Source organism: Clytia hemisphaerica, unplaced genomic scaffold (assembly GCF_902728285.1).
Source record: "Clytia hemisphaerica strain Z4C2 unplaced genomic scaffold, Clytia hemisphaerica genome assembly, whole genome shotgun sequence".
In the NCBI taxonomy this organism is placed as follows: domain Eukaryota; kingdom Metazoa; phylum Cnidaria; class Hydrozoa; order Leptothecata; family Clytiidae; genus Clytia; species Clytia hemisphaerica.
In genome coordinates, this window is record NW_027104229.1 from 82,419 (window position 1) to 206,119 (window position 123,701).

The window sequence follows — 123,701 nt, forward strand, 5'->3', positions numbered from 1 at the left end:
TGAATTAACATTGATATGTTTTGATTTTTAGGATGGCTGACTGCAGTTATGCTGTATACTTACAAATGGGGCTTCATGGTCAAATTTGATGTTTTTCAGGTATTTAATTCAATTTTACTATACCTTGAAAGGTTTTTCTGCTTTCTTCTTTTTCTGCTTAGAGATGTGCCATTACAATACAGACGACTTTTAAAATTTAGACGGGTCTAACCCTGGGGTTTTATTTAGGCCCGACTAACGGCAAATTTTGCCCGTTAAAAGCACGAAAATTTACAATTTTCCAGTCTCAAAATTCAATTTTCCTCTTCAAGTACATCTACACGGGGCTTGCTAAGAATTCATCTGTGTAGAAACTGGAATTCGGTGGGGGTGATTTTTTATTCGCTAGCCTATCAAAAACGAAGCAAAAGCCCTGGCCTAGCCAATATCTTTCCGATAGTATATGCGTTTCACATCTGCCTGAGGCACAATGTTTTTGTGTTTCCATAAAACAATGGTGTAAAAACCATAAGTCATCATAATAACATCAGAACGAAAATGCGGGGGCTAGGGTTCTTCTGAGTCATTGTGAGCGATAGGGTAGGGTTGGTTGTATTGTTTATAAAGGTTTACGGTAATTAGAAACGGGGTTTTGTAACCCACATTGTTTTAAAGACCTCGTAAAATGAGGTCACAGGAAATCGCAACAAGTTTCACAAATAGAATCGTAATCAACGCAAATTTATTTTATGTCATTTTTTTATAGCTTTTGTTATTTTTGAAACTAATTCGGTTTCATCATTTATTAACATTGAAACCCTTTAATGATTTAATTGGCCTCATTAAAACATTTGAATTTGATTACCAGCTTGGTAACAGCCCGTATCAACGTTTGCGGTTTTGGTTTTATACATATGGCTGAGAATATAGTTTGGTATAAGCACAAGATAAACGATAGAAAAAAATTAATATGGGTGTCTAAAAAAATTAATATATGTGTCTATCTCTCAAAATGAAAAGTAATATATATTTTTGACGCTATATCAGGCTATATCTATTTTTAAAAAGATTTAAACCAAATTTTTAAAATTGGTGGTGAAAGAGAATGATAGGTTAGATAGGTTCTTGGGAAGTGCGGCGATTCGTGTAAAAGTTAACTTCCAATAATTCAAACAATTTTTTTGACGTCTCCGGCGAGAATAGTAAGTTACCGTCACACTCAAACTCTCCATTACTGAAGCTTTGACGTTCCAGCGAGAGCTTGTGATAGTAAGTCATAACTTTAACTACCTTAAAAACTTATTCTGATACCTAAAAACAACAACTTTTGTTTCACTTTCAAGGTGGAAATTTTCAATGTATTGAAAAATTTGATAATTGCAGTTTTTCAGCGATATTTCGACCGTTCGATTTTTCTCTTATTGTTTATTGTCAAAGCTTGATAGCATAATAACCTTACATTATAACCTTAGGTTATAAATGTAGATAACAGAGCCACTACATTTAGTGTAGATAACAGAGCCACTACATTTAGGCCCCCCATGTGTGAATGGGATTTTTCACTTGCGTGGATGCGTGAAAAAAAACTTTGCGTGAACAAAAATTGCGTGATTCGCGAAAAAACATTGTGTGAATGCGTGAATTTGGGAAAAGAATTTGCGTGATTGCGTGAATTAAAGGCCCGCTGGGAGCTTACGAAGTTACGTATATGTGCACGAAAATACCCGTATCAGGTCATTAAAATCTTACCGGAGATGAGAGTCAACTTGGAAGGTGCTTTATTTGATAGAGAATGCTGACAGTTTATCCCTCCCACAATCACTATAAGAATATGCTGTACCGTTAATTCACTTCTCTAATATTCTTATAATTTAAGCTAATCAACCAATCAATCAAATAAATGATGATGTTATCATCAAAACATAGTATCATTCATTAAAAGCTTTTGTCTTTCTCCATACTGTTAGCGAGCAGTTCTTCCTGATTACGCGACCAGAAAACAATACTTATTGCATAACGACTCAATTCCTTGATATAAATATCATGAAAATCATTTTTCTTCATTATTATTTTTGTTTGTTTGTTTTGGTTGAGTCAAATTATTGTACAATGCAGTAACGCTTCTGCGTGGTTATGGTGGTAAGAATTGACACAGGAAAAATACTTTAGACATTCTCATGTGAAATCGCATTACTGCACTAATTTGTAGATTGAAATTTAGCATACTTGCCGGTGCAAAACGTGTAAGGTTAATTTCACGTCCATATGTAACGTTAGTTGAACGTTGATAAACGTGCCAGCTGGCGCTTCATTTTCGAAGAAACATTTTTGAGCCCATCCATTTTAAAACTTACGTTGGCAAATCTTTTGGAGTTTTATTATTGTCGCATTTTCGTATTATTTTTCTGAAAATTTTTAAGTTTTCCTAGCTGGCAATCAGCGTTTTTCATCGTCCATTCAGCGGTCATATAACCTCTATATACCGTTCGTTAGACAGTAACACTCTGGTATGTGATGTAAAGCACGGACGTGAAATTTTTTCACTCAAATTTCCCAAAGAAAGAACGCCTCAAAGAAGAAACATCTTTTTCATTCAATAGATAATAACAAAAAAAGAATACCGCTGGCGGTTTATTGATCTTCATTTTGTGTCAGAACACTTACTACAAGGATTTCTACGACAAGAAACATACTGTAAATAACATAAAATCCATTTGTTGATATCACATTAACATTATGAAGCTGGTACTTTTGAACCAAATCTGTTTCTTGGCTGCAATATCGGCCGTTTTTGGGGCGCGAAGTTTGTACAAGAACTTAGAAGGGAATTATGGTGATATCATTCTGGACAGTGACACAATGAAAGATAAAAACATTGAAAATGGAAATTCATATTTTCATCGTGCCAAGGCATGGATGCCTGATTTCAAATTTTTTGGAAAATCTGATGCTCTAATAAATGTAAGCAAGCTGTTAAATTATTTCCGTTTAAATTATCTCGATCTCGCAATTGTAAGCGGGAGAAAGACCATACTTTTTCTAGCAAACCAGATACAAAGATGAAAATATGCTCTTTTTGGCATACAAAATTATATTTAGCCTTTGTGTTATACTATATATAGACCCAGTTCTCAAATAAAATTTTATAACCTCAATGAAATGATGACCACAAGCTTTTTACCATTGTATTTCCACTATATCTCTAGGTCCATTATAATGGGTTTGTGACATTCAGTTTAACAACAGTCCGTGCTATCAACACACTCCGTTGTCAACAGCGACCAAGTAACACCGAAGATTTACTCCCTGTTTACTGGGCCAGCTATGATTTCGGAACAGTCTTTCAATTCAAACACAGTAAAGGGAGACCGAACCTCTCATCAAAACAAATCAGATCACTTGCAAGAGACCTGGATCAGACTTTTGGAGATAGAACAAACGGTTTACCTATTACACATCGAGATCACATCACAGCTGATCAGATTCAAGAGGTCTTGGTGTTCACGTGGTATGATATGTACGCCAGGATCAATACCCGAACGTTACAGGTACGGTATATTACCAGGTTTTTATACCATTGGTTCACTGATTTGTTCGTTTCTCCTTTGGTTGTCATGACTCATAATTATTGATTCAGGTATTCTTTTAAATGAGCTTTGAAAGAAGAACTTGAATCTACTCCTCGCGTAGTTTTCTCAAATATGCTAGCATTGCGATAATCCGAGAAATCCGATCCGATTAATTTAATTTTATTATTGAATTTTTTATTTTTGTTTACTTCCATTCACAGAGGAAACGCCACCGCTTTCAGTTGCTGATCGTCAAAGTGCAAAACGAGCGAGGAACATATTTTTACGTCCAAGTGTACTACGCGCAGTTAGATTCAAACGGAAATTGGGATCCCGCCGTCACTTTCAAAGATCAACAGTGTAAACAAGCTCAGGTAAGTCCCTAACCTTTAATGTACGTTAAAACAACGTTGTATGAACTTTGAAACAACAAAGTGGGTCAGGTGAGTGGCATTAGTGCCATCGGAAAGTTGGGTTCTAATTTTACATGGTTGAATAATGTCAAAAATGGTCTTATCAACTAAGATTATTATAACGTTGAAATATTAGTCTCTGGTTTTAGAACCTTAGACATCTTGCCCAACCCCGGACCCCACTTTGCCCCTTGAAAGATCGAAATTTGGTCAAATCATTTAACACAATTTTCCTTTTTTCCTCCTTTTTGGTCCCGTGAGGGTCCGTCTGTCCGTCAGCTCGCAACCCCAGTGCCCGCCTCGGTACGAGGTTAAAGCTCAAAATCATTACGATATAATTATTTGTTTGTTGTTTATGTGGTTTCATTATTGGTTCGTGACTTCTCGAAAATCGAGACAAATAAAGTTCGTAAACGGTAGCTATGGGATAGCCAAACTGTGTCATAAAAATGTCGTCAATAATCGAAACTACGTTTCAATTTAATTAACACAATTCTATTATGTCATGATTTTCGCATTGTTACATGCTCAGATAAACAGGGATTATTGATTGAAAGTTTCGAATTTGATTCCAATTGGTTTCTCATTAGCTCGTTGATGCATTTTTGGCATGAAATCCTCTTGTTATACCGGGTGCGCCACAAAAAGTTTCTCTCTTTAAAACTAATTTTCCCGAAATCTAAAAATTTTAAAAGAACCATTCCTATTCAATTGGAAAGAAGATATATAAACTTAACTTTTGATGGGTCATTTATTAAATTCGGTTCATTAGATCGAAAGTTATATGCTCTATTGAATAAAAAAGTTACTTTCTGAAAGTGCTCAAAAACGATTAAAATCGACCTATCGTTGTTTGATGACACAGACTACGTGGAAGTTAGCATTCACTTGATATTATCAGTTTCCAGGAACTGTTTGGTCCCTCTTGTCCCCATAAGGCTTTAACTTTTTGCTGTAATGATTGAGCCAGACAACCCAGCGGGTGTACAACGTTAATCAAACGTCCATAAAACGTTAGTAGTTAGATGAAACAACGATGTGTGCCAGTTGATATACACTATCGCTAGCGTTTAAACTAAATAAGGCATTATTCAACAAAAACTACAAGCAGATGTCTTCTAAAAAGAGAAGAATCGCGTTTACGTTTACCTTTTCAAACAATATTCTAATTTTCTTGTTTCCTAACCGACCTACCTGTACGTAGATAGATTGGATCCTGTTGAACATTAGACTTACATTTCTTTCGGACTGTTTTGTTTGAGCGGGGATTACCGGTTGGAAACGAGCTGATATCTCTATTTTTTGAAAAGGAAAAATTAGTGGCAATGAAATATACCTAGAATGTATTTAAATCGTTTGGAGAAATGTACTCACACTCACGAACTTTAATATTCGAGAAAAAATCGTTTGCTTGAAGCTTGAATTTTCTCAACAAAAAAAAAGGAATTGGAAATCGAAGTTTCCAAAATGTAATACGCTGTCATTGGGTTAAGAAAAGCCACCATACCACGACCACATCAGGGTTTTGAGTCTTTCTCTTATGTGACCGATACTATCCCAGCTGGCACACAACGTTATTTCAACGTCCATACAACGTTCACAACGCCCATATAACGTTAGAAGAACGTTAAAACAACGTTGTGTGCCAGCTGGGATTGTAATGGCTGCATTTTCGGACGTGTCATTATTGATTTATGATATTATATCGCAAGATACACATTTAAAACGCGTGCCGGGTCATCAACGCGACCAACCGGAGATACATCAAACTTTCATTAGGCTATCCGTTTCCAGATTTTCAGATTTAGATCTTTTTTAGCATAACATGCCAAATTTTATTGCTTGCCAATCACAAAAGTTGCTGAGGAAAATACGTTTGACTGAATAAAGAAATGAGAGGATAGCGTCGTTCGTTTTCTGATCTATTCGAAGTCGGGAAACTAGTTTTGTAAATAACGCCCCTTTATGTTGATTAAGGGAATTTTTCTGACCAGCTAAAAATATATCTATGTTTTTGATAGAATTGAAATTAGCTAAAGGTCAAATAGAGATTATATTTGAGTGGAGGTCAAACATTCGCTGAATTCATACTATATCATATTTAAAACCTTGGGTCTACCATCCAATGCAAGAGTGTTATGATGTAATGATGTAATTTTTAATGTTAGGGTGAAGACACTCGACTTTAAGGGTCTTTTTGTGGGGTAGGGGGTGTTATTAGAGAAAGATCCAATATTTTGACAGAATGTATGCTTAAAATTTGCGGTAGTAAAGGTTAGAAATTTGAAAATCAATTTTTTGTGGAAAAAATACGTATGTTTCAAGAAAAAGTGCCCGTAAATTTGTATGGACACATCTTCTCCCACTAAATTAGCTTATAAATTCAAGTGCGATATTCAGTATGCTCTCAACAATTTTTCATTTTTATCGATAGTTTGGAGTTGGCGTTGAAACGTTTGCCAGATTCAATTTCAATGGAGTGTACAACCCTGGCTTTCCATTACCAGCCATCGCAGAATGTGTTACTAATGAATATCCTTACACTGATCTTGGTAGTTGGGTCTTTGATGTTTCTGACAAGAAAGTCAGTAAGTAACGTTTATATATTTCAGATTCCCAGGAGAAAGTTTAATTTCACTGGTTAATTATTAGATCTGTCTTTGAATAAATGTTTTGTGGTTTTTCTGAGGAAATACATGATCTGACTTTGAATTGGGTCGTGGAACGTAGCTTTTCCAACGACTTTCTATTCTGCATTTTTTGTCTTAGCCTTTTAGAATAACAAGTCTGTATAACCACATTCTAAGATCCCCAACGTTTTAGGTTATTCTGTTTCTTTAAAAACTTATGTCACTATTTTTCTCTTTCCAGCAAACCAACCTGTTCCACCGAGCGGTCGATGTGATTCCAAATTCGGTAGTTTAGATCCTAAATGTTACTTGAAAGGATTCGCCGAGAAAAAACGAGAAGGAATGAAAGGAGTCGTCGGCCCAACCGATCCACCTAAACCAACAACAATGACAACGACAACGACAATTCCACCGACGAAGCCAACAAAAACAACATCGACGACAACCACAACCGTACCGACAAAACCTACCGAAACTTCTACAACAACAAAAACAACAACAACCATTGCACCGACGACAACTACTGCATCGACAACAACGACTGCATCGACAACGACAACAACGACAACGACAACGGCGACGACTTCTACAACTTCGGGACCGACAACAAAAACCACTCCAATGGTCATTACTACGGATCCGATTGTTGACGAAAAGGTCCGACGACTAGCAAACAAATTCTGTAAAAACAGAGACGCAGGATTATATCAACTGCCAGTCATATGTGATGTTTTCGTCTCCTGTTCACTTGGAAGTGAGGCTGAACCCATGGTGTGCCCTGAAGGAACTAATTTCAACCCTGAATTCAAGACTTGTGACCACTCTGATAATTTTGAATGCTTCTACGATAATGTGACTTGTAAGTTGTTTTTCCGAACTTTTTTCTGTCTTTCGCGATTGTTTGATTTCGCCCAAATAGTATCTAATTCTGAGTTTTTTGTTTTCTGAAAAGGGGTTAAATAGGAATGGGTATCAGGGTAATCATCAGGACCAATTGAAAACTCGTTGGAAAGGTATTTTTGAGTATGTTATGTCAAACTCCTTGTATTTCCTCGCACTTTCAGATCACATATTTCAAAATTCGTCTTTGAAAATAATTAAAAGTAGTTAAACTAAAATATTTAGTAGTTCAAATTTTGAAATAATTGAAATTGTCTAAAACATTGGATTTCGTCCAAGCAAACACACAAGGAAGAAGACATAAAGCTATGAGCTAATGAGTCAATTAATGATTTCTCATTGAATCTAAGGGGAATTTTAATGAGAATTCTATTACTTCCTAAATTGTCTTTCCTATTTGAGTTCGTAATCATTTCTTTTCGTCGATAATTAGTCCGTCCGGGTCGATGCTTTACAATATATTGTGGAAGATTGCCACAACGAAAGCGCAGCAATACACCCCCCCCGCATTAAATGTTAAAAAATTGATTTTTGTGGCAAAATATGGGTGTTTCTATACAAAAGATATTCAAAAATAACACAAATAAGGTTGAATTAGGAAAAATTGAATTCTAAGTTCTATGTTGGACTCCTCTTTTTATAGACTATGTTATAAGACGAATCACTATCTAAGAAAAAGCCCAAAGCCGAAGAAAATTCGCAAATAGGTTTTTTTGCCGAAAAGAGTTTACAGTCGGAGAGTTGCCGTTTCTTCGAAACTCTCCCGCCGATTTTTTCCCGTATACCACCCATAACGCTATACCGCCATATTTTCCCGCCTTTACTATTACTGTAACGGACGATAACATCGTCTACTCTTTTTAATGATGTAGAATGCTGACAAACTAGATCACGCAAAAAAATTCCTCGAAAATCTTCCTCACGCGTTGCCGAAAGGGGAAAAATGTTATCTTTCTTTTGTTTACAAATGCTGTGTAAGCAAATGGTAGGAGATAAATGATGTCCTTTAAGGAAAAGATTCTTCCATATTAAATAAAGTATTAGCTGATCAGAGAGTAAACTATATATCCTGTCTTTTTTCTTTTGCAGTGACCGAACTAACCAACGTAACAGCGCCACCACCTAAACATGACAACCTGTGTCATTTCCTTGGTTTCGGAGAATACGCAGACCCGAATTCATGTGATAAATACTACGCTTGTACTAACTCACGTTCCATATTAATGCCTTGTCCAGCTGGTCTGCATTATAAACCTTTAAACGAAACGTCTGGTATATGTGATTGGAAACGTAATGTTCAATGTACGGGAGAAGGGCGTAGACCACCCACTTCAGCGCCCACAACTACGTATCATCCACGGAATCTAGGTCATCGATAAATTTGAATAATTTACTGACCAAAAATACGAGATAATTACTGTGTATAACACGTATGAAAAACCACTCGCTCGCTTCAAAAGCTCATTGGTTTGAAAATTCAACGAAACTAGAAAATCTTCTAATATAAATAAGATATATATTTATGATTCTTCGAATATTTTATCTTAATGATAGTTTAGCACAATGAAAAATCAAGGGGAAATGACACTCCTATGACACCGCTAAAATTCGTTATCAAACAAGTTATCAAACTTTAATATTTTTGAATTAGCAAACTTTACAGGGAAATTTAACGACTTTGGGCAAAGCAAATTGTCCATGTTTGGGTTTTCTGGTAAAATTTTCTCAAAAGCTGACAAATAAAAAATTAGCTTAGACAGCATTGGAAAGGTTCCATTAAAATTATAATTATTTAGGGCTGGTGCAGCTAATTAAGAATTTCAAAATATTCTATGGATATTTGTTTTATATTTTTTATGTTATTTATGTTATTTTAAAGAAAAAAAAAGAAAACTTTTCATTATACTTCTAATTTCGACACCCAATTGTCTTCAGTTGGCGTGTTACATGAAGAGTTATTCTTCAGTCCTCGTGATGCGGCCTAGCCTGTACTACCCCGCCCACGGGCGTTTTTCATATTTTGAAAAAACTAACCGAAATTATGTTTATGTTTCTTTTCTTTAAAGTTGATGCAAAGTAGTACAATGTGTACTTAGCTCGAAGCTAATCAATATCAACTATTAATTACAAATCTATCTAGAAGGTTGATACAAAATCAACTGGATTCACAAACTTGCTAAGCGGGGTGACAATGTCGTTCTTCGTTTCCGGTCGCCGTATCATTACGAGTCGAAGGACTGTCCTGGGACTTCCCTTCATTCGCCAGATGAAATCTTTGTTTTCTTCGCTCATCTCTTCGCATTTTGTTTCTTTGCGATTTCATACTTTTCTTAGTCTACACAATAGACAGCTCCATGCGTTTCGGCCTTACTCTTAGTAGGAGTTTTACGCTCGAAACGAAGGAAGATATGACGTAGCCTATACTTTTCTCTGATCTTCATTCGTTCCGTCCTTGTAAGATGCATTGATCTTTATCCTGTGTAGATGACTCATAACTCGTTCCCTATGTTTTTGATCAAAGAAAGTGACTTTCAATGGTCGGTTCTTGTCACTGCTTTTCTTTCCAATACGTTCATGCGCTGTTTTGAAATTTTGAAGATATGTTTTTCATCGGCTCCAAAGATGTTCGTAAACTGTTTGATAACTTCTTTGGTATCGCACGCACTCATTTCGTCGTCAGTTTCGTCCTCGCCTTCAAAGAGTGGAGTAAATGTGGATGTGGATGTAAAATGATATTGTTTCCCCTGGATCAAATGTGCATTTCTTCACGCTGTTTTTCTTGTTGTTGTTCTTTGACAATAGATTTTATATCTATTTGTTTTATCTTCGCGATATTCGCGTTAGTTTGTTTAGCTTCTTCTGATTTTGTTGTAAACTCTTCTTTGATAATTTCTCGCGTTCTGGTTTCCATATATTCCATCTTCTTAGTTAAAAATGACTCTAAGTCGTTCTTAATGATGTCTCTTGCATTTGTTTTAATACTAAGGTCTTGCCGAAGTTTTTGGACGGTTGTTTCTTTTTCTTTCAATTCCTTATATTTGTACAGGCTAGATGCGGCCGTGTAGGATATTTTTTTTTCAACATTAAAGGGACATAAAAGTACTGATGAAATTTGTAAAAAATCGTATGCAGCGGGATACAAAATCAAAACAAATATCACATGTCAAATATGGCTGATTTTGATTGTTTCAATTGTTTTACAAGTTTGTTTTTGACACGTGATTTTAATTGTTCTCTTTAATGACACATGGTTTGCGGAAGAGTCTGTTAAATGACGCGCCTTACGCGCCCACGCGCCCACGCGCCTTACGCGCCCACGCGCCTTACGCGCCCACGCGCCTTACGCGCCCACGCGCCTTACGCGCCCACGCGCCCACGCGCCTTACGCGCCCACGCGCCTTACGCGCCCACGCGCCTTACGCGCCCACGCGCCTTACGCACCCACGCGCCTTACGCGTCCACGCGCCTTACGCGCCCACGCGCCCTACGCGTCCTACGCGCCTGACTTTCGACGCGCCTTTAAGTTTTGACGCACCTTCTTAGAGGATTTTTCATATGCATATGTGAGTTACGAGTTGCAAGTTACAAGTTGCGAGTTACGAGTTACGAGTTGCATTTAGAACCACGAGTTACGAGTTACTTTTCACGAGTTACGAGTTGCATTTTAACAAAATAAAATCGCGAGTTGCGAGTTACAAGATGCATTTTAACACAAAAAATTCGCGAGTTACAAATTAAAAGTGCGAGTTGCAAATTAAAAGTGTGAGTTGCAAATCTAAAAGTGCGAGTTGCAAATTAAAAGTGCGAGTTGCAAATTAAGAAAAGTCTTACCAAATGAGATGCCTTTGATATAAATAGATAAATAATTTCAAAAAGCAAACACTGGGAAAGGCAGTTTTAGAGATACAGTTCTAATTAAATATTCCATTGTCCTTATTTTGATAAAATCACTTATTTTAATGAAATAATGATCTGATGGTCATATATAAAGCTTCTTTAAACAACTCCAGCAAAGGTTTTGTCACTTATAAATTTGATGCTGATAAAACAAAAGGATAGAAATTGACACCCTATTCAAGCTTCAATAGCTTTCAAATGGGCTGTTCTACAATCATGGTCAAAATTTATTGAGAATTTAGCTTGTTTTTTCGTTTTTCGAATTTGGAGTTCGGGCGAGAAAGTCGATTTTAGGCCATTTCAATTTTGGATCTTCAGATCCTAGGTCGTAAAACCCTACCCTTTCAACCAAATTTAGAGCACTTCTTAGTCGTTTGTGGTTTTGAAAATTTGCGGGAATTTCTCTTTTTTCTAAAATATTACGACAATGATTGTACACGTTTTGCACGTGATCTTATAATTACTGTTGGTGAAACAACCCCTCAGAGCCACCATTCTCAGCCTGTTACCTTGTTACCCCCTGTTACCCTGTGTTACTTTTTTTAGTAACAACGCCTCTTACCCCCGCACGGGAGCACTTTTCTCTACAGTACTTTTGCAATGTAAATACATGCAATGTAAATACGTACTTTTTGTACATTTTTTTCTTTCTCCACCAAACGAATGTTTGCTCTTTTTTATGTATAATAGTGAGCAGCAATAATCAATTTCTTTTATCAATAGAAATGTTTTTCACCCTTACTGACTTTTCGATTTGCAACTCGCACTTTTAATTTGCAACTCGCACTTTCAATTTGCAACTTGCGAATTTTGTGTGTTAAAATGCAACTCGTAACTCGCAACTCGCGATTTTATTTTGTTAAAATGCAACTCGTAACTCGTAACTCGTAAAAAGTAACTCGTAACTCGTGGTTCTAAATGCAACTCGTAACTCGCAACTCGCAACTCGCAGATGAAAAAATCCTCTAAGAAGGTGCGTCAAAACTTAAAGGCGCGTCAAAATTTCAGGCGCGTAGGCGCGTGGGTGCGTAAGGCGCGTGGGCGCGTAAGGCGCGTGGGCGCGTAAGGCGCGTGGGCGCGTAAGGCGCGTGGGCGCGTAAGGCGCGTGGGCGCGTGGGCGCGTCAATAAATTGAAGGCGCGTGGGCGCGTAAGGCGCGTCATTTAACAGACTCTTTGCGGAATGGGTTTACATTCTACTACTTTTATGTCCCTTTAATCAAGTTCAATGTTTAGTGGTGTAATGTAGAGAATTCTCAACAATCTGTTCGCCATGTTGTCCACAATTTTGAAGCCTTCGGATTTTCTAAACTTTTTCAAGTATTAAGCCTGAAATGCTCTTAACATGTTCTTATGTTCACTATTTTTGTTAGCATTTTTGTCTATTTTCCTAAGAAATCGGGTGTTTCGTGTCCGCTTAACTTGTTCTTAATAATTTGGTTATCGAAGCCTTGTGTTCTTTATAAAGTTTATTCACATAACAAAAGTGTATTCTTATTAATAGTGTTCCCAATTACGACCCCCTTCGTTACGCTTCCAAAAACGAGTAAGATTACTTGCTTTTTATCTCCGAGAATGTGTGGATTTATCAGCATAACAAATCTAATTTTGTAATTGGATAGATAACCTGTCAACATGCTTTCATGCAAGAACAAATTACATAAGATCACAACGCTTCATTCTGATAACATTTTAAAGCTTTTTGTACTCTTTTTTGAACACGCCTTTTCTTATGGAATCACACCAAAATGATGGCAATAAGAATATTTTCAAGTTTGAAAAAATAAAAAGTAAGAACATCTGAAGGCTTCAAAAATTTCCGATGTTCTTGTCTTTCGACGTGTTCATTAAGTTATGGGTAGAGATGTCACAATATGTATCCTTTAATGTATAGTTAAAAACTAGCTTTGGATCCAATAACCTCTCTTTTTACAAGAGCAATCTTTATAAGAACACTGATACTCGATGAATAAGAACAATTTAAGAACAAAGCTGAACCTTGGGTACACTCTTTTTAAGAGCAATCTTATACTGCGACTCAGAAAATAAGAACAATGGAATGGAAATAAATATATTTTAAGCAAATAGAAGGTTTAAATAATAACAAGAAGCCCAGAGCACAGATATCTAAGCCCGAAGGGCTAGATTTGCAACTTTAAGCTTTCTCCAGCAAAAAAAAGTGAAGCAAAAATTTGAGTTTTTAAATTTCGTGCCGATGGATAGGATCTAGCATTTTAATTGTTTTCGGAGCGCGAGATCAAAAAACGTAGGCGGCAAACGCTATTTCACATCTCTCAAACCGGTGAAATTGCATATTTTAGTCACGTGACTTTGGTAGGAAATCCTTCCAAACCTAGGCTTCACTTTTCGATAAAAGCCTCAAATCTAGCCCTTCGGGCTTTACAGATATCTGTGACCCAGAGAGCATGAAGGCCCAGCGAATAAAAATATGAACTGAACAAGACTTGAGTAGCAGAGGGGATTGGAACCGGGAGCCGCTAACACAAGCCATAGACGCCTTAGACCATTCGGCTATCTCTTATTTACAACAATGAGAAATAATTCATAATATTTAATCTTATATACAGAGATGTTAGTTTTTTTCCTAACACGTGAACAACTGAACTGTTCACATGATAGAGAAATGTAAAAACAACTTTTTTTTAAAAGAACATCTTCCTAAAGGGAAGAAGGTTTGTTACGGTTATTTCTGTGTAAATCACATTGTTTTTCTTAAAACGTACTACATCTGTTATATTCTTATAGTTTTAATAGTTAATTGTATTTTCTCCTTTTATGTTTTTAACCAATAAAGACGATTTCAATTGTTTTTTACTCTGTCAATCATGTTCTAACAGCCAATCAAATCGTTCACAATATGTACTAATCTGTGCTGTGTTTGAAAACGCGTATCGCCTAGTAAATTGTTACACACTGACACCGGGCAGAATGCTAATGAAAGGCCCAGTATGCTAAAGCTAGCTGGGCCAAAAATGGACTTTAAGTCTAAAATACCTCTATTTTTATATCATAAAAGGTATATTTTACAGACCAGATAGTAATACACGGGTTTCGAATTAAATCTGGCGCGAGAGAAAAAATCAAATGAATAAAAGGAGCGATAAGGGGAAATGCCTTATAAAAGGTTGATAGATTTCCTTTCTTCTCTTTTGAAAGCCAGGTGTTCATTCAAAAGATGTTTTTCTATTTTAAATTCAATAAAAGAAATATGATTAAACGATTGACTTTTTATTTTAATGTTTTTTGTTTTCATAATGACCCATAAAGTCTGTCAAAATGGAAAAATGAGCTAAAATTGCTTGATACACGGCCAATTTTCGTTCTGTTTACTTGATATTTTTCGTGCAAATTTACATGGGATCAAAGCTAAAGCTAAGCAAAAATTTAATTCGAAACCCGTGTATTGTTGCCTGGATGACCAAATGGAAAGATACCTTCTTGAGAATGAGAACTATTAAGAAAGCCATCCTATTTCTTTAAGAAGTTTACCTTCGACCACAGAAACTGTTTGATTGGCGATTATTTGATAATGAGACAAATTTTGAAACAGGATTTTATAAGAACATCAAACACTTTTGATACCTTCAGGTGTTCTTATTTTGGGTTATTTTTGGGTTTCTTGAGCTTAAAAATGTTCTTAAAATCAAGTAAAATGTTTTTATCTCCAGTATTTTGTGAGTAAGTTCAACTTTCTAAGAAATTGATGATGAGGTTCGTCTGAAATTGGATTTAAATCTTTTTTATAATCGAAATGCTTTATTGCCACTAGAAATTTCACACATACAAAATCTGTTCCTATGTCTTTCACTCAACGTCCATGGTAACTTGAATTTCTTAAATAGCCTGAAAAACAAATTCACCAAGTTTAGTTTACTTATTCTTTTCTTTTGTTCTTTCTCTCGTTTTTATTCTTCCTCAAAAAATAAGCGACGAACTAAAAAAATTTGCGACGTTTTCATTTTTCATCGCAAAATTTTTAGAATTAATTTTGATTCTAGGACGAAAATTTTTTTGCGATGAACTTAGGCTGCTGGCATCCACTAACGGATTCGTGCTACTGGGGTTTTGTAGAGGTCTGTGATTCAGACTACGATGAACTGTGTTCACTGGAATTTTTTTGACGACAGACAAATTTTTTCGCGATGATCATTTGCGACAGCCACATTTTTCTTCAGTGGACACCTAAAGCTTAAGCCTCTTAAATGATCAGATATACGTCAATGTAAAGTTGATTATAATGAATTTAGCAGGCTGTGTCCATCGTAGACCCAGATAAGACAAAGCTTTTCGTTGTTTGTATATTACAAACAGAGATGTTAGCAGTTGGAAAATTGTACTCTTGAAGAGCTATGAAAGTTGTCAAAAAATTGCCTTTTTACCTTTTAGATCTCTTAAGTTTTGTTTTTAATTCTAAAAGACAAAACAACGTGGACAGGAAAAAATGGAAAATGTTGCATTTAACGTACAATCAAAGTCATAATCTTGTCTCCCGAATAGACGGGGGGGGGGGGGTAGGAAAATTATCTAAATTCTAATAAGCGGGGGGGGGGATGGAATAAGAGGGGGGTGGTAGTTTGAGGACAGATTTTTTTCTAACTGGTATCAATTTCAACAACAAATAAAAAAGAAACTTTAACAAATAAACACGTAAAATAAGAACCAATACTAACAAAAAGGAAAATTTTAACAAGTTTAAGGTAATACTGTAATAAAATATTGAATTATTCGAATTTAATTAGCGGGGGGGTCCTAATAAGAGCGGGGGTTGGATTTTTTTGTCTCTTAACAATTAGCGGGGGGGACGTCTATTCGGGAGACTTACTTACTTACTTACTGCACGGTTTAACGTCCGTTGTTCCCAGCAGCTGGGGTTGGACGCCTTCCTCTCTTGATGGCCGTACGCCATGCAATGCGATCGTTTGTCAGGTCGATGTTGACATTGAGGGACTTCATGTCCGCATTGATATTGTCCGACCATCTCTTTTTTGGTCTGCCAACATATTTCCCTTGCACTACATGAGTGAGCATCTTTTTTTGCCAACAGTCGTCGTGCATACGCTGCACATGACCGAACCAACGAAGTCTACCTTGGGAAACTAAGTCTTCAATACATGGAATACCAAGTCTTTCTCTAAGCTGGGTCATCGAAATCCTATCAGCCAGACGAGTTGAACAGATCCAACGAACCATCGCGTTGTCATTTCGAACAAGCCTGCTACAGTCATCAACCGTGACTGCCCAGGTCGGGCTTCCATGAAGCAAAACACCCCTTACAGCCGAAGTAAAGACACGACCACGACATTGCAATGGGATGCTCTTATTAGTCAAAATTGGCAACAACTGTCTAAATTTATTCCACGCAGACTTCACCCTTGAGGTAATTGCATCAAAACAGCCTCCATTGTCCCCAATCATATCACCTAGGTAACAGAATGTGGGTACTACCTCAAGATCTGAACCGTCTATAGAAAACACAGGGGAGGGAGGTACAACAAAAGGTACAACAAGAGTAATATTTGAGGAAAAAGGGAAATTCCCACGAAATCTTACAGCCACAAACGATTTGGAAGCGCTCTAAATTAGGTTGGAAGGGTAGAGTTTAAACTCTGAGTTTTAGGATCTGAGGATCCAAAAGTCCAAGATAAGCCTCGCGTTCTTATCAGTGTTAAAAGTTCTTCCGTCTCAGACGGATTTCCGTCTCAGAGAAGTTTTAAAAAGCAAATTTCGACTCAAAACTCTGCATAATTCACCAAAATCTCAAGATAATGTGCTAATTTGCTGTGTAAAATCCATTTTCCGTCTCAGACGAAAGACTTTGCTTTGACCACTGTCTTATGTACTTTGTTCTTATAGGAATAAAAAGGCGTGTGTCATATTTTTGATCTAATGAAAAGCTGATTATAATACTTAAGTCTCGAATTTTGCAAGCTGTTTGCATCAACTTATTTGTTATTAAACTTTGTTTTAAAGAGCAGGATAAGAGAAATCTCTTCGCTTATTTGCAAACGATGAAGCAGGGATGGTAACAGTGCGGAACTTGAACTTCTTGTACTCTTGAAGAGCTATGAAAGTTTTCAAAAATTGCCGTTTTAGATCTCTTAATTTTTGTTTTTAGTTCTAAAACAACGTGGACAGGACAAAATTTTACATTTAACATATCCAAAGACTGATTAATAAACTTTGGTTCTTTCTCTCAAGGAAGGAATTATAAATCATATGAAATAGGGAATTTTCAATATTAGAGAAGAATGGATTCGAGTGGATTATCGTCATCAGAGAAAACGTGTCTTGAAAACTGGTACCGAAAACGAAAGTATAATTTCATTATATTGGTCATTTTAGAAGGATTGTTTTCATTCGAATATTCAGCTATCAGTATTTCAGCTTTATATTATTTTCAAGACATATTAAAAGTTTCCAATCCTAAATTATATTATTCATTATCAATGGCTGCTTTACAATTTGCATCAATGATTTCATCCACTTTGATTGGAAAGCTTGTTGATCGGTACCGTAACTTACGAATCGTTGTCTTGTACATCTCAAATTTTAACGTGATTGGTAATTTGCTGTATATTTTCCCATATTTGAACTGGTTCCCGATACTAGGACGACTTCTTTGTGGAATTGCTGACGGGACAAGACCTGCCTATCAAGGTTGGTAATATTTCTATCGTATATTCTCAAAATTACCCTTTCGAGACCAGAAAAAATACTATAGATGTTATACTTGAATTAAAAGAAGGAGTGTGATGTTCCTACGAATGTGGGTTACCCTGGAAAACAGGAGTATTATCAAATATAGGTTTGAAAATTGTTTGGGAAATTTCCAGGCTTCTGCTCATTTTCTAGCGAAAGATTTCTTAAATGAAGTATATCTATAGAGGCCTGAAATCAAGACTAGGAATTTGCTTTAAGTCTGTTCGTTCTTGATATACTCTTTTAAAATAATGTTTTCGATTTTGTAACAAAATATTTTGCTAGCAGATGAATTAGGAGCTTAGAAGATGTTCTTCTAAAGCATCGAAAAAGCGAGGAAAAATACTCGAGACGCACGATGGAAAAGGCTTCCTCTCCAGGATTCCTGGAAATTCCTTACTTAACAATTAACCAATCAGAATCATTTTTATTTACTTATCCAGGAGAAATCACCAGGACATACCCAATCGAAGAACTAACCAACTTAAACACAAAAATCTACACGTTCGCTATTGTCTGTCACGCTATCGCACCTGTATCCCCCATAGTGTTTCGATGGATCAATTTTAATTTGTTTGGATTCGAATTTAACCAATACAATTTTTGTAGTGTTGTTTTAATTGTTTTGACCATCATGTATCAATTAATTGCTTATTTTCTTTTAACTGATATGACCAGAGATCGAGGATATCAGATTTTCCTCAGGATTTATAATAAAACAGATGACAGTGCGATCGTTCTACAGCTTGCAGAAACTGAAACTGAGCAAAGTAACCAGAATAATCTCCAAAGTTCTCATGATCATGAAACTCATGAAAAGTTGAACAGAAACCAAAAATCATTACATCTGAATGATGATAGCGAATTTGTGCTCAATGCTCTGGAAAGTGACCAGTCATCAGAATCTACAACAAAAGATCCAGTAAGGCAAGAACCTCGAGGACTCAGACGCTCAAAAGAGGAAGCCAACAAGAATCCAGGAAGTCTATTGACATTCGGTCAGGTCTTGTCAAATCTAGATATTGATTTAGTTTTATTTTCCATCATGCTCATATCATTCGTCTACACTCAAGCTGAGATTGTAATCAATATTATTGCTGTCAATTTACTTGGTTGGACCATCGAACATTTAAGTATCTTGACTGTTGCTACCGTTCTTCTTGGAATCACATTTCTGAGATATTTACAGCGCTTCAACGATGGCTTGGATATATATTTCCTGTTAACGTTTTGTGTAATTGGTAATAGTTTTAATATGTCTAATATGATGTTGTTGGCCAATTATTACATCCCTTCAGAAATCGTGAAGAATAGTCTTGTTTTCATCACATTATGTATTAATATAGTGCCAGGCTATTGTGCAGTGATGTTTTCAACGGTTATTTTAACCCTTGTTGTTCCTGAACATTCTAGATGTTTTGTTATGGGTATACGTCAAGGTATCATGAAGCTAGCCTGTTGTTTTGGATATTTTGTTGCTTCGTTCTTCTATGGAATCAGTTCTGAAGTTTATCCATCGTTATCCGTACTGTGTTTGTTAACTGCTCTGGTTTTCTTGGTACGAAACAAGAAGTTTAGAAATAGATACTGTGTTAACCATAAATTTGACTAGAATGGGTTATGCCTTTGAACTTTTGTATATCTTAGCATAATTTTGTTAAGTTCATCTTATGTTGTTATATACTTCCAAGTTTATTTATATAAGAACCATTAAATTTTCAGTTTTAAGTTCTACAGTGTGAAATTAGGAAAGTTTTTGCTACCGCGAGTAACACAACGGCGGAATACAAGCTATAGAATATTTTCGCAAAGTCGATAAGCGATTAATCTTATTTACATTCTGCTAGAGCTTTTAAAACCAGTGTTTTACATTCTTTATATATAGATTAATTAAAATGTTCATAAAAATTTTTAGATTTTTTTATCAGATTAGTACATAAGATTAGCCTTCAAATCTTTCTCAACTCCATTATTTCAAAATTGAGTATGCTACACCATATCACACCTAAAGGGAAATATTGCTACTCTTTAACCCTATTAGCCCCAGGGGGGTAGAATCTACCACGCTGGAGTTCTTTTGTGTATATCTCGGAGAAAAATTCTTTAAGCGACTTGAAACTTTCTGACTTTTAACAAAATCTTATTAAGAGTACTTGTGCAAAATTTTAGGGTCATACGTAGACTATGTTATAGTCTAAGACGAATCACTATCTAAGAAAAAAGCCCAAAGCCGAAGAAAATTCGCAAACGGGTTTTTTTTGCCGAAAATAGTTTACAGTCGGTAGAGTTGCCGTTTCTTCGAAACTCTCCCGCCGATTTTTTCCCGTACAGTATACCACCATAACGCCATACCGCCATATTTTCCCGCCTTTACTATCATTGTAACGACCGATGACATCGTCTAGGTCATACGTTGTCCAGATCAGGTTTTATGTCTTTATTGTGAAACATGACATAAAACCCAGCTAAAATCGCTTGTAACTCAAAATTTTAAAGTGCTGATAACTTCTGAACTATTTATTCAATCGTTTTCAAGTTTTGACACGTGATAGGCATTGACAATATAAATTTGAAAAATTGAAAAAGAAATTTAAAAAAAGATGACGTCATCATTTTTGACGTCATCAAATTTTGAAAATTTTACTCATCTTCAGCACAGATTTTAAGGAAAAATCTTCATAGAAAATGAAAAACCGGCAATAACGTTAAAGGACAACCTTTTATCTTTCAGAATCTTTAAACATAATCTAAATATCTTTATTGGTTCGACTGTAATAGAAATTTATGTAAACCATATATTTGGGCTTTTTTCCGAAAGGTGGAAATTTTGGGATGCCGTCATCGGTTTTCGAATAACGTCATCAATTTTTTTTTCTTTTTAAAACTTTGTGTCAAGATGGAGAACATCTGTGCCAAATTACATGGCCATAGCTCTTCTAGATAAAAAATAATCGAGGGTGGTAGATTCCATCCCCCCTGGGGATACAAAAATAAAAAAAGCTTGGGGTTAATAGGGTAGCCAAATAATGAGTGCATCTTTATTTATACAGTTGTCTCTCTAATTCGATATTTTTCGAACTACAGAAAGATTTGAACAACAGAAGTTTATTATTAGTGGAAACATGACATGTGAATAGAAATAGTATTTTATTTTTCGTATTTTATCAAAAAGTTTCTAATATTCCGCCTAAAATATATAAGTGAAAAATTACACGGAAAACTATACAAGTTATATTAAAAAAACTATAGTGTACAGTAAAATTGTAACCTTTGAGCTGCATTATACTCAGTCAAAAGATGAACAGGCATATCAAGGTTCAAACCTTGGAAGAAATTGTAATGGGATTATATGAAGTCTTATGGTTTATAAATTTCGGACATTGAATCTCATATTACAAAAAAATTCATGCATAATATGGAATTTAATCCTTGACATATAAGCATATTCATAAAAGTTCAGCTTTTCTGGACATTCATTCTTATCTTTCTTTAGATTGCTAAATTTTGATTACAATTCTACCGTCTCTATATTTTGACTATTATTCCATTAATCAAATTTGATACCCAGTCAAATTTTCACGAAAAAAGAGGTTCAATAAAATCCCGCAAATTTTGTCAAAATTTAAAAGTGATATTGATTGTATTCACGAATCCGACGACTGCCATTTTGTCTGCGTTTATTTACATAGCATATTGAATGATTTGTATCTGCCAGATTTGTACGCATGGCACAATCCATCTTTGGCAATCGAGGATTTGTTCTCGTTCCTCCAAAACACAAAAGGTTTTCAATATTTTTTCACATAAAAATTCTGAAGTATTTTAGTATAGAAATTTCTAGTCAGTTTAAATATACTTCAAATGTATTCCAAAGAATCTTCTAATCAAGAGGTGATAGGATTTGAACCAATCCTTCCTTCACACGAATCATTTTACGAATTCTAAACGCATGCGCGCCATTTCTTGTCACGTGTCTACCTCCTTCTGATTGGAGGAATTCAACAATGGGGTGCTTACTGTTCATTGTTAAACCAAGCATGCGTTCTTTGCTCTCATTGGTTAATTTTTCGTTGTCATGGATACCTAGAAACACGTGTTGCTCCACAAAGGTGTTTCGTGCTTTTGATGAAGTCATAAATTTTTTACGGTAATGCTTCGGCATGATTTTTGGTGTTTTGAAGATATCGTTTTCCAAAAATTGGAATGTAAATTGCTTGAAGCTGGCAAGTTCTTGGAAATGATTTGCCAGGTCTTTTGAGATTCCAATACAAAGCTTCTTATGAAAACAAATCTCAGTGGGTCGTTGAGCTCCTTTGAGAATTTTCTTGAGGTGTGAACCTTTGATGATCTCATACATTGTTGATAATGATGGTGTCGATCTTAGCACATCCATAACGGACTGGATAGGGGTGTCAATCATGGAATCAATGATGGTCAATTCAAGAGATTGCGGTAATTTGATTGAAACGATGATTTTAGCATTGTTTACCATTTCAGCTTTCTGTGAAATAAAATAAAATAAAGTATTTTAGCTACAATCCGTGCCATAATATATTTGCACTTTTGGCTAATTTACCATTTTTCGAAAATTGAAGTTCGAGCGAGAGTGTCAATTTCAGGTCCTCAACTTGATTTCATCGATTATTTCGATCTGGGAGGAATTTATTGGTTTCTAGACTATACTTCAAGCGCTACTGGACCATTTTTGAACTTTTGGATCCTCAGATCCTAAGGTCCTAAGTCTGAAGTTTCTTGTTAAAACTCAGAGTTAAAACTCTACCCTTCCAACCTACTTTAGGCACTTATAAATCGATTGTGGTTTCGAAACACCCCGGTGAATTTCCCTTTTGTGCCAAGTATTTTGTCACTGATTGTAGGATATACGCGTTTTTAAATTTTTGTTTTTTTGTGCACTGGAAATGCTGCTGAAATAGAAATTATTAGAACACGATTGGCCATGATGGAAAAAAAAAGAAAAATCACTTACATTTTCGAAATGCTTTTGAATGATGATTTTTGATCTCGTCGAAATCGAATGCAGTAGATTGCCATTTGTTCCCATACGTCGTACCACGTGATCAAGGAGGATTTGAACAATTGCTTTTCGATCCTCGGCCTTATTGGTTTTCTTGAAAGCCTTGTATTGTTGATCAACAGGACATAATACTGTGATTTTTGTTTTCATAATACGTTGCACTTCATGTAAATTGTCGAAAATTCCGTATTTCTGAAGATCATGCATGAATTCTTTGCATCCAAGTTTTTCAGCTAGTGACATCATATTCTGTTGATGCTTTTCCAATCCTAAAGAAACACATTTTATCAAAAACTCATACTTCAGTTTTGATTCATGCTAGTACATGGCTACTAAGGCTCTGTCGATTTTTGTCTGTTGCTTTTGAACATGGAATTTGTTTTGATAAAAATCAAACTTCAAATTGCAATTGTGGCTCTAAAATGAGTACGATAACCGTAAGCACACAAAGGTTAAGTTGTATAAAGTCGTACCATACAATCGTTAATTTTTTTAATGATCACATTTGATCTTGGGGGTCGCAAAGACCTTTCTGACCTTCCACCCAAGAATACGGCCTTGAAAAAAACTCTTACCAATGTCCCTCCTATTTCTTCGATTTACTGGGATATTACTATCTCCCTCATCACCATTTTTACTCTGGTGATAACTTGAAATAATTTCTTCGATTGAATTGAACAAGACTTCATTGCCGTTCGGCAATTTGCTCTAAAATATCAAATTGGATTAGAATTTATCACCATACTTCGGACAAAAGAACTCTGTGAGTATGCTTCTTAAGGAATAAATAATTGAAATAAAAAGGTTCTCATATAATGGTATATAACGTCGTTTCTCGACATCCAAACGACCTTATTTTGATGCTATAAATCATGGTAGGGCCAATATCAAGAATTGTGTCCCAGAAAACTACAAATATTTCTTATGTAGCTGATTTTTTGCATGAAGGCTTAGCCTTTCAAGCTAAGAAAAGAGGGTTAATTTACTAATTTAAGGTTAGCTTCATAGAAAGATTTTTGCTTTTCCCAGACACTAAATTTCATTGGGTTGGAGATGAGCGTTGTGTTGCCTTGAATAGTGATTTCTTTCATTTTGAAAATCTACCAACGCGCCCAGATGTTATAACAAAGTGCGTTAGGTATTACAAAGTGTGGCGTTAGGTATTACAAAGTGTGGCGTTAGGTATTACAAAGTGCGTTAGGTATTACAAAGTGCGTTAGGTATTACAAAGTGCGTTAGGTATTACAAAGTGCGTTAGGTATTACAAAGTGCGTTAGGTATTACAAAGTGCGTCAAGGTGTATTACAAAGTGTGGCGTTAGGTATTACAAAGTGTGGCGTTTATTACAAAGTGCGTTAGTACAGCCCACTCAAAACTCTATGAATCTGGAAAACTCACCCTAATCAAATTCATAATTTTCGTTTTATCGTAATCTCCATTCACAACTGATCCACCATTATTGTTTGCGGCTTCATCATTTTCTAGCACTATCGTTGCTTTACCATCCTTAGTTCTGGCTAATTGTTGAGTACCTTGCATCACGTAATTTTTACCCTGAAATTTCATAACAATATATTTTTGAACGTATTTTTATGAAGGCTACAAGAGAATCGGTTAGAATTTTTCCTTATAGTGGAGCAACTGAATCGTATCATGAAAAAGTGACTACACACTGTGTTGGTCTTAAACATTTATTTTTTAGACTCGATTCATTAAACATGGAGAAAGTTCACACTCGTCAGAGAATTGTTTTTTGGGTTTCCCCAACACCTCCCTTCCCCTTAACACTTCGAGCACCTTGGGGGAGGGCAAAGAGGATTTTCAAAATTTCGAGGTCATAGCACTTGTCAATCTTGAGATTTTTAAGGGATGCTTTCCCTAGTAAAAAGATGCTCACAGGGTGAAGAGTGGGGCTTTATTTTCGGACCGAGGCCATCATAACCGAATATCTTATTACGACTATGTTACGGTCATGTTCTGACGCAATTTTACAAGCCTTTAAGTGTCTGATACAAGAGTTATAAACTTACATTACCACCCGGGAAGAATAGGTTCAAATAAATTTGTTGACCAGGACAACATTCTCCGCAAGTACCAACACCTGTAAAGAAAATGTAGAAAATATTAAAATTGATATTAGAATATTTAAAAATATTAAAACATTTTCATGCATAGGCTACGTCAAATCTTCCTCCATTTAGTGTGTATAATGTCTATAAAGTGTATTCAAACCCTCAGTGGGCGTCGCTATTGGCCGCTTATAGTACTGACTATAGACCAAAAGTAAGGCATAAAAACTGAGAGCAGTCTATTACGAAGATGGATTAAATATTTATACCTTGACATTTTGGCTTAGCTTTAGTTGGGCATGGTGTACTTTCCTTTATTGCTGCGAAAAAAAAAATTGAAACTTTATTTTCTTTTCATTATTTTTTGTTATCTTGTTTACCTTACACGTTTCGTGGGGTCAGCCATCCCACTTTACAACCATACAGGGGGCTGGACGCACTTTTCCAAGGAGGTCTTAAAGAAGCATATTTTTTGATTTTTCTAGGCGGTAAAAAGATATTTTTAAACTTCCAGGGGTCAACTGACATTAGTCCGTCCAACCTCACTTTAAATAAGACATGAAAATAATTTTTTCCAGGGTGTTTTTGCAAATTTTGCAATTTTCCAGGGTATCCACACATTTCCAGGAAATTTGCTTTGACTTGAAAAGGTTCGTCCACCCTCCGCTGTATAGGAATTGTTTAGAACAACCTAATGAATTTTTAACATTTGGGGTTATGTAGACAGTCTCCTCTAAGGTATCACTCTTTTACCGAAATGCGTTTGTAAAATTCCATTAAAATAATTAAATAAAAGAATCCCCAATGCAAAATATTGCGTTATTTTTTCCATTCACTTTGAATTTTCTGAAAACAATAAAATTCAAATCCCAAGCCATAAAAACATGGGAATATAAATCTCCATCGACTTTCAGTCCGTCATTTTTACCCCTACTAGCTGAAAAAAATCCTACCGGGTCTATTAAGAAGATGCCTCAAAGATAACGTTCGGGGGAAAATCTCGCGGCAAATTTTCTTGTTTCAATATGATATCAAATATCACTGATTGTAAAAGTCTGATTAGGGGTTTTTTAAAAAGAAGAACCTGAGGCTTATTTTACCTGGTGGTGGAGGGAGAGACATGGTCGTTGTTTCTTCTGTTGTGGTCGTTGTAGTCGTCGTTGTTGCTGTTGCTATATATAGAAAAAGACAATTTTGAATTAATTGATAAATTTCCGATTTCCAGGGACTTTGAGTCTGTCTCACAACTATGTGGACATTTTAGTTTTTTGACCTTTTCCCAGCACCTATTCATGCTACGTTAGAAAATTTACATTCAAGATATTTCCAAGGAAAATAAAGGATAAAAGATTTTTGAAAAATTGAAAAATGAAGAAATAAAACGAAGATGAAAAAAATGATTTTCTCTACTGTACTAAAAATAAAAACGATGACATCAGACTATTTAAAAAATTTAAACCTTGCTAAATTCAAGTATGTATTCAAATTTTTCATATCTTTCTTGGATAAAAAGTTACAGCCCTTTGAAGTAGGCCTAAAATGGACAAACATGACCGAAAACAGCAAAAATATTCAAGTGTTAATATCTATATTTTGGAAAATTGAAAAATTTCCACTTTTAAAGACTCCTTAACACTTTAATCATTTCTACGTAAATCTGGCCCTACCAAATTTGGGCAAAATTCTTATGAAAAATATTACTTACTTGTTGTTGAAGTAGTCGGTGTGGTTGTTGTTGTCATCGTTGTTGTCGGTTTAAATGGTACTAAAACATAAATATTGAATGAGCAAGGCTAACAATGGTTTGAGGAACTTTTAAACAAATACAGCAATCGAATTACAGTCCCAGCTTTTTGACATTTATTTAACGTTATGTGGACCCTATTGGACTATTCCAGAAATAGTCTGTACCCTCATGTTGAGGAGGTATGGCGTCCAGGGTGATCTCGGAAATAGAAAGAATCTAGGGGGTCAGTTTTTTTGGGTGTAAAAATCCAGGGTGGTCAGTAAAATGAGGTTGAAAGTCCAAAAATGAGAAGAAAATACAAAGGGTCCTAAAAAATTGAAAAAAAGGGGTCACCTTTTCCAAATAAGACCTCCTCAACAAAGGGGGTGTAAATTTTTTCTGGAATAGCCCATGGGCGTTAGTTGGTTGTTGCCTTAACGCTCTCTGTGTCTGCTGAATGTTGAATATACAGACAGAGTTTAAAGATAAAGAGAATTTGACCATCTTGCTCATTCCGTCGTTTGCACGTTGTTGTTTTGTGTTTATAGCTTGAAACAAAGTCCATTCGCTTTAAATGTGCACTCTTTCTTATATGGAAACCACTCTCATAGAAATTACTCTTATAATTACGCTGCCATGGTTTCCACACGGTAGCAAAGAAGACAATTAAAGCGTATGGAGATTTTTTTTTTTTACATTATTTCCTTGATCTCCAAAAAAATGGGTTCTTCTTACAAGAAAAGTGTTATAAAATATATAAATAACTAACAACTCGAACAGATACGGGAAGAAGGACTCATCAGAAGGAATAAGGAAAACTAAGTAACGCTCGGAATCATAATACTAAGATATGACGTTTGGATGATGGACATTAACTTACCAGCATCTTTGCAACTCGTCGAAGCCAATTTATAAACAAAATCTATGCCGGCCAATTCGTTTGGATGGTTAGCCAAGAAAACTCGCGACGGATCTCTTGTGATTCTCTCTAACTCATCTTTATTAACAAGTGGACCGACCCCGATCGCAAAAATGATAACACCGTCGTCATAAAACTTTTGCGATGCTGCGACAGGATCGAGGATTCTGTTACCAGATCTCTTTGGATTTTGTTCGCCGTCTGTGATGAGGTAGATAATCTTCTTGACTTGCTTACCTGGTCTCATACCTAGGAGGAATAATACAGCTATCAACAATAGCCCTACAAGAGGATTGGGCTCAAATTTATTAGGATTGGAATGACGCCAAATATTTTTATTTGTGAGTGCGTTAGTTTAAGCCTCGTGTTGAGAAGATGTACGTATTTTTGTAAGAACGTCCAGGTTTTTCGAATGTTTTGAATCTTCCCTAACTTTTTGAGTCTCAAGCTTACATATGTTCCTAAAATGTTTTCATCTTCACTATTTCGTGAGTATTTTTGTACAATCTCCTAAGAAATTGGGTGTTTAGATTCCGCAAAACTTCATTTCTTAATATCTTGGTAATCAAAGCCTTATGAGTTCTTACACAGTTTTTCTTATAAAAAAAAACGTGTAATCGTGCATTAACATGCATTAACGCACCCTTGGGATGATATCACTTCTGCTTTGATATCTTCTGGCATCCTACTTTCAAATCTTACTAAACTAGCAAACTAGTCTATTAATTAATCATGTCAGAGGGCGGGAACATAAAAGGCGGCGGGCGTTTGCTAGAATAGGAGCTGCGTAGGAGAGCGAGCAAAAGTTGGTGAGAGGCTGCTGATTAACAGACTAGAACATTCTGCCACGGCTTAATTTTGGAGGTTGTGAGAACGCAGGAGTGCTTTCAGCCCTTGCCGCCGACAAATTTTTTTCCTACGCTTACCTAACTCCTACGCCCACTTTTCCCGCGTGATACCGTTCCAGCCCGACTGGCGTGCCAGTCTAAAATCTTACCTCCTTTGACAGTGAATAATTGATCTTGGGCTACTAAGAAAGCCAAATCAATACGCGTCCTGAATCCAAAATGCTCCACTTTTTCCACTGATTTCAAGAAACTCGGCGTGGAGAAGTGATCAGTGAATTTGATAGATGCTGTGCTGAAACGCCCAAAATCACTGTAGATGACTGCTCCGGCGTGTGACCCTTCTTTGGAGATACCATAACTAAGAAAGAGAGGGTGAAAAGTTTGGCCCAGTTGATAAAGTATGTAAAATCAACGTCTATCTAACGTTCAGAAAGTCCAATCTGCGTTAAGACTTATGATTGATGGAAATATATACTCTGATATCAATTCTTGATTTTATTTATGTAAGGCGTTTCTCCTGGATGGGAAATGAAGCCACTTATTTCCTATCCAAACATGTGATCGGCGTGTTAAAATTTCTAAAGGCGGGAAAACTTAAGACTTCACTTTTTCTCTGCCCAGCTGGCACACAACGTTGTTTCAACGTTCATCTAACGTTATATGGACGTTTTGAACGTTAAATAAACGTTGAAACAACGTTGTGTGCTTCAAACTCAATGTAACCCACCTTGCAGTTACGAGTTTGACGAACTGTAGTTCGGACAAATAGTCTTCCCTTATACTATTCGAAGCATCAATCAAAAATCCAACGTCTGCAACGAAATCACATTCATCAAGTTGCTTTGGGATGTTTTGAACGGCGAATCGATCTGTGAAAATGATGAATTTGAAATAGTCAATAGACGGAAAAATCGTTGAATGAATATCCATTAAGTCTCTTCCAAAAGTAAATTATGGGACACTTAATTTTGCAAAAGGTCGTTCTAAATGATTTTAAATGTCGCAAAAGTTCCTGGTCTGTGAAGTTTTCTACGTTTAGAATAATTTAGGTAGTATACAGCACTTAAGGGAAGGAAGACAGATTAGCCTTGTAGGCTGAAAGATTGAAATTATTGATAAAAACATGTCTCACAGCCCCGGTGGAAATTTTTCCTCAGTGGGGATAAAAATTCCTATTGAGATCTCAATGGGGATAGAAATTTTATTTTTCTAAAGTTAAAAAATCTAGTGGGAATAATTTTGGAGTGAAATTTTTAAACATTGGATCTCAAATGGGAATGAAATCAAAATCAAATTCCTAGTGGGGCTGAAATTCCAGGGTATTTTCCCACCGGGGACTTTTTTTGTTAAATTTTCCCGTGGGGCTGGGATCTTAAAATAATTTGTCAAAAACATAAAATAGCTTGTCTACATACCGTATGAAGGATTTTCAAGTAATCTGTAAATTATGTCATAACCGGGTTTACCGGGAAATAATTCTCGGATTGTGTTAACCGATAAAATTCTATTTGGATATTTTGCAGCTCCAATTAGTTCTTCGTTTCTTGCTTTTTTACCAATTCCAACAGCTAAGACGTGGAATCTAAAATAATTTGCAGATTGCTTTGTTGGACATATTTTCGTTTCTTATCAAACTTGAGAAGGGCTACTAACACTCCTGTCTCACAGCCCGGTGGAATTCTTTCCTCAGCGGGGATAAAAATTCCTATTGAAATTCCAATAGGGATAGAAATTCTATTGATCTAAACTCAAAAACTCCAGTGGGGATGGTTTTGGAGTGTCATTTTTAAACATTGAATTTCGAATGGGGATGAAATCAAAGTAAATTTCCCAGTGGGAAATTGAGAAAAGTGAGAAAACAGGGGGGTCTACTATTACAATGTCCAGAGTATTTGATGTGCGAACTATAAATCTCCAAATTTGTAAAATTATAGTGTTATTCATCATAGGCTCAAATTTTCCGTTACCAAAATAGAATTCCACGATAAAATAGATAAATTGTGCGAATAATGTGATAAAAATTCTGCAAATCACCAAATTCATTGTGTAAACGGGAGATTCGATTTCAGTTTCAGGCCTATATAGCCCGGGGTCCACTTAGTTTTTTGATAGACTGGATGGCGCTGATAAGTGGCCCGGTGTAATTTGGCAATCCTCTAGTCCACTTCACTGGACTCAGCGCCATCAAAATCATCAAAAAGCAAAGTTCAGTCAGAGGTATAGACTCTAGTCTAAGTTTTATACAACATTTTATATCAGGATTGATAAAGGAGTAATACATACTTTGGGTCATTAAGAAGTTTAGAAGCTACTTTTGTGATAGAATGATCTTCATGTTTTCCCTGAGTCAGCAATAACAGTACCGTCTTTTCTGCTTGTGGTCGACCACCAGCGTTCTCAGAGAATATGGTAGTGTTAATGTCTTGGATGGATTTGATGAAGTTCCTCTTGTACTCGTCTCCACTGAAATAAAATAAATGATAAGATTAAAACAACATCCATTTAACATCCATGACGTCTGATTTGTGTTAGCGAGTACCTCACAAAAAAACCTGGATTTTTCATTCCGTTTCTTGCCCTGGAAACCTGTGCTCCAAACATTTGAACAAATAGACGGCGTAGAAAAAAAGCCTTGGGTCTAGTAAAGGCAAGATGAACGTCAAAATAACGTCATCTTGACGTCTAGCGAAAGAAATTCTTTCACTATGCTTTGCAAATACTGGCTGAGAATTACTCGAGTGTGACCAATGAGTTACAATTTACATGCTTCTGAGCTATGACCTAGTATTGGGAGGTAATACAAATAAGTGCTTTCAAGACCTAGAAATACATGAATAAAACCAGTTAAGGTTTACTTAGAGGGGGGTTTATCTAAAGAATTCTGCATTACTAAAAATAGACAAAAAGAAAGACAAATTTCATAAAAAACGACATATTTTGCCCCGACCAAAAGTGACTGTAACACCCCTAGCGATTCATTCCTCTTCCTTTATCACGGGAATTAACTGCATGTGGTTTAAAAGAACGACAAATTTCGCATGCGTGTTATAGTGCAGGATTTTTCATAGGACTAGACTGATAGTTGGAACTTACTCTTGTGCAACGTCATTGGATAATTTCTCTGTTACTTTATCAAGGGCTTCCAATGATTGGTCAAAACATCTTTTTGATTGACAATCAAGTGATTGTATGATATCAATGATGTCATCAGCCACCACCAGAGAATAGTGAATGCATTTGAGTGAGGCTGTATCATTCTTGTGCAGGGATACGTATAAACGTTTCAAATCCTGCATGTTAAGAAATATGTAGAAAGGTTTGTAAGTTTTTTCATTGTACGTTCAAGCACCATTTCACACTGGCAGATTTAAGGCAATAGAGCAAGTACGTTGGAAACATGCGAAGGAGTGCAACGCTCATCAATTGACAATGAAATTGCAATTACAATCTCTTCCCCTAATAAGTTTGACAATGTCTTGAACTGCCTATGCCATTTCTCTCTCTACAAAGTATTCCTTGAATAGTACTCTTTCATCCTTAGAACGTACCCAGAAAGGTGTGAATACTATATCTGAAATTTAACGTATGTGTGGACAAAAACTAGGGTCTTAAAATTTGACCTGTAAAGTGTAGAGACAACTTTTAGAATTTTAGTAAATTTTGGTGAAAACCAACCCTTGCTATTCATCTTATCGAAAGCTTTTGTCCATTTTAAGGCAAAAATTTTTTATTTTTGGACTTTCTCACATTTCCACCATTACAGTACACTTTCTAAAGCCTGAAATAACGGGCCGTGAAAGGTACGGCGCAGGACGTTCCCGTACGGACGATTGCCGCACGAAAACGTAGGGTACGTAATGACTGCATCTACGAAAGGACGCTAACCTTGAGTTCCCTAATCCCCCGCCCCTGTATAATGCATTGAACATGTGTCAATACATCAAGGGGAGTTTTACAAGACGCACGAGACAGTGATATTTGAAAATTGGTAGAACTTTTACCTCGACTTCAGACATAGCGCGAGCACGTGGTGTCTCAAAGACAATAGCGATATCTCGAATGCCATCTGGACAATCGTCAGAGGATGCCTCGATTACTATAATATAAAAGTGAAAGTTTAGATTCGATCATGTACCGCCTAACTACCGAGTCAAGGTTATACAAGATTTTTAATGGTACACTAAGGCTGGTCTTCACTATCGCGCGCTTCGAATGGCACTTTTTCGAGGAAAGCTTCCACGCTATTGGTCGAAAGAAAAATAAAGCAACTTCATTGGCGCGATCTGACGTAACGGTTGAAAAAAAAGTGTGTGAAGTGTGTTCAACTTTTTCTTCGAAAGTGCGCTTTATTTTTATGACGTAATCTTTTTTCCGAGCAAAAAGGATTGAAGCCAAAAAGTGAGATCGCAGCGTGCGCAAGTGGCCTCGGACTGCCTTTATGGACTCTTAGTCTAATTTGAAAAAAACTTAGATGTTCTTATGAAAAAATGTGTAGCATCTGAATGAGTAAATCCTCCTGGATCCAAGGATTGATGCAAGATTTTTCGGACTTACTTTCATGTGTGAAAAATATCCTTAGGTTTTGGGCCTTGATAAAATTTGCACATTGGTTATAGCTAGGGCGAACATTTTAGAACTGTTAGATTATAATGTCTTGACACAGAATGTTAGATTATGAAGAAATTCATATAGTTCTTGATGGGCTTTTTCCTGTTTAGATATCTTTTAGATTTCCGTTTGTGAGTGCTTTCCCGTCTCTGATTTTCATGTCTCGACAAAATAAGTTAATTCCACTCTCTTCCCCGCAAATGAACCTTGAAGAATATTCTCAATATTCTTTAATTTTTCATTGTTTCCTACTTCGGTTAACACCAGGGCGTATATTTTACACCCTTAAATTTTATCTTGAATCTCGTGATTAATTTATTTCTGTTCCTTCCCTACTTCAATCAGATAATTCCTTTAGTTCTCAGCAGTTTCAACGGTTTTCAATCTATTGGGCTTATTAGATGTCAATGGCTTCACCAGACTGAAAAAGGGTTTGAAGTGTATTCGTTATTATGATAGTAAGATTTCCCAAATGAATATTTTATGATTTTTCATTTAGGCTAATTGGGTACAGCGGTATGGACAAATTTTCGAGCCTGGGGAATCTCTTTTGGTTACAAAACTAAACCACTGAAAAGGTCCCAAAACCACAAAAATCGAAAATCTTGAGTCACGATTTCCGACGCTTTTGGGAAAATTTATATGTTGAACGGTGAAAAATAATTATGTTTGATTTCTCCAATTTTGGGATAAGTCACTTAACTGGTCAGCAAAGCGTTTTTTCTTCGATTTTCGATTCTTGTCCCGCGGGTGCAAAACCGTTTTCCTTGCAAACAAACCTATTATCACCTTCCCTTTAATACAAACACTTGCAAAAATGTACTTAAAAGTTTTTTCAAGTGGTGAATGTACTTTGTAAACAAAATGCCGTTGATTCTCTTTCATTAATCTTCCCGCATTATGAGTCAGTGCTGTTTTTACCTTTCTATAGAGAGATTCCTGATGCAAAATCGAAGACCTTCCAGGCTGAAGAGGTCCTCAACCTAGAATGTTAAGTGGCTACAATGTTGCGGCACGGAATAGTATGGTTTTTGTCTTTTTTTCCGGCTAAGATAGTGCTGTAATAATTGTCTCGACCTTTAAATTATTTTAGGGATATGAGATGGAGTGCACAAGAATAATACACCTTTTCGACCGTAGCCGCCAATATTGCCGTGCGGGCATTTTTTTCTCGGCTTTATCCCACCAAAACCGTCCCAGTCTTTTTTTCGCACCTATAGACTATAGAAAAGTGTGTCAAAAAAGGATTTGATCGAGTTTAGGTGAATAATTAAATAACTAAGTGGCACGCGCTTGACTGCGTGACTACGATCGAAAAGATGTATTTAAAAGAATGATTTTAAGGGAAATTGAGTAGGTACTCCCTACATCTTTAAACTAGAACAGGGTATTACTTACTATGGGTCTTAAGTTCCAGGAGCTGAATTTTTTGTCGAAATATTGCATGATTTGAATAAAGTAAACATCGCTGTTTTCCACTAAGCAAGAATTTAAAGAATTAATACCGCTGCTGTATACAGAAAACCGCATTTAAATTTTTCTTCTCTAAAAAGTCTTTATGAGTAATGCCTTGAAAAACAAATAACTGTTGCGGTTTCTTTCTTATCGAACAGGTGGTATTGTTATATTAGTCGGAAGAAACGACAAAATACTTTATTACCCTGCAGTTCATGTCACCCTCTTAAAAGCAACACAGTTAATACTGAAGTAAGATCCGGGGGGGTACTAGGTTTGCGAGGTGACGGGTAAGTCCGAGCCAAAAATCGAAAATCGAACCTTAGATAGAGAGGAAAAATTGGCGTTTTTAGGACCCTTAGAGGGACTTTTCTCAAAATTTTCATAGATTTTCACTCGAATTTTGTCCAATTTTTGGAAAATCACAACCCTTTGAGAGAGGAAATTTTCAATTTCTTGATTTTGGACCCTTACAGAGACTCAATTTTCTTTTTAATGGTTTTTGTACCCCTTTGTAGACTTTTGAGGGTGTGAAAAAGAGACCCTTATGGCTTTCACATACCGGCAACCATTTTGCGTACCCCCTCCGGAGTAAGAGCCACTTTTACAATTACTAGAAATCACGTACCGCACATTTCCACGGAGACTGTACTCTGAATATTAGAGGCAGCCAATATTGTAGTGTAAGCTGGTCTGGGAAAAAAAGACTTTGAAAATGATGTAAATCACTCTCGACATTAGCCTGTACCATGCTGCACACGGGCCATCTATCATATTTTGAGAAAGTCTTACCGTGTGTTGAACTTTACATTTTCTTTTCAGCTGAGAAGAGTTTGGTACATGCTATCTGGACATATGATCCCCATATTATTTTGTGGTCTAAATTGCATACGTCATTAGAACATAAAAACAACTTACCTTGGAAAACAAATAGCATAAGTAGCGTAAACACAATTGTCTTCGTCATTTTCAATCTATGTTTTATTTTTATCAAAAATCTGCAAGTTAACAATTACTTATGATTTAAATTCATAATTGAGAGAGAACCTCAGCGTTAATAATTAACTACAGCCCGAAAAAAATAAGGGCAAAACTTTGCCCGTTGATAAAACCTCAGGAATTTTATTCTGCAGAAAGATTCGCATTAGACTAGCAAGCGTCTGCCTCTACCCTAGGGAATAATGCTTATAAAGATGCCGTGTGAGAGTGGTTTGGAAAGCCAATTGTATGCAGCGAACCTTAGTTGGCCCATTGCAAGCGTAAGCTTCAGTGAAATACAACGACGTGGTTTACTACTACTAGTCTAGGTTCACATAAGCGAGGTCACATCCACCCTTTATTTCCATCACAGTGGAATATCTGAAGTGCTAAATTTAAACTGTTATTCGAAATACGGCGTGAATCTTTTAAGGCATCACTTTTGCTTGGAAGAGGTTGAAGATTCGCATCTTCCCTTCGGCTGTACAGTGGACTTTTCCTAATTCGAACTTTTATTATTCGAATCCTTCTATAATTCGAACGAAAACATTAGTCTCCTCAGCTGGAGAGTAGTTTAAAATGCTCTCTATGATTCGAATCGTTTTTTCAATTCGGAGAAAACTCTTTTTCCCTTGAAGATTGAAATAGAGAGAGGTAACTCCTCGAGTCCACCGTAAGGGTCGATATCAGCAAAGATGAGAAAAATTGCACTATAAGGGTGTAAAATTTCGAAAATCTGACCATATTTTGTCTGAAAATGGTCAAAAATTTTCAAGAAAATGTACCGTAAGGATTTCTTGCTCAAATTTGCTCAAATTTTGCAAACATTTTCTATGCACTGTAAGGGTCCAATTTCAAAGGCCTAATTTTGGGCCGTACGTACGGTCGTTTTTGAATCGAGTGCCCCCTCCCCGGGAGGTAACTATATCTATAGTTTGGTTAACATCTCTTCAAAGACCAATGCAGAATCTCCTACGCAAATCAACAAGATTCTAAAGCCATGAGCTCCACATAACCACTCTACAACTTCCACACTCTGCAAATGCCAAGTTCTCTAAGCTATTTAAGGGTTAAACTGAGAAAAGGGAGACAGGACCTTAGCCTCTCGACCGGGGTACTTAACTAAAAATAATAAGATATCTAGCCTGGTTTCTGTAAAAGATTGAAGGGCTTGTAGACAGTAATTTCCGAAATAAATTATCATAAGACTTTATTGACAAGTTTTGACGTATTGTTTTTCTCTTGTGATTTTCTTTAGTTAGTACGTTATTTTATCACGCGAGCTTTGCATTTGTAACGATTTAAGCACCAAACTACTAGACTTTGCTAACTCAAAAACAGCGATTGTGCACAAGACAGGTTTTATTGTACTGACTGAGAAGTTCTTACTGGGTGATGAAGACAGAATTCCAACTATAGCAGCCGGTTGATCTTTCCTAGAAAATGTGCACCAAAAAGACACCGCCTGAAATTTCACACCTAGACGAATAATTTCTTTTTGGTATTAATATGCGAGTTTAGCCCTTCTAAAGCGATTAAGACAAAAACTCTCTGTAATGTGCCTCAGAATTTAAAACTTCATTTTATTGAACGGGTGCATCTATTACAAATGGTAGCTAATTTTAGACATCATTTATTATTGTTGTATTATACTCATTTCACTTAGGTCAAGGGACCTTTCTTATACTAATCACTAATACTCGTGAAGTTAACATTTTCTGCCTATGAAAAGGGTAAGGGGCTAGATTCTTCAACCTCTCTCAATTAGGAAAAAGTGGAACCTTAAAAGATTTGTGCCGCTTTTTAAATGCCGGATTGAATCTAACGCTCGCTCTCTTTTCGCACATATTTTTCAAAATCTGCCGATTGATTTTACTTTCAATCTGGCATTTGTGTGAAAATCACGTGGGTCACGCGTGGATGGGAAATAAGTTGCTCTCGGATATAGCCTTTTTGGGGCTTTGAAGTCAATAGGCCAAAACGGAGATGTCAACTTTTTAAACGATCAGTTTATATGTTTTTGGGCCTTAGAACTTTAAACAATATCGTGGAAGTCTGAATAACTTAACAGCAATACGATTTCAACATAAAATTACATAAAAAGAAAAAAATCGGAAGAAAATTCGATAAAAAGGTAGACAAAACATCATCAAAAGATCTCTGTCAAGAGAGGCTGAAAATACTTTAATAATAAACCTCACCCTAGCTTAAACGTACAAAAGGTATCAGACGAGGAGAAAAAAGGTATTAAAGTCACTTTGATCTATTTTGAAAACACTTATATTTGAGCTGATAGAAACCAGCCCTCTTATGATTGATTTAAAGTTATCTCCAGGATATTCTTCACTGACATCTTATAAAAGCACTAGATTGGGCTATTCAATCTTTTTTATAAAAAGATTCACGACACCAGTACAACGGGAACACCAAAAGTCCATTGCTTTATCGATATTAATGTCCCATTATCTAAATTTCGAATTGTAGATTGGCCACCCACGCTTAAGGTCTAAAGAAAGGGGTTAATTTCTCATTGGAGAAAAAGGATTGTTCTAGTTACTCGTCGCACCGACATACCAATTCAAGTTCAACGACATTTTACGTAAAGCTGAATAGACCTTCAGATTTACCCTGAAACGAAGCCATAGGCCTAGACTATGCTATAGTCTGGCCAAATCACTATCTAAGAAATAAGCCCAAAGCCGAAGAAATATTGCAAACGATAAGAACAGAGTTTACATCCGAAAGAGTTTGATTGTCTTATTCGAAACTCTAGCACTGTTTTTTCCATATACCGCCAAAATGGCTGTAAACTGGCCGTGCATATATATTTTCCCGCATTTACTATCCGGTTGACGGAATAGGGGCTCAGATCTTCAACTACAAAGATTATCTAACCTTCAGAACATTTAAGTGTGTTGGAAGGGAATTTCTACTTCGGATGGCAGATTTTTCAGGACCGCCTTAATCTATAATTTTTTAAGGCCTTTAGCATCTACTGTTTTTCTATGTTTTATACAGGAAGTATTTTATGAAATATTGTCCTAATCGAGGTTACTTTTTTGACGTATTATGGTTTGGCATTAATTTCCTCTGAAACTTCAGCAAGATATTTATGGAATTGTACAAGAACTGACCTAGATGTCATCTTTTCTCTTTCCAGGTCATATATGATTTTGAGCAAAATGTTCCTGATTCTTTGATATGATTTAAATTTTGTATTGTATTATTTTATACTTCTTGCCCCTGGAAAAATTGAAAATTGAAAAATTAAAAAGTTGTTTGTTCGGAAAATGTTGTCTGTGAATAGCAGAGAGGTAAACCCCCTTTTTCGAATGGCTCTTCATTTTTTGGGTGGCGCAGGGTATGAGACACCAAAAAACTCTATTGATCATTGATTTTGGAACCCCTTTCTTTTCTTTTTACCTTTCAGCAAAAAACAGGACAAGGACAAGGACAGCAACTTTTCCAAATTAGGGGGCGCCAAATTAAAAGTTTTCCTACTTGAGGCTCTTGTTAGTTTTGGTGTCAAGCCACCACAAACCATAATTCTCCAGTCTTCGATGATTCATCACCCATAATCCTACAGTCTTTATGGATCCACACTGATTAAGAGAGGAAGTAAAAATAGGAAAGAGAAGGAAAAATCAACTCCCATTCTTAATCAGGATGACTGTTCTAGGTTGGGAGGCTTCTTTTAGAGGATTTAAAACCCGACTGGTCTTAGAGAGTGATTTTCAGACAGATTGTATAAAAACTTTATCCTGTATATTTCACCTTACCCGTAGCCTGGTTAACTAAGTCCGTATTCACAAGGCTAGGACATACAGCTAATGGCAATATAGCGTTTTTGGTGCTTTAAAGATTTTTTATATTTGCAGATTTTAAGTTTGCTTTGGAATGGTTATTCAGTCAAACTTACCATCAGATTTATCCTAGTGACCGAATCAAACTAGCTTAGATTCCTAGGCTACTTTATAGCGGGTTTTTGGGTCGTACAGACATTTAAGATTAGTGTCACGACGATACAGGCTCATCTCGAAAGAACCTGAGACATCAGTCGAAACAAATATTCAAAACACTGTACAAAAAAAACGTAAATAGAATGTATTTTAATAGTGGAGTGTTTTCAAAGGGGGCAAAGGTGACGACTCTATTTTAATATCTGCTGTTTAACGATAGTTAGTGTAGATTTTTGGATCTGTTGTTTAGAATTTTTTGGAATCTCAATTCTTCTAAAAATATCTATGTGCTGTTCCCATAAAATGACAAACTAACTATGGGACCCCTTCTCCTAGATATTTGAATCTGTTGTTCAGCTAAAATCTACATCCTCTTCCTAAAAAAAGTTAATTCGAGCGCCATCTTCTCACAGACCCACTGGGAATACTTTCCACTGGAAAAATTGGCCAAAATATCGTCCCCGGTGGAAAACTATCCTCCAATTCTTCTCCCATCTGAAAATAATCAAATAAATCAATCCTCACTACAAAATATAATGCCACTTTTCCCATCCGCACTGGAGTTTCTGACTTGAAAGCAAAATAATTTAAATACCCGGCCATAAAAAAACATGGGAATATCAATCCCCATCAAGTTTCAGTTCGTTATTTTTATCCCACTGGCTGAAAAAGTCCTACCGGGTCTGTGAGAAGGGGGTGCATTCGATTTGGAGTCCCACTTTGCTTCTGATCTGCAGCTCAGTCCCTTATAAAAGAACAGCAGATAACTTGAAGAAAACAAGCCAACCTAGAAAATGGGATAAGCTAGTCAGTTTCAAAGAAAAACCCACCACCTAGTAAAGAACAGTAGATATTTCATACTAATGGCTCACCGGATGCTTCTTAAGTGGGAATAATCTTATACTTTTAGGGGTAAAATACTAGGATGGGGATAAACAAGTTTGCCATCAGAGTACTCGATGGGTAAGTTTCTTTCTTCATTGACATTGCCCGAAATCTACCCTAACGGTGCATTTTATTGAGAAAAAAAATTGACCATTTTTAGGTAAATGATCAGGATGATCCTATTTCGGAAATTAGTAAAGCAAATCCTTTTATCCTTTCCCAACCTGTTTTTCGGAAAAGAACGATGGATCATGTTCTTGGTACAAGGATGTTAAAAATTTGAAAGTGAGTTTTACCAGGAAAGACTTCCATTGTAAACCTTAAAAGTTATCCAAGACGATAAACTTCTTTGAGATTCAATTTTCAAAGTCAAAAAGCTGAACAAATAAATTCGTTTGATGAAAAAAAAATTTGATGAAAATATTTCTTTTTTAATCAACACTATAAAAAGTAATAAAACTTTCGATTATCCTGTTTCGCACCCAAATATTGATATATTTAATCAATTTTCCAAGCGAAATTAAATCAACCTGTTTTCTAAATACCCCCGTCTTTAGATTGAAATATAGATTGAATTTCCAGGTTTTATTATTTTCGAGACGGGGGTTTGTTTGTTTTTCTTTATGTGGTTATTTTTGACAGAGGCTTGTATTTCTTTTTTTCTAAGATGGAAACGAGAATAATCTGGAGGTCGCGAAGCAAAATTTGAATCGAAGAAAAAACTTAAAAGAAATAACATTATTTTCAACAATCTTAAATTTTGAATGTTCTAAGGAAAATCCAGGCACGATGAGATTGCTAATGGTCTTATTTTTTATTTCAAATTTGGCAAAAATAAAAGGTAAAAGAATGTTACAAATTTTTTTGAAAAAATTGTAACATTACGGTTTGCATTTTATCATTGTTTTGTGATTCATTGCTAGGTTGGAGGGTTACCGAAAGCAGGTGGAGGTAGTTCATTTGGTTGCGGGAAATCTAAATCTATCAATAATTTTGAGGTGATTTTTCCAAAGAGCTCTACAGTTTTCGGTGAAAATACTTTAGATGATTTTCTTTCCAGATTCTGCTACATCAACCTTCCCACGAGTCCGCTTTATCCCACTAAAACACCGTCTTAGTCCGTTTTTCGCACCTATAGACAATAGAAATATGTGTCAAAAAAGGATTGGATCGAGTTTAGTGGGTTAATTAAATAATTAAGTGGCATGCGCCTGACCGCGCGACTACGGTCGAAAAGATTACTTACCAAAGTTTAAAATAAATTTAATCAAGAATCATAATAAATATATTCTTTATGAAATTCTAGGTGACAAGATAGCACACAAGGTCGGTGACTTGATCCTGATTGGGCTCTTCAAAGGAAATGGTTCCATCCCTAGAAAGCCAGAATGTAGTATTCCACGACCAGTATTTGGTATCCTCCCAATCATCACCATGACTCAAACCATTGATGAAATCAACTCTAACTATTTGTTGAAAAAGAATTTGACTTTGGGGTACGCCATATTTGATTTATGTAGAGAATCATCGATACAACGTGATATTTTAGCGATCACTCGTTTTGACCATATCGCTGGGATCATTGGGCCGGAAGACTTCCAAGTCGCTCAGCTCGTGGTCCCCATTATGAGTTTGTATTATGTACCGATGTTGTCGCTTAACGAGATTGGATTAAGTATTGATCGGAGACACATGTTTGATGTTCAACACTGGATCGTACCGAGTATTGTCGACACTGCAGATGCTGTTATTGATTTTGTCGCTGAAATGGATTGGAATTACGTCGGGATTTTTTATCAGGAAAATAAGTACGGGTGGTCGGCTGCACATAGCATTAAAACAAGCGCTATGTTGCGAGGAGTATGTGTACATGATATGATTCGATTTAAAACTGGAACGACCATAGAAACTTATCAGAACTTTCTAGACTTTGTAGTTGAGAATACACCTTTATTAAAAGTCTTTATACTGATGTTACAAGAAGCTGAATTGATCAAATTTTTGAATGGTTTGAAAATGAGTAAACACATAAATGATATTACTTTTTTAGCTATGTCAAGTTGGGGAACCAAGAAAATAGTGGTTGAGGGAAACGAGGCAGTCTCTAAAGGAGTTATAACATTCCAACCATATTACCCAGCAGAATTACCAAGCTTGAGTAACTTTTTCCATAACAGAGAAATCTTCAAATCGAATCTTTATAAAATCTATAAACTCGGATATTGTAATACAGATCCTTACCAGTGGAACGCAACAGAATGTCAAAATGATGAGATATTTTTTGAAAATAAGTTCGGTAATATCACACATTCTAATGCTTACGGGATAGCCAATTCAGTCTATGCTTTTTTAACCGTATTCAATAATTTGATAGACAGAGGTTATAACGAAAGACATTTGACTTCATATTATGGTTGGTATCAAACGGTTATCGAGCTTGATAAACTTAAAACTTATACAGCACCAAGTCTATTCAATAAACAAGTATTCGAGTTCAAAAATAATCGCCGTGTTTATTCAAACATTGCAATCTATAATTATCAAGAAACGACAAAAGGTGTTTTTGAATATCGTAAAATTGGCTCTTGGGTGAAATCTAAAAACTTGGTACCGAGACCTCCTTTGAATCTAACGAATTTTCCTCGATTCAGGACAGGCAAACTTACCGTTAGTAAAGAACATATCCAATGGCGTAATAGACATAAACTAGATTCTAATTGTAGCCCGAAATGCGGGATTAACGAGATAAAGGCACCATATACTAAATGTCCCCGTGAATGCTGGAATTGCCAAAAATGTCCAGCAGAGCATGTTGCGATGAATAATACTTGCGTTTTATGCATTGAATACGAGAGACCAAACCCGTTGAAATCAGTGTGCGAGACGTTGCCTCTGACAGGGGCGTCGATACCTTTTGGTCTACAAGTTACTGTTTATTTTCTATCCATCATCAGTAGCCTAATAACGCTTACTTTTGTCTACGGATTCATATATTTTAAAGACCATCATATTATAAAAGCGTCCTCGAGAGAATTAAGTATCTTAACCCTTACCGGTGTTTTAGCTTGGAATTTGGTACCACTGATCAATATGACAAGACCTACAAAGATTTTATGCTTTCTAAATCGGACCGTCATGTATCAAGGGTTTTCCCTCGTCTACGGCCCTTTGTTTTTGAAAACTAATCGAATATACCGCATATTCAAAGCCGCCAAGAGCACCCCGGTCCGCCCTAAGGTGATAAGCCCTGGATCTCAAGTTGCATTATCGTTGGCATTCTGTTTCATACAGTTACTTTTATGTGTTCCCAGATATTCGGTTATTTCTATTGGTTATCTGTATCCTAGCGACAGGAGCCATGTTGAGTTATATTGTCATGACGACAGTATTTTATTTATCGCGAACTTTTCTTTTGTTCTTGTATTAATGTGCGGAACAACATTCTATACATTCAAGACGCGCCATTTCCCTAAAAATTTCAACGAATCAAAATACGTTGGGATTAGTATGTATGTCACGTGCTTTATAACTAGCCTGGGATTGGTCACTTATTTCTTGGTAAACAATGAAGGTGTTAAATCTCTCTTACCATCGTTGACTGGTGTGGTATCTGGTTACGTCATTATGTTTTGTATCTATGCGAGGAAATTTGTTTTGATTCGAAGCGAATCTAAAGAGACTGGTGACAAGAATCCATCGATGCAGAGTAATATTAGTCGCACCACTACTGCAATGTCTTTGAATGAACAGTGTATTTCGGAATAGATAGTTGCAGCGAGCGTGTCTGTAACTTAAAAGAACAGAAAACGCAAAGACTACCTTTTAAGTGGATTAAATTTGGCGGGGATTTACTTTGGCGAATTTTAACAACATTCGCCAAATTAAATCCACGCTAAAATTTCAAAAACCGACCATTCGCCAAATTTAACAAAAATAATATTATGTAAAAAATAAAAATAACAACTTTTCAGTGTATTTTATAGTAATTTTTAAGTGTCTCAAAATTAGCATTTCGCCAAATTTTATGAAATTGATCTATCGCCAAATCAAATCCCCGTAAAAGATCGTATCTTGGCCAATCGCCAAATTAAATCCAAACCAAAATTTATCCACTTAGGGTATTATATGCTGCAATTTCAAGCCATTCCATTTTTTTATCCATACAGGGGGTGAACGAACCTTTTTTTGAGGGGGGGGGTAGTGGTTCGTCCATCCGCAGTTTGGATTTTTACTGGAACAGCCCAATCTTTATGACCAATTTAATTGATTTCTTTTCTCGAAGGCCTTTTTGATTGCCTTGGTTATTCAATATTTATTGATTTAACAGAGAAGTTTGCCCATTCTTCAAACTTTTGAACCAGTTATTTTCAAGAAACGTGTTAAAAAGTGACAATGACTCAAAATTTTAAAAGTATGAAAAAGCAGAGTTACAAAGTTGTGGTTTTTTCGTAACTCCCTTTCGGAAAATGTTCTCAGAGTGTAGACTGTAAAGTTTGATATATTAAAAGGTTGAATTGGTATTTTCGAGTTATCTACTCAACAATTCCTTATGGGTCTTTTGGTCGAAAGTTTAGTTGGAAGAAATATAAATCCTGATTTTTAGAATTTTGTTAATAAATTTCTTCAGCTAACTACTAATATATACATAAAATACAAAATATAAATTATATTGTAAATAAAGAAAAATGAAGTCTTTGAAAAACACTGGAGCCACCCTGAATAATATCCCAAGGCTTATAACAATAATTAACACAAAAACACAAATACCTAGTTGTCGGCACATCTCTTACTACACCAAGTTATCAAAGATATATAGAAAGTAACCTTGTGTAAAGCACAAAAAAGGTAAAAAAACTTGGAGGAATCACCTGTTAAACAAATTTTTCAGAATTAGCCAGGAAAAATGTTGGCTATACGGCAATAATAAATACAAATAAATAAAATATGAATTTCTAACGCGTTCAAAATTCGTGACTCGTGAACAGTTGAGAAAAATTATCTTTCTTGTTTGAAGGATTTTTCATTTGATCACGTAATTCAACCAAAGCAACTGCTGACAATAGTCTTTTGTTATTTTCCTCAGTATAATTTTCACATTCTAAAATTTCATTGTTCATAGGTTCTGCTTTGATTATTGGTTGTATGGAATTTGGTGGGATGTTTTCTTTATTATCATTTGTATTGTCTTTGTTAGAAAAATGTTTTTCAAACCAAACTTTAATTTTATCAATATTTTCGTTTGTCTCCTCACTTGTAATGTTTTTTAGCAACTCCTCTGAAATTGATTCGGTTGAAATTCTACGTAGTGGATGGTCAGGATGCATAGTGCATTTTCGATTTGCATGTGTAAATGTTGATTCACAATCTGGAAAAGTACACTGAAAAGGTTTTTCTCCTGTATGTAAACGCAAATGTGTCTTAAGTTGACCACTCTGTTTGAATTTTCTTGTACACCCGGGAAAGTCACATGCATAAGGCTTCACATCACTATGCGTTAAGCGATGAGTATCTAATGATTTCTTTCTCGGGAAGCTGCGATGACAAACAGAACAGCTATACCGGTGAGGACTTTGAATGGATCTCTGTTTAAGTAATTCGATAACATCTGCACTTGGTCTCCCACGATTTTTAATGGATAAAGGTGATTGTCCAACTGAAAAATATAAAGAGAATATACTAAGTTTATTTTATTTCAAGTTAAAATGGCAAGGAAGAGTATATTTCTTTTCCTAAGTTCTTTAAGGCACTGTGGTCTAATGCCCACATTCGCTATCTAATTTTGTCACACTTCTTTAGAGGTTTCTTAAAGGAATAATAGGTTGCAATCGCTGATTGAAGAAAGATTTTTCTGAATGCTAAGCAAAGAAATATAGTTTCAATCATCCATTCCAACCTTCTTATTTCCTATTTCCAGAGAATGGTGATGGAATAAGATAGAAGTTGACATTAGTCAAGTTTAGGGTACAGTGGTCAACCTCAATAATCAATCATCAATCATTTTATCTAGAGAGTTTAGTGTCTGAATAAAACTGTTTTAACCTAACAGGAAGGGTTTCATGGTTGGCAGGGGAGTGGAATCAGCCTTTTTTTCAAACAGAGTGGCAGAATTTGACAAGAATTTAGACAGAATTCTGGCAATTGATGAGAATTCTCTGATGGAGAATTGAGCAATTTCAATCAGGCACCTTTTTTGGATTTCCAAAGTCCCGCTAAGGGTCAGAAAAATCAGAAAATCAAATTTCTGTCCCACTAAGGGTTGGAAAAATAGGAAAATTACATTTTTTTACCCTCGGAAAAATTGAAATTTGGTCAAATTTGTCCCAATAAGGGTCGTAAATTCACAAAATTTTCCTTGTTTTCTCCTTTTTAGTCCTGGTAAGGGTCCAAGGGTTGAAAGTTGGGCGGCACCCCCTCGTCAGCTTTCCAGGAAATTCATACATTCACACAAAAATATTTTGATATTCATGCAATACAAATTTTTAAGAACAGTGTAGACCTAAAGCTCTAAAGCAGCATCTAATAACATGAAAACCAGAATATGATTCTTCAATGGGAATCAAAACTATAAAGTGCACTTACAAACATCAATTTGTCAGATCTAACAAAATTAATAACCGCACTGTCATCATTGACAATAAAACAAACAATTTTCTGTCAAGAGCCTTGTAAACATTCCAACAACTTCCATCGAAATGATCTATCACAGCTCAGTCTACCATTTTTAGCGCGGTCCGAGGATTGAGCCGAGAACGCTCCGCGAACTCCTGCGCGGGTGACAAACTTCAATCTGTCAATCATTTTCTCAAGCGAAGAGTATGCGAAGCGATTCTAGCTTTACGATAGTGCCGTGGGTCATCAATGGATAGTATTCAATTATCATTATCCCTTTATTTTCATTCCTAGAACTTTTGCAAAAAAAAGGAAAAATAGAAAAGTTGTATTTTTTACTGCTCTATTCACATACTGAATTTGAAAGATCTTCTATGTGGCGTTTTTTTGCAAACTTCAAAAAACTGATTTTTGTCCCGCCTTTGCGGGACTTTGGCTTAAGTGCTTGAGTGCAGCATAGGGTACAAAGTCCAAATACGCGTTTTCCGTAATTTTTGTATGAACAGTTAGGTCTATACTGAAGAAGATCAAGTAAATTTGCTAACGATTGCAGTTCAATGAAAAATCCTAGTTTTCACTTAAAAACTTTCAGACTTTAAAAGTTTTTGCTATCAAAAAGTGACGTATATTTTTTCAATTTTCAAGCATCGTGCACCCAACAAAATAAGGCTCATCCATCTAAACTGTTCAGCCCCTCAAAAAAATTGGGATAAATGCAAGTTTAAAGTCATTTGAGCTTTGATGGAATCCCCCATTTAAAAGAAACCCTTACCATTTTCTTTGTTGTTAGATTTGTTGCAGACTTCTGATGGTGGTAGTTGTTGAAACATAAACATAGGATTATTTTGTATATTTGCTGAGTTGCTTAGGCCCAATGGTTTGCGAGTTGGTTTATTTTCATCCTTAGCTGTCAGTGCTTTGATGGAAAAGTCATATTTTTGTTTTTTTGAAGTTGGCTCAGCTCGATTCTCCTGGTTTATGTGTCCGTTTACAGCAAGCACAGGAGGAGCTAACTTATGATGGCTTAGCAATGGAGCTTGTATCGTCAAAGGAACTGTACTGAAGCCAATAGGTGGAAACATTCTGACATACTCACTTTCTTTGTAGAGCTTTGGAGGATATGACAAATTTGGTGGAAAAGGTGGAGGTAAAATCTGAGCTTGATGTATTGCAAAAGAGGGTACAAAGCCATTCGCCATATGATGAAGTTGTTGTTGATGCGTTTGTTCGATTGGAGCACTGTTTTCTTTACAGCTACTCTTTGAATTTGTATTAAAATCTGCTGTTGTGTAGCCTTGAATGACAGAGCATCTGTTTTCATCCATCCTTCCTGCCTTGATCGCTGCTGAATTTAAAGAGAACTTTCTACCGCCACTTTAATGATTTTGATCATTGTTTGACGACATCAAATTTAAAAGGACACCAAAACAATAACACTTTAAAAATTGGCGCTAATCAAGGAAGTAACTGAGATGTTGTACTACGGCGAAACTATTGTTTTTGAATGACTTTTTTCTTCATATCTATATTCGCCGTAGTAGTAAGCTCAGCGCTGCTCCGCGAGGTTTTTAAATTCTATTTTCAAAATGGTATCACTTGCAGTGGCTATAAAAACATGGCGACAAAAGACAGCATGCTCGCGAATTGGGTAATTTTTGGCTGACAATAAGGAAAGACTAGTAAGAGATTATTCTGGCGTTACAGACTTTCATTTATTTTTATGACCATAATTCTTCCTGTAGAACTTTTGTTAACCACTATGCAGCCTTGTTATCGCCTTTAAGGGGTAACCACCAGATAATCTGTGAAATTGGGTAACTTGCATCAGTGGAGGCTAACATGCATAGCCCTCGAATGAATGACCTGGCTGGTCATTAAAATACAACTACGCAGCTCTGCTCGCAGCTCTACTCTACCATTTTTGTTTTGATTTAACTTTGTATTTTAATGACCAGCCAGGTCATTCATTTGAGGGCTATGCAAGTTAGCCTCCACTGATGCAAGTTACGCAATCTCGACATAGCTGTAGGCTGGTCTTCGAAATAAAAAATCAAACATAAACAAATATATACCAAAGTTATCAATCAATCACTAAATTGTTCTCTCTCTCTATCCACGTCACAGAGATTGTTAATATAATATGAGAAATGTGAACTGTTATTACTTATATTTGAAAAGAACACTTTAAAGCTGTAGTAATCACTAAAAAACTAATTAGCATGCTTTCAATGAAGATGCCCAAATCACAACAACATTTTGCACACGTGGAATTTTTTATTAGACCTTTTTACCGTGAACCGAAAATAATTAAAAGAACCCGGTTTCCTCTTATGATAGGGTGGACAGGCCAAAATTTTCCCCTCAATTTTTAGAAACCAAACTAATTTTATTTGAAAGTCCTTACCTTTGTGAGAAAAATGAGGGGTCATTTATTAGAATTGGTTAAGTATTCCCAAAGTTATTCCATTTTCAAAACACAAAAAAATCACCTTTTCAAAGAATCGCCTCCTTACACCACGCCAGCAAGAAATAATTTTCGGAAGCACCAAAATCGCGCCAAAAATGGCGGATGAAATCTACTCTTCCGTGTGGCGGGGTGTGGGGAGTTTTGCTGGTGCGGTCTGAAAATCGGCCCGATGACTGTTAAACTTTAGCTTATCGCTAATGAGCTGGAAATGATAGTTAAAAACAAATTTCACCACTAGAATGCTGAAATCCTCAGCTTTCAGATGGTGTAGCGTTCACTCGTCTAATTCCGGACGCTTCAGATTTTTCTCCTTACCTTTTAAACAAGCCAGCCTTTTTCAACTGTTTTTTTCTCGAAGCTCCACGGCACCTCTACCATTTTGATTCCACTAATCTTACGGTTAACGATTTCCCGTGTTCGGCAAAATACACAATAGTCCCTCGTTGGTGGTCTTCTTGTCTGCGGTTAGCTCGGGGCGACAGACATCTTATCACAAATCCTTAATTATCAAAACAATTGTTCAAGGTATGTAGTTAATTCTTTTTATTATGATTATTTATGTTAATTAATGACACTTTTCAAAAATAATTTCCTTCCTAGCGGTTTTTTTTTAATTTTTATCATCTCGTAAAGTTGGTGTAAAAAAACTGAGAAAAACGCACATTTTCAGGTGTCCGGAATTAGAAGTGGTTTTCTTAACTTTGTTTGTAGTGGATATCCTTCTTATAAACTAATAGATACCAAGTCGTGTAATGCTTTTGAGACTCAGAATAGGTTAACCATATTCAATATTAAATTTTTTTTCTCTGGAATACCCTTTTTTTTATAAGAACATGTTTTATAAGAATCTTAAGAATATACACAAGATTTCCAAGGTTTTCTCTTGGCTTTTAGTATGGCATCAAATGGAAAACAAAAACGAAAACCTCGTTCGAAGTATACGGATGAAGATATGGAGAATGCAATAAAGGAGGTTACAGAAAAGGGGATGATGTCTTTGGGGAAGGCTCAGCAATTATTTGGCATTCCTAAGCAAACGTTGAGTGATCGAATCAATGGTAGATGGGGATCCACAAAAATCGGTAGACCAACTGAACTTACGTCAGAGGAAGAAAATGCCCTTATTTTCTATATTTTGTACATGGCATCGATTGCCCACCCACTGACAGTTTCCCAAATCAAGCTTTTTGCTTGGGACATTGCTAAAAAACATAAAAAAACATAAGAATACGCGTTTTAACAAAACCAATGGGCCGACGGATACTTGGTGGAGCAAATTCAAAAACCGTCACAAGGAATCGCTAACGTTACGTGTGGCTGACAAATTAGACCGTGGCCGTTCCAGAATGGCCAACCAAACTGTCATGGATAAGCATTTCAAGCTGCTAGGTGATCTAATGACAGAATTGGACATCATCGACCAACCGGAACGAATTTTCAACTGTGACGAGTCCGGAATTTCACTAGACAAAAAAACGTCCAAGGTATGTAAAAGTATTTCAATTAAATTTTTATTTCAATTAGAAAAGTTAGAGCAAATAATATAGTTTACAATTCTTTAACTGGGTTTTAAGTTTAGGTTACCGCCTAAATCTTTGTGGACATTCAATGTCTGATCTGATATTTTCTTTTTAAGGTTGTGGTTCACCGGAAGACAAAACAAGCATATTCCGAGAGCAAAGGATCTCGTGAACATATCACAGCCCACGTATGCGTAAGTGCAGCAGGCATCCCTTTACCACCGTTTATAAATTTTGAAAAGGCTTATCCCTCTGGACCATATGCGAGAACCGGCCCAGACGGTGCCCTGTACGGAATTTCACCAAACGGATACATGGATATTGATCTTTTTTACCAATGGGTGACTAAGCAGTTCATCCCCAGAACTTGCCACCTTCCTAAGCCGATCCTGCTCATCTTGGATGGTCATGGCTCTCATGTTGACATCAAAGTGATTGACGTCCTCGTTGAGCACGGAATATCCCTTTATTGCTTGCCCCCTCACACTACAAACATCCTCCAGCCACTAGATATTTCTGTCTTCCGCCCTTTGAAAACAAAATTCTCAAATATTACGGATTTGATAAAACTGGCTTCATTGACGACGAAGAGTCCCATCAACGTTTCAAAGAAGAGCTTCACACCACTTTTTAAGGAAGCTTTTGAATCAGCTCTATCTGTTTCAACAATCAAAAACGGCTTCCGTAAATGTGGTGTGTACCCTTTCAACCCCGATGCGATTGACAAGAAACGCTTGATGCCGAGTAACACCCCTTCTGCATCAGCCAGCACCAGTACCGAGCCAGACAACACCACATCCGCCGCTACCACATCCACCATCACCACTACCACCTCCACCACCGCCGCCACTGCCACCGCCACCGGCACCGTCACCACATCGACATCCACCGCCGCCACTACCGCATCCACCGCCACCAATACCGCTGCCACTGCATATCCCGCCACCCTGGCCACAGCTGATGATCTTGCAGCAAACTCTCTTCCCAACACCACCAGGACCGAGCCAGAAAACACCGCTACCGCCGTCACTACCCCTACTGCCGCCGCAGATCCCATCACACAAATCACAACGATGATGCTGCAACCAACTCGCTTCCTAACACCACCAACGCCGCCATTGTTCCTACCGCAGGTACGACCGACAAACTCCCTTTAATTCCCTCCTTTGAAGACGACGATGACCTTCCCATAATAGATTTGGCAATTTCAGCACCTGGTGAATTTATTATCCCAGATAGTCCAGCAAGCAACGCGTTCGAAGATTCCCTCCATGAAGTGGACACCATCAGCACCGCTACAGATCAAACTTGCAACAACCAACAACCAACACATTCACAGTCAACTCCAAAATCAAATTCCCTTCCAGGAGCATCTTTGAACCACCCAGGAATGAAACGGGTATCGCCTTTAATTTCATCTGGAAAAATTCCACTTGAACTTCTTTCCTCTTTCATCATCCCCAATACATCACCAGAAAAACGTGAAAAAAACACTCGCATAATAACAGACGCACGAGTCTTGACAAGCAAAGAATCCCTCAAACTTTTAAAAGATAAGATTGTGGCAAAGGAAGCAGAGGCGAACGAAAAGCAAAAAAAGAAAGAAGAGAGAGAAAAAAAGAAACGAGAAAAAGAAGAGGCGAAGAAGGAGAAAGAGATTTTGAAGGAAAAGAAAAACAAAGAGAAGGAGCAACGTCTTAAAGAAAAGGAAGAAGCGAAAAGATTAAAAATCAGGATACCACCACCTTCAAAGAAACGAAAAATAGAAAGACAACGACAATTCAGAAAGATGATGCTACAGGACGAAAGAATCGACGAGGAGGATGAAGACTGTGTACCAAAAGATCACCAGGAAAAGGAAAACCTTGAAGCTACCACATCTTCCAGGAAATCCGCACGAACAAAGAAAGCTCCATTGCGCTATTTAGAGTCGTCTTCGGAAGAGGAGAGTAGTAGTAGTGAAAGTAGCAGCGATTCGGAAGGATCTGACCAAGAAAATGATGGATGTGGAAAGTGCAACAAAAAGAAAGCCCCTATTAAAATCGCAGGGAGGAAAGAAGACCAGTGGATAGAGTGTAGTCGATGTAAAATGTGGTACCACGATGTTTGCATTGGCGCGACTGCCGAGGATATGCACGATGAACACTACCTTTGTAAAACCTGTGTAAACGCTATTTAACGATCATAGTATATATTTTAACATAAAGCAAAACAAAAAAACGTAATATCTCTCTATTTTTCTTATGTACAACATAACAAACACTCATTTACAAATTTTTTACTCGACGTTTCTAATTCCGGACAGCCATGTCTAATTCCGGACATCACTTTGAAATAGCTTAAAATGGTCTGCAAAGACAATATTTCAAGTCCTTTGACCTTAGAACTAATAAAAAAACCATTTGAAGGATAATAAATTATAGTAACGACCTGTTAATGAGAAATATTAGGTGTCCGGAATTAGACACGATCGTACGGAATTAGACACGGCAAGTACCTCGTGTTCTAGGCTCGATTATTTTCACTCGATCATTCGAATTCTTTCGGAAACAGCTTCAATCAATCAGGGATGGATAAAGGTTAACCTAGAAATACAAAAAAATAAGATGTTGTGTGGTATGAGGTAGATATTGTAAAAAATGTTGAAAATCGTCCGGAATTAGACGAGTGAACGCTATGGTGCTTAAATGAAAAAATCCGCAATCTTGTTAAAAAATTGCAATTTCTTCTTATTTTTCGAAATTCCAGACGACCTGTAGATTTTCAAAGAAAGCACTTTGTGATAGATTGTAGCCTAATCTTACCCTGGGTTTACTAAAAAAACCGCGATTGAAAAGATGAACCAGCTCAATAGCGACAGCCATTTGTTTCAATGTGGGTCGAGAATTTTCCGGTGCCGTGGTCAGCGCTAAATCGCGTTTTCACCTTGACGTCGAAAAACATGAATATCTTTGGAAAAAAAATAGATACCTGGATGCAGTTTTTTTTACTGGTTTCCCTGATAATTCCTGATCGATTTAAAAAAAGAATGAACAGATTTGGATGATTTAAAGGTAAGTACTAATGCATTGAAGTTCATTTTTGTAAATTCTTCCTCGTTCCGAGCAAAAAATCCCGACGAGTGCGCACCCTACTTATGAATGCGGCGCCTAGAAGTTTAACGCGGCCTCCTAGCGCCTAGAGCGTGTGCTTGCAATAAATAATAAGGAAATGGAAACCAGGTCGACTAAGCACGCAAATTATTTTTATCACGTGACTTGAAGTGTAATAAAGTTGTAAAATTTTAATGATGGACACGAGAAAGTTACGAGGAAGTTTGCATGCGTTTTGTGTGTTGTGTAAAACTGCTTATAATTTGGCTGTTTTATTAATTGAAAGGATTGCAATGTTTACTGAACTTCTAGTTTGATGGATGAACTTGTTCGATAAGAATGATACCAAGAATTTCATTCAAGGTTTGTTTTGATTATTTTACAGATCCGGTGTCGAGATTGCAAGACGTATGTCGAGATTAGACGATCCTACGGTAGTTTAGTGAACAGCACGCCGAATCAGGCAGTAATTTCTTTTGTCATATTGGCGTAAGGAGTGTATAAGGTAAGATATCGGCGCAAGTCAAAGCTTTTCAAGACGAGAGGAGCACCGCCATTCTAACGCCCGATTTCATTACGCCAGGTTTAAACACATCCACCTTGCTCTTCCTTGACCGTCATATAACAAAGTAGAGTGTAAATGCAGTTAGGAACAGTTTGTCGAAATATTGCCGGACCTCAAAGACTGACCCATTTACATGTGAAGAATTATTTTTCCTTTAGCGTATAAACAAGGACTTAAAAATCAAAGTGCTGTCTCGGGAATTGAATGACAAATTTTGGTTGGTTGATTTTGACTGCTGCATGTTTTGTTTCAAACTTTCAAGTTTTAATTAATTGTCTTGCGAAATTGATTCAGGTAACTCATCATCCTTGTTGTTGCAAATACATCCTGTAGATGACTGATGTTGTTTTTTCTGAAAGCTTGATTTCCTAGTGTGACTAACTGCCTTTTGATGGCCAATAATATCCTACAAAACCAATACAAGTCTGTCTTCACCCAACCTCTTCAAAACTACCACCTTCACCTGCTTGAGTCACAAATACCAACACTTGAATATATCAATTCTGACTATCGAGGAATTTGTCAAAGAAATTGGTACACTGTCACCAACTCCAGCACCTGGACCTGATGGTTTTCCAGCTATTCTTCTGCTAAAAACTAAAGATAACATTGCTCTACCACTTTCAATCATCTGGAGAAACATACTTAACAAAGGAATCACTCCAAAACTTTTAAAACTGGATATATATCCCCAGTTTACAAGAAAGGGAATCAAGGGCTTGCTGAAAACTATAGACCCGTTGCCCTCACATCCCATGTTTCAAAGGTCTTTGAAAAAATTGTATGTGCCAAGATACAGAATCATCTAGAAGAAAACAATCTGCATAACAATAATCAACATGGCTTTAGGAAAGGCCGCTCATGTCTTAGTCAATTGCTTCAACACACCGAAAGACTGATTATTCTCCATTACCTAGAGAATGGAAACAACATTGACGTTATCTATTTAGTAAAGCTTTTGATAGAGTAGACCATACCGTTTTGTTACACAAGCTTCAGAAAAATGGCATAAACAGTAAACTCCATGAATGGATCAGATCCTTTTTGACTCATCGAACACAAAGAGTTTCAGTAAACTCAACCTTGTCCTCAGAAACAGATTTTATTTCAGGTGTGCCACAAGGATCTGTGCTGGGACCGCTATTGTTCCTAATCATGATTCAAGATATTGATAACAACATCCTTCATTCTATTTTGGCATGGTTTGCTGACGACACCCGTTTGATGAAAGAAATATCCAAACTGGAGGATGTTTATCATCTACAAAATGATCTAGACACTGTCTATAAGTGGACAGAAGACAACAACATGCAGCTGAATGGTCTTAAATTTGAGCACCTTGCCTACAGGAAAAAGGATGCTCTGAAGCAAAGTTCTCGCTTTTTTTCTGACACAGCAACATTGATCGAAAATAAAGACAAAGATAAAGACCTTGGAGTCACCTTAGACACTTAGTTGACTTAGGCGACAATCACAAATATCTTCATTTCGCGTCCTCGTTGAGTCTAAAAAGTGAGTCGGTTGGTTGGTCGGACGTAAATATTTTCGGGTTTTCTTCTTGTCCGACCTACATCATCTATTCTTGAAGGAAACTGTCATCAGCCAGCCAGCAGCCAAAACAACCGCGTGTTATAGGTGGTTTCAAATTATGACCTTTGAACACTGTGACATCTGACCCAAAATGGCGCATGTAATGATAAACAAAGTCAAAATGCTGGAATGCGCTAGAAATCGCCTGCCAAAAATCAGCAATTTTAAAAATTTTGAACGAAGGAAACGTCATTGACAGAAAAAGTCTGACAAATTTCCCTTCACTGACTCAATTCTACTCAATTTTCGAGAGTCGGTCGGGCGACGCGAAACGAAGATATTTGTGATTGCCGCCTTATGAGAAGCACATCCAAGAACAAATTAAAAAAGTAAAAAATATAAGTGCATGGATATACCGCACATTCAAATCAAGGAAAATTGAAACCATGTTAACTTTATGGAAAGTACTAGCCATCCCTCATTTGGACTACTGTTCTCAACTCTGGTCTCCCTGGAAGCGTGGTCTTGTCCAGCAACTGGAAGAAGTTCAGAAATCATTTTTACATGGAATTCCATCCCTCAGACATCTTAATTATTGGGAAAAACTCAAATCAGTAAAGCTGTATGGCCTTGAAAGATGGAGAGAGCGGTATCAAATAATTTATACCTGTCATTGAAGGCAACGTCCTGAATTTTGATTATGACGAAAATAAAGGAGGCATTTCCTGCCATATAAATCAAAGATTGGGGAGAATTTGCAATCTAAAAGCTGTTAATATTAAACACAAAAATATCTGGAGGGGATCTTCTTTCCCAAGAAGGCCCTTGTTTATTCAACACCCTTCCCAGACCAATAGGAGATTTGACAAACTGCCCCAAAGAAGTATTCAAAAAACATATTCCTCACAACTGTTCCGGATGAACCTCTGCTTGCCCACTATTTCAACCTTAGGCAAGCTGACTCCAACAGCCGAAGCATCGGACTCAACGAGTTGAGTAAGCTGTTCAAGTAAAAGCCAAAAAGAGGTAAAAAAAAAGAGGTAGGTACAAAATTTTCAAAAATCTTATTCCTAGAAATGAAGATCTGTTTCTTCTCAAAATCTAAATTTTTAATCTCAAAGTACTTTCCCTAGAAAATTTGGCAGTGCGTCACAAAGAGCAATATTTTGATCGCACGGAGGCGTTTCAAAACACCAGCTTTTTTCGAGTTTTATCTCGTTTACCCAAACGCTTCAATTTCGCATAGGCTTAGGGGTCAAGACTAGAACCCACAATACGAGACATTTGCCTGACCGAAAAAAATCATCATCACCAATTTTGTTAATTGTCAGAATCGTTTACTCACTGGAAGTACGCAACGTTATGAAGTTTCGTTCTTTTTTGGTTGTGCTTCATTTAAAAAATAACGAAGATGAAAAGTTACCATCAATAAGTAAAAGAAGGTATTCCGACTAGTTTATGAAAGGTGCGCTCGCGCCACAAATATAATATCTTGCAAATTAATATAATGCATAAAACTGACGAAATCCTTTCTTTTTTATGTTTAGGTGACGTCACAATTGATTCTGACTTGACAATGGAGAACCAAATTTAACAATTCATAGTTATTACAAGCGGCAGAGAAAGTTTGTGTGACACAAAAATTGCGCGATAAACGAAGCGCTAGAAAAATGCCCACTGAAAATTGAAACTAGGAATTTATGAATATTTCACTAATGAAGTATCAAACTTTTTGTTTTTTGTAATTATTATAAATTCATAGTTTTTAAATACTATTTTTTGAAAGTCAAAAGACAATTAAAATTAATTTAAGATAATTGGGTGGATATTGGGGGGATGGGCGTATTGCACGTTCTGAGATCGGAAATTAGACGAGAGTAAAAGATAGGGACATTTTAGTATGTAATATTAATTCATTATTACATTTTTTTTTACGTTTTTTGTTGAGTTTTGTTTATATGGCACTTTGTGATGGACTGTTTGGTCTGTTTTTATATTTCCACAATTTTCAGAATTAAAATTTTGATCTGTTCTCCCAAGCTTAGAAGGAATAGAATAACTGTTTCCCTCTCCTGGAAAATGTAATCTATTTCCCTTGCTTTTTTGTGATTGATACCGTCAACTGCTCTAACTTGGGACGATTGGTCAAAACATGGGACTGGTCGATATCTGGCCTGTATTTTCACTTACTTTTAAATTCTCTTTGACAACAAATTTGTTTTGATAACTCCACCAAGTTTATCAATAATACTTCTTCGTTCCTCTTAGAGTGCACAGACACTCACGTGTGTTCCACTATGAATTTTTTTTCATGTTTCGATTTAAAAGCCTACTCGGTGCAAAAGAGAAATCGTGTATTTTTTAATATGCCGTTCATTTACTCAACTCAAATCAAATGACTTTGGAGGTTCGGTGAAATGGTGGCCGAATTGCCGTCCCATGTTTGGTCTGATAGTCCCAAGTTAGAGCAGTTGACGGTAACATGTCTAGATGTATAACTCGTGTGTTCCACTACAGATTTTTTTCATATTTCGATTTAATAATCTACTTGTTGCAAAAGAGAAATAGTCAATAGTCATTTTCCACGCCCTTTTTCACAAGATTTCACTTTCCAGGGGTGTCGACCCTAATTTCCAGGGATTGAATAGTTTGTTATCCAAAATTTCCAGGGGGGTTAGTGAAAAAAGTTCGTCAATACCCCTGTACATTTTTTTTGGAATAGCCCAATGCAATATCATCTTTTTGGAAACAGTTATCTGTTTCCCAATTTATTATGTCATCTCCTATTAATGTTGATCTGTTTCTCTCTGATGACGTCATCAGCTGGGGAAACAGATAGTTTTAAGGAAAAGGTCTTTCCTAGAAAAGAAAATAGAATTTCTTTCCCCATTTTTCAAAAAAAGCTCTCTCCTGGAAAAGGGAAACAGAAATTTCGGGGAAATGGGTTTGTTGGCTGCTTCTGAACTAGCCGTATTTTAGTCAGCCAAATTTTCAAACTTAAACAGAAGAAACAAAAGTAGGCTCATCTGATACCATGAGTGGTTCCAAACTAACATAAAAACAAATCTTTTGCTGTGACGCAATGAAGATACCAAAGTGTCTAAACTGAAAGATTTGATACACTAAACCAATTGAACCAAATAACAATAATTGCTTCTTATACAAAACATAATATTTTATTACGAAATTGTTAACGTTTTAAACACGAGCATCAGATTCGGAATTAATTGATATTTTGGCATTATAGTCATCTCATTAGATGTTTTGTTTCGAGATTTCTTGCAATAGTTTATTGTTCAACTTGGAGAGGGAATGTTTGTAAACATAGAATTTTTTTTCATAGCAGTTATTTGGGGGGTCTGATTTGGGCAGGGCTGTCGGATTTAAGACCAATCATGGTAGCCCTAAGCATAAGAAAAAAATGTCATGTTTAATTCAAAAAAGGCCTAAGTCCACTTTGCTAAATTTACTTTTTAAGTTGCACCTGCTATGTACAAAAATATCTACTTTCCAAAAGAATGTCTTTTTATTGAAAAAAAAACAAGTTGAAGCTATGGCTTTCAGAAAATATTTACTTCAAAGCTTTACCATCAAAAATGGTTTCCGAATAAAGGAAAAACTGACTTAGGCCCCTTTTGAATTAAGGTAGCAAGACTCTTTTTCCTTTTATTCTTTTTTTGCACCGAAAATACGCGCGCGTGCGACCTAATTTCGTCACCGGATCTATATCTTGCTGATTGTAAATGATAATTTCAGTTTTGGCAGCGTTCAAGTGTAAACCAACTTTTGTAGCTTCAGTTTCCACTCCTGAGAGAAGGTTTTGTGCTTCTTGCAAAGTATCGAGTGTAAATGCAACAGTTTTTAAAAACGTAAATACAACCATTATTGAGCATTCTTTGTATTTTTTAGACTTAAATATCTAAATTATAAAAGATTATATTTTGATTGATCAACAATGGATGACGAAGCTGAAGTCTACAAACTATGGAGAATTCGTAAAACTATAATGCAGGTATCGTAAACTTGTTTTCATTTTAAACATATCAATCTATTTTCAAAATCATGATTATGGCATATTTAGCTTTGATTCTTTGACTTAAAATTGAATTGGTAATTTTATTGAAATCTCAATTCATATATTTTCCTTTTTGATGTCATTTTTAAACAATCTCTAAAATTGTTTTCAATTGTACGAGGAGCTTGTCACAAGAGTGGCCAATTTGATTACGTATGTGTTTGCCCAAAAAGGTTTCACTGGATAAAATTGTGAAAAAAGGTTTGGGTGAGTTGTCAAATATAGAAGATTGGGTACGTATGTGTTTCTAAGAATTACAACACTTCTAGTGATTTTGTTTGTTTTCAGATGTGTCATGATCGTGGTTACTTGGTCACACAAGATGAATTGGACCAAACTGTTGATCAGTTTATTGAACAGTTTGGTAACCGCCCAAGGTACATAGTCAAAATTGTTTATGGCGTTGGTTCACTGGAAATATTCAGTAATCACCTGGGTGGGAAAAGCATTTCACACCTTGGAACTTGAATGATTTTCCACCCGGGGGAATTTTTTGCACGTTTCAAGGTGTGAAATGTACTTTTTACACCCAGCGACCTGCTCATAGTTTCTTGTTGTTTGTCTCAGTACATTCAGTTTACTTCTTTACTTCAGCTTTCATGAGAAAAAACTGGAAAAAAAAGAAAGTTATAGAATAAAACTATACGTGCTAGTGTACCACTTAATTGTTTAATTACCCCCCTAAACACGATCCAATCCTTTTTTGACACCTTTTACTATTGTATATATGTGCGTAAAAAAGACTGGGACGGTTTTAGGGTGGTAAACGGACAAAAAATGCCAGCGCAGCAATTGGCAGCTACGGTCGAAAGGTGTATTATCCTATCACTTCATTTTATAAAAATTATAATTTAAATCACAGAAAATCAACTTTAGCTTTTGAGTCTTATACTCGCTTTTTCTTTTATAAGAAGATACTTTATAAGAATATTTATGATAAAATTAGCAAAAAAGAAATTAAGAATATGCTAAGAATACCACCATAATGGAAATTAGCTATTGAACCGTTGAAAGCCAATTCTAGATTTTTTTCCCAGCAGTGCTAAAATGTTTCACAAAAATGCCAAATTTTAGCTTGAGGTAAGTATTGCATGCTAGATGTAGGCTTGGTTTGGATTCTAGCCCAAGAATACTGTAAGAATATTTCAGGATGATTTTCCCCAAACAGTTCAGAATACCCACGATGAAGGAAAAACAACATTCTTCAGTGTTAAAAGTTCTTCCGTCTCAGACGGATTTCCGTCTCAGAGAAGTTTTAAAAAGCAAATTTCGACTCAAAACTCTGCATAATTCACCAAAATCTCAAGATAATGTGCTAATTTGCTGTGTAAAATCCATTTTCCGTCTCAGACGAAAGACTTTGCTTTGACCACTGATTCTTATAAAAATGCGTATAACCAAGGAAATTGTTTTCCAATTTTTTTAGTGAAGGGAGACCATCAAGAGGAGATATGTCTGTACTTGTAGCGCATAATGATGATCCGACAGGTATTTTTGCTTCATTTAGCACCTATGAAATGGTACACAGTTTCTACAATTTTCCCATCTGTAGATGGCAGTACATCCTTATAGCAAGGCGGTTTTGGTGTTTTGATAAAATGAATATTCAACACACTTTCTGTCCAGTCTACTAGATTCACCCAGCTTATTGGACCTACCCCGGTGGAGGTCCTATAAATTAACCCGTGTTCGTTAGTTCGTTCGTTAGTACGTTAGTTACCAACTTTTCTCGAGATTGGCTCATTCAATTTTTCTGATTTTTTGCACAAAGGTGCATTACTATAAACCCTCTTTATGATGATGCCCAAAACTTAGCATCGTTTGATTTCCAAAAAAATCATCCTTTGAATCCGGAACTCCTTAAAAATCGCCGGAACAGCCGAAAACCGGCGTAAAACGGTTTTCCTTCATTTTTTCAACTTATACTCGACAGATTTTCATGATTTTTTGCACAATGATGTAAAATGGCAATGCCCAAAATGTGACAGAGCCCAATTTTCGAAAAAGAAATTTTTCCGGCCGCTAGAACCGGAAATGTCCCGAAAAAAGCGGTTTTTTGAGATTTTCTCGAGATTTTCTCATTAGTTTTTTGCGATTTTTTGCACATAGATGCACATTAGTACTGCCGAAAAGGTGTCGAAAACCGTTTGTCGAAAAAATTTTTTTTCGGTCTGTAGAACCGGAAATGTGCCGGAAATCGTCGTTTTTTACATTTCCGTCACATTTTTTCAACTTATTTAATTGTTTCTTTACAGAAAAATGTTCTTTATGATGATGCCCAAAACTTAGCATTGTTTGATTTCCAAAAAAATCATCCTTTGAATCCGGAACTCCTTAGAAATCGCCGGAACAGGCGAAAACCGGCGTAAAACGGTTTTCCTTCATTTTTTCGACTTATACTCGACAGATTTTCATGATTTTTCGCACAATGATGTAAAATGGCAATGCCCAAAATGTGACGGAGCCGAGTCTGATTCCTTTAAAACGGAATTTTTATAAGTGTGGTTGATCCTAAAGCAATGAAGCGAGAAGTATAAATGAGTTTTAAAACCAGGACAAAATTCCGGGCGGAAATACCGGAAATATGCCGGAAATCACAGTTTTTGGGTATTTCGGTCAGCATTTTAGAAACAGTATTAGAAACAGTAATGGTAAAGCTTTTAGACGTATTTTTATGATTTTCACAATAAACAAGGGTCAAATCCATGGTAAAAGCCATTTTTCGATACGTAACTGTTCAAAAATTACCGGAAATAGCCGAAAATGCTAGTTTATTATTATTTTTTCTAAGAGAAGAAAATGTCACGTTAGAGTGCGACGGTTTGAGTTTTCTGGAAACCTTATTTATTAAGCTGTGCATTTTTCTGTCTGATAGTGGATAGTGGTTTTTATAAAGAAAAGCGCTTAATAGCTTTTTTATTTATTTTTCAAAAATCTTTTTCAATAGTGTTGATAGTTTCTCTCAATAGATATGCTTTCATTTTCTTTATTTTTTGTATTTTGACCAGTTATGTCTTATGTGTTTCATTGTTTCAATGTTCACTGATTAGTTTGATAACCAGGTAGGTCCATAAAAGTATCGCTTGTTAACACTGAAACGAGTTAAAGAAATTGAATATAGTACCCTCATCAGAGCTACGAAAGGTTGAAATTTTATTAGTTTAAAGATATTCTTTGTTATGATATAGAAAGGAGACGCGCCTCTATGCTGACAAAGCATAAAAAACAATGGGATTCCTCAATGTGCTAGCGCGGCGTGGAAGAAAGAAAAAGTTGTTCTTTCTTTTGCTTAAAAAACGCTGTATAAGCAGTTATAAACATATAATGAAATAGAAAGTTTGAGCATTAATGGTCTCTCCGCAACTCTTACAATATCCGTCTTTCTTTCCAGATTTGATGTTTGTATTTTTCCCAGAAGAAGAAAAAGTTGGAATCAAAACCATTAAACAGTATGTCTATCCATTATAGAGATTTTTTAGGTTTTGTTTGTTAAGCTACGTAATTTCCTAAAAAATCGCTAAAAAAACGCTAAAATTAATTCCCGCGACAATTAGTTCCAATAAGTTACATGAAAACCTCTATACTTTGTCAGACGACACAATTTGTTACTATGTTGATCACTAAGCCATAATTGCAAATCATTCCCTTATTGTGAGCTTTATTAGAATGAAAATGGCTTAAAATAGTTAATAAGTGTCACAAACTGCGATATACCGTCACTGATATTTAAAACTTTATTTATTTTCAAGCTAGCATCACTTTAGCATTCACACTTATATCAATTTTAACAAGTAAAATCTTAAGTTTAAGTTCTTAAGTTTAATCTCTTAACCTTTACCACGCCTTCTCTCTGGGAACTTCACCCCGTGCACGCCTTGTCGTTTTGGGAAAAATGACAGTTTTACGCTTTCCGTCATAACTTTTGATCTACTAAACCGATTAAAAGAAATAAGCCCAATCTGGAAAGCCCAACTATCCTGCTTTCCAAAAATGTTAAAATAAAGGATTTTCCTCTATCAATGGTGACACAGTAGTCTTCTGCCTTAGAGTTGAAAAAAATTCAAAACGCAATTTGTCATATTTTTCAAAATTTTACGTTTCGGTTAAAAAAAAAGTGGGGAGAACATTTGCGATACCATAATTTCTGGCTCATTGTTTCCCACCATTATAACTACAACTGCTAGCCAAAAAATCACAATCATACCTTTACTAGAAAAGGCAGAATTCATTTTTAGAAAACCTTGGTTTTCGAGAAAATTTCCACGTAAATCAGAGGCACGTAAGGCAGAGGCCCCTTGAGGTAATTTTTATGGGAAATATCACTAAAAACAGCTAAAAATGACTTTCCTATCATCAACCAGCATGAAAGCAATAGAAATAACATAGTATAAACACTTTGAAACTCTTTGCAGCCTTATCAGAAGCCTTAACTTGGGTTTCGGTGACGGTCGATGACGGCCGACAAGCCTCCAGTCCTCACCCTTAATGTACCGTCATACTAAAGAATAAGGAGGCAGAAACTTACCTCAAACACTGACTAAACTACAAACAAGCAATACATAACATTTCCAACCAATAAAACAAACCATTTTCCACTAAATAAACATAAAAAGTTAGTTACAGCAGTCAATGAGCTCATAATTTCCAAAAGAATATTTTGCCTGATTTTCCAGTTTGTTTTGACAGTTAAAATCGAAAGTAGGTGGTTTCAAACTATTGAAAATAGTTTGTTTACATTTTCTCTCCGTCATATAAGACATTTCCCGGGATTTAAAGGCGTCTTTAAGGCGGTAGGGCGGCTTTTCTTAACACCCCATGAAAAACGTATATTTACGGCTTCGGCTATATATTAGAACGTAAATTTACGGCTTCGGCGTGGTAAAGGTTAAGTTTATTAAAAACTTTGTTGTAACAGACAATCATATCGAAGACAATAATAGATTTTTCACCCTAATTTTACCACCTTGAAAATTATATTTGGAATATATTGCAAATTATTGGGAGGGTATGTCCGTATGTCCCCTCTCCCCGGGGACGGGGGGGGGGCATGAAACCAAGTATTCATTCAATCCATTTGCAATTTGCAACGAAACTTATAAAACTGCATAATTGTTCTTCTTTACATTTCAGATATTGTCAACGTATGCAAGACGAGAATATTAGCAAAGCTATCGTTGTCGTGCAGACTGGTATGACCCCTTCTGCTAAACAGGTAATCTTATCAGTTTGCATATTATTGGTTGCCATGCTCACTTCTCAAGTAGAAGTCTGTTGTATTCATGATATGCACCTCTGCAATGACTTCACGAAATTATACACCTTTTCTGTTTTTGTTTCACCCACTACGTCACTATTATTTAAAGTGACGTATTGGGTGGAAAATTTTAAAAGTTCTTAGAAAACTCCCCAGTGGTGCATATCATGAATATATGACAATGTGCAGGATTTTATATTGATAACGAGAGTACTTATAAAGATTTCTTTATGCTATCTCCCGGCTCAGATTTCCATCATGGGTAGGTTTTATATTTTTAAACTTCTTGAGTCGCTTCCTCCCTCCTGCTAATGAATATAAATCTTTTTAAATTTCGAAAAGGGTACAGGCCATATGTTAAAAAGGCAAGGCAGCGTCCGTTAGTGGCCAAAAAGGGCACTTTTTCTAGTGTTTTTCACTAAAAAGGCAGTTTTTACCAAAGTTTTAGTGATTTCAGGAGGGGCAGCATCCGATGACCGGATGCTAAAAGGGCACAAAAAACGGTCTGGGGTATGCTCAGGATGATTGAATATGAAAAATATTTCGCAACCAATGGACACGTCTTTTCATATCAATCTTTTTATTTAATACAGGCCCTTGTAGATATGGCACCAAAATATATCTTGGAATATTTTTTGGAGACTGAGCTGCTGGTGAATGTGACTCAACACGAGGTTCGTTAGCTTGCATTTAAAGACTTTTTTTGGACCTACCCCGGTGGAGGTCCTATAAATAAACCGTTCGTTCGTTCGTTCGTTCGTTCGTTCGTTCGTTCGTTCGTTCGTTCGTTCGTTCGTTCGTTCGTTCGTTCGTTCGTTCGTTCGTTCGTTCGTTCGTTCGTTCGTTCGTTCGTTCGTTCGTTCGTTCATTACTAGCTTTTCTCGAGATTGGCTCATTCATTCTTCATGATTTTTTTGCACGAAGATGCATAACTATAAACCCTCGAATGCGATGGAGCCCGATCTTTGAAAAAAAATGTTTTTGGGCAAATTTGGGTCAAAAAACGGCTAAAAAACGGGTTTTTTGGACTTTGTGAAATATTGGATCATTGTTTTTTTTCTGATTTTTTGCATGATTTTTTGCATTTTTTACCTACTGGTAAAAGATGGCTCAAGAAAATTTTTGTAAAAAAAAAATTTCAGCTCAAAAAACGCATCTTTATCTATAAGAATCACTATTAATAAGCATACATCAATGTTCTTAGCCAAATTACTCAATATTTTTTGATGAGATGATGTTTTTTTTGCTCACAAAGTCTTGAATATGAAAGAATATTTCAAGAGCATGAAATTTTGGTTTCTAAACGTTTTTTTATAAGAAACAAACGACTGATTTTAATAGATCGTCACTATTTGTGTTCTGAATGATTGTTTAATGGTCACGCTCACGTAGATATCAATTATATACGTGTTAAATGCATAACCAGGTAGGTCCATAAAAGTATCACTTGTTATCAGTTACATTATTTGTTGATGATACCTAAATTTAATTTTACTTTGAAAGAGGTTTTGATACCTGTGCTTCTATTCCTTGCTCCTCAAAGCATGCAATGCAAACACCTCCTTTCGAACCGTATAACTTATATATGAGAAAAATGTCACTTCCAACATAATTCCTGCCAGTTTGTAAGAGAGGGAGTCTACTACAATATACAAAAGAATGAGAAGGAAGTCTGCCTACTTAAAAAATTTGACGTTGAATATTCTCCCTTTGACGGTTTGATTGGTCAAAAAACAATTAAATAAAAAGTTTTCATGTGATTCATCCCACCTAGTTGGGCAAATGGTCCCCCGTGTAAAAAGACCCTTAAAATGTCTACACTTGATCTTCTTTGGCTACTTTTAAGGAAGGGATTTTGGCGGGAATTTAATTTGGCAGATGGCCGAAAAAGTTATTTAGAAGGAATTTACTTTTGAGGATTCGATAGAAAATGAATTTGGCAGGAATTTGATTTGGCGGCTGAACGATATTTTTGACTAAAATCGTTTTTGAATAAGCAAAAAAGAGCTGGCTCAAATAGCAGGAATTTAGAAAATGCATGAAATAAATTGAATTTGGGGGAAATTGATTTTGTGGATAACGGAAGGAAAAAACTTTGGCGGGAACTTGATTTGTCGGATTTCGGGTAAATCGTCCAAATCCACCAAATTTCTTCCGCCTAAATATTTTCTTTTAAGGTAGTCAATCGACCAATTATTTTTTATTCTTCTCTATAGCTGGTACCAGAGCATGTCGTCTTGACGCCTGACGAAAAAGCTGAACTCCTGGGTCGATATAAACTAAAAGAACATCAATTGCCTAGGATACAACAAGGAGATACCATAGCCAGATATTTTGGTTTGAAGAGAGGACAGGTAAGTTTTGATCAATTCACTTCTTTCTCCCTGGATTGGATTTTAATAAAGTTTAGGGGGCAGACTTATTGTGAACACTTATTGGGATTGCACCTTTTTTTATTCTTTTGGAATAAGCTGAAGGGTTGAGTTTTCGGGGTTCAGACCTCTTAGTACACCATTCGTGTTAGTCTTTTTTCATTTTTCGTCCTTACATCAAAATTTGCGTTGAAGGTAATATTTGGGTTCGAATTTACGACTACGAGGGTTGATTGAGACTAAAAACTTTTGTATCGACACTTTCATGGATCTTTGCAGAACTGTTGCATAGCTAAATCTTCTTTGAGACTCATTCGAATCTGATGAACAACTTATTAGATTGTTCTTTTATATATCTTATTTCAAATTTAGGTCATCAAAATCATTCGTCCGTCGGTGACAGCCGGGCGTTATGTGTCATACCGAATTGTACAGTAACCGAACAAAGGTTAACCACCCTCCCGCCCATGTCAACATAGTAATTTCAAATGAAAGGAGACAGGTTACATCATTTTGTTACTGTTTTTCATAATGGCAGATTTTGAAATTGTGTATAATTTTTTTGTAAAAAGACTGGAAAGGTTTTTACATTTGACACGGAGTTATGGTTGATTGACAATTAGGACATAACTAATAATTCATTATTACTGTCAATGCTTGTGAAGTCAAGAACCACGTCCTATGAAATGACTGGAGAAATTCATAGGAGAGTCAATTTATTGAGGAAGTGACAAAAAGAACAATTTTTATTACGGGCTCCGTCGAGGGCTCCGTCAAGGAGACTGAGTGGTCGACGAGTACTATTTGAAAATGATATTTTAGATTTTTTTTAAGATAAAAGAAAAATGATACACTAAGCTATACTATCTCGTACGTAAGTCAAGCTATTCGCTTTTCTGACAGTTGTTTTCCAAGAAATTGGTTTTTAAGTTTTAATTAAGTTTCAGCAAACAGATATTCCACGAAAACATTCAAATGATATATTCCATCCCACATCGGAAAATTGAGGTTTTGGAAAATTACAGGCTTTGTTATCCGATCAGTAAGGGGTAATAAATTCGAATTTTATTAAGACGAAGTTCATTTTATATATATATCCCTTTCCTCAAAATAAATAAACAAAATATTTCGTTTTTGTTTTGTTTCTTTTGGGCAAATTGCACTGTTTGCTACTAAGAAAAAGAAGTTTATTGCTAAATAAAAGGAGCAGGAAAAAGTCGCTGCTGGACTTATTTTAATTTCTTAATTTGATTAAAATCCACGGAAATATTCTTTACTTATAATATTTTTCGCTTTTTGTTTTGTCCTTATAATAACTATAAAACAGTGAAATATCGAGATTTACTTACTGGGGAAGAGTTCAATGTACGAAGCAGACTTTACACTGACCTAGGTGAGATGTCGTTTTTTTTCAAAAGTACACAGGAATTTGTATTGGTAGCCTTTTGGTATTTGGATTTATAACGCTTTTTTAACGCAAGGCCGGTGTCCACTTTCGCGCGAAATGGGTGACAGTTATTTTCTTAACTTTTTTTGCCTGAAGAAAAGATCACGCCATAAAAAAGTTTTGCGTGAACAAAAAAAATTGAACTTTTTTCATCCGTCACGTCAATTGTGACCAATGGAATTGCTTCATTTTTTAACCGACCAATAACCTTACAAAAACGTCAAAAAGTCTTCGCTCATGTCGTGCGGAAGTGGAGCCCGCCCTTTAAGATTATTATTTCGGTGTCCTCTGAAAGATTTTCAAGTCTTGATTCGAAAATTAACTCTCCTGACTATTTTAACGATTTGTTCGACTGCGAGAATTAGTCTCGGTGCAGATTACTTTCTATATACAGTTGACGCTCTCTAATTCGATCTCTAAGGGAAATCGGACTTTCATCGAATAAAGGAGCTTATGGAATAAGGGAGCATCGTTTATGAAAGTTTCTTGTTGACGGGGAATTTCAATTTCATCGAATAAGGGAGCCTATAGAAAAGTAAAACGTCGAATTAGAGAGCATCAACTGTAACACTATACTTTTAATTATCTTCTGTTACAGACAAAATGAGATCAATTCATATCATTTTGGTGGTTGCTTGCTATATTGTATTCGAAGTGCATGCGAAATGTCAATTCAGAGGTACGTGGACTCATGAGGCTGGACTTAAAAAAAATATTTGTTTGCCGTCAGCCGACCGACTCTTCTCTAAACTTGCCGACCTAAAAACTTTTATTGCTATTTCGAAGAGATCTTTTTTTCTTCAAAAATTACAAAATGTAGACCAAATGACCAAAATAAAAAAAAATTCCAAAAATAACCTCCAAAATCTAGGGTCGGGTGACGGCAAACCATGAATTATTTAAGTCCAGCATGATCATCTGGAAAGGTTTACGGATTGATTACTCTATTCTCGAGTTAAGTATCATTAGATGAATCACGACGACAGAATTTCGGCCTGGTTTTTGTTGCCATGGCCACAAGAAATTCGACCGTTGCCGAGATTTAACTATGGATACTTAACTTCGCTAATAAGCGCTCCTCTTTAATTATTTGTTCGTAATCTTCCCCCCATCCGAGACATTCCACTAATTAATTTTAGGAATTTATTATTTCAAAAATGATGCTTTTGTCTTAATCATAAGCCTCCTTTTAAACTGAAAATGAGTTTGCTGATCCGATATCTTTTATAGGTACCGAGCTATCCGAAAATGAATTAGCTGAATTCGCTGATGCATGCGTTGTGTGTTATCATGGCGCCAAATACATTGGTCCAGCACGACTCTGTGAAGGAAACAATAAAAGATCCATTCGTCCGCGGAGAAAAAGTCGTTTCGGCAACCGTAGATTTGGTCGTGAAGCAGATGATTTAGTTAATGACGTCATCGCATTTGCTGAAAGCGAATTGGAAACAAGGTCCGTTGGCCCGACAAGTAAGTTGCATTATGGTAGCGGTAGATTTGGGCGTGAGTCAGATGAAAACGAGGTGGAAACCAGGTCTGTTCGTCCAAGAAGAAAGAGCCGTTTCGGTAACCGTAGATTTGGACGCAGCGCTGATGATCAATTGGACGAAACTGAGTACGACATGGAATCCAGGTCTGTTCGTCCAAGAAGAAAAAGCCGTTTCGGTAACCGTAGATTTGGACGTGAGGTGGACTCTAATGAAGTTGAAGAATCTTATGAAGAAGAAGCCAGAGAAACACGCCCTCGAAGAAGGGGGCGTTTTGGAAGTCGAAGATTTGGGCGTTCTATGATGTTTGACGATTCGATTGAAAATGAAGAAGCTGCCCGGTCAATTGGTCCTCGAAGACGTTTCGGGCGCCGCAGATTGGGACGTGACGCTGAAGAAGATGACGCTCGTTCTATCCGCCCACGACGTAAGGGTCGAAGCCGCAATAGATTTGGCAGAGAAATGGAAGAATCTGAATTAGAAGCAAGATCTATCAGACCGAGAAGGAAGAGCCGTTTTGGAAACCGCCGTTTTGGACGCGAAGCTGATGAGGAAAGCAAAAATGAAGAAGAAGCTAGGTCAGTCCGCCCAAGACGTAAAGGGCGTAGTCGAAACCGATTTGGGCGTGACGCGTTGGTGAATTTGGTTCAAGATAACACTGATGGATATGTCGTGTATTACTAAGAGAAATTAATCACTTTTGAAGAGACAAATTGACTTTACTCTCAACTCAGAGCTTATAACAGACACTCTAAATTGTTAACGGATTTATTGCTTCGGGTAAGAAGTTAACCAATTACATTCAGAGACCAAGGAATCAGGAAAACATAGGATTTTGGACAAAGATGAAAATGATTTCGGGCTTTTGAGATCCTAGACTTTACGACTCGAATATCATTATCCAAGCGCTTTTCAGATTTGTGTTAATATTTCAAATTTATTTCAAACAAATTTGTTATAAAGAATATTTCGTCTTTATGTTCTGTTGCGAATTAGCTTCTTGGCAAAATTATTTAGCGACTTCACACTTCGAGGTTAAAAGATTGTTTAAAATGAAGGGGATAAACTCCCACTTTTCTAACACGTTTGACTATTAGATTGTATATATCAGAAAACTAGCGGAAATAAAGTTTGTTTTAAAATCACTAATCTGATAATTGGGATTAAAAAGGAAAAATCTTTCATTGGTTACAATCCGAACAAAAAATTATCATTCCTTTCAATGATTTTATTTAGCCGAAATACTTATCAAATTTGTTTAGTTTCTATGGGAAATTAACATTCTTTTTTAAAAGAATTTGTTAGCAGTATTTTGAAATAGTATATCAAAAAACACTATATCGCTAAATTTAGTTCTTTGGCTTGATTTTCTTAAACCCTGTATCTATTATAAATCGCGAATATTTGATAAAATTTGATTACCAGTCAAAAGATTTCCATGGTTGGACAGCCCATGATATTTTTCTAATCAAAACCCTCTAATTAGCTCAAACAGAGTATGTTACTAATCCAAAAAAAGGCAGAAAAAGAGATCGTTCCAACCACCTATAAAAGTGTAAATTTATTGGTAGTCTATCTTCATTCTACAATTTTGAAAACAAGGAAAAGCAAGCAGTAGTAAAACAGGTAAATATAGTTTTCACTATTCGGAATTTTTACTTTGGGAAATACTAAAGTCTATTCATGATATGCACTATTGCAATGTCTTCCACGGACCCAACAGCTGATTGGTTGAAAGTGACATATTGACTGATTTTATGGCACTTACAACCAATCAGCTGTTTGGTCCTTGGAAAGCTGACATTGAAATCAAAATAAATTTACTCAAATGATAGATATGCTAATGGGATAGAAGGATCGGTAAACTTCGTTAGGCAAAAGAATTTCCACTTTAGTTGGTCGGCTTTGAGCAATACTTAACTAAAAACTCGTAATTTGTGATTCGTGTATAACTACATACACTACATGTATGTTTGTCAAACAATAAGTTGGTGAGTGCCGGTAATATTACCGTAAAGATGTCGGCAATATATTGTCGGCATGTCTTGTTTACAAAACAATAAAGTCCTTTTTATAGAATGAATAACCTCCTTTGTCTATGTTGTTTACTTCGTATATTGCGGTCTGCAAACCATATTGTCGTAACATAATTCGCCAATGCATTGTGTAGTCTAAGCAGACTTTGGTAATTAATTTTTGCCAGCAAGGTATCAAATCTTTCGCTCTCAAGTTCCTAATCAATTTTTTTTCTTCATCCTAACAGCGACAGTTCAAAAGCGTTCACAAAGATGTTTCGTTTTTTGTTGGTATCAATGCTGATCATCGGCACATTATATTCTTCTGTTGAAGTCGATGCTGCACCACAACCAAAGCCAGCTGATGGCTCGTGCGATTTCTTCGGAAGTAAGTTATCATTTTGACCAATGAAATTGCTTCTTTTTCCTCCATCTATAACTGCATTGCTAGAAAAGTTCGAGAATGACCTTCATCTATGTTTGAAGGTGCTGGTCTCCACGAGTGCGCAAAACGCGGATTGTTGCTGTTCAATCAAATTTAGATTTTTCAATCATTAGAATTAGAAGCAATCGATTTAGCTTTCAAATCTAGTGGCGAACGAAATATTTCGAAAGGACTATTTTTGTCTTGGGTAAATAATAATCGTTAATCAAATATTATAAATCATTATTATCTTATTTTCTTAGCTGGTCAAATTCATCCTAATGGTGCAGTTGTTCATACTCATGGTATGTGTTTCAAATGTGACAGTGGCGCTTTCCAAAATTGTTGATGTCTAAACAAAGTGAAGAAAGAATATGAAATAAATATCATTTTTTTCAGTTGATTTGAAAAGAAATATTCTATTATGTAAATACTTTTTTGTCTTTTTTTGTTTTGATGGTGAGAATTTCCTTGTCTTGATCAGACTCAAAAACTGCGTTGCATTTGTTCTTTAGCTCGTTTTCAGGGGCCTGGTAATTTAAACTTCCTCCTCCCCGGTTTATTGGTAGCAAGTTTCTGAGCTGAGGGTTTTACAATGTATCTCCCTTTATCTACAAGAATTTTCGTGATCTCATAACAGATCATGCATTCCGCGCATACCACGCTCTAAAGGGACATTGCGAACATTCAATACCGCGTTGCTTTTTGCTTATGAAAGAGACTGGGCTCAATTTTTTACCAATCACCGGGCACAAAAAGCTCATTTAATATCATCCAAAATCTGGATGGAAAAGATCAAAGCAATTCGCCAACCTGGGCAGATTCTCTTACAGAACCATGGCCTTTAAAGTGAATACGTGTCATGCGCAGAATATCAGGATCTGCTCGGAGATTAGGTTTTTCGTAAAACTGAACTAAGACTCGTGTTATCAATTTATATCGACTTATCTATGAAGAGGATTGTTATCGATAATAAACATACGATTTTATCGATTTTATAGCATATAAGATTCTTGTTGATTGTCTGATAAAATATCGATCGTATTTGCTTATGATCGATTTAAACGAGGTAGGGATGGTTGAACCCAGATTTGAAAATTAGGGAAATACAAAGTGCAAAGTTTGTTTTTGAAATGTGTGAACGTTCGAATATTCGACATGATAAATTTTACCTAGCAAGTGTTAAGAATTTGCTTCTATCTCCATGGAGCTGAAGAATCAAAAAGTAAGAATTTTAGAATTCGCACATATAAATAGAGGTTTTCATTGTTGGACATCCAAATTACTGATTATCTTTTGCCTAGGTAAGTACCCTACTCAATCATGCTGCAAAATCTTTTATAAAGACCAATGGATTTTAGCTTTTCTGAACATTTTCAGTTTATTATTTTGCTGTTTGTTGCATTTTTGTGATTAACTCAAAGGTTTCAAACTAATATTATCCATTTTGTGAAAATTCTGTAAATTTTTTTCTAGAAATTAACCCTGTGCAAATAATATTTCGGTTGGTTGAAAAATCTCCCTGTAAACTAAGACTGTAGATATTGAAAATTGATTTTAGTATTTGAGGACTCGATTCGATTCGATTGGTTTTCCAAGATGTTTCGTCTCAATTTGATTGTCGTAATTGTCATTTTTGGAGTCATTCTCGGTCAGAGTGAAGGAACTTGCATTAAAGGTGAGTGTAATAAGAATAATGACTTTATAAGAACATGCGTTTGAAATTTGATCAAAACATACATAAGAACAAATTTAGAACAATCCAGGCCTTTCAGAAATCACGCAATTTTTTTCAAGCACAGCCCAGCCCGGCCCAAATTTTCCGATATTTCCTTTTTTAGCAGCTCTAAAGGAATCAAAACGGGCATATTCAGTGTTTCCACGATTTCATGTCAGGCACAACGGTGTGTACTAACTTTTTCTTGGTAGAGATAAAGTGAGCACAAAGTTATCCCGTAACTTGTCCCTGAGAAAGATCCCAAGAAAATGATAGAAATCACTAGAAAAAGACTCACACAGGAAAGGAAAAAGTCCACGATGGCATACATGTTTGTGGTGTACTAGGGTATGGAATTCCATGTGTATTCTTTATTCTGTATTATATTTCAGGACACGATTTACACGTTGAAACAGGTCAACACATCAGTCATAAGAATGTCATGTGCTGGGTATGCAAAGACAATGGTGACCTTGACGTACTCCCTTTCAAAGATTGTGAGAATGACCCTAACACTGTTGAATGGGTCTTCTAAGTCTTTGCTCTTTGTTATTACTTCGATATTATTTTTCCACCAAATGATAAAGATCTCTTATCAATTTTGTAATTAAATGCGATATTTATATGTAAACAAGTATTATTTTGAATAAACACGTAATGTTATTCTCGGGATTTGAAACATGTTCTTACCTTAGCTGAAACGCTGCTGCCTGTCTTGTTTTTACCAAAGGCATATTTCTTCATTAACTTCTTACAAATATTCCCAATGGGCTTTTCCAGAAAGTATTTGTACATGGAGGGGGCGGAGGATACATTGGATATTTTGGATATTTTGTCCGGGTGAAAATTTGCCTTGATTAGGGGGAAAACTTGCTCTGTTTAGGGGTAATTTTGAATGTCCGGAGGTTGACTTGTGCTTGTCCGGAGGGTGAGATCTGTTTTCCGGGGGGGGGGTAAATTTCCAAGAAATGTTATATCCCCCACCCTTCATATTCAATTTTTTTTTCTGGAAGAGCCCAATACATAGAATTTGACCAAAATTAAATTTTGGTCACGTCACCAACCGTTCATGAATCTTGAAGGATATTTCATTACACGTATACTCTTCTTGGGTCACCAAAGGAAGGGGATTTAGCTCGGAAACCAGGCGACGATAACCCGTTTACAGTGTTCAAAGTTTTTTCGTCCTTGACAGGTTTCCGTCATTAGCGAGGTGCAAAAAGAGGCTTTTCCGTCTACAAATTCAACAAAATTCAACAAAATTTGAAGAATCTGGCCAGACAGTGTTATACAGTTTGAAAACCATTATGATTTCCAAAATATAGATGTGTGGGATCCCAAAAACAGTTGAAGACCTTGTTCACCGGTAAGGTGGGGGTAAGTACCCCATATTGCCTGGGCTGCAAGGCATGGTCGTATTACAAAGTGTACTATACCCTATTACTCCATTCCGTTAATTTTTCCATATCCAGATATCTCACACCGTCAAAACGAGGGCTGAAAATTTACCACCAAATATTTCTGGTGCCAATTCCGGATTTCCAAGAGGGCAGATTCTGCTCCTCAGCAGAAAACTCCCTCCCCGTGGAAATGAACAATGCATTCCCAACAGCGATTTATTTTTGTTTAGTTTATATTTCAAAAAGTGGCTACAGAGACCTGTATGCGATGCTTCGATGTTAACTAATAACAGTGTTGGTTAAAATACCAGTAAGTGTTTAGTTTCTCATATTATACTTTTTTTATAAGAACAATTTTATAAAAACAATGAGGCTCACAATCGCCAAGAAATAAGAACAATTTAATAACAATGCTGAGCCTGAAATTACTCAATTTCAAGCAATTTAGGGGTTAAAGCAGTAAAAATTGGGTATAACGCCTAAAATACCTCAATTACGCTCCAGAAATAAGAATAGGATAAGAACAATTTGAGAATTGAATTGCAAAAAAAATTAGAACAGTCGAGCTTCAGAAAGATTTTACTGGTTCTTATAAAGAAAATAGTAAACTGATTCTGACCGTAGTTAGACTTATTGAAAATGTCGCTTATGAAGATCAGCTAACGCTACTTTTCGCTTAGTATATTTATTTCCGAACTAAAAAACTCAACTTTTTACCAATTATTGATAATATCCTTGTTTCGACTAATTTCCCTGATTTTTGAGTACGAAAAACAACTGTCCTGCAGTCTGACCGTAGTTCCAACCCTCCCTGAAGAAAACATTCTGAAAACCCAAAATGTGAGATACCAAAAATTGGGAGGGAAATCCCTTTGGAAGCTGTGAAAGTTCTTTTATACCATGTGCTCAGTCTCACCATCAGTATACCCTTGCCTAGTCTGATTCGCAGACCTATACTTCCTATAGGTCTGCTTAATAGTGTATGGATTGGTTTCCCGCTACGGTGGCTCTTATGGTGGCCGACTCGTGCTATTTGGCGAGTTGTTAAGTTTTATGGGAACTCGAATGCGAGTTAAAAGATAAACAAAAGAAATCAAAGTGAAGACATTCCAGTGTCAGACGGATTCCATTTTGTCACAGGCACGCCTTTTCGAATGTTTCTTTTATTTTCGAATGATTTTTTCTATTTTTGAATGTTTCGATATTAGAGCTTTGAGTCAACGAATTTGAATTTCTCAAAAACTTTTAAAAAAATTTCACTACTTTAGGCATACAAACTTTCGCGAGCAGAACTTTCGCGATTTTCGCGAATTTTGGCCCTTTTCGCCAAAGTAAATGTCTTTAAAAATTCTAGGAAGGGCCATTCGCGAAAGTTTATGCTCGCGAAAAATTCTTGACAAAATAGAAAATCTGTAAAACTTCAAACTTTGAATAAAATGTAACTTTTATGGCACTTTTTAGCCTGCTAAATAACTAATAAGTCAAAGGACAAATGTTTCAAGCCAATCCAAGAAGTATTTGTCCCTCTAAGCCATTTTTTTGATGTGAAAATTCTCAATTTTAGGTCTTGATTCGCGAAAGTTTATGCTCGCGAAAAATATTTTTCCGTTAAATTCGCGAAAGTAAATGTTGTGAATTTCGCGATTTTTTGTCCTCGCGAAAGTTTCTGCTGGCGAAAGTTTGTACGCCTAAAGTATACCTATTTGTTTCCGGTGTTTCTAAAGAACCTCTTCAGGTTAGTTAAAGTGAGACATATTGGGTCGAGGGTAAATCACTGAAAAAAATCACGTACACCTTTTTGAAAAATCAAAAAGAAATCAAAAAGAAATCAAAAATCAAAAAGAAATCAAAAAGAAATCAAAAATCAAAAAGAAATCAAAAAGAAATCAAAAATCAAAAAGAAATCAAAAAGAAATCAAAAAGAAATCAGAAATCAAAAAGAAATCAAAAAGAAATCAAAAAGAAATCAAAATGAAAATTAAAAAAAAAAATCGAAAATAAAAAAAAAATCAAAAAAAAAATAAAAAATAAAAAAGAAATCAAAAAGAAATCAGAAATCAAAAAGAAATCAAAAAGAAATCAGAAATCAAAAGGAAATCAAAAAGAAATCAAAAATCAAAAAGAAATAAAAAAAAAATCAAAAATCAAAAATCAAAAAGAAATCAAAAATCAAAAAGAAATCAAAAATAAATCAGAAATAAAAAAGAAATCAAAAAGAAATCAAAATAAAAATCAAAAAAAAAATCAAAAAGAAATCAAAAAGAAATCAGAAATCAAAAAGAAATCAAAAAGAAATCAGAAATCAAAAGGAAATCAAAAAGAAATCAAAAATCAAAAAGAAATCAAAAAAAAATCAAAAATCAAAAAGAAATCAAAAAGAAATCAAAAATCAAAAAGAAATCAAAATCTCGTACACCTAATTTTTAGTGATTTACCCCTCGTATTGGGTTTCATCAATAAAACTAATGCGTGGGTACTTCCGTCCATTCAATTTTTTCCACTAAAAATGAAATGAAAATTGAATTTTTCCATTTTTCCATTTTTGTTTTTAAATTAAAAATTGAAAAATGAAAAATTGAGATTCAATTTTCAATTTTTTATTTTTCTCCTATGTAGGCGAAGTTTCTGCCCTTCTCCTCGTCGTCAGTGAAGTTTTATCATATGTGCCCCGTCCTGTAGGACTGATGGTGATCTTTCGCGGTCATAACAATATTTTAGTCCCGAGATTCTCTTCAGCCCCGGCCGGTCGCTCGTCCCCCCCCGGGGAAAAATCTCTGAAAAAATAAAAAATAACGAATTCGTTTTTCAATTTTCCATTTTTGTTTTTAAAAATTGGAAACAGAAAAATGAAAAATGGAAATTTTTGTTCTTGTGGGTGACATTTCTGTCATCATGTTGTGCCAATCAGGTTGACGGGGGCTTGAAAATGACAAGAGTGCAGTTTGGTTGCTTGCATAGTACTTACTTGTACTTGTACTTGATGCATCCGTTAGGTGAAGTATACAAAGTCTTTTCTCCATTTTTCACGATCGGACATGGCTGTAACGAGGTCTTTGCCACTGAGTCCAGTGTCATCTTCAAGGATTTGTCGCAGGGTGATGTTCGGTCTACCAACACGTCGATCTTCTTCGGGGGTCCAGGTGAGCAATTTTCCAGCAGGTTCGTTATGTCTTGAAACATGACCGGCTAAGGCTAAGCGCCGGCGACGGACAACATTTGAAATGCGGGGTAATTTACCGTAGATTTCAGTAATAGTTGGGTGATTCTTCCAAGAAATATTGAAGGCTGACCGCAGCATTCTTGTGTAGGTGCCGTCAAGGCGTTTTGATCGGGACATGTTTAAAGTCCAAGATTCCGAGCCATATAGAAGTATAGATTCTACACAGGCTTTTAATACTTTGGTTTTGGTAGATTTAGAAATGTTCGATTTCCATACTTTGCGAAGGGAATGAAGTGCATTCCAGGCTTGGGCTATTCTAACATTCATATCGTGATCTGTCTCAGTGTAACTACCAAGATATAGAAAATCATCAACTCGTTCGATCTCAGAGCCATCTAAAGAATACAGTTTATCGTCGTTAGTGCGGTTGATATGGATAAATTTCGTTTTTCTGGCATTCAAGAATAAACCTACATTTTGACATGGCTCCTCCACAGCACGAAGAAGAGATTGAGCAGTTTGAATATGATTTTCCAGTAGAGCAATATCGTCTGCGTAATCAAGATCAGCCAGTCGTTCAGGGGGAGGTCTCCTACTTCGACGACGTTTTAGAGTGAGACCATGGTCACTGGTGATTGAGGATTGAAGAGCGTAGTCCAGAACGATTATAAAGAGAAAAGGTGCTAAAGGGTCTCCTTGAAGAACGCCAGTACTGATTACGAAAGGATCAGTTTGTCCTTCTGGGGTTGTAACCGTGGCAGAAGTATTTCGGTACATTACTTTAATGGCATTGACTACAGTTTCAGGAATACCATAGGCTTGGAGAATTTGGAACATACGGTCACGATTGATAGAGTCAAATGCTTTGCAAAAATCGATGAACGAAATGACTGCCTCTTTTTTGTGATTTTTAAGTTCTTCTACGATCCTACGTAAAGCAAGCACATGGGCAGAGGTAGATCGACCTTCACGGAATCCATTTTGATTTGGGCGTAAAAGCTTGTCAACAACAGGACGAATGCGATTCAGTATAATACGATTATATACTTTAGAGGCAATTTGCGAGAGGGCGATACCACGATAATTATCAGGTTTTGTAAGATCACCTTTCTTTGGTATTGGAATAAGAGTCGAAATTCCCCACTCATCAGGGCGATCGCCAAGAAAAGTTTCGATACAGAATTTAAGGAGGATGTGGCGAACATTCTTCATTTTCCAGAATTCAGGAGGGAGTCCATCTAAACCTGGCGCTTTTCCAATTTTCATTTGATCAATAGCAGAATCAAGTTCGTCTTTGGTTATAATTCCAGATGGGATTTCTAAAGATTCATCGTAGACTTTCGTAATTGGAGGGAGATTATTTAGATCGAGAGGATCAGCATTCAGAAGATTTTTGAAGTGATTTTCCCAAGACTTGAGACGATCAGTGCCTTCAATAAAAACAAAACTACGGGACTTCTTTCCAGAAAGCTTTTTGACCAGGTCCCAAGCATTTTTTATTGCTGATGAAGAAGAGGTTTCAAAGGAGTCTAAGATACTGTTGATGCGCCTGTCCTCGACACGATCGTAGGTATTTCGAAGATTTGATTGGGCTGTGCGAATATTTGACTTTGATGATCTGAGTGTGGCTTTTCGGGCAGCCACAACATCAGGTGCATCAATAGAGTTGGAGGGAGGTTTCCGTTCACGTTTAGGAAGTAGGTTTGATCCAACTTTGTTGGCAATTGAAACGAAAGTGGTGTAACTTTGATTGATATTGGGAAGGTGAGTAAACTGAGAAACGATTTCATTGTCGATGCGTTTTGACAGAGTTTTATCGAATGTAAGGGATTGCCAGAATAATTTCTTTGAGGTTGACGGAGAAGGGCGCCGAAGTTTTACTCTTGCAGTTACAATCCTGTGATCACTGCCAATTGGGTTCGAGCTTGAGAAGGCCTGGCAGTCGTGGATGCTGTTTTGCCATCTTTTGCGATACAGAACAAAATCAATTTGAGAGAGAAAACCATTTGGCGACCGGTGGGTCCAGAGTTTAGGAAGTGGTTTCTGAAAGACTGTATTACCCGCAATGAGATTAAATTGATGTAAGAAGTCGGTCAGGAGTTGGCCGTTGCGGTTGCTTGTGTCATGGAGAGAATATTTTCCTTCAATTTTGGCATTCATGTCACCACCGATGAATAACAAGTGATGAAGGGGGACGTTTCCGATCGAGTGGCTTAATTTATCATAAAATTCCATAACTCTATCCTCTGGAAGATTATTGTGGGGAGAATAACATGAGTAAACCATAGTTTTAGGGTTGCCTTTGAATGTGGCACATACGATTTTTTCATCAACTTTTTTGATAGATAAGAGAAGAGGGAGGATTTTTGAGTTGATTGCAATTCCTACACCGTGGATGGCTGCACCAATGTCATTACGGATGGCTGAAGCTGTGAACAGGGTAGACCAACCAAGGTCACGAGCAACAATGTCTGGATCTGAATCTTTATGGACAAAACGGTGTTCTTGAATGCAGCAGATATCAATGGAGTTATCATGAAGTAGTTTATCGAGTTCGGTTATAGCTGAATCATTTTGGAGGGTTCTACAGTTGAGTGTTGCAATTTTGAAAATTCTAGATCGGTGGTTGGTTTAGCCTGGACTTGTTAATTTATTGCGCGCACAGGCCCCGACAAAGACAAAATCTTTTTGATCGGTTGCTTTTTAAAGGTCCATTCTGCTGCGCGCTGGACCAATTAGTGCTTTAAACTTCGAATTATCTTTTTTTCGAGCTAGTGATGGAAACCATTTCATTTGGACAATTTAGTCGGGTGAAAGTGACTAAATTGTAAATTTCATCGGGGAAAAGTGACGAATTTGAAATTTTGGTCGGGGGAAAGTGACGAAAATGCCTCTAGGTGACGAAATTTTTCCCCAACTAAATAAAACTCCGACATTTTTTTCCCTGATAAGGTAACATGAAGAAAAATGAAGAAGAAAAATTCAACTTTTTATAGATAGGTTGTATAAATGTTATTCTTACATCTTTGGAAAGCTTGAAGCTTGGCGATTTCAAAAATATATACTTTTACTAGGAAATGTAATTTGAAATTTGCAATATTCAACAGAATGTAAAGTAAACCACTTTGTCACCCCCGGAATTTTACATTACGTAAGAAATTTCTTTTCAGAAAAATCAGTCAATCTATGTTACATTACTATTTTTTGCTGAAGTAATTTTAAGCATAATCGTATGACTCAAGATGACTACTCTTAGGTTCCAAATAAACGGGCCCCCCGCTTGTTAATTTTTCGAAAATTTTCCAACCCCCCCGGACCTTATTAGGACCCCCCCGTTTATTAATCTCTAAGAATATTTTCAGCTGTCAAAGAGAAGGCCCCTTATTTTGCTCTAAATAGCCTGATTTTAGCCTATTTTTACCTTATTTTTGGGTTTCAGAAGTACAATTTCCAACCCCCCCGGCAATTAGGCCCCCCCCGTTTATTAAAATCTATAAAATTTTCCAACCCCCCCGTTTTTTATTCGAACCCCCCCCCGTTTATTTGGAACCTAAGAGTACCTTATCAGCCCTTTTTACGCCGACCCTTATTACGTTACAGCTCAATGTCTTTTTATTTTTAGCCCGGTGTCACAGGAAAAAAGTACTCCCCGAAAAAAGTGCTCCCCAGTACTTATTTCCCGGAAATAAGTACTACCGATACTTTTTTCCTAGGACAAAGGTACTCCCAGGAGTACATTTCTCCCAGGAAATTTTCATCCCCTCCAGAAAAAAAGTACTCTCCATCGGAGACCCTTTACCCCCCCCCCCCCTTGAGGGTGAAAACAAGCCTCTAATTTTGTGTCTCAATTTTTTTTCTAAAAGAAATCCTGCAAAACTTGTAATCGAAAGAGTCGATATTTTTTACGTGAATAGCCCTAGGACTTTTAGACAGTGTTTCGATTGTTTTCACACGGTAAAAATTTCACTCGAACAAAATAAGCGCTTTTTTCTAAGGATGTACAGTTTTTCTTTGAATTGACCCTATTCATACTAGGCTTTTAGGGGTGGTTCAAAACTAGGGGGGCTTTTCCTGTACCACCCCTTAATTTTGATCTAGTGGGTCTTTTTGGATGAAATTTGGCACACAAGATCCTTGTCACATAAGACTTTTGACAAAAATTTTTTTGATGACGTCACTTATCATACCCAAAGTGAATAAAAACCAAAAATTTCCTTTGTTCTTATAAATAGCTATATAAAGGATAGGCAGGATGGCTCTATGCAAGCAACCAAACTGCACTCTTGTCATTTTCAAGGCCCCGTCAACTTGATTGGCACAACATGATGACAGAAATGTCACCCGCAAGAACAAAAATTTCCATTTTTCATTTTTCTGTTTTCAATTTTTAAAAACAAAACTGGAAAACTGAAAAACGAATTCATTTTTTTTTTAATTATTTTTTCAGAGATTTTTCCCCGGGGGGACGAGTGACCGGCCGGGGCTGAAGAGAATCTCGGGACTAAAATATTGTTATAACTGCAAAAGATCACCATCGATCCTACAGGACGGGGCACATATGATAAAACTTCACTGACGACGAGGAGAAGGGCAGAAACTTCGCCTACATAGGAGAAAAATAAAAAATTGAAAATTATTATTTATAGTAATATATTTCGCAGGTCTATCGACCTCTATGAAATAATCATATTTATTTAACATTTTGTAGGCGCACAGTTGGCCTCTAAATCAGTCGTCTTTACAATATTTCATTTTCAGTAACGCGTAAGTCACAGCAGATCTTCTTGAAATAGAGTCTAGTCCGAGGACTTCCTCTAACCTTTATTTGATTGCCATCCTTTTGTAACTTTGTCTTCTCTTTTGCGTTCCTATGCCATTCTTTGATGGTTTCGCGTTCTTTTTTAGAAAAATCATCGGTTACTCGTAAATCAGTTATAATTTTCTTTAGCTTGTGGACTGATGCTAGAATTTGACGTTTCTCTTCTTCATTCCTTAACACAACTTTTAAGGGTCGCCAACGTTTCGTCCTGAACATCTCGTTCTTTCGAGCTCCTATTCTTTCTGCGCTGACGATGTTTACCTTTAGTCCCATTTGGTTGCTCACAAATTCTTCGACGTAATCTTTATCACTTGTTCGCTGTTCTTCAAGGGTTTCATGTTTGAGTTCACCAATGTTGTGAACAATGATATTGCACTTTGTCAGGTTCAGCCATCGTACTTCTTCTTTCTCTTCTTTGATGAAGTTCTTGATCGTTACCTCTTGTTTCTTTAACTCTGTAATGCTAGCATATGTCTGTTGTTTCATAGTTACCTCTTGCTTCTTCAGTTCTTCTTTGGTAGTTTCTGCGTATGTCCTTTGTTTTTTATCTTTAGCGACATCTTCCTTATCTAAAAGTTTCTCGATTTTCTTCTCCAGCCTGTCCAATCGAGCGTTTGTAGATTTATCTCCTTGTTGCTCTCCATTATTAACCTTATCAGTATTTGTTGCCTTGTCCTTACGCACTCTTTCTGTACTTGTTTTGATCTTTTCCAGAAGAATTGGCGTGACTGTAACACATTTGGCACATTCGAAGCGCCGGCTTTTGTATTGGAGACACAGCTGTATCTGATAGGCAGGTAGCTCCGTGCATGCATAATGGACAAACCTTTCGCATCTTCTACATTGTAGCACATCATTGTCCTTCACAATCTCGTTCATGAAGCAGTTGTCAGGGGTGCAGAATCCATTATTTTGTTGAATTTCGATGTTTTTTGGTATTTCTTTAGTTTTCGCCATTTTGATGCATTTCGACGAGCACAACCAGCCAGAAAAAAATTTGACGTCAAATGATATTGAATCTCAATTTTTAATTTTTCAATTTTTAATTTAAAAACAAAAATGGAAAAATGGAAAAATTCAATTTTCATTTCATTTTTAGTGGAAAAAAATGAATGGACGGAAGTACCCACGCATTAAAACTGATTCCAACATTCTTCCCGTCCCTGTCAAAGTTTAACAAAACAAAGAATAACAGAATCTGCTGCTACACTTTTTCATCAACCTCTTTCAAACAACTTTAAGTAGACGGGAAGTAGACACAAAGTAAAAGGGAAGAAGGCTCTCTGGAAAGAGATAAAGCCACAAAATAATATTACTATTAGATACCTACAACAACAATCTTTCCCTATCACAAGCTTCTAAAATAACCACATACCTGTCAAGACCTGTTACTGTATCTTTTCTACATTCGTTCAAAACGAACAAAATGTCCACCAAAACAAATCAAAATTCCACATTATAAGCTTGATAACAAATGTTCTAGAGGGTAATTTTTTTCTTGGTACACATATTATATACTCTAAAACTTGTAATTGTATTAACAAAACTTCTTTCGCCTTAAACAAACTACCCCAAATCAAAAACAAGTACTCGAGCTTCACGAAAACCACTTCCCGCTTCGACGGCCATCTTGAATTTGAACAGCGAAAGTTATGCTACTTCGTAACAGGTAGAGTACCTTAGCAAATTAATCATTATAAGCACTCGCCACCAAAAATAGCCCTCTCGCCGAATTTCGGCGAGAGAAGCGGCATTTTGTGGGAAAGAGGATTTACCGAGTATTAAGCAGCCTTTATAAGAAACTTTTTTCGCTAGAGGATGAGCAGAAGCCTAACCCTTGCCCGCCTTGTGATAAACGTCCACCGAGTTTTGGCGCCCCACCATTGAGCCCACCCATCGGTTATTGCGGCCCACCCCGCCCAAGATTAGATAGTTGTACCTGTAAAATAACGTTTGCAAATATTTTTTTTGTTAGGATTCAATCTTATGATGTTGACACAAACGATCCTGATACAAGATTAATAATTGCCTGTAGCGAACGATTGACTGACAGTAAGTTAAAATTTTATCCTTATTTATTTTCTTTTTCATTAATATTGGGTTGTCCTGGAAAACTATTTCAAAAGTTGTGGTGGTGTTTTTATCTAGTTGTGGGATTGGGGTTTATGAAGGTATGGGCCCGGGGGCCACTCATATGGGCCGACCAACGGCATTTGCCGCCCTTAAGGGTAGGTTTTTCGAGGCCCTCGAAATGCACTGTAATTGTGTAATTTTAATAGAATGCACTACAAGGGTCTTCTTTTAGCAGGGTGCGTTTGGGGACTGCTGAATCGCAAGTTTGACAGTAAAAATCTTTATAGTTTTGTCTTGCACCCATTTTGATTTGTTTTTCACATTGTGTCAAACATCTCAGGGCTCATTTCTGGGTGGCTTTAGCAAACTAAGATATGCATTCAAACTACACCGTAAGGGTGAGAAACGTTCCGTAAAATGCTCTGTAAGGGGTATGTCTTTTCACTGCTCAAGAGCTGCACTGTAAGGGTCCGATTTTAAAAGCCAATTTTTTGGCGGTACATACGAGTGCCCCCCCCGGATATGAGTTAAAACCATTGCATTCTAAAGCCCTGAAGGGGCTAGAGAAGAATGTTTAACCTTTCTCAAGCAAGAAAACGTGAAGCCTGAAGATTTGTGGCACAACCAGAATAAAGGATTAAAACTAGCACTTTTTTGTTTTTAAGCGGCATATTTTTCGAAATCCTGGTGATAGGTTTTACTTTTAATCTAGCGTTTGAATGAAAATTACGTGGGTCACGCATTTTGGATGGGAAATAAGTGGCTTTATCTCCCATCCACAAGAGTTTCGGGTCTAACCTCTTCGGGGCTTGAAATCAATAGCTAAAACCATACAATTTTACTTTGTAATTTCATCGTACCATTTCTTATATTAGTGAAAATTCTATTTACATTTTGTTCCCTGTATTGGATCTTTTTCTTATTTACAAATTCAATCTTCTTTACTGAAATTGACTAAGAACACAATTATAACAAGAACACTAATTGAAGAACATTATAAGAACAAACAAAACAGAATGCAGAATGCAGAATGGTTAATAGTTGTAAAGGATTCCCTGTGTATTATTCGACTTATTTATGGTTATAAAAATGATGCTCCATAAGGGACCATCTATAACGTAAATAAAGCCTGGAATACACGGGGAAGAGGCTAGGATAACCTTGTACTAAATCTTAGCTCAAGGATTCACCAATAGTTTAACATATAATCGCTTTTTTTTGGTCAATAAGAGACATGGGAGCCTTTTTTCAAAAAGTTGAGATATTAGTCCCTTCGTACAGTGCCTTATTTGATAAAAATTAGGAAAATTAGGAGAAAATTTTGGGATTTCAGTCCCACTCAGAGTCACTCGTCTCGGCTAATTTTGACAAAGAAATAGGTCAACATTTTTAGCCTAAGTGGCGCATCCCCGTCGATGGGCAGAGTTTCCTTTGGGTCCAATATAACCGATCGACCATAATAAACTCTTTGAAAAATAATAGAGTTTTGATAAATTACAAGATGGATAACACTTAAAAACATTTTACACACAAAAAAATTAGGAAAAACAAAAATTCAAATTAAAAAGGAATTCCCAAAGCTCAGACATCGCAAGTCGTGTTTGTTCAATGTTTTGATGATGTAAAAATTTGTTTTCGTTTTTCTTTTTCATGAAAGATTTTGTTGTTCAAAAACAAAACATTCGAATCTGTTGTATTGATTGGACGGTGATGTACCATGGGTCTGTTTCGATTGGATCATTAAAAAAAATACTAGCCATTTGATTGGACGAGTGGTTTATTTACTATCTTCTGATTGGGTGAGCAAGATCGATAAATGGTCCGTGGTGTTCATGTGCGCGGAATCTAAGTTCGTTAATACTGGATTTTTTCATTTCTAAAAATTCTTTTTCCAAGTTTTTATAATACGTTGAACTATCTAATCTTGGGCGGGGTGGGCCGCCATTAGGTGGGTAGCAATAACCGATGGGTGGGCTCAATGGTGGGGCGCCGAAACTCGGTGGACGTTTATCACAAGGCGAACAAGGGTGTACTGGTGGTGAGACTGAGTTTCTGTATGGATGATGTCTAGACGGGATCATGATACTAGGTGGAGAATGTAGAATTGGTGAAGTGGCAGAAGGGTGTAAACCATGGTGGAAATGGGGCGGTGGTGGAAATTCATTTAACGGGCGTGGCATTAGATCGTGTGGTGAATGATGAAAATTGCCTTCCGGTGATTGCTTCTCGCGTTTTCTCCATTTCGCACGTCGATTTTGAAACCAAACCTAAAAGGATAGAAAACGAGGGTTATCGTATACCTAGAGTAGAGGCCCCTTTCTAACAAAAGTACATAGGGTTGACCTTGTCTGTACTAAGGGAATATTCCTTTTAAGTAGCCCAACTGACCTATACTTTCTAAACTGAATAAAATACAATTTAAATGGTTTAATCACAATCACAATTAATAATCCTTTTTGGCATATATCAGATCAAATTTTAGATTAAAGTCTTATCAATCTTTTAATACTTCCTGACTGTTATAATTATAATTATGGATTTAATGAAGTTGTATAGATTTGATTGCTTTATTGGTTTATAGGGGTTAAGAACACTGTTCTGATTTAAATAATCCATTTTTTGAATCCGTTACTTTGTGGCAATTAGGTGCTATTTTTAAATAAATTCAAAAAACTCATTTCATTCGTAAAACCAAACCTCAAAAATCTATATAATAAATCTACTTAAAAGACAAAATCAATAAAATTTATTGTAAAATTGCATATTGTCAGATTACGACAGATTTCATGAAATAATATTTTTTCAAATTATAAAATAATAAAAATAATTTGAAGTTTTGATTTGAGATTAGGATTATTATATCAGAAAAAATATTCAAAAACATAATTTTTTTCGCAATGTGTGGGAATTTAACACGTGTGCTAATCGGGGTTAAAGATTCTAAGGATAAAACTCTTAATCAGCTCATAAGAACAAATATTCTTTGATTTGCTAAGATGATTAATAAAATCAGAATCCTAATTTTAGAGATTATTTTGCTACGATTAATCCTTAAATCTGCTTAATAACATAAATTTTGCGTGAATGAAAATCTTGTTTCCCTAAAAATGTGTTTTCCATTGATTTTTATTATCAAATAACTTCTTTTTAGCTGAATTATGAAAAATTCAGGCAAGATAACTTTTACACGTTTTTTGTATAAGAACATCTGAAAAATTTGAATTCTTAGGATGTTCTTATTTTCACCATTTTGTGAGCATTTTTGTCCATTTTCTTTAAAAATTGGCCATTTAAGAGTCTGCAAACCCTTAAAATGTTCTTTACTTGTTCTTACCTTTTTGGCAATCGAAGCCTTATGTTCTTATATAGTTTGTTCTTATATAAAAAAACATGTACTTGGAATACCTTTATAGTTTTTTTAATGAAATTCAAAGGAATTTTACTAAGTGGTTTATACTCATCTAATCCTAATCAATTAATCATTTCATAACCAATCGCGAAACCAATATTAGGTCATTTCAAAGCAATAATGATAAGTTAAAAAAACAATTATCTAGATTCAATTAATAGAGATTAAGCAGGAGAATATGCCAATTTTTCAAAAGTTGAAGTTTTTATATAATTAGAAATCATAAAAAAATTGACAGTTTGTGTTAATCCTATTTTCTTAAGAACAATTTTATAAGAACGAATGAATGAAGCTCAAAGCCTGACAATGCTGAATTTCAAGTATTTTAGCATTAAAAATAAGAGTGAAAAGCCTAAAACGCCTAAACAAGAACAGAATAAGAACAATTTAAGGCTAAAAATTCCAAGCAATAAGAACAATTAAGCCTCGACAAAAATTTATTGATTCTTTAGAAATAACAATGTAATAAGAGAATTCAAACCCACGATAAGAAAATTTGACAGTTTGTCTTAATCTCATTTCTCGTCGATCATTTTAATTCTGCTAAAACATCAGTCCATGATCCTAATCGTATAATACTTATTAAGTCAATAAGTGCAATGAAAATTAATAAGACTTAGCATTTGTAAGTCCCCTGCTTGACATAATAATTGCTTAACCAGAGATTTTTGATTTTTCATATAGTATTCTGTAGTAGGTGGGATCGAATTATCTTTTCTAACTGCCTTTAAACAGAATTCAATGCATATGGCACCATAATCTATTCTAGAACACCCCTGTCTCACAGCCCCGGTGAAACTTTTTCCTACAGCTGGGATAAAAATTTCGATTGAAATCTCATTGGGGATAGAAATTCCTTTGTTCCAAGGTTGACAAATCCAGTGGGGATGGTTTTGGAGGGGAATTTCTAAGCAATGAATTTCGAATGGGGATGAAATCAAAGTCAATTTCTCAGTGGGGCTGAAATTCTAAGGTACTTTTCCCACCGGGGACGAAATTTTTACCAAATTTTCCAGTGGGGCTTGGGCCCCAGCGGGTCTGTGACACAGGGGTGTGCTAGATCTCAAAAATGGTTTGAAAATAAATGTAAAATTTACTTGGCTGTCCCCGGTCAAAAATGCTTTAATTTGCCATTTACGAGATAGGGTTGTTTTAATGCCTAAGTAAATGCAACCTAGTTTTCTGAACATATCTAGCGGCATCGACTCGCGTGCAAAAGAAACGCTAGATATATCAACAGCTAAATAAAAAGACATGAAAAAGCGTCAAGCTTGGGCAGACATAATAGGTCTATTAGTGTACACAGCATTTACATTGAAAAACGTATGCCATTAGCTGGACATGTCAGGCGACATACACACAGTTTTGTTTCACAGTTCTGTTGCTTCTATATTAATAACCAGATTATATTAACATTTAGTACACCCAGTATACATTTTCAAAGGTATCGAAATTTGTGTCAATCATTTAAATCATCCCTAGGTTTTCTTTTTTAAACCAACTCTCATAAAAAAAGTTAATATTAAAAATCTTAACTGCGCACTGTTGAGAATTAACAAAAGAATTTACCACTTTTTCCGCCTATTATATGGCCGAATAGAATTTAATTTAATTTTTCAACGACATTTTTGCTTCAATAAAGTCCACACATTTTGTGTAAAAGGTTAAAAGGGGGCACTACAGGAATTTAATCTTCAAAGAGTTGAACACCCTGACTTGACTGTTTTGTTTTCAAAAAAGAACTTTATCATATTCAATTTGGCAGGGTGCCACACTGAGATTTTCTATTTAAAAGGATTTAAATCCAAGTTCAGAATGTTACAGTTTTTCAACGTTCGATTGACGTAAGATTCTGGAAACGACTCAGTTTAGAGGCTTAAATTGAGAAATTGAAACAATTCAATGACAAAGTTATGCAATTTCAATCGAAATGCACAAACCATATATCATATTTGTGACGATTTAAAGGCCGAACTTATTATAAATATATTACTATCTCGCCTCATTGACCTTTTCGATTATTTTATCCTAAAATATACGTTGATTTTTTATTAGAACCCAGTTCATAAGATTTAGGCTGCAATTCGTCGAAAAGTTATAAACATTGTAAGAACATGCCCAGCCTCAGTTTGGAAAAAAATGACAAGAAACTACAATACCGAAATCGAGAATAGGCAATGGCTCAATGGCTCTAATTAATCGAGTAATTTTAAGCCACTTAAAAAGGGCCACTACTAAAAGAAGCTTTAAAGACCAATATATAAACAAACAAATAAAACTTAAGCGATTTAAGACCTCGTTAAGATCATTTAATTCTATTGGAATTTCAATTGATTCTAATTAAGATTTTCTTGACCTCATAACCAATTGAAATTAATTAAAGAAAAATCTCTTTAAAATCAACAGGTATAGATAATTAATGAGCCCCTAATACCGTCTAATAGGAAATCTAATATATAATGATATCGTTTTTATAAGAATACATGATTTATGTATATGATTTTCAAGATTGCTTTAATTTGCTTAACCTTTTCAGCCCGGCGGACGAGTATAGTCGTCGAGCATACGTTCCGGCGGACGAGTATAGTCGTCTTTTTGACATAGTGATCTTCTAAGTTATATTTCTCCCATTGGCTTCTTTGCTAGCCGTAGAAGTAAAGAGAAACGGAAAGTAGAGGTTCTAAGCTTTCTTTTGATATATGGTGATGTAATGTTTTGATCACGTGGTGAGGCAGCAGATTTCGGAGAAAAGGTAGAGAAAAACATAGCCTGGATATCCAAGCTCAAAATTTAAGAAAAAACAAAATTTACCTCAACATACAAAGTTCTTAAATTATAGAGCTTGGTCTCCCTAGAGAATGAAAGTGAAAACCCATGTTTCCTAGCCAACCCAGGGCAGCAAAGCAGAAATTAATAAAAAGCAGTCTTACAAGATCTAAAACTATTTAAAACATCCAAAGATTACACCAAAGTCCATAAAAAAGTTTGCATGCATTATCATGACCAACCATGTTTTCTTGGAATGAACTTGCCTCTGTTTTCTTCTTTTTCATGTTTTCATGTAACAGAAAGCCCTATCTTCACTAGCAACTGGAGGACTATCCTATTTTTGCTTTAGAATTGCTCAACACCGTGTAGATTGGCCCTTACGGTTTTAGCGAAGTGAGCGCAAGCAAGCGGACTGCATTCTCTTATGAGAATGCAAATCGCTCTAGGGAGACCAGGCTGTAAATCAGAACATAAAATATCTAAAACTAGACTGTGAAATAATTTACAGCCTGGATATCCAGGCTAAGAAAAACACTGAATCAAGATGGCGACCAAGAAATGGGTTTTTCCAACTTACTGCTAAAGTTCTTGGATTTTTTGACTGGTTTAGGCCACTTTTCTTCATGGAAACATTGTTTTTATAATGGCAAAACATCCAGTAAGTATATCTTATATTTTGTGTTTTGTTTTTAGCATAAAAAATCCATTTATTTGTCATTTTGACCACTTTTCTCGACAAACCATCGGAGTCGACCCAAACTTACAGTACTTTTTACTTTTTATTCAGGTTGGAGCATGGAAAGTGGACAAATTCAATGCAAAAGTGTTTTCTACACCTCATTTATTTCAAAGGAGCACCAAAGATTTGAAAGCCTGGATTATGTTGAATTGCACTACGTCTTCCGCTCCACCAGCAACGGTCGATCGATCCCCGAAATTCTTGGCTCATACTATGTCCTGATTACAGCTTATATGGATCAAAAATGATGGCAGGAACCACATAAACAGCCACATGGAATTATTATGATGACATTTAGCATTCCTAATGGGCAAAAGAGATCAGATTTGATAGCATGAGTTTGCCTCAAAAGGCTTACGGTTTTTGGAAACTTTGCAACTGTCGCCGACTATGCCATCTAGTTTCACGGTAGCCGATACCCTTCAAAAGCTTCAGGAGCTAAGAATACTGACTGAAGTGTTGTTAGATAGTTGGGGAATACTTTTACACCATTTTTGATGTTGTATCTGCTTCTGGAAACACATTATCATCAAAATACTTCAAAATTGTATATGTTGGATTTTTTTAGCCGAAAATCGTGATTTTGGCAAAAATGACCGATATTTGGGAGGCTGGTTGTGACACACCGATTTTTCTGGATGCTGATTTTTTGGTATATTACTTCAAATGATGTATAGATTGATAATAGCCAAGACAGATTTTTTAATTAACTTCCCCCCACTTTTTTTTGCTCTAGAAGTGAAAAATGCAAAAAAAGTGACATTACCGCAAAACGTGAAAAAAAACTGTGGTTTACGTGATGCTACCATTTTTGTAGGAATATTTTATTTGGATTGGTACTTGGTCTAAAAGTTGTAGAATTTAAGTAGCTTTTCAGGGATACCTTACTTTTTTTCTAAAGATTCCTAGTTCTTGAGTTATGATCAAATAACTGAACATGTCTATTTTCTGAAAAAATGTTGCGCGCTGACAGCGTGAAAATTTAAAAAGTTGCGCGCTGGAAAGGTTAATTTTTTGGAGATCCTTAAATATCAAACAGTATGTCTAATTTAAAATTCAGTCAAATTTTGTCCACAATGCTTTTTTTTTTGATTAATGTTTCACTTAAACCTTCTCAAAGTATTTGAAGCAAAAAGGAAATTTAAATTAAAAATATGGATTAACACCTTAATTAATTGAAGTTTATTGATTTAACTTTATTGAAATTAAAACAAAAAAAGGTTAATATGATTAACTCCACTGTACTTCCCTTTCTCAATAAAAAAAGTAATTAAGGCCGTCAATAAAAATTCAATTAAGATCAATAAAAACCTACTTAACGAGCTCAATAACAACGATCGTCTAGTGAACAAATTAATAAAAGACGAAATAAGAAGGAGAAAATTCATTAGTATATCTGTTAGTAATTAACTCCCCTCTAATTAATCTGGGTTTAAGACTTTAATTAATCTGCTATTGATAGGGTAATTAACGATTATAATACAAGAGGTATGGCATGGCGGGGCTAAACTCTTGATACCTGTCGTGTTATAAAGTTGATCTCACTAGGTTTTCTTTTATCGTGAGATCCATTAACAAACCATCTAATTATATTTTGTTTGTTTGTTTCTAACCCAAATTACCCATATAGCTTCAAATATTCTCAAAATAGTATTTGTGGTATAACGATTCCCTATTTTACTATACCTGGGGTCCTAACTCTCCCTTAACTTATAAGGCATGGGTTCTCAACGCTAAAGTCTCGTATGCCTTTTATCTTGAAATGATATTCCAAAATCGAGAAGATACTCATAATTATCATTTAAACTATAGTTATAAATAAGCAATTATCTTAAGGTGGTAGTCTACCGCCAGATTTCAAAAGTCAAAAAATCACATTTTTTGCAATAACTCAAGAACTTCTTTACATTTCGTAATGAAATTTTCAGGAAATGTATATCAACTCATAACATTTCTAAAAATAAAAAAAAATTCTAAAAATAACCAAAGACGGGGGTAAAATCAGTCAGGGGGTAAAATACTTTATTTTGCTTGTGTCAGGTTTTCTGAATAGTCGGCTTGACCTATGAAGTTAGTTTTTTTTTAAATGGACTAATATTAGAAAGGTCTGGAATGAGTGAAAAAAAAAATTGAAATTTTTTTCCAGGGGTAAGAAACTGAAAAAAACGCTTTTTTGAGATTAAAAATCAGGAAACCAATTTTAAAACTTTTTAATCCATCATTCCAATACACAATCATGTAAGGAAACTTCCCTGAAAATTTCAAGCTGTAGCTACTCTCAATCCTAAGATATTTCTGACAGGTGAATGCAAACCCCCGGAAACGCGTTTTTGAGAAAATCAAAGAAAAAGGCAAAAGTCTGCAAAAATGGGTATTATTTGAAGTTGGACGCTCTTTCAAAAAATTCTTCACTGAATATCATCCAACCAGTCAGGTTTCAAAAGTTAAAAGTAAAACATTTACAAAAATTGATAAAATCCAAAATCAACAAAAACATGTTGCGCAAAGTCATGTTACATAGCAAAGTTTGCGGTAATCTTGCGATAACATCAAATTTGGGTGAAAACAGCCACATAAGTGTGTCAAAGTTCATGAAAAGTCCAGCATAACTCTCTGTAGGCATAAAATTTTTGTGTGCATATTTTTATTCACATAGACTAATGACAAGGAGCAATGAGCTGGCTAATGTTGTGCTTGGAAATATCTCAGTTGCATTTAAATCCCTACAAACTTTATGTGAGCCACCAAAAAGCACACACCGCCTCTCACCGCCTATATGCTCCTCAAAACAAAATGGCGGCAACTTAAAGTTTTTCGTAGAAATCCAGGCAATTATACCAATGTACAGCAACTTTTATGGCTTCTGTAAGTCGATTCTTCATTTAAACAAAGCATTCCATCAAAAGAAATTTTTTTATCTAAAACCTGCAAGAAATCTGCAGAATCTGCTAACGCTTGCTTTTCAGCTTGTTTTGAGTGTTACATCTAAGCTACCATTTTAATTTTTAAGGATGACGTAATGCACGGAAAATAATATTTTGACGCTCGAAAAGGGCGTAAAAAGAGCTTTCTTTTGGCGTATCACATTGCTATGTTTCGGCCGAGATTGAAAAAATAAGTCCTTAGCAACGGGATTTTTTCCGTTGCTAGGGCGATTTTTCAAGCACCCAGCAGGACAAAAATGCTCACTGCGACCTGAAAAATAAAGATATCTCTCTGAAATTTCCAGGAGATGTTCAGAAAGACCTAAGGATCTCAAAACACCCAAAAACCAAAATTCGACAATTTTTTCGATGATTTTCCATTTCTCGGTAGACTACCACCTTAACTAAACGCGAGGAGGATCTTAAATTCCTTAGTCTGTATATTTCTTAATCTGTATGCAAGGTAAAAATATTAATTAAGGCACTGTTTATACGAAAAGAAAATTCATTTGAATCTTACCTGAACTCTTGCTTCGCTTAGGTCCAATCTCAATGCTAAATCTTCCCTTGTAAAAACATCTGGATATTGTGTCTTATCAAAAGCTCTTTCTAACTGATGTAGTTGGTATGTCGTGAATGTTGTTCGGCTACGTCGTAATTTTCTAGGTTTGTCGCCGTCATTTTTTTCGTCGGATGATGAGAAGACGTCATCATCATCGGAAAGGTCGCCTTTTTTGCTGATGTCTGAATGCTTTTCTAAGTCTTCTTTATCGTCAAGTGAATCGACTTCACTTCCATCTGAAAACGAAAATGAAAAATGAAATTTTTTTACCACACCCTGTGCATTCAAATTATTTGAAGTTTTCATTTTGGGTGTTTTCATTTTTTGGTGTTTTCATTTTTTTAAATTTGGAGACTTTGCAATCCTTTTTTCTGTATAAATCAAACTAAATCATGTTTTTTTTCTCAGAGTATTTTCTCAGAGTATTTTTTTCATAAATTTGAAATGGGTTAAAGATGGGATAATAAATTCTTAGCACTCCAAATTTCCTTAAATCCTAAACAGGGAAAATTTAATGTCCTGTTATTTTGAATTTTGACGTATGTTTTGTAAGTTGCCTAATTGGGACTACTTTGCTCGAAGTTTTAGTATTTTTATGTAAGGCCAATACCAACTAAAATAAAATTTGATTGTCAATGATTATACAAACCTAAGCAATTACATACTAATTTGTATTTTGAATAAAATCAATATGCATGAAAAACAACTAATTCATTAAAATTGCCTTTTGCGGTGGGAAAAACTTAGCGAAAAAAATTACTTAAATTAAATTGTTTTTTTAATAGTTGTGTGAATCAAATTATTGGCATCAGCAAATCAATATATAAATCATACAAAAATGAAATTTTGTAATTTGAAATTAGTCCCAAATATTGGTATGTGCACGCGGAAATCTCACATCAATTGCACTTCAAATAACACCGCTAATTGATTATGAATCCTCTAATTCTTTTGAATTAATTTTCACTTTTACATTAAACTTATTAATATAGCATGATTAATACCATATGAAAAATCGCAGAAAATTTTACCTAGTTATCATAAATTTTACTCCTAGGTAGGACCATTTTTATCATAGCTCAACATGAATAACTGAATATTTATCAATTAATCACAAATCCTCCAAAAGCTTAGTTTTAAAGTTTTAAAGTCTTCTATTACCCGAAGTCTGGTCTTATAAACCAATCTTGAAACAATAACCTATTATCTCGTGTGGTGGGTATCATTATTTGCAGCAGTTTTAATTAATAATATTTAACAGTTTAATTAATGGCTGTGTGCAACAAAGGAAATGAACCAATTATAAAAAAGGATATATTATTGATTTTCTATTGCGCATCCACTTGCTATCACGTAAAACGATTTGATTGGTTCATTTTGAAATTCAATGAAACGCGAATTAAAAAACAATAGAAGGATGGGTAATTAATTATTAGTTTTGGCGAACACAAGATCAATGTTTTTTAGGAACAAATTAAACTTAAATGAGAATGACTATAGATGACTTTAATGGTTTACAGTTTATTGAATCAACCAAACAGTTTTGGGGAGAATTTTGATAAAAAATAAGCTTCCCTGAAAACGATTTATACCTAGGCAATATATTTCGGAACCAAATTTTCAGGCCTAAATAGAGCCAATAATTACCTTTAATAACCATAAATCTATCAGCAGTACAGTATATCAAATCCGCAAAAATATTAATTTTCAAGCCAAAAAGCAATAAAATCAATTTACAGCGTGTGCTAACGCCATTCATCAGTACAAGGGGGATAATTAAAATCATATTTCATGCAAAAAAGGTAAGCAAAAAGTTTATAAATTTAGCATAGTTAATAGGATTCTGTGGTTATAATGTCAAATTAATTGGTATTTAATGGGTCATCTAATTAACAGATGCGTATCACAATCAATTAAATATCAATCCTCTAATTGGATAGTTTTTTTAACCATAATTAATCTCTGATACTGCTGCATGTGCTTCGTTTTTTTTGTAAGAAAATTTACAAATTTTGTATATTGCTTTGAAATAGTATTTTGCTGAAAAAGTATAACTTAAGAGTTTCTCAACCACTTTGTTGTTGAGTCTGCTGGATTTTAAGACTATCTATCTAGGCTTTCTCAATAATTCAAAGATTTTTTAAGTTTTTACGTTACAAAATTTGTTTTTTCTCGTTTAGTTTTCTAATTCTTATAAAAGATTTAATTGGATGTGAATCAGTTTTTTAGTTCAAATCTCACGAGACACTTGATTTAAACCAACCTTCAATATTCTTCCTTTGAAAGTATAAGTTCATTATGTATCATTATCCCATAATTTTCTAAGTTTCTTTTTTCTACCCAGTTATAGCGCAGAGCGGGATATAAAGGAAGTTGAAATTATGCAACGGAGGGTAATACCTTCAGAGCGCCATGAAATTGTAAGTGAAAGGCCAATGAAAGGAGACGCAGCCAAAAATTTTTACTTAGCAAAAAAGTGACCCCGGTGGCGTGGACCCTGTGCCTTTAGACGCTATAATGTCACAGTCCTTTATATCACTCTCTGACATCCATGAGCTTCTAGTGAAGGTGAAGCCTTCCAAAAAATTGATACATTTGGTTCTTCCAACAAGAGTCTCATTTCCGTTGCATTTCTAATGTTTAGAAATTTGTAATGCAGCCTGCTAACGGGTATACTGTATCTGTATAAATGATGCGAAACAGATGTGAAAAATATGAATTCCCGCACTTACTTGAATTTTCTTTTTCGTAAATTTTAGTTTCTGTTTTGCCAAGAATTGCATCAATGCTGAAACCACGGTGTCTTTCTGTTGAATGGTGAACCATGATGTCTCTCTGTGTATGTTTTTCTTTATTCCTGTATCTTTCTTCGTATTTCTTCTTTGTTACCAACGTTTAAGCATTTGAATTGAAGCAATTTATCCTGAATTTATATTTTTCTTTCCTTTTCTATGTATAAAAATATCGTAGGAAAATTAGGAACAAAAAAACACACAAGAATTCAAGAAACGCAACTTTCGGTAAATCAAGCAATCAAGCACCGAATTCCATGGCTAGACTTGAATCGACGCTGCTCCAAGAACTCCATACTAAAATACTAAAATTCAAAAGCCAAAAAGCTTTGCCAAATACAACTCAAACCAACTACTATCTACCAACAAACATTTTTGCTTAAATGACCTAGTTGAAGGATTTCTAGATTCGCGTGAGAATTCGTGACAACATCCGACTGAGATGGTACTAGACTACAACAGATACACGGTTGCGGAAATCAAAACAAAAATTAGTGAACTGGTGTTGAAAAACCAATTAAATTTTCTTCACAGATCTTCTCCCCTTCAGTACTGACTATTGACCCACCCCCTAAGCAGCTAACAAATTAAATTTATGAAGAAACAAATTTACAGAAATTTCCAACCAAGTCATTGTTAATTTAGACTTAATAAAAAACAACCGTGGAGAAGGGTTACGACGGTCTTTTTTAGTGAACCATAAGGTGGAAGCGGCTCTCCATCACAGGGGTCGCTTTGTCAATTTCACAGCGGAAAGTCTTACAAATTAATACACTGGCTTTTTAATCTTATTTTAAAGAAAAAGTAACAATTTTTGTGTCCGATGTTTCTCAAAATGTGCCCTCTCAAATTTGAAGGCTTGATTTAATTAACTTAAGACACATACAGTGTGTTTTACATTTTAGTGAATTTTAACAATTTTGCTGAATGAAAAGACGAACTTGAACTGCGTCCTTGAGACGTTTTTTTAGGGACTGAAATTCATTTTAGAAAAAAAAGTTGAAGAAAAAAAACTCTAGTGCCTTGTCCAGTCATCTAACCAACGAGCAAACCCTTTTGGCACAAAACGCCAAAACGAAATCCATATAACATCCATGACATCCAAATAACGTAAGACGAACATTGAAACGACGTTGAATGACATCTAAAGGTTCAAAATCCACTAAAAACTGACGACAACGGTACACATAACACCTCGCCTACACTTTTATGAATTAAGCTCTGTAACCTCTCTTTGGAACATTAAGCCATGCGAAATACTTATGGTATCCTGAAGTTAAAGTACGATAAGTCATAATTGAAAAGAAAAACTTTCAAAGTGGGATCAGATTGAGCGTATAGAAAATAAAAAACTTAATTCCTATCTTTGAATATATGAAAGAAAGAAGGCAAGGATAAACTTTCTGTAGATCAATAAAAAATAGTGATTTAAAAATTTCTTTATAAGAAAAAAATAAAGATGATCTATTTAATGGGTAGGAAAAATGGATTAGCGTATCCAATACCCGGTGTGAATAGAATTCAGCCGTATTCAACCATGTATTCTTTGAGGGGTCATCCTTCATAACCGAGTTTAAAAAAAAAGATATTACAGTCAAAATCACAAGCTTGATTGAACTACAAATCTTAACTACCCTTGACCTGAGTCTTTTGGTCTAAAGTCTAAAACACACATTGTACCCTTTTTAAAAATCTAGGCCAAAGAAGAATAAACTATCAATGACGGAGAGGAATAGGGACATGTTTTTCTTTTCGTTTAAACCTTTAACCCCTTTCTTTTCATTTCAAGTTCAAATGAAGCCTAACATGCCTCAAACAATTAATCCAGGAAAACATGATCCATTTTGAGTAATATTCAACCTAAAACACATTGATTTCTATTGACGTTTAACTATTTCCTCCCAGACATAATGTCCGCTCAATGTTTGTCTTCATCATTTCATCAAATGAACAGATTCGCAGTTTTGCAAACTAGCTATATTACCAATAATTAATTAATAAATACATCATTTGTACCTTTCTCTTTAATACAATATCTAGTTTGCTATCCGTTTTAATTAGACCGTTGATCGTTTTGATTGCATATCGGGTATCATCGGTCATTAACCTGCTTCATATGTTTTTAATAAGCACAATTTAAGCCTTTTTTATAAAGGAAAAATATCGCAGGTAAAGCATAGCTTTCACACAAAATGAGGTAAAGTTCGTAAACCTTCATCTCACCTAATTGAGGTGGTAGGGGGAGTTTTGGCCTCCGATAAGTCGAGTTAGAACACTAACACTCTGTCTCAGTTACAGAAAAGGTTTCCAATACAGTAAGTTAAATCATCAGGATGTTATTTTCTCTTATGTGGAAATATTTTGGCGGAAATTCAATTTGCTCTGTGACACGAGGCGGGGTTATATTAGCGCCCTATTAGCGGTCCCATATTCATGATGCTATTTTTTTATATGCGTATTATTTTACCACCAGTGGAAATTTGATCACAGGGTTGCTTTTTGTTTAAAAATTACATCATGAATACCATGTCTAATTCGTGTACATTTTTGAGAATCTTGCCCCCCCCTCGCAGTCTCAGCACTTATAACTATAGCACTGCATATACCGGGAATACTTGGACAAATTGAGAAAGAGTCTCCTATAAGGGTCATTATCGCATTAGAGTTGGAGGTGGCCAGACAGCTTGAAGCAGTGGCGTGGTGGCAGGGGGCCAGGCCCCACTAGCGGAGCCCTTCTGAGAAGGGGCGCCGAAAAATAAGGGGTGCCAAGAGGAATTTTTCAGATGCCCCTATCGAAAGATCCGCAATTGAAAAACCAAAATTAAAATGGCGCCCCTTATTACCTCAAAAACTCAAATTTTCGCTGGCTTGCTTCGCTCTTACACTCTTCGTTGTGTTAATGTTTGTGCTAACTTTGTATTCGTAAGCAAATTAAATGTATAGAAAGGGGGCGCCAAAAACAAAAAATCTCTAAAAAGGTGACAAATTCTGCTTGGCCACCCCAAAAAAATTTCCCACCACGCCACTGGCTTGAAGTGTAGTTAATTACTAAGTTGACACAAGAATTTAATTTTTGAGAATTTCACCCTAACCCCGGTTCGAACCACCGAATCTCTATTGTCCATCTTCTTCCATTTATGGTAATAGCAATAGAGAGTTGGCGGGGAGTTGGCACACAACGTAGAATCCATGTGACATTCATAATGTCCAAATAACGTTATTTGAACGTTAAAACAACGTTGTGTGCCAGCTGGGAGAGGATCTAGGTATAGGCCACACTGTTTGATTATCTGGCTTTGGTTTTAAAACAGGACAAACAAATGAATGTTTGGACCAAGAAGAACCCAGTTAATCTATTTGTTTTAGCTTTTCTTTGATCGTTTTGAAATTTTAGTCCAAAACAAGGCATGTGGTTTAGCAAGGTTTTGGTGAAAGTAAACTTTTTCGACAAATATTTATGAAACTGTTTTTAGAAAATACATTGACCCCCCTCCCTCCCGGGAAAGAAAAAGATTTTCCGCTGGATTTTTTAGTGAAAACTACTATTTTTTCGACAGCAAAAATATTTTCACATTGGCTCGAGCTGGGTCCTCAAAAGCACTTTCAACTACTTCGAAAAATCAAAACCCCCTTTGACCAACCATGGCGGCATGTCAAGCTAATCTCATAACCCCCCTCACTTCAGCCTTTAGCCAGGAATCCTGCCAGTGCTAAGATTTTCATGTTGGATGACCTAATCGTTGGTTTTCCAGTAATCGTCGGAAATCGTATTTTTGACCGATATTAGAGAGAAAATCTGACCGGTACGCCGGTATTTCATGAAAAATATACCGGTTTTCCTTATTTTTTACCCTCGGAAGTCTCCCCTCTCACTTGATACAGGCAATCAGAATTAAGTCCATTGATACAACACATCAATCAGTCTTCGCCGGTCCAATAAAAGTCTTAGCTGCTTTGACACCTTGAATAAAGTCTCCAAAAAGGCCCCCTTGAGCAAATCTTCGATGGATAACTTTTTAATGAAGTTAAACAAAGATTTTAATGGGAAAATAAAGTTTTTCTGAATTTTGAAATTTCTTTTTGGGAAATTTTCCAAAAGCTGTTAGCAACATGTTTTGATTTTTTACCCAGCTGATTTAATTTTTCTCATATACTCAAATTAATGACCTTTTAACGAGTTTATATAAAAAGAATGAAATGGGTAAAAAAACTGTTGGAAAAGAAATATGAAGTCATGTTGTAAAAAATTAAATAGATTATGATATATTAAATTTAATAAAGCTGAAAAGATTGATAACTTCTTTTCTCTTTATTATTTTTATTTTGAAGAGTTTTTCGGTTCAGATAAAGGAAGAAAACAAATAGAGACCTATTGACATTATAACACCATCTAATAAATTAATTGATATTTTATTAGGTCCCATCACAATTTTTTCAAGGTTTCGGAAGAGTTTTATTTTTTAATTCAAAATATTAAAACCTTTAGAATTTTCTTGGTTTCGGAAGGATATAAGTTTTAATTTTCGCACTTTCTTTATTGACTTAAAAAGGCGGGTTGTTGATGGCCTTAAAGTTGATACAATGGGCAATAAAATTCATTGAATATTTCCCAGGTGAAATTTTGCTGAATTTGGAAAAATTCAAAATCACAATTACCTAGGATTCTTATAAACTACAAAGACACATACATACTCCATAAAATCACAAAAACATATTGAATCAATTTAATAAAGAAATTAATTTACAAACAATCATCAATTAATTTAAAACGGAAATTTTTATCGACATTTTTAATTGATTGACTTTATTTTATTGGATTTTTTTCTAATTTAATTTCCTGAAAAAGATTATTGAACTGTCTGCTCTTCTTATTTGGAATAAAACATGAAATGCTCTGTTGAATTAATAAATCCTACACGTTTTTTATAAGAATATTTTGAAGCCTTCGGATGTTCTTAACTTTTTGAGTTTTATACCTAAAGATGTTATAAAATGTTCTTATTTTTTCCATTTTTTTATTATTTTTGTCCATTTTCCAAAGAAAAGTAGTGTTTGAGAGCACGCGAAGCCTTAAAATATTCTTAACATTTTGGCCATCGAAGCTTTCTGTTCTTATATAGTTTGTTCTTATAAAAAAACGCATGAACCAATTATATAAAGATTAAAAAACATGAGGGTTCGATGGCTAAAATATTAAGAACATCTTAGACACATTCTAAGGCTTTGCAGACTCTAAAACACCTGATTTCTTCGAAATTTGCACAAAAATACTCTTAAAATTGGAAAAATAAGAACATTTTAGGTTTAAAACTCAAAAAGGATTTTAAGAACATCCGAAGGCTTCAAATTTTGAGTGTTCTTATAAAAAGAACATGTATGGATAGTTAATGGATTTCAAAAGTAAAATCTTATGAGATGGGAATATAAGTTTATAATGAGATTAAATTGAATATTTTTTGACACTTTGTCATTTTTTATGTGTTTATCTAATCCAATTTTCAAATGATTGATTTTAGATTGAAAGGTGAAAGAAAAAAGATTTTTTCTAACAGGCATGATATATAAAATCTCATATTAATTAGTTTAATCCATTTCATATCAACACCCATTTCTCTAGTCACGTGACCCCCAAGTTCTAAATTCTTGATATTGTAAAATACACGTTTTTTATAAGAACAAACTATATAAGAACATAAGGCTTGGACGGCCAAAATGTTAAGAACAAGTTAAGAACATTTTAAGGCTTTTTGGACCCTAAAACACCTGTTTTCTTAGGAGGAAAATAGACAGAAATTCTCATTAAATGCTGAAAATAAAACATGTTCAGAACATTTTTAGGCTTAAAACTCAAAAAATTAAGAAAACATCCCAAGGCATCAAAGACTTTGGATATTCTTATTAAAAAAAACGTTGTAAATTTGTTGTAATAAAAGGAATAAAAATCACTGAGTTCAAATCCCCGAAGAGGTTAGAATTGATACTATTTGATAGGAAATGAAGTCACTTTTATTTCCCATCCAAAACAAATGACTCGCTTGGCTTCACAAAAACGTCGTAAAACCAAAATGCCTCACCAGATTTCGAAAATTATGCCCTAGATTCAATCTGTCATTCTAAAAGCGGCGCAACTGGAGAAAGGTTAAAGATTCCTCTTTAGCCTTAGGGCTTTAAACTCAATGATACAAATAGTCTAGCAAGCTAGACGACTAATTTATACATAGTAGAAATAAATCAAAAAGTAATGAATGGAACAATTTTAGTCGTCTAGAAACCTTTGTGCACGAACTCCAAACGAAAGAAAAGTGTCAATATTGCAATTATAATTTTTTCCTGCTCAAAATAATTCTTGAGAAAAAAAATATGTGTGGATTTGTGTATTGAAAGTTTTTCATTTGAGTTGATTTCGTTTTGAGAGTTTGTTGTTGCTTGATAAATTGTTTTCTCGCTACGCAAGTTTCTGCGTAGCTAGCCCCTGTATCTATAAGGCTGGAACACCGGATTCTTCCAGTCGTTTATACAAACTAAATCCAGTATTATTATTATAACTATTATTGGTATTATTAGTATTACACGCATTATAAACGACTCCAGTCTATGATACAAACTACATTAGTATAGCTTGATAATTTCATTCCGACTCGAGCATAATTATTCGGTTACAGTTCCTACGCAAATGCCCTAAGACAAGACCTGTCACACTCTTTTTGAAGAAACGTTTACTATTTTTGAAACCTTCGGGTTTTCTTAATTTTTCAGGCACGCCGAAAGCTTTTTTAGACTGGAGTCGTTTATAATGCATGTAATACCATGAACATATAAACGACTGGACATCTATCTTTTATTGTCTCTTTGAAGCGAGCTTCGTTGCCGCCTGTATTTCAAAATTGCTATAAAAAATCCGACAATATTCCGTCGTAATTTTATTTCTTTGAATTGTTTAGGTAAAATGATTGATAGAGCTTGAACATTACTCCTAATGCACAAAAAGATTATTTTCAAATTTGTTCACGAGTTTGCAATATATTTTATCAACATTTTCAACTCTGAAATGCAGAATTTCAACTGCGTGTATACTTTTGAATCCCTTTTGTCACTCCAATAATTTTTTTTATGACTTGAAAAAAATAGCTTGTCAAAGTTGAGTGCTTGTGTTATAAGAATATCGAAATTAGAATGTGACACTCTCTAAAATTATTAGACACTTTTAAGTCAAAATTTGGAAATATTAGTCGGAGTTTTGACAAGCTGACGATGATTTTGCCTTTGTTATCTTTGTTATGATATAGATAAAAGACTTGAGAAAAGTAGAACAACAGAGACTTTTGTCGAAATTTTGACGTTGTTAGCAAGGTATTCCCAAGAGGTATACCATCAGAATTTATTGTTTCATTTGATGATTTTAACGAGGCGGCAACGAAGCTAGCAGTGTTATCTTCAAAAATACAAAGGAGATGGATGTCCAGTCGTTTATATGTTCATGGTAATACTAATAATAAACACAAATAATGATACGGGATTTAGTTTGTATAAACTAACATTTAATTTTTTGCTTTATTTCTAATATGTCTGAATTAGTCGTCTAGCTTGCTAGACTGAAGCTTTTTATATCTGGTATGGCGAATGAGGAAATTTAAGCGATTTTACCGACGAAGAGGAAAATTTCGGGATTTCTTGTAAAAAAGGGCTACTTAGACTACACAATATATTGACGAACAATATTTGGCAATATCGTTTTCGGACCGTAATCTACGGAGTAAATAACAGGTACTCCATTATAAAAAGAGAATTTCCTTTCTGTAAATAATCCCTCTATATTGTTGGAATATTGGAAATCGAGCTGACAATATATTGTGGACACATTTTCAATATATTGCCGGCACTCAGCAATATATCATCAATATATTGCCTGACAATATATTGTGTAGTGTATGTAGCCCTTTACAAAGACATTTCCATTACTTTTGGGCTCCAAAGCTTTATGTTATGATATAGTTTGTTCTTATAGAAAAACGTGCAATTAGTTAAACCAAGAACCCAAGAATAATGGAAATGTCTTTGGAACTGTCATAGACATTGACCCCGAAGGGCTAGACTCGCGACTCCTGGATAGGAAATGAAGCCATTTAATTTCCTATCCAGAACGCCCACGCGTGGCTTCCACACAAACGTCGAATTAAAAGTAAAGTCTATCGCTAGATCTAAAAAAATGCAATGCAGTCCTCAAAAACAAAGGAACCATCAGATACAATCCGTCGTCATGATTGCGGCGCGTTCTAGGCGCGTTCTGGATGGGAAATAAGTGGCTTCACTTTTTCTTGCCTGAAAAGGGTTTAGAGATTCTACTCAAGCCCTTCGGGCTTTAAACTCAATGGCCATAGATTGTGTTAGACCAGTCTTGGTAAGCTGGTTAAAACCTATTAGCCAGTGTAGACTAAATGATGTAATTGATGGATCGGTAGAAGAAAATAATAGTGGGGATCGTATTGTTTATAGCTCAGTCTGCAAAAGGTCGAAGAAATCATAAAATCTATTCCAATCCCCCAAAGGGTTACAAAAACGCAAAAAATCCCGAAGAAATCCCGAAGAAATCCCAATTTTTGTCGTAAATTTCGATAAAAGTTCCGAAAAGCTTCCTAAATATTTTTGAATCCAAATTTTTTTTTAAATTGAGAAAAGTTTGATTCTGCATTTTTCTCGATTTTTGATAAATTTGGTACCCAACCGTCGTCCCGCAACCACCCCCACCCCAGGCTTCTCTGGTTTGAAAAAAAAGTAGTCCAGGTCTACAGACACTAAAGAAATGAAACGCGATTTTCTTCCATAACTTTCCTCCAAGCAGCTACACCAAATGCAACGACAATCCTTGAGCCCACTGTGAAGAGTTCGTAGTTTGTAGCAATTTCCAAAAGCCACTGGCTCGCAAAAAAATCTCTTTCCTGTCTTTATAAATCCATTAAAAACTTGCATAAAGAACGTATTTAATAAACAATCAAAAAGAAATTTAATTATGATCAATTCCTTTTTATTGTTATATAAAAAAATTATAAATACATAATAAAGAAAATAGATTATTAAAATTTATGCAAAGAAAGAAATATATGTATAAAAAAGATGAACGACTTTCGATTGAACAATGCGTTTCTTTTGTTACAAAAATATGACGTTTTCCATTCTTTAAAATTGATTAACAAATTATTTTATGTTCCGAGGTGTAATCTTTCAGTTCCAGGCCACACCCTTTTTCGAGCGCTTTATTTGAGAAACCTTCTTTACGACATTGAAAAGTTGAATTTAGTAATGGCAGTATCACTGTACCTTTTACATACCCCTGTGTCACAGACCCGCTGGGAGCCCAGTCCCACTGGAAAGATTTACAACAATTTCGTCCCCGGTGGGAAAATACCTTAGAATTTCAGCCCCTACTTGGAAATTAACTTTTATTTCCTCCCCTTTCGAAATTCAATGTTTAAAAATTGCACTTCAAAACCATTGCCATGGTATTTCTATCCCCATTGGGATTTCAATTGGAATTTTTATTCTGTGAGACAGAGGTGCTTTTACCACTATGCATTAATAGCTCTAAATCTCATTATCTGTTCATTCTCATCCCTGTATCGCCAATCATACATTGTCACCATAAATAATACAAACACTTTGTATCATCACCCCTGTATCATTCTCTGTATCATCAAACATTCACTATTCCCTTAACTTTACTCTTGTATCATCACCCCTGTATCAACACCCTGCACCTTCTACCCTGTATCAGCAGTCCTGCATTACCATCACGATCCCTGTACCAACACGTTTGTATCATAAACCCTGTATGACCCTTGAAACATTATCCATTATCCACCCTCCAGTAAGGTAGCAACAGTACTTAGTTCAAAATGACACTTAATGCCTCTCTGATTGATGTTCAGCAAACAAGACTTCTCTCGATCAAGAGTAAATTAAGCAATCCAGGGAGAGCGAGTGGCGCCCTCCCCTACCTTCGGGTCGATACCGCTATCGATAGAGGAGCCTGCGGGTCGCCACCGATTACGGTTGCAGACTTACTTACTCATAATTAAACTTATGTCTCTCCCGCCACTTACTTACATTAAAATGCTTTCCCTAGAAATATATTCGGCACTAGTCGTCAGTCATAAAAATGATAGACCCCTCTGGAACGCACATGCTGCAGCAACTGCTAGGTATAACATCTCCACTGTATCATAACCACCCACCGCCCCTCGCCAGTTTATTGTGTAAAAGATAATGACCTGGTTAAGGGTGTGGTTACGGAGTCAATTTCTACAATGAGCTTTTGCGGTTGAAATTCAGGAAAATTAGCTTTAAAAATAATTCAAGAAAATTCCGGTAGTAAGTTTTCTTGAGGGGAAAATTCCAATTTTCTCGATTCCCCCTATTACCTGGAATTTTTGTTTTTATCATAGAAAATCTATTTCGAATGACCATCTGTTAAAATGAAGAATTTCACGCAGTGCGATTTAATTGACTTTTAAATATTTTTATTTTACAAAATATTTAGAATATAAATTTTGGAAAAAAAATGAAAGTAATCGAAATTTTTATTTTTGATTGAAAATTCACATATAAAGGAAAAAAGGAAATCTTTTTTTGAAAAGTTTTTCCTTGACTAAATTTACTAATAAAAAACCCCTGCAGCGTAGTTTGTAAAATTTATTTTGACTTATGACCAATAATTTTAACTAATTTCATGATAAAAGAATTTTACAAATAAAAAATAAATAATTTTGTCAATTTCTTTTTTTGAATGTATGTTACGCCTAGGTTGACAGGGGGTTAATTAAACAATATTATTCATTTAAGTTTTTATAATTATGGTAAAAGAAAAGTATATTTAAAAATTGAATACAAATTTCCACTTTTTTCAAAATTGGGGCGTAGGCAAATAAATTTGTAGAAAACAAAGCTAATGATTTTTATCCAAGTTTCAAGTAATATTCATAGTAAAGCACAGCTTGAGTTAGAAATTGTTATTTCAAGTCTCGTAGGAATTGGATTGTGCTTCATGGTCAAGTAAAAAAAATTCAAAAGTGAGTCTTTCCAACGAGATTTTAAGCTAAAAAGTCACAAAAATACTTTGACCGGTTTTTGACCATTTTTGGTCAACGAGTGATCTAAGAACCTCCAAATTTGACCCTCTTTTACATTATTTTGTCCTCTAGCAAATTGATTTAAAGTTTTGCCACTGGGCACCTCTCCGTCATTCAGTCAGGTCTGCGCAGCGGACTGCTTTAATTGTCCTAACCTACCCCCCCCTAACCGTTGCCCACATGCCCTTTCTAAATTGGGCGGCGGCGAAGGCGTCAAAAAGAAAAAAGAGACTCTAAGCTATCCAACGAGCTATGAACGAGCTTCTAGCTCCTGCTACAGGCCCGGCGGAAGCGGGGAGACTTCAGTCTGTCAACTTTTGAGAAAATGAGATTTTTTTTCCGAATTCCTTGTGAATTTTATCTCTTTGAGTCTCCCCACTTTTTGCGGCTGTTCCGCCGGGCCTGTTCTAGATAAGCTTTTAAAGTTTGAACTAGCGATTTTCCTAAAAAACTTAGAAAAAGGACCGTCGGACCGTCGGTTAAATACTTGACCTAGTTTTTAACTCTTGCGGAGTTTGACTCCACTTCGGTACAAAACTTTGATTTTTAGGCTCCCAATACTTATTGCACAATTTAAATAGATTGGGTTAGAGGTTTATGCATCGGACCTTTAACACAGAAATCTAAGCCCGAAGGGCTAGATTTGCAACTTTAAGCTTTCTCCAGCAAAAAAAAGTGAAGCAAAAATTTGACTTTTTAAATTTCGTGCCGATGGATAGGATCTAGCATTTTAATTGTTTTCGGAGCGCGAGATCAAAAAACGTAGGCGGCAAACGCTATTTCACATCTCTCAAACCAGTGAAATTGCATATTTTAGTCACGTGACTTTGGTAGGAAATCCTTCCAAACCTAGGCTTCACTTTTCGATAAAAGCCGCAAATCTAGCCCTTCGGGCTTTACAGATATCTGTGACCTTTAATTGTTTCTATCTCTTTCTAATATCCTCTTAACAACGAAATAATTCCCACTTGTAAATGGTGGGTCCCAAAGGGGGAGTTTCCGAGTTCACAAATATAAAAAGAGGTTAAAAATCAAAACTAAATCTAGAATAATTTACAATATTATTAATAAAATCACAATAATATGCAGAGAGCTGGCGACATATTTGAAGTCATCCTGTGATTTTTATAAAAAACATCTTAGCATGTACTATGCATACATGTTATCAAAAATAATACGATGACATAATATAGATAGACGCTTATTTGCTCTACTTTTAGAAAAAAATAGAACTGATGTTTTGTTTGAAAACCGTTATGATTTTCTGAATTGTAGTAAAATCTGGCTCCTTGTCTCTTGACATGCTGGTTTTTTAAAACATTCAAGACAAGAGATATGAATAAGAAATTCTGATATCCATTGTTTTTCGAACTCTTTCGAGTATCTTCAAATCGGGGTATGAGGGCCCTAACTTATTCGGAAAATTATTTTACTATTTAATATACGCTTGTTCCAAATTGAGAAGTCTGTTTCAAAAATTAATAATTTTTATTAAATTGAAATTTTATTAAAATTCAATAAAATAATGAGTTTTTAATCTCATAATTATTGAAGTCTAATAGAAGATTACTTTAAATTTTCAAACACAGCCCACCTTGTGTGAAAAACTGTGCCAAATTTGATTCACAACTGTGCGGCGCTGTGCGGCCACCCTATGGCGCTCTTATGTTATAGATAGCTGCCCTTTTTAACGCCTTTCCATTGTATTTTATAGTACCGAGTCAGGGGGTTGATAAATCATTCAATTAAAATGTATTTTCTTCAAATTTTACTCAAAGGAACAAGACCCGGGAGAAAAGCGTAACACAAAAATACACCCATGTTTCCCCGTGCATCAGTGACCGAATTAGAGACAATCCATGATATCGAAACAACTGCCTGTGACCCCTGACGATAATACCCTAGTTTCTAGAAGGGGGGATTATTTTTATGTTTGCAGTGCTTGTTCGTTGTACCTGTGTTTGTGTTCTCGTATAAATTAAGAAAATCCTGGTTTTTTTCCTAAATAAGCAATAAGCAATGAGTTTCGCCATTTTTACCCTTTTGTTACGCAAAAACAAAAAATGGCAAGTTTCAATTTGAATCACTTTCTCCTGCCTGGGTAAGTTTGGTTATTACCTCAAGTCTTCGGTTATATCTCATTGGTTATACCAAGTGTGTGTATGAGGTAGATTTACCCCCGTCAAATTTTTCGAAGAAGACTTTTGAACGTCAATTTTTTTGGTAGAAAACCACAATGAATTATAACTGTGTTTTTAAATGCACATAATGTCACCACATGTTTATTGCATTATTAATCTTGTTAACGATACTTTAACGACATGTTTAAAAAGAACCTGCTGTAGTTTTTTTTGCCGTGAAAGCAAGCTTTGTCAACGTGAAAATCCACAGGATTGAATAAGCCAATTATCTATTTATCACACTCAAATCCCTATTGTATAAAAATCGATTAAATTTCCATTTTTTCTTTTGTACAAAAAATGTCCTGAAAAATAGAATTGAATTTTGCTGCAAGATGTGTAAATGCGCTGAAAATGAAATTTTAATTAAAAAATCACACACAGTTTCTTTTATGAGTTAATTCAATGATAATCATTTTGTAATATAATGGTTTTTAATCACAGCGAGCGCCTTTTGTTTTCTTTTCTTCATAAAAACCATAACTGATTTTCATGCGGTTGGTTTTAAGCCTCTAAAATGAATATTTGATGCTATTAAAACCACAGGGCTCAACTTTGATTGATAAGTATAAAAAGAAAAACTCTGGCTTATTATTCCATTCATTATTCCATACTAATTACAAGGGTGCATTTTTTTGTTACCCAAACAAAATTAATGAAATCCGTGTTCGGGCGAATTAAATATAGTCAAATTCTAGAGAGGAATTTTCAACCTTTCATAGGTAAGAAAAAGTTGTGCGAAACATTTTGGATAACGAATCGTATTACAATTTTCAAATAGACCTTTTCATAAATTACGTGACGAACATCACTTGCCTCGTTTTGAAATTATTGCCATGGTGATTAACTCCCAGCTGATTTTATTAAAACTACTTTCTATAATAATAATAATAATAATATATACCTTCCTATAATATAGGACTAGGCCTCAGTGAAGCTGAGGATCACAGCACAATAGTTTGACAGAAAAAAAAAACACTATCAAATTTTACTCAAAATACTACGCCATTTAAGGCGGTCACAAGCCATAACATCCCAACCATCAACGTTTATATTAGCAAACCGCAAGGATTTCTTCAACGACCTTCCAAAAGTGAATTTAGGGCATCCTCTAGGTCTTTTAGAGCGAACCCAACAGGTTAGCATCTTACGAGGGAGTCTTTCCCAAGGCATTCTAAGGACATGACCAATCCAACGCAGTTGTTGTTTGACAACATAAGAATCAACTCGTTTGAGATCAACTCTGCGAAGCAAATCATCTGTACTAATGTGCTCTTTCCAGGTGCGAAATCGGTTTACATGACACATAGCACGAACACAACGATTGTGAAAAGCACGTAATTTAAGAAGAATTCTTTCAGAAAGACACCAGCTTTCTGACCCGTAAAGAAGAATGGGAAGAATGCATGTCTCATAAATTTTACCCTTGATTTTATCTCTGACATTTTTGGCCCCAAAGACAGACTTTCTGAGTGCACCAAACGCATTACTGGACTTTCTAATTCTCGCTTCAACATCCTTGTCGTCTGTACAGTCACTTGAAACGATACTTCCAAGATAGCTGAACTCTTGAACGATTGGTAAGTATCTATCATTGATGATAATGTCTGACAGGTTAGCGTTATCATAGCAATCTGGTGAAGTGTAGAGTGAATACGGTTTTGAACAGAATAAAACTTCGGTTTTAGAGGTCTCCCTTGGTTCAAGCATGAACATATAAACGACTGGACATCCATCTCCTTTGTCTTTTTGTAGAAAAGGCTGCTAGCTTCGTTGCCGCCTCGTTAAAAGCATAAAATGAAACAATCGATTTTGATGATATACCACTTGGGAATACCTTGCTAACAACGTCAAAACTTCGACAAAAGTCTCTGTTGTTCTACTCTTCTCAAGTCGTTTATCTATATCATAACAAAGATAACAGAGGCAAAATCATCGTCGGCTTTGTCGAAACTCCGACTAATATTTCTAAATTTTGACTTAAAAGTGTCTAATAATTTTAGAGAGTGTCACATTCTAATTTCGATTTTCTTATGAAACAGGCTCTCAACTTTGGCAAGCTATTTTTTTCAAGTCATAAAAAAAATTATTTGAGTGACAAAAGGGATTCAAAAGTATACACGCAGTTGAAATTCTGCATTTTAGAGTTGAAAATGTTGATAAAATATATTGCAAACTTGTAAAAAAAAATCGAAAATATTTTTTTTGTACATTAGGAGTAATGTTCTATCAATTATATTATCAAGCTCTATCAATCCTTTTACCTAAATAATTCAAAGAAATAAAATTATGACGGAGTATTGTCGGATTTTTCATACCAATTTTGAAATACAGGCGGCAACGAAGCTCGCTTCAAAGAGACAATAAAAGATAGACGTCCAGTCGTTTATATGTTCATGGTTCAAGGGCACCGGTGTGAATTTCAGTTCCGAAACGATCAAAATGTTCAATCATACCAATAGAACCTTCAACAATATCTTTACGACTATTAAAAATAACAGCAGTGTCATCGGCGTACTCAGAGTCAAGAAGAGGAAAGGATTCTCCTCTTGCAGTATGTCTTCTCCCGGTCATCTGCGTGTCAGCCTTACTATAGAAAATACACAGATCACCTTTAAATTTTGATCTCCAAGTAATCATGACAGCACATATGAAAAATAAAAATAATATCGGTCCAAGAATGTCTCCTTGCTTTACTCCAATATTGTTCTTTATGGATTTATCGATTTCGTCTATTGAAAATTTAACGGTAAAGTCTTTGTGCAGCGCTTTAAGAAGACTAATCAACTTATTAGGGACTCCAAACTTAGCAAGAATATCCCAGAGTAGCTTTCTTGGAACGCGGTCAAATGCTTTAACCAAGTCTAAGAAAAGCACCCAGGATTCCAAGCCGTGTTCTCGCCTTTTTCTCAGAGCTGATTTGATTGTAAAAACAGCATCTACGCAACCACGGTTTGGGCGGAACCCACATTGTTGTTCATGATCTAGGCATTCAATTATTGGTGATAATCTTGTTTGGATAACAATTGCCATTACTTTGTAAGCAATTTTCTAATAACATGATTCCTCTGTAATTTTTTGGGTAAAGAATAAGTCACCTTTCTTCTTCGGAAGAACGATAAGACGACCTAAGTTCCACTCTTGAGGGATATTTTCAGAGTTCCAAATGTCTAATATGATGTTTTTGAAAACAATAAATGTCTCTTGACAGTCCAAAATACTTTTAAAAACACGAGGGACGATTCCTGATTCACCCGGAGCTTTATCTTTCAGTTTGAGTGTTGCCGAGCGGATTTCTGCATCGGAGGGTTCATGGTCCAAATTGTTTTGGGTTGGAAGTTGTGGTATTTCATCAACAACATTAGGATCGTACACTCCTTCTCTGTCGTACAAAGATTGAAAATGGAGATGAAAAACTTCGGCGTTTTCTTCAGGAGTATTACATACAGTTCCATTTGGACGTTTCATTTGCTTGGTAGACGATGGTTTGATCTTAGATAAAGTTCCTTTGAGCTTTTTAATAGAGTCCCATGCTTGTTTTGTTCCGAAATTATTGTTCAGAGTGAAGCATTGTTTCTTTAACCAATCGTTTTTTGCGTTCAAAATAGCTTTCTTGAGCTGTTTTCGAGCATAACGGAGATTCTTACTATTTGAACGAGTTCGTCTATGTAAAACTTTTTGCATACAAACATTTCGTGTGTCTATAAGTGGAAGTAAACTGTCTTGACTCTCACTGAACCAATCTGAGTGCGATCGGTTCTTCCGTGGTAAAGTTGATTCTGCAGCAGATTTTAGTGCATTTGCGAAAATTGAGTAGCTCGGGGTGTTTGTTTGTGATGTTAGACGGAAGACTTCGTCATTGAAACGTTGCTTGATATCTTCATCGAGTAACTTTGAATAATCGAGGTTCAAGAGTTGTTTACGTTTATCAATGTTCCGTTTCAAACGCTTCATTATTCGGATCGTTATCATAATTGCAGAATGGTCGCTGTCGAGAAGTTGTGCAGTCAGGCCAGCGTTAAGGATTCGAGGAAACATTTCATTATTAACTAAGAAGTGGTCGATTTGGTGGGGTCTTTTACTTCTGGGGTGTATCCAAGTTGCGTACGAATTCTTTTTTAACCAAGTTGTGGCGGCTTTGAGTTGGTGCAATGCTAAGAACGAGAAAAAGCGTAGCCCAGATGCATTCATGTGACTCAGACCGAACTTGCCTAAAGGACCATTATCAGTCTCTGTATTACAACAACCGATACTGGAGTTGCAATCACTACCAACAATTAAAATATCTCCTTCACGTTTTTTACTCATACACAGAGACAGGTGATCTAATTCAAATAGACCTTTTCATAAATTACGTGACGAACATCACTTGCCTCGTTTTGAAATTATTGCCATGGTGATTAACTCCCAGCTGATTTTATTAAAACTACTTTCTATTCATTAAAAAAATCATCTAATGTCTCAAGGGACATAATCACCATGGTAATTGTTTGAAATCGAGGCAAGTGAAGTTTGTGATATAATTTATGAAAAGGTCTATTCTGGTGGAAATTGTTATTTCAAATCAAGCTTTGTATCTGAAAACCACGAAATCGTAAAAACTTTCTTTTTCTAAACCTTTTGACACATTGGGCTAATGAGGAGCGTGGCACTTGAGGAGTCATTCATGTCCAGTACAATAAATGGTATGATAAAAGAAGCATGTAGACTTAAATCACCTTAAACACAGGAATAGTATAATAGAAAAATGCAAAATACAAAATGAAACGCTATCAATTGTTTTATCCCTTATGACACATCGTAAATACTTATTAGGTCGTAAACGCTTTCCCAAAACTAGAATTTCGTTTCTTAGACCGTTCTGTGAAAATATTCATTCCAAAGAGCTTTGTTGTCATCATGGAGGAAGGATTTTTTGTGTATGTTTTGCTCAAGAAGTTCAAAAATTTGTATGTGTTGGCTTGTAACTCCTTTTACTTGAATTTTATCGATTTTTATCGTCTTTTCTCGATTTTCGTAAATTTCAAGGAGTAAGATTTCAAAATCAAGAAACTTCACAAATCATTGAAAGTAAAGTGTGATTTTTCATCATGTTGACGCAAATGAAGTTTAACTGAGCTCCATGATGGATTACCTCTTGAAAATTTCTTTGATGTGAAATGGAAAAATAATTTTATGACAATTTCAGCTAAGAACTCCGAAATTTTTGAGCCTGAGACATCCAAAATTTGAAAGTTATTGGTAGGTAACTATTTTTACTCGAATTTTATCGATTTTTACAAAAATTTTACATGGTTCTTCAAAATCAACAAATTTCACAAAATCATTGAAATTTAAGAGTGATTTTTCATCATGTTGACGCAAATGAAGTTTAACTGAGCTCCATGATGGATTACCTCTTGAAAATTCTTTGATATAAAATGTGATTGAACTTGATTTAATGGCAAATATGACTTAATCTGAACTTTCAAAGCTGAAAGATCCAAAATTTGTAAGTATTGGTATGTGATAAATTTCACTCCATTTTCGTTTCGATTTTCTCGATTTTCTCGATTTTACAAAATTCTAAATATAGCACCAAGTTTCACAAATCATTGAAAGTAAAGAGTGATTTTTCATCATGTCGACGCAAATGAAGTTTAACTGAGCTCCATGATGGATAACCTCTTGAAAATTCTTTGATATAAAATGTGATTGAACTTGATTTTATGGTAAATTAATATTAATTCGAAATTTGTCAGTATTGGAAGATAATTATTTTTACTCAATATTTCATCGTATTTTAACGATTTTAATAAAATTTTCTTTCATCTTCGTTGCATCTTTTCTCGTTTTAACGAGGGGTAGTTGAACATGATGCAAAAAAGTTTTGCCAACGTCAGCAAGAAAAATTCGGCATTTTGATTTCAAAATGTTCTTTAACCCTATTCGTACTAGGGGGTTGTTTTTGTTCGGGGGTGAAACTATTGTTAATAGCTCCTGAAATAATAGAGATTTTGACATAAAATTTTCTGTAAATTCCCAACTTTTATTTAGCTTCAAAATAAACAAAAAAAATTGACACCTAAAATTTTTCACACCTTGGGCATGATGACACTTCTGACACTAAGGTGTCACAAAAATTGAAACATTTCCAATACAAATTTATTTTTAATGTCAAATATATCGTTTAAACCGTAAACTTATTTATTTTGCATTTTGTTTTGCTGGTCTGAGTATGAAGGTACCATCCAAGTTTTTTCAAAATATAAAAAATGCCTGCAGGTGTGGTGGTACAGGCTAGCCTTCAGTGCACCATATTCAATTCTAATCTAGTGATGTTACGGAAGTCACCTAAGTTCAATTTGTTTACATTTATGCAATTATGATCTCAAATATCATTCCTGAAATTCGGTGTTTTAGGGTCTGTAAAGCTTTAGAATGTTTTTAACTTGTTCTTAATATTTTGGGTTCTCGATGCCTAATGTTCTTATATAGTTTAGTCTTATAAAAACGTGTAGTTTGCTTTTTTTATAGAGGATCTTAAGTTTAGCTTTTCATATTTCCCTATAATTCAATTTACGTTAAACGCTTTATACACTTGCTTAGAACTTTGTCATTCAAGTTTATACCTCCAATTTTTATTTTATAGACTATTAGTTTTTGTACGTATCATTTCTCAATAAATAAATACACTGCACAGTGTTACAAACACGGCTATCACCTTATTGAAATCGTCCTCTTATTTATTCCTGACACAAAAACTAAAAGTGTTCTTAAATTGTTGTTCCAGTGGTTCTAGTTAACTTTTGCAAACTAGAGGAAGAAATAATTTTCATAAGCGCAAACTTACGTTGGATGAAATTATTTTTTAAAGGAAGAAATATATATTTTCCTGTACCATTAGTAAAATATTTGATGCTGTCAGCTAAAAGGTTTTCATTCCGTATTGCACTATTTTACGCATAGTTTCTTATTTTGTCCTATCCGACTGTAAATTTTGCTTTAAACCGATATAGTACTCAGCTAATTCAAATGCTAAAAATTCACTGACCCGGGGGCAACATGGATATTTTATAGACTGTACAGCGATGATACTAGCTAGCGCCATCAAAATCATCAGAAAACAAAGTTTAGGCCACTTATAGCTTTTTGATAGATTGGATGGCGCTGACAAGTGGCCCGATGTAATTTGGTAGGCTTTATTTTTTGACTTTGCTTGAGGTGGTAGTAAATGAAATACACTAGATTCAGTCCCTTTTCAGAGAAAAAAAAAACATAAATCCATGATGACCAATGCACCAATCTTTTTCAAATTTTGGAAGTATTTTCATGGCTTTTATTATATTTTCATAAAACTTGATGGGGTTTTAGAATATATTTTATTGTTTTGTTGTTTTCTAATGATTTTTGAAAACAAAAGTGAAAAAAATCAAGATGGCGATATCGTCTAGTCTACTTCACTGAATGCAGCGCCATCAAAATCATCAGAAAGCCAAGTTCAGTCAAAAGTAGACTGTAGTCTAAAGTAGACTTAAGTCTATGAATTTACCGGCAAAGAATCAAGAATTTGTTATTGGTCAATGTATTAGAAAATAATTGCTCCGGAAAACAAAATACCCCGGCCCGGAGGGGGGGAGTTTACTAGTTTTATGAGATGACGGGCCAAAGCTAGAAAATTGACCCTTAGAGGTCACCCCAGCGAGACTAATTTCCACAAAATTTCAGGAAAATTTTCAAATTTCATTCAAAAATTCAATATGACCCTTCGAGGGAGTCGATTTTTGATTTTCGCAATTTTGGTGTTCATGCAGAAACTTGACTTTCGAGAGTGAGAAAAAGGGACACTTATGGCTCGCACATACCCAGCATCCATTTTGCCTAAGTATCCAAATGCGTGCCTAAATTAAGTTTGTTTTTTTAATAAATAAAAATCCTTGCAATAACAATATATCCGTTGATTCTCCACATTCCCATCAAATTTAATTCCTTATGAAGAACCGTTTTGATTAATCCCGGTAAATGAATTCGAACTCAGACCCTTAGCTCACTTTTCATGATTCTGAGAGCGCTCACACCTATTAGCAAAATCAAAAAAGTGGGCAAGTGGCTTTGGTGTTTGCAGGAATTTCAGACGTCGTTTGCTCGACGTAGAAGTGTTTATGTATTATTAAGGTATTGTGGTAAATAGCTATTTTTATGAAAGTTGGAATTTATTAGTAAACGGTCACGGCTGTAACTATTTAGGACACTAGGTCCTATCGTTGTTACCAACTGAAAATAAATTGATAATAATACGGTTTGTTGATTTTGATATTCAATTATATTGGTCAACATCTAACGCATCATCATCTGCTATGGTTCTATGGCGCAATTGGTTAGAGCGTTGCTCTTTAAATACTAAAATGTGTCTTGTGCAAGTTCGAGTCCTTCTCGAAGCACTTCTGATATTAAAGCTTGATGAAAATCTTCGGCTTTAAATCATCATAATCAGTAAAATTTGAGCATGCTAATGCGCATGCGCAGTGAAAAAACCACAAGTATTAATACTTGAAAATATATAAGCATAATGAAATGCGCAGGGTTGGTCGGTCGGGGTGGAGGTGTCCTATAGTAACTCAATAATATATCCAAGTCACTTAAAGAATTGAAGTTTCTTAGTCTATTGTCATTAAAAAAGAAAGATTTTTGTTGAAGTTTCTTCTATTTTTATTGAATTGTCATATTTTTGTAGGGTCATGAAAAAGAGTGTCCGGGTCATAGCGCACCGCTGCCCCAGCGGTCCGAAAGGACCATTAAACTCCAAGTGACGCACGACCGCGCCTCTTTAGAGCCCCCAGGGTGGGTTTCGAGCAAGGCACTTTTGATACACCGGTCATCAACGGTACTAATTGTGCACGCACAATCAAGCAGCTATGTTGAGAGCAATGGGTACCGCAAGTACACGTGCCACGAGCAAACAAGTTCACATTACGAAACGAGGTACCATAACATCCCCAGGAACCGGCTGCCGCATGTTAAACCATGAAATTAACCATGGTTAGACGCTTACAGACTGGTATTGACTGCAGCACGAAAACCTCTACTTTCCTGGACCGGGTCCCGTCGCGTAATTTTGCAACAACATGATTGATGCAGATTTATCTGACCACTAAAACACACAGTCTTTTTATTTGTGGTGATACTTTTAGCGCATGCGCTTACAGGATATGGATTATTACGAACTACCTATAACTTCTACTCATTCTCCAGAACGAAACAGTTTCTTATAAGGAAGTTTATCATAAAAGTCTGCGATTCAGAAAATCGGAGGTTCACAATTGAATTATTATGTTCAATTCCCAAGATTGCGATTATATTAGGCTATAACGACACGGTACCTGGGAATCCGGTGATCGTTATTTTTTGGTACAGATGAGAACGTGATGTACACAATGTTGGTTTAGGGTCTAGTAGGCGTAACCGATTTATTAGTCCCTTTTAGCAGAATATGCCTAAAATTGAAAAAAATAAAACATTTAGAGAGAAAAAAAGTAAGTGTTCTTATTATAGCCCGAGAAGGATTGAACAAAACTAATTTTCATCACCAGATTTCAAATATCGACATGAAAATAATTTTAGTCAGAAGGCAAAAAATCTCTCAAAGGCATTAATTTTGATGAATTTGGCGAGTCTTGACAGAATACACCTTTTCGACCGTAGTCGCGCGGGCATTTTTTTGTCCGCTTTATCCCACTAAAACCGTCCCAGTCCTTTTTTCGCATCAATAGACAATAGAAAAATGCGTCAAAAAAGGATTGGGACGGTTTTAGTTCTAGTTCTAGTTGAAATCAAAGAATTATTGTTCAAAAATGGAAACCGCGGGTCGATTACGACGAAAAGTCGTGCCCGTTTTTTAACATTTCGGGGTTTCTTTGGCAAAAATCGATGTTGCTTTTTCAATCTCTCTAGTCTCTCTAAAGATTACCATTCAACAAGAAGTCAAAAACAGTCTCTAAAAGTAAAGGGTCAGGATTTTCACACAAGCAAGTCGAAAATTGCAAAAAATTAAGTTTTTTTTCTTCTGGAAATTGAAGAACAAAGACCTAGAGGACCAGTTTGTGTAGATACCCTCTGGAAAATTAGCATAGTGACCCTTCTATTTTTTTTTCATTATGATGGTGATGACGGTGGAGGAACTAAAATCAGTGCTTTACCACCCCCTTGAAATTTTGAAATAACTTTTTGACCCCTGAAAAATGAAGCGACCACTCTGAAAAATAAAAATTCAAGAACAATCCTGAGCCCAGAATTTCAAGCCTTTAAAATTAGAACACGATAAGAGCAATTTGAAAGTACTAAGGAATAAGAACAGCCGAACCTTTTAAAAAAAAGAGTGTATGCGAATAAGTTGGAAAGAAACAAAAGATGAACATTTCATCACTCCCTTCTATAAATTTCTTCTACATAAAAAAAATTATATATAATATTTATATAAAACTTGAAATAAATTTACAGTCAGAGAAAATATGCATTGTAATGATTAAGGATGAATATATACTGACTATGACGTACAAAAGCCACTTTTCATTTGTCAGAAGAGTCCAAAACACCCTTTTTCAGTCAAGAAA

General features: G+C 35.6%; 9 protein-coding genes and 3 long non-coding RNA genes across 13 annotated transcripts; 8 read left to right on the forward strand and 4 right to left on the reverse strand.

Annotated features, from left to right (window-relative positions):
• The first annotated feature begins 3,166 nt into the window (after positions 1-3,166).
• LOC136815866 (uncharacterized) lies at positions 3,167-9,020 on the forward strand. Its single transcript, XM_067072313.1, has 5 exons — positions 3,167-3,527; positions 3,770-3,922; positions 6,396-6,549; positions 6,833-7,450; positions 8,581-9,020. Exons 1-5 carry the CDS (start codon positions 3,495-3,497, stop codon positions 8,868-8,870), a joined length of 1,248 nt encoding a protein of 415 aa, XP_066928414.1. The 5' UTR covers positions 3,167-3,494; the 3' UTR covers positions 8,871-9,020.
• An 8,332-nt stretch (positions 9,021-17,352) lies between these two features.
• Positions 17,353-18,753, forward strand: LOC136815868 (uncharacterized). The gene is made up of 2 exons (XR_010847776.1): positions 17,353-18,064; positions 18,550-18,753. It is a non-coding gene; the product is annotated as an uncharacterized lncRNA (long non-coding RNA).
• Positions 18,754-20,986: 2,233 nt separating this feature from the next.
• LOC136815869 (uncharacterized) lies at positions 20,987-35,760 on the reverse strand. The gene is made up of 16 exons (XM_067072314.1): positions 35,685-35,760; positions 32,705-32,799; positions 31,797-31,993; positions 30,987-31,166; positions 30,119-30,285; positions 29,431-29,572; positions 28,853-29,061; positions 27,817-28,104; positions 26,916-26,975; positions 26,311-26,382; positions 25,480-25,530; positions 25,172-25,242; positions 24,540-24,695; positions 23,717-23,849; positions 23,094-23,410; positions 20,987-22,607 (listed from the first exon to the last, which is right to left on the reverse strand). Exons 1-16 carry the CDS (start codon positions 35,731-35,733, stop codon positions 21,987-21,989), a joined length of 2,808 nt encoding a protein of 935 aa, XP_066928415.1. The 5' UTR covers positions 35,734-35,760; the 3' UTR covers positions 20,987-21,986.
• LOC136815870 (metabotropic glutamate receptor 8-like) lies at positions 34,247-44,424 on the forward strand. 2 transcript variants are annotated; one of them, XM_067072317.1, is made up of 2 exons: positions 34,247-34,333; positions 41,895-44,424. In XM_067072317.1, the coding sequence occupies exons 1-2, from the start codon at positions 34,300-34,302 to the stop codon at positions 44,351-44,353; spliced, it is 2,493 nt and encodes an 830-aa protein (XP_066928418.1). In that variant the 5' UTR covers positions 34,247-34,299; the 3' UTR covers positions 44,354-44,424. The 2 variants fall into 2 exon arrangements, with proteins under 2 accessions (XP_066928418.1, XP_066928416.1); XM_067072315.1 differs by lacking the exon at positions 34,247-34,333 and adding an exon at positions 41,299-41,429.
• Positions 44,425-45,349: 925 nt separating this feature from the next.
• On the reverse strand, positions 45,350-48,618 carry LOC136815871 (Krueppel-like factor 3). Its single transcript, XM_067072318.1, has 2 exons — positions 47,970-48,618; positions 45,350-46,241 (listed from the first exon to the last, which is right to left on the reverse strand). The coding sequence occupies exons 1-2, from the start codon at positions 48,520-48,522 to the stop codon at positions 45,550-45,552; spliced, it is 1,245 nt and encodes a 414-aa protein (XP_066928419.1). The 5' UTR covers positions 48,523-48,618; the 3' UTR covers positions 45,350-45,549.
• A 3,540-nt stretch (positions 48,619-52,158) lies between these two features.
• LOC136815906 (uncharacterized) lies at positions 52,159-53,363 on the forward strand. Its single transcript, XM_067072359.1, has one exon. It carries the CDS (start codon positions 52,575-52,577, stop codon positions 53,361-53,363), a length of 789 nt encoding a protein of 262 aa, XP_066928460.1. The 5' UTR covers positions 52,159-52,574.
• Positions 53,364-60,274: 6,911 nt separating this feature from the next.
• LOC136815872 (DNA-directed RNA polymerases I, II, and III subunit RPABC1-like) lies at positions 60,275-68,927 on the forward strand. Its single transcript, XM_067072319.1, has 8 exons — positions 60,275-60,383; positions 60,735-60,823; positions 61,873-61,934; positions 63,838-63,895; positions 65,577-65,658; positions 66,294-66,374; positions 67,917-68,054; positions 68,445-68,927. Exons 1-8 carry the CDS (start codon positions 60,327-60,329, stop codon positions 68,508-68,510), a joined length of 633 nt encoding a protein of 210 aa, XP_066928420.1. The 5' UTR covers positions 60,275-60,326; the 3' UTR covers positions 68,511-68,927.
• A 424-nt stretch (positions 68,928-69,351) lies between these two features.
• On the forward strand, positions 69,352-71,983 carry LOC136815873 (antho-RFamide neuropeptides-like). The gene is made up of 3 exons (XM_067072320.1): positions 69,352-69,465; positions 70,118-70,198; positions 70,750-71,983. The coding sequence occupies exons 2-3, from the start codon at positions 70,123-70,125 to the stop codon at positions 71,688-71,690; spliced, it is 1,017 nt and encodes a 338-aa protein (XP_066928421.1). The 5' UTR covers positions 69,352-69,465; positions 70,118-70,122; the 3' UTR covers positions 71,691-71,983.
• A 543-nt stretch (positions 71,984-72,526) lies between these two features.
• On the forward strand, positions 72,527-73,876 carry LOC136815859 (uncharacterized). Its single transcript, XR_010847771.1, has 3 exons — positions 72,527-72,632; positions 73,270-73,409; positions 73,709-73,876. It is a non-coding gene; the product is annotated as an uncharacterized lncRNA (long non-coding RNA).
• Positions 73,877-74,734: 858 nt separating this feature from the next.
• On the forward strand, positions 74,735-75,834 carry LOC136815860 (uncharacterized). Its single transcript, XR_010847772.1, has 3 exons — positions 74,735-74,749; positions 74,922-75,123; positions 75,555-75,834. It is a non-coding gene; the product is annotated as an uncharacterized lncRNA (long non-coding RNA).
• An 11,627-nt stretch (positions 75,835-87,461) lies between these two features.
• On the reverse strand, positions 87,462-99,972 carry LOC136815874 (retinal homeobox protein Rx1-like). Its single transcript, XM_067072321.1, has 3 exons — positions 99,750-99,972; positions 96,976-97,253; positions 87,462-88,881 (listed from the first exon to the last, which is right to left on the reverse strand). Exons 1-3 carry the CDS (start codon positions 99,841-99,843, stop codon positions 88,399-88,401), a joined length of 855 nt encoding a protein of 284 aa, XP_066928422.1. The 5' UTR covers positions 99,844-99,972; the 3' UTR covers positions 87,462-88,398.
• A 16,191-nt stretch (positions 99,973-116,163) lies between these two features.
• On the reverse strand, positions 116,164-117,420 carry LOC136815907 (uncharacterized). Its single transcript, XM_067072360.1, has one exon. The coding sequence runs from the start codon at positions 117,418-117,420 to the stop codon at positions 116,164-116,166; it is 1,257 nt and encodes a 418-aa protein (XP_066928461.1).
• Between the last annotated feature and the right edge of the window lie 6,281 nt (positions 117,421-123,701).

Coding starts and splice junctions, on each gene's coding strand:
- LOC136815873 (XM_067072320.1), top strand. CDS start 70,123: ATGAGATCAATTCATATCATTTTGGTGGTTGCTTGCTATATTGTATTC. Junction 70,199..70,749: donor TGCGAAATGTCAATTCAGAG/GTACGTGGACTC, acceptor TATCTTTTATAG/GTACCGAGCTATCCGAAAAT.
- LOC136815866 (XM_067072313.1), top strand. CDS start 3,495: ATGTACGCCAGGATCAATACCCGAACGTTACAG. Junction 3,528..3,769: donor TCAATACCCGAACGTTACAG/GTACGGTATATT, acceptor TTCCATTCACAG/AGGAAACGCCACCGCTTTCA. Junction 6,550..6,832: donor TGTTTCTGACAAGAAAGTCA/GTAAGTAACGTT, acceptor TTCTCTTTCCAG/CAAACCAACCTGTTCCACCG.
- LOC136815907 (XM_067072360.1), bottom strand. CDS start 117,420: ATGAGTAAAAAACGTGAAGGAGATATTTTAATTGTTGGTAGTGATTGC.
- LOC136815871 (XM_067072318.1), bottom strand. CDS start 48,522: ATGGATGAAAACAGATGCTCTGTCATTCAAGGCTACACAACAGCAGAT. Junction 46,242..47,969: donor ATCTAACAACAAAGAAAATG/GTAAGGGTTTCT, acceptor TATATTTTTCAG/TTGGACAATCACCTTTATCC.
- LOC136815906 (XM_067072359.1), top strand. CDS start 52,575: ATGAAACGGGTATCGCCTTTAATTTCATCTGGAAAAATTCCACTTGAA.
- LOC136815872 (XM_067072319.1), top strand. CDS start 60,327: ATGGATGACGAAGCTGAAGTCTACAAACTATGGAGAATTCGTAAAACT. Junction 66,375..67,916: donor TGAATGTGACTCAACACGAG/GTTCGTTAGCTT, acceptor TCTTCTCTATAG/CTGGTACCAGAGCATGTCGT. Junction 68,055..68,444: donor TTGGTTTGAAGAGAGGACAG/GTAAGTTTTGAT, acceptor TTTCAAATTTAG/GTCATCAAAATCATTCGTCC.
- LOC136815874 (XM_067072321.1), bottom strand. CDS start 99,843: ATGGTTCACCATTCAACAGAAAGACACCGTGGTTTCAGCATTGATGCA. Junction 97,254..99,749: donor TTACGAAAAAGAAAATTCAA/GTAAGTGCGGGA, acceptor TTTCGTTTTCAG/ATGGAAGTGAAGTCGATTCA. Junction 88,882..96,975: donor TAAGCGAAGCAAGAGTTCAG/GTAAGATTCAAA, acceptor CTATCCTTTTAG/GTTTGGTTTCAAAATCGACG.
- LOC136815869 (XM_067072314.1), bottom strand. CDS start 35,733: ATGACGAAGACAATTGTGTTTACGCTACTTATGCTATTTGTTTTCCAA. Junction 28,105..28,852: donor ATTATTCACTGTCAAAGGAG/GTAAGATTTTAG, acceptor TATTCCTCCTAG/GTATGAGACCAGGTAAGCAA. Junction 26,976..27,816: donor GACGAGTTGCAAAGATGCTG/GTAAGTTAATGT, acceptor TTTATGTTTTAG/TACCATTTAAACCGACAACA.
- LOC136815870 (XM_067072315.1), top strand. CDS start 41,378: ATGAGATTGCTAATGGTCTTATTTTTTATTTCAAATTTGGCAAAAATA. Junction 41,430..41,894: donor AAATTTGGCAAAAATAAAAG/GTAAAAGAATGT, acceptor ATGAAATTCTAG/GTGACAAGATAGCACACAAG.